At 42.9% G+C, this 125,948-nt stretch overlaps 1 protein-coding gene across 1 annotated transcript; it reads left to right on the top strand.

Moving 5' to 3' along the window:
- The first annotated feature begins 6,260 nt into the window (after positions 1-6,260).
- Positions 6,261-117,457, top strand: tafa3a (TAFA chemokine like family member 3a). Its single transcript, XM_080423183.1, has 5 exons — positions 6,261-6,455; positions 80,312-80,424; positions 107,937-108,086; positions 109,016-109,140; positions 116,884-117,457. Exons 2-5 carry the CDS (start codon positions 80,313-80,315, stop codon positions 116,893-116,895), a joined length of 399 nt encoding a protein of 132 aa, XP_080279309.1. The 5' UTR covers positions 6,261-6,455; position 80,312; the 3' UTR covers positions 116,896-117,457.
- The last annotated feature ends 8,491 nt before the right edge of the window (positions 117,458-125,948 follow it).

Here is a 125,948-nt window from a genome sequence, read left to right as displayed (position 1 = left end):
AAAACAAAAACAAAACAAAAACAAAACAGTTTCTCCACTGTGTCTGTGCATGGTCTCCACTAGATGGAGCCAAGTTATTGCATACATGAAGCAAGCTCAAAACAATTGGAAGCAGATTCAGTGAAGAATGGGCCAGTGCTAATTTAGTTGCATGTGCTGCAGGCCTTAAAACTATGTTTCAATAGGTCACAGTCATGTTATTATTGCTCTCTTGTAATGTTATTTCTTAAGTAAGTCCAGCTCTTTGTACAAGCGATGTGGCGGTTTAGCTTGTAGATCTGTTCTTTTTGACAATCAACAAAACCAGCAGGCATCTCTACACAAACATTAAATGAGTGGGGAACCTTTTTATACTTGAATAAATTGTATTTAAAAAAAAAGAAATTATAGGGATGATGTCATTTCACAGATAATGTAACTGATGTGCTGCTCAGAGAGATTGTATTGAACATTTTCAATTCAGCTCTTGTTCCTTTGTAAAAACGTATCATACATGTCAAATGTAGGCTACATTTGAATTTCGACAGTTAATGATTGTACATCATGGATATGCTTCTTGATCACCCTATAGGGATTTTCGTCAACCATAGAACAAAACATATTTGACTGTTGTATTGCAGTGATATGACCCATAAATACATTGTTAAAATAATCACATTTAAACATACAATAACCACACACACTACAAAAATAGGCATTTTTCAGTTGGCGATACATTTTGGCAATACTACTTTAAAAGTGGTGATGGCACCTATGGCACACCCTATTCGATCAGCATTCAAGTGTGTTAATGGTCATTTCTCACAATAATACAGTAGCTGTTATATTATTGTCTACAGTGCTACATGCTGACAGGCAATAATAAATGAAATCACTTCCTTCTCGTCAAAGGACGTTTTTTTTTTATTACTTTTATTTACTCTTCCAAAGATGAAGCAGCCTACTACTCCCAACTTCCAGCAGCAGTGGATGAAGATTTAATCTCCTGTGTGATAAATGACCCACCGTTTCTCTGTCGGGGGACTGATGCATAGGGCACAAATGTGTAACCCAAGACCCTGCTCTAAATCATATGGATGCAGGGACAAATGATGGCTGAATTTCTTTCTTTGATGTCTTTGTTTGTGCATGCGTGTACAAAATGAGCTTGTGTGTGTGTGTGTGTGTGTGTGTGTGTGTGTGTGTGTGTGTGTGTGTGTGTGTGTGTGTGTGTGTGTGTGTGTGTGTGTGTGTGTGTGTGTGTGTGTTTGGTGTGTGTGTGTGTGTGTGTGTGTGTGTGTGTGTGTGTGTGTGTGTGTGTGTGTGTGTGTGTGTGTGTGTGTGTGTGTGTGTGTGTGTGTGTGTGTGTGAGTGTGTGTGTGTGTGTGTGTGTGTGTGTGTGTGTGTGTGTGTGTGTGTGTGAGGAGCTAGGTCAGCTCGTGCACGCGTGCGTGTGTGTGCACGTGCGCGTGTGTGTGTGTGTGTGTGTGTGTGTGTGTGTGTGTGTGTGTGAGTGTATGTGCTGGTATTTGCATGTCTGTGGATGTGTTTGTGTTTGTGAGTGTTCATAGTCACAGGTGGTAGTGAGTAGTGACATTTGCCATAGGAAGTTGCCAGTGCGGTAGTTCTCTTGGGTGAATAGAATGCTATCGGGAGCAGTGAGAGTGATGTTCAGTAACCATAAAACTGGTTGAATGTTCACAAACCTCTACATTATAACATGACTTTTATCATTGAACCATAATCTTCTGTAGGTCCTTTCCCGACATTTCCACTGTGAAGACTAATTTGAGTCTACAAACATTCTGTCTTTGTGTTCAGGCAGTATTTTTTCGCAGGATGTTGCTGGTCCTGATTGGTGTGTGAGAGAAATGGCAAAGTTGGAAATTCCATTAGCACAGGGCCCTGATGGAAACCCATTAATGGCTGTGCTATCTGGAGTGAGGTCTGGGAAAGACCTAGCAGAGCAGTCGCACACAACGGCCATAAAACCTGATGTAGCAGCTTCTGTTCAAGCTTCTGCACAAGTGTCCCAGTATCTGTGGACCTCTTGAATTAAAAGGGGATGGGTTGGGGGAAAGGGATTGCTGTTTGTTCTGCATTATTGATGGCGAGCTCCATCCCAGAGGCCATTATGCCTCCAATTCTCCCTCTCACAATTTTCTGGTAGACGTCCTACTGTCTCTCCTGTACACTTCCACAGTGAATGCGGGGAGGGATTGCAACAGGCCCCTGCTGAGCCCGTTATTTTTAAGCTGAACTGCCACAATCAATGCCCTGTTGGACTGGGGAGCGTTGCTCTGCCCAGGGTCCTTGTGTGAAGAGAGTAAACACAATGTCACACTGTTAAACCTGGGCTGAACGTAAACAGTATTTTCCTAAAGAGTGCTGCCTGAGTTCTATGCGCCTCTAGGGCTCCTCGTTCAACAATATATACAGTACATAACAGTAAATCTACTGTAATAACCTGATTGCACTGTGTAGACTGAGACTCCTGTACTGTGGTTCAGTTAGCATCTTCTTGCAGAGATAAGACCACAGGCCACCAGAAGCTGCTGCTTCCCCCGCAGGTGCATGCCACCGCTTGTACAGCAAGCCACGAGGACAGTAAAGCTGGCCCACTGGGAGTATTATGCCGTGCTCAAATTATCCAGCACTGATACTGCAGACCACTCAGGGTTCTAAAAGGCCTCGACCCAACTCCAGGCCCAGTTTAGGACCACATTACGGTCTTGTTACTGACGCATGCTGTGTTGATCAATGGGCATATACTGTAGGTGCTGTGGAGCTGATGCTGCTCTCGTCCTTGGTTCAGCTGTCCTCAGACTAGTCAAAGGCTATTAATGATGCCGTGTGCTCTGTTCATCATGTGCTAACAATGACGGCACTCGAGCTCCTCACAGGGTTACCGTGGCAGGCCCTCGGTATTGCTGTGTAGTCTGCCTGCTCGATGTCACCCCTTAAAGTCATGCCCCTGAATGGTCTCAAGCCACGGTGGCCAGCTGCCGGGCTCTTTAAAGTGGAGGAGCTAGGTCAGGGACATGTTACGGACAGAAATATTTCAGTGCCTGCACCACCACCAACAGCTCCCGTAGGGTGACACAGTAATTCCTCTCGGCCGGGTTGAGAGAGCAGCTCTAGTATGCGACCACCCACTCTCCATTCTCCCACTCCTGCCAAAGCATTGTACCCCAGGCCCTTGTCACTGGCGTCGGTTTCCACGATGAATGGTCTGTCTGGGTTGATGTACGCCAGGATGGAAGCTCTGGTTACTAGTGCCCCTTGCAGCTGCTGAAATGCGATGTGGCATGCCTCGTCCCATTGAAACATCTTCCCCTTGTGTATTAGGTGGTGGAAGGGGCTGGTGATTGCAGCAAAGTTCTGCACGTCCGCATCAACCTCTATTGAATATGACACCAGGCACAGGAAACTCTGCAGCTCTCCAATGTTTCAGGGTGTCGGACAGTTCTTAACAGCAGTGACCTTGGCTGGTGGTGACCACTTCATCGCTTACCACATGGTCCAGAAATGTCATCATATCGCAGAAGGTGGCATTTCCTGTGGTGCAGTCAGAGGCCTGCCTGGCAAATGGCAGGCCTTTAATCCAATAACTCATTCCCTGTAACACATTCCCAATAAAAAATGATATGCAATAACACCACAATAATTAAAAACGGTGTGTGAGCCCTGAGGCATAATGGGAAGTCCCTCCTCTGTCCAATGCACACCCTGGGACGCTACAGTACATTTGTCCTTGGCAGACAGTTTCCTGTGGTGTGACCTCACAGTGACCAGATGCTGGTGGAATCTGTCCTCTCTTTTATTGTTTGAATAATAAATGCCCACTGCCCACTAATTGGGCTTCCCTCATGACTTGGCTCATCTGTGCACCATGTGGTTGTTGTGGCCTTTAGCAGAAGCTAATAACGCTGCCTTTATCTGCCTCACCCACTGCCTCAGTCACCTTTACCTCATGGCTGACTCACCCTGTCAAATGATTTAATGAGCTGGTGTCATGTGGCGGGGTATGACATGATAGGTGTACAGTATGCTCCAGAGATTAATGAGGTCATAGCCCCTTATTCCTTTCTCTCTCTCTCTTTCTTTATCTCTGTGTGCATGTGTGTGTATGTGGGAGAGAGTTTTTGAAACAGAGAGAGAGACAGACAGACAGACAGACAGACAGACAGACAGACAGACAGACAGACAGACAGACAGACAGACAGACAGACAGACAGACAGACAGACAGACAGACAGTGTGTGTGTGTGTGTGTGTGTGTGTGTGTGTGTGTGTGTGTGTGTGTGTGTGTGTGTGTGTGTGTGTGTGTGTGTGTGTGTGTGTGTGTGTGTGTGTGTGCGTGCCTGTGTGTGTGTGTGTGTGTGTGTGTGTGTGTGTGTGTGTGTGTGTGTGTGTGTGTGTGTGTGTGTGTGTGTGTGTGTGTGTGTGTGTGTGTGTGCGTGCGTGCCTGTGTGTGTGTGTGTGTGTGTGTGTGTGTGTGTGTGTGTGTGTGTGTGTGTGTGTGTGTGTGTGCGTGTGCGTGTGCGTGTGAGTGTGCTTGTGTGGTGTGGTATGGTGTGGTGTGGTGTTTTTAAGGCTTTGGGTTTATGACAAGGATGTCCAAAAGCAATTAAATCCAAATCCAAATGTTTACCTCTCCACAAGCTATTTCAAAGCTGTGTATTGATTATTCCTTCCATTTCTGTCTTTTGAGGGCCAGACAAAAGAGACTGCTTGAGAAATGGAGAGATGATAATGCAATTACTGGGGGGAAGCCTTTTTAGACTGGGCACTAATGCTTCTGGAGAGTGGAGAGGCTTAGTGTCAGAAAAATACATCATAACCTCAGTGTGTATTCAATGGTCTAATGCATGTCATAACACACCAGTCTTCTTAGTACATCATTTTAAGCAACCCACTAACCCAAAATAGCGGCATGCAGCCACTGCAACCAAACCCACATTATTGGCCACTTTTCTATTCATGGTTTATGTTCTAGCTAGACAGCAGTATATTCACCACAATGTTGGAATTAGCAACAACAGCTACTACTACCTTTAAAAAAACTGCTGAATTATTCAATATACAAATAAAACAAACAAACAAACAAACAAACAAACAAACACAGAAGTAGGATAAGGCGATTGGGGAAACTTGAAGAGACATATTGATGCAGATGCGGGCCTATTTCTAGATAATTATTGTGCAACGTTCTGCAAACGATAAGCCATTGACATGATGACATAATCATCGAGGTATTATTATCTGAGGGTACATTTAGCTGAAGGGGTCACAGAGAGTGAGAGGTATAATAATATATAGAACACATAAATCTCTTTCCTCATCTACATCACCCTGTTCCAGAGCGTTAGTGAATTCTCTCTAACGCCCTGCCAGGCGCACTGCTCTGCTCATAGACCGAAAATTCCATTGCCTCTGTCTTTAGTAAAAAATACCAACTATTCCGTTACTCACAAAAACAAAGGCTGTTTTGTGTTGTTGAAAGTCTATTCTCTAGGGTGGGAGGCCTCTCAGCACCCACCTTCTCTGTATAATACACTTTTTGGGCAGAAAATAAAATATGTCCGCCAGACGGAAATTATTTGATGTATTCCACTGCGCCCTCTACAGATGTGGTCAATGGTAATTTATGTTAACCAGATCTGTAGAGGGCGCAGTGGCGTTAATAAAATAATTTCCATCTGGTGGACATATTTTATTTTCTGCCCAAAAAGTGTATTATACAGAGAAGGTAGGCCCACCCTAGAGAATAGACTTTCAACAACACAAAACAGTCTTTGTTTTAGTGAGTAGCGTAGTGGTTTTGTTAATTTTTTTACTAAAGACGGAGCCCTCGCACGGCAGTGGAATTATCGGTCTATGAGCAGAGCAGCGCGCCTGGCATCGCACAGGCATCTATCATACGCCGCATCCACTGGGTGGCGCCTAAACACTGCGGCCAGGGCGCCTTTTCTGATCGCCGGCAGGTTGAGTCCCGTCTTCCCCTCATAACATCCACAGGAACTCACTCCCCAAATCCTTAGTTCTTTGCATGGTTAGTGCGAGACGTTCCCAATGTCTAATTGCAATCAAGCAGTGGATTGTTTTTAATCAATCATATCATGCTGTAATCCAGAAATTATGGTTGACAACCCGACATGTGTCCAGGTCTGTGCGAATGGGAAGTTGTGAGAAAGAGCTCCAGGGACAGAGGAACTTTGAAAGAGTCTCGGTGCGGCGGACCACCGCATCCAGCACTCAGCCTGCAGTTTCACTTCACTTCTTTGACTCAGGGATTGTGCGTTTGGAAAAGCTTTACCTCAACATCTACTCGTCGTAGGTTATGATATGAATTATTATCGTGGGCATCTCGCAGCGCCGAGGAAATGGCATTTCTTTAACATAAATCTCTGGTTTTTGACAGTGGGAACAAATGAGAAGGACATTTCCTGGGATTAATTGACAGCACATCGACAGGTAGGCTATTATGCTTTGAATATATAGGCTATTAATTGAACGTTACAATTTAGGTTTGAGTCAACGAAAAGATATTAGTGCACTTTGGCCGGACGTTACTCCACCAAACAAATCCATCTACGATTAACATGGTTATTATTTATTTCTACAATGATGAACACAAAGTGATAAATGATAAACACTGGACAGCCGGGGCTGCAAACTAATTTAATCACTTTATGGGCTGGTAGCAAGAGCTAAATAATAAAAAAATAGAATAAACAATATAGGCTATCCTAGCCTATAGTCTAGAAAAAAAGAATATAGCCTATATTGTTTTATTTTATTTCATTATATATATTTTTTAATGTATTTATATTTTTGTATTAAATGTATTTTATTATACATTTATTATTGTCTGAATATATATATATATATATATATATATATATATATATATATATATATATATATATATATATATATATATATATATATATATATATATATATATATATATTCAGACGGCAATATAATGAACAAATTAGGCTACAGTAGGCTGTGTTCCTGCTTTTAAAATCCCTGCAGTTCCCATATGAATTAATCTAAATAAAATTCTATTCTGCCTAGCCATTTATAACGTACTGTTTTAATGTTGGACCAAGCAAGCACGGAGCGCTTGTACCAACTTTCATGCATGTAGCCTACTTTCATCATTGAACATGTTTGTTTATTATCTTTAATGTTCAATTAATTTGTACTCCTTAGTACGACGGTGTCGCCAAGCGGCACTGCCGTCCCTAGCCAATAAGTCCAAGTCCAGGTGAAAAGCTGATGATGAGAGAGACCTGTCCTCACAGAAATTATTTCTATTTCATAATGATTACGGAGAAGAAAACCTTTAACTGTAGACTAGGGGTCTTCAGTGTTTTTCAGGCCAAGGACCCCTTAGCTGAGAGAGAGATGAAGCAGGGACCCCCTCTGTATTGTATAAAATTGTGTTGCAGATTTAACTTGGTCTGCTCTTTTCCCCCTCTACACCATACCTCTTTGCCAAAAATATCCGATCTACAAGCTCACAACGCCTCGCAGGGCAAGGCCTTATGAGTTTGTAGATCGGCTATTTTTGACCACAGTTATCCTCAGAAAAGGGATGCTAGGGTTCAAGTGGTTAATGTAAAAACATATATATCACACAAAGATTTGGCGGCCCCCCTGTAGTAACTCTGAGGACCCCCTAGGGGTCCCGGACCCCCTGTTGAAGACCCCTGCTGTAGACTATATGACAATACTGTATATAGCCTAATATAGCCTACGCACTTTGGCATTTAATCACTAAATTAACCTCTTATGGTCATCTCTGTTCCTTTCTCTGTCTCACTGGCTCTCACCATGTCCTTTATGTATTCTTGTCTGTCTGTCTGTCTTGTCTGTCTAACTGGCAAGGAGTAGTCCAACTTTTATTTAAAAGTTAACATTTTCTTCCAGACAATGTGATTCTAAGTTTAAACATACAAAAGAATGAGGTAGCCTTATTGAAGGAGCCACCAAAGCAATGCAAAGCATGGCTCCCAACAGTAAGCTTTACAAACATATCTCTGCTGTGAACAGAGAGACTAGCTGGAGCTGCATTCAGAGTGAGCCGGGCCCTCTGTTGGTGTGAGCTCTCAAGCCAGCTAAGCAGCTTGTTTATGACTTTAAAGAAGAGCAAATTTATTTGTGGATTATGTTTAGAAGACACATGGATGGTCCCCTGAGTGATGACAGGGGTCTGGTATTTGTCGCCAACCACATGGCATGCCAACTGTAAGATATTTAGCAATGTGCTTGCCTACACACCGGTGTGCATACTGTACTCCACTGGGGAGCCTGGGGAGTACAGGCCTAGGGACCCAATCCATGGTCATTGAAGGGGTTCCAGGGGTCCCCAGCAAAACGAGGGACAGTTTAAACACTTGAACACTTTTGGCTATTCAAAAATAGCCGTTCTACAAGCTCACAATGCATGGTGATGCGCTGCGGCAAATGTTGACAAATCTCTTACTGGGGTTCCTGGCACAAAAACCTTTCTAATAGGGGTCCGCGGACCCATGCATATCAATTTGGGGGTCCTTGACATGAAAATGTCTGAGAACCACTGCTGTACTCTTCTTTCTCCCTCTCGATTTCCCCCTTTCCTCCCCACCCCTGCCCACTTCCTTTTCTGTTTTTATCTCGGTCTATCTACTTGTCTCCCCCCCACCCCCCCATTCTTTCATCTGCCCTTCATCCCCCTGACAAGTGTTGTGTGGTCAGCTGTTTTTCTCGCTCTTCTTTTTCCGCAATTAGTGCTATCATCACATTTCATCCTGCGGAACAGGGGGATGGTAATAACCTTACGTCTCCTATTGCGTGGTGATACAATTCTGCTGTGATTAATTGGAGTCCCCTCAGAGAGTCAGAGGAGGTGTAGATCTTCTCTTTCACACCCTCTGACAGGCAACCCATTACAGTGTTTTATAGATCGCAGTCACTAGCCCCCTTGAAGCTGCCCTCGGCCCCACTGTTGTTCCGGAGGCTTTTATTGTGCAGTGTTATTGGTAGGTATTGCTGACAGGCAAGTGCAAAGGCCACCCTGGGATTATTGAAGATGGAATGTGTGTGACAGCTCTACGGTGTGCCACATGTACCGCTGGTAACTCATAAGGATTTGTGCACTCTGCGCCAATCGGGGGAAACTTGTAAGAATTGGTTATGAGGCTAAACGCTTGGCACCACGTTGCGTTGCTCCCATGTGCCCATTAAAACCCTGGCATTATGGCCCTGCCAAGTCCAGATATTGTACCAAGATGTACGAGCAAAACGATTTTCCATTGTGGATAATAAAGACATGTAATCTAATGTACTAAGAAATTACATTATAACCATCCTGTGACGATATCGCTAGTTCTATTATGGGGAAATAGGAAATTGAAAAAAAAAGAAAAAGGATTGTTTCCTCTAGGTGGGTAACGGAACACCCAGCAACTCCACAAATCACTTAGGCTATGCCATCCGCCACTCAATGGAATGGCAGCATAGACACTAAATAGATCAGTTTACAGTTTCACTTGTGTTACTTAAAAGCCAAAAAGGGGCGTCGGACTCGGTAGCGCAGGAGTGCTGTTCGATCCCTGGCTCCTCCTGGCATCTTATCAAAGTGTCCTTGAGCAAGACTCTGAACCACTAACTGCTCTCCATGAGCAGGCTGGTGCCTTGCAAGGTTTCGTCCGCTGTCGGACTTGTGTGTGTCTTCGTCTGTGTGGCATATAGTGTAAAGCTTTGGAAGATTAGAAAAGCGCTATGCAAGACCATTTACCATCATCATTGCAGGTCGGGCAACAAACAGCAGAGCTTGAGCTGAATACAGGATCAGCGAAGGTGCTTGATATGCACGGCCCATCACACAGTTTCCAGGAGGAGAAGAACAGTGTGGATAAGACACTTGTCGCTAGTTTTTAAGGAGCCACCTCAGGCAGTATTTGTGTTCTCTGTCAGCCCCCTGCTCTCTCTGTCAGATCAATATGTGGGGAGCAGCAAATGCCAGTCTCTGTTTGCTGCTGTGATACAAAACAAATACACTGTTGTGTACACCTTTGCATCCATGGTCTTTACACATAGGAATGCAAAGATTTATGGAACTTGTAAATGCATCAAGTTGACCTATTCTGACTGTACACCGTCTGAATGTTGTTTGACTTACTTACGTCATAAAAATAACATTTGTACCTAGAGTGTGATGTGGACAACTGGTAGTACCGATTCTGTCAGCAGATGAATTCACAATAAGTTGACTTGGCATGGACTTTAGTGTACAGCAGTAGCTTGATTAATACTCCTTCACCTCCACCTAGGCATGCTCTACCCGACCCATGCAGTCTTCTATACTAGTGGTTCTCAAGCTTTTCAAACCGTGAACCCCCAAAAAAATCATATTTGAACTGGGGATCCCCCAAAATAATCATATTGGAACTGGGGACCCCCCACCCTGATAAGCGCTTGGAATGTTGGAGTTGAGGCATTCAATTTAGTTTGACTCGGTTCCACAGATAAGCATCGCGAGGCGTTGTCGCCTTTTTTCAATTCCTTAAATTGTCACTTCACTGTCATCTGGCGACCCCCCCCCCCCCAAAAAATCAGGGGACCCCAACCTACAGGTTGAGAACCACTGTTCTATACAACAGCTTTAATGGAGGGAGTAGAGTGCCTTGCTCACAGGCAGAACAGATTGTTAAAGGAGTAAGGACCATACCAGCTGTTTGGACTCAGAGTCAGAGTATACTTGATATTACTGTTAATTAAAGCATACTATTGTTTGTTGATTATCAAGGAAGTCATAACCAACAATGCGTCACGTTGTGAGCTTGTTGATCAGCTATTTTCACAGTGAGACGCGTTGTACAACGAAGTATAAAACAAGGCTTAAGATCTTTTTTATTGTTACATCTTGTGTAAGTCTTGTGAGTACATACAATGACTTTGTATGTACTCAATGCAGCAATGCTAATAAACATATAAACAAATAAATAAATAATGAAAGAACAACAGTAATTGTTATACAGGAAAACAAGTGTGTCTAATTTGCCCTAGGGCTCTTGATGTACTTGAAGGTGCTATGCAAGGTTACTACTCATATAGTTTATAAATATGTGTTGATTGTTGATTTCAAACAGCCATGACTTCTTAACTGTGCATAATGCTGTTTTGCCAACATTGAAAATGTAAGCAAAGGCAAAATCTAAAAATAAAGCCATGCGCAGGCTGTATAGTGTACATCTTGTTGTGCAAACTAATACAATCTAAAACAAATCTTATAAATTAGAAAACAAAAGTAAAAGTTTAAGAAGTAGTGAAAATAGCCAAGCTTACAACGTGTCGCATCATAACATTTCTGTTTTGGGTCTCTCGAGCTAAAAGGTTTGGGGACCACTGCTTTAAGCAAGGGAGAATCGTTCATTCGCTAAAGACCCAGTGGCCTCTTACTTCTAGGCTCTGCTTTACTCTTAACAGTATCTCTACAGTAACAGCTCTTGTATGACCAGCATCCAGAATCTGTCACAGAACACGCAGCAATCACACATCACACATCCAGGCAACCAATCACACATCACTAAGCTCAACATAACATCCTGGATGTCTTCTCACTACAGTACAGAGTCCTGATATTCAGCAGCAGCTGTGTTTTTTTTGTTTTGTTTTTCACGCTTTCGTGGAACAATAAAACATCAGCCATCTATCTACAAGATTACACCCTGCTTCAGCAGTCCGTTCACAGCAGTAATGTGTTTGGAAAGACACGGTTTGTTCCACCTCAAAAATGCGGCAGCCAAAAGCTGCTGAGGTGAATCTGTTGAGTGTTTAAGGGGAATTTCTGAAGCCCCATGATCATCATAGCAGAGTGAAAAAGCAGTGCCCCGTGATGCTGGTGTGTGCCGTTGCCGTTCTGTCATGCGGGGTTGGGGGGGGGGGGGGTATACCGGTGGGGGAGCAGCACATGCCATGTTTTATAGATGCCATTTAAAGGAGCATGCCCAAGATAGGCTGACTGGCAATGAACTGTAACCGCCAACAAAACACCAAGACAATAAACAAACAAATTGGTTGCCTGGAAGCCAGCGGTGTCCCACTCGCTGGCCTTGCTTTAGACCCATCCCCGCCGCCGCTGCGAGGTGGCTGCTCCTCTGAGATTAGGCTGCGAAACACAACTCCATCTCTTGTTTATTTATGCTGATTCACTGTGTGCACGCATGCATGCATGTGTGAAGGAGAAAGACAGAAACATGGAGAAGGAGAGATAGTTAAACACAATGAGGAATTAGGCTGCATGTCGTTGCTGTCAGGCTTGAAACCTTGTATGTCCAAAACCCTCACTTTTCAGGAAACACGGTGACTGTGTTCCAATGGATCCAATGTTATTTACATTGTCACAAACTCTTGTTAATACTTTTCATTGGTTTTATTTATTAAACCCACAGCACAGAAAACCCACAGCATAGACAGACAATCATTTTCAACCTGGCATCCCTTTTTTGGGCATTTGGGCAGCTTGTAGATCTGCAATTCTTTTCTGCTTTTTCGTGAAGTAGGCTATGAAATACGGCATTAATTTATGGGGAAAAAAACATGAAAAAAAAAACATGAAATATGGAGATGTTTTCCCCAGACAACGATATCTTTGAATAAACTATGAGGCTTGCCTGCATGTTTGTGTGTATGTGTGCGTGTGTGTGTCATGCGTGCTTGTGTGTGTGTATATGTGTGCTGGCAAAGGTTGCTTTTTCGTGGGCTTATGAAAACTGTGGTCTCAGCCGCATCTGTTGTCTGGTCAGTGTACCTGATCAGACTGCAGATGGTTGTCCCTGTAGGGCCCTATCACGTACAGTTCATATGATATTGTTAAGAAGCGCGGCCAGGAAACGGCTTGCACAGTACATTCGTACAGGAAAACAACCATGAATTCTACATATTTTAACTTGAACTCCTTTGAACCAAGAATTGTGGGTGATAACCTCATTATGTCCAAATATGTCTTTCAATTTTTTCATTATCAAAAACGCATTGTTGAATTATGGAGATACGACATATAAGGTTTCTACCCGACAGCAACAAATATTATAACGAATGTTACATGTCTGCTCATAATTGAAGTCACAAGTGAAATGATCTCTCAATGTCATGAAGCTGTTCCCATGAGATACATTATAGAGACCGCGGGTCAGAGCCTGCAAATGATTATTGGTTTCATCCCCCTTCACAAATAATTTAGGAATCCAACAGGTTGGTTCTTGATGTGCAATACAATCTGGTATGACGGTGCAGTGGATTGGTTAGACACCTACAGCTACGAATATGATTAAAACATATGTCCAAATCCTAAAAAAACACCTACTGGGAGTGACCCGTAGGAACCCTCATGGTAGCTTCAGAATGTCATTCTGAAGCTACCATTTGCTCAGACATTAGCAAATCCAATTCCTCCTCCTCCATCTTCTGCCTCCTGAGGGACTTTGTGTCTAGGGTTGGCATATATACAAAACAAAATCACGTAATTCATGATTAGCAATAGCCACTACAACCAGCTCTCGGTATGTGCTTGAACATTTTGGACCAACTGACCAGTGAAGTGGCTCATTCCCGCTGCATGGTCGCAGCCAAATATGGACACATTCCCCCAGTCCAAACTATGCTCTCTTTTAGTCGATCTGCAGCATTATGTTCTTTATTGTTTTCGGCTATTAAAACATCTATAAGCTCACAAAGCCTCAAATGGGGGTCCACATATAATTTTTCGGGGTCCTTGACATGGAAATGTTTCAGAGCCACTGGTGTATAGTGAAAGCATGGAGATTCTACCAGAGAGTTTCTCCCGCTAGCCCTTGAAATGGTCAAAACTCAACAACACAGCAGAGTGAAGAAGAGCTTCGGCAGGGCTTAGGAATCCACTGTTCCGTGGACATGCTTTTCAGCTCTGCCAAACGTCATGCAGCATCCCTTCTCATCCCTCCCCATTATGCCATTTTGTTTCCTCTCCCACCCACCTTTACTCCCCCTCCTCTCCTCCCTTATCTCACCTTCCCTCCGCCACTTCCTGAACGTACTTACTTCTTCCCTGCTCTCTCTCTCTCTCTCCATTGTGCTCCTTTGAGCTAGGGAGTTGGTGTGCTGCACTCCCATGGAGCCTTTGCACTGGATTCCCATCAACTCCGTCTCCCGTATAGCGGCACAGAACTCAATTCTCTAAGCCCTTCACCGTCAGCCATGTGAAAAGTTTGGGGAATTGCTGATTTAGAGAAGCCCATTTCTAAACCAGGCTTCCCATAGGGAGAGAGCATTCAGTTTGTTGGTCCTGTTTTGTTTTCTTCTTCTTTTGGTGCCCGAGGGTCCTTGGCACTGTGCTGTTTTTTACTCTCACAATTTTTCCTATTGCTCCTTCTGTGCTGTTGTCAGGCACCATGCACCTCATGTGTGTAATCATTAGACTGCAATTTAGGCAGAAAATTGCAATTACAGAGTTTTAAAATGAGCCTGTTTTCTTCTCTTGTTATTCTATTGTTGAGAAGGCAAGGGAGAGACGTGTTCTGATTATAATTAAAAGGAACAGGAGGCAGTGAAGCCAGCAATTATGTCAAAGGTTCTCACCATTTGAGTCAGGGCACTGTGGCTTTATTACCGAGCATTGGAATGAAGTGTTGTGACTGAAACACTTACCGATTTTTGTCACTGGCATAATGATGCTTTCCCGTCTCCTGCCCCTGATCACACAAACAATGAACTGGGGAGAAGATATTCTTTACTCGACACAGAAACTGTTCAGTGTTCTTCATCGTCAGATGCCACGGAAGAGCCTAGGAGACTTCAAAGAAGGCTCCTATCTTCAAAGGAATGTACCCCCCATGTCATTCCACATATTGTTGCAGCAACCAAGCATTTGAGCCTTGATCTGATGCTCGAGATGGGAATGAGAAACAAAACTCACATGATAAAATTAGCTCAAGGGTATGTGGGGTACGTCTTTCTCACTTTGATCCGTTCTCTCGCTGTCTTGTCTCTCAGCCATGTATGTACAAAACGTACTTGTACTAAAAATACTTACACAATGAAGTACTTTAATTTTATGTTTCAATTGCGTTGCCAGTTTGCTCTTAGATTAGCATAGGATGAGTGAGACATCAGATAACTGATCATTTGTCAGAACTATAGGTGCCTCAAAGAGAAGATAGACTGTTTTTTTATATTCAGTATTTTTACTTCACTCATATATTGATTTAAATAAACCATGAAATATTGATCACATGAGCTTCAAAAGCTCCCTTTTAAGACATGCTAATATTGCCAATATCTTGCCACAAATAATGGATGACTATGCATCAGTCTGGTAATTAATACTGTTGGCCGTTTCTCTCTCTGCTTCTCCCTTGTTATATGTCCACATCCTTGTAACTATTGCTTTATTCTTCTTACACTACAGGGAGGACGATCTCTTTGCTCCATGAGAGACGTTCATTTTTTAATATATATATATATATATATATATAGCAGCAATTGTCAGATACAAGGCAGAATTATAAAGCTTGGGATGGAAAACAATTTTGTTCAAGCTCTCTGTCACACGCACACGCACACACACACACACACACACACACACACACACACACACACACACACACACACACACACACACACACACACAGAGAGTCACTCTCACACACCGCCACACACACTCCCCAGCAAAGTGTGCGAGGTGACTAATTTCTCTTGGGCTTTGGTCTTGGGAGCGAGAGAGGGTGAAAAGGAGAAAATGAAAGAGGGGGAGAGGCAGCGGTCCTCTGACAGCTTAGAGGAAGCTGCCCACATTGAAGGAGTCCTCCACCTCCTCTCATCTCCACTGTCAGACCATCCCCTCCGTTCCCTCCCTTTGCTCCGGTCCAGTGTGCATTGTGCAGCCCCCAGCCTGCTGCTACAGCCTCTCTGGGACTGTGTGTCCATTTGATCACTGTTTACTCTGCTGTATCAGGTACTAGATGAAAAATTACAGGCAACTGTGCACCACGTTCCCATCTGTGAGGATAAGAAAGCCCTGGTGTGTAGGCCTGGGAAATTAACCGAGAATACATACCGAGACTGAAATTGTGAACCTCTAACCGACTTAATCTTGCTCAGGTTAAACGAGAAGCAGGGTTTCAAAATATATTTTAATCGAGAAGCAGGTATTTTCTTCATTTCTTATATCAACCAATTGAAAACTTTGTAATAGATTTTTTCATCATAGACTAAATTGATTAGTCTGATTAACCCTGTACTATACTGTACATTGCTGTACAATGGTGGCATGCAAAAATCTAAGTGCATGGAATCTCTGTGGTTTCTTGTCTAATTCTCCGTAACATACTCACTATGGGATATCAGCGCCCCCTGGCGTTGATGCAGAGCTACATACCATAAACTCCCGGGCCATTCATTGGCTGAGAAGGGTATGTCACGTGTCCGGTAGACCGGAAGAGGTATAAAACCTCTTGCGTGACGTGGCTCATCCTCTTTCGCTTCTCTGCATGGCAGATGCAACAGCTCAAGACATACCTTAATAGTAACAAACGTAACTTTGATCAGGACAGAAACCAGCTTTAGCCCACTCGGTGGTACTTGTACTAACCAACGGGTTTTCCTCCTATTAAAAAAAAAAAGTTTTATTATTTCCGCTCCCGCGGCTATCTTCTCTTTCTTTCTTTTACTGCTAAAGCAAGTTTTCCTCCTTTGAGTTTTCCGCGCTCTTAGCCTTGCGGCTGAAAGCTAACAGGTTAGCTCGAGATGGAGGTTCCACGTCCCTGCGTATTGCTGCTCTGCCGCTTGATGATCGCCGGGGATGACCCTCGTGGTTTCTGCATCTCGTGCCTCGGTCTCTACGGGGCCGGGGCATTTCCAAGATGCACCGGGACGCTGCGAGGACTGCGCTGTTCTCCACGCTGCACCTCGATAGCCGCTTAGCCAGGGCAGCGCCCTGGCTGCGGGAGGCAGCGACGTCTCGTCCCCGGTCGTCGCGGATCCAGCAACACGGCCCAGGGAATGTGGGTGGTGGGGCCCACCACGTGCGCTCACAGTCCACAATGGGCCCTCCGGCAGTCCCGGCTGCGAGCGGCGTTAGCCCCCGCTCGCAGCACCTCCAGGCTGCTACACAAGCCGTGCTACGCAGCACTGCAGCAGCCGCTAGCACCGTGACTGGGGGAACCACCCAGGTGCGACTACCTAGCGGCACTTCCTCCCCCTCTTCCCAGCCGTCTACTCCGCTGCCACAGCAAGCGTACCGGGCCAGCGGTGCGTCGCCAGGAGACAACGAAGGGGCTCCGGCGACGGCAGCATAGGCGAGGGGAGAACGAGGCAGAAGCTCGTGAGTGAGTTAGCCCAGACTAGCTACGTTAGCTGCTTCGCTAGGTTAACGTCGCCTTAGTCAGGCAGTGTTTTGTTGGCTTAACACCCGTGCAACAGGTTATTAACAGCGTTGTCCTAGCCTAGCTTGCCTCGCTAGGATAACACCAGCTTGTTAGCCTTCTCACTCTGTGTATCGAGCAAACCTCGGGGGCTTCTGAAGACCTTACTCGATGGACAAGATGGACGGCTCCTCGACTGCCAGAAGGCCATGTTTAATGAAAAACGAATGTGTGTTTAAAAGTACAATTTTTTTTCTGCCAAAGAAATAAATGTGTTACATGTTACAAACGATCTCGTTCTTTCACGTGGCTTGAGTGCAGCGGAGCAGTGGAGTCCCCTACCGCGGGCTTCTCTGCTCCAATGCTCTCTGTATATAAGCCCATAATGTCTGTGATGCCCGAACTCCGGTATCCCAGACATTGATGGGCTAATATCTGTGCATGTAATGTAAATGTATCAACGTTCTCAATTACATAAGCCCACACTGTCTAGAACACCCGAGTCCCGGTGTTCTAGACATTGTTGGATAACATCTGAAAGAGCAGCGGAGCAATGGAGTCCCCTGCAAGCGGGCTTCTCTGCTCCAATGCTCTCTGTGTATAAGTCCACAATGTCTGTGATGCCCGAACTCCGGTATCCCAGACATTGATGGGATGATATCCGTGCATGTAATGTATCAACGTTCTCAATTACATAAGCCCACACTGTCTAGAACACCAGAGTCCCGATGTTCTAGACATTGTTGGATAACATCTGTGCATGTTTTTGGATCATATGAAGGTAATATAAAAACCCACATCACCCCTGTCCGCCAGAGGGCGCAAATGCGCCAGTGGAATGGGGTCACGCCGGTTTTTGCCTTCCGTCCCACAGGAAGTGCCCACGCACCACTGTGAACCGGAAGTACTTCGGTCAGGCATGACCCCTTGGCCGTACCGCCTCATGATTTGCAGGCCACGTTCGCCTTTAACGAGCGACAAAGCATCCCCTACGGGAAGGAAGGTTTTGTCGCCTCACAGGCTTCCGTCTCACAGGAAGTGCCCACGCACCACTGTGAACCGGAAGTACTTCGGTCAGACATGACCCCTTGGCCGTACCGCCTCATGATTTGCAGGCCACGTTCGCCTTTAACGAGCGACAAAGCATCCCCTACGGGGAGGAAGGTTTTGTCGCCTCACAGGCTTCCGTCCCACAGGAAGTGCCCACGCACCACTGTGAACCGGAAGTACTTCGGTCAGACATGACCCCTTGGCCGTACCGCCTCGCGTTCGCCGCTGGAGGGCGACAAAGCACCTCCTAGAGGAGGACAACTTTGTCGACAAGATGGCGGCGGCCAGAGTAAGTTAGGAAGAGAGTAATGACAGTAGCGTCGATCCCATTGTGAGAATGGAATGCGGAAGTGCTCTGTCACTCTACGTCAATGAGATAGTTCCAATGTTGGTACTATAGCCCATAGAGGCCCGCTTTGCGGCTTAATTCTGACGCCGGGGTTTTCCCCGTGGCCAGTCTCGTGACTCCTCCGAGTCCTCCGTTGGCCCGAGGGTTAGCACCGCCGGCGGCAGTGGCAGCGTCACTGGTCCCCATGGCAACGGTCCCCATGGCAACGCTCCCACTCTCCGAGCGGCCGATGACGTCACATCCACTCGCTCGGTGTGTGAAGCAATGGACGGTTTGCAAGCCGAATGCTTAGGTATTGCTCACAATACTAAAGGGTTTCAGGCTGCATTTCTCCACAAATCCCCCCGTGACAGAAAAAGTATTGTTTTCCCGTGCAAGGGGTCCAGCAGCCAATACTCTGAGGGAGGAAGTCTCCTTCCTCTTGAGCTTGGGCGCTATTAAAGAATTACTTCCGATACTTCTGTTTACTATCCCAGTACATCAGCGTTACACTGTGTGTGTACAGGGTTTTTCAGTACAGCAGTGACACACTGTGATTGTACTGATCAACTCCCCTGATCCGCAACAACACATTGTGGTTGTACTGGTGTGTTTTCCACGTGCTCTTATGCATATAATCTCCTATGTCGGACACGGTGTTGTTCCTCTCATGCAGAGGGTAAGGCAACCATGTCTCTGAGAGAGGGGGTTCACTCTCTCTCCATAGTGAGTATGTTACGAAGAATTTGTCAAGAAACGCGAGGTTACGTTGTAACCCCGGTTTCCTTAGAATTCAGAGTAACATAGTCAGAGAACTATCTATGAATCGGAACCAACTGGTTTTCTATTCGTAGTATTTTCTGGTGGAAAAGAAGGGGGGGGGGGGTACGACCCATTCTGAATCTGAAGGGTCTCAATAAATACTTGGGTCAAAGAGCGGACCTCTGTCTCCGCCATTTTGGAGGGACAGATGCCCCCTTTGCCGTACCGCCTCACGGACTACAGGCCTCGTTCGCCACTAACGAGCGACAAAGCACTCCCTAAGGGGAGGACGACTTTGTCGACGCTCCGTCCGGAGCCTTTGGGCTCAGACGAGAGGGCGACGGCCAAGGTAGGCTTACTTCGGACGGCCCCGTTTGTCAGAGTGACAGCGCCGTTGGTTTCCATGGAAACAGACAGGCTGCGCTGGCGGACAAACCGGATGCTGACGTCAGGCAAGGTCCCCGTGACCGGTCACGTGACCCCGCCGGGTCCTAACGGACCGTTAGTACCTCTACTGCCTCGAGCGGTCACCTCAGGGTTAGCACCGCTGGCGGCAGTGGCAGCGTCGCTGGTCCCCATGGCAACGCACACAGGGTTAGCGCTGCTAGCACCAGTAGTAGCGTCTTTGGTCCCCATGGCAACGCACACACAAAAAAACGGTTCCCTTGGAAACGGATCTCAACGTTTCTTGGCCCATGGTGATTTAGCCTTGACTAGCTTGTTAGCTGCTAGGTTTGCAGAACCTCCAGTCAGGCTACTGTTGCTTCGATTGGCGGCTAACTGGCCTCACTAACAACAACACATTGCAGTGTTGTTTTTTGGTGCAGCGCATAGCCAGCCCCGCTAAAGCAACACCACGGTGGCCACCTTCCACCGCTACCCTTCCACGGTCTCTAACGGCCCCGCATGTGCGGGTCCGCTGGATCACGTGGCGACATCACCGGTCCAGTTGGAAACGTGTGCGTTGTCCGCACTGGGTGACATCAGAGCCCCTCCTGACTCGCTTGCTGAGGCAGCTTGTTGGAGAGTTTGCAGTCCGGAACTGTTTTACTATCCCGGTACTTCAGTGGTACACTGTGTGTGTAGGGGTTTTTTCAGTACAGCAGTGACACACTGTGGTTGTACTGGTCAGCTCCCCTGATCAACAACGACACACTGTGGTTGTACTGGTGTATGACCCTCTCTGCGGACGGTGCGTTAAGGAGATGGGTGGACCAGCATTGTTTTCAATGCTTATTTCCACGTTCCTTTCTATCCACCACAGTCAGGAGGTGGCGCGGCACACAGACGTGGCCGTTTCCCCACTTGACGTCGAGGGGTTTTTCACCGTCACCGTCCGTCGAGCGTCTTGGTCCCGTCTCAGCAGACCACCTTCATAGGGGATCTCGCTGGGCTAGACCAGGCTCACGGCGCGTCTGTCCCGGGCGGGATAGACAGCGTTTCGGCCTAGGGTCTTCTCGCGTGAGGCGACAAGTCACATACAGGCTATGCGTGCAGGCGACGGGTCTCATGACTTCGGCCTTACACCTGTTTCGTTTGGACAAGCCCCACGTGTGACCTTTTTTCCCCGGAGGTGGATGTGGGCTCTTGGAGCCCCGTCCACCTGAGGTTGTCATGTCCTGATCGGAACCGACAACACCACGACCGTGTGCTATGCCAAAAAGCAGGGAGGCCTGGCCTCTCCAGTGTTGGACAGGCTAGCTGGCGATCTGACGCTATGGTGCGACGCGCGCCTTACGTCAACCAGGGCCTCACAGGTACCGGGCCTCCTGAACAGTGGAGCGACTCTGTTGTCCAGGGGCATTTTTTGGTACGCAGATTGGCCTCTCCTCCGGAGATAACAAGCCAGATCTGGGCCAGGATGGCCGACTGAACTGCTTTATGCATTCCCGTCACTGGAGTTGGTCCTCTCAACTTGTCAGACTCCACGGACTGTCAGTGCCACTGGTGGCACTGGCGTGGGGCGCATGGAGGTTAGGAATAATCCTCTCCTCTACAACGAGCCCTGGGCCCTCCCCCCGATCAGAGATCTGCTACGGCAGGCAGGGGTCGGAATTTTCCACAAGCAACCTCAGGACCTAGACCGGTGGGCTTGGCCCGTGAGGGGGAGACCTTGACTTCTTATGGCCTGCCCCCTGAGGTGGTAGCTACCATCCAGGGGGCGAGGGCCCTTTCCACGAGGTCTGCGTACGACGACAGGTGGAACCTGTTCGTGTCATGGTGTCTGGGTCAGTCACCGCCGGTTGAGGCCTTCCGGGCCTCGGTACGCAGCATCCTCATGTTCTTGCAGGACAAATTGAACCAAGGTCTGGTTTTCTCGACGGTTAAGGTGTACCAGGCGGCCATTTCCGCTTGTCACGTGGGTTTCGGTGACATGACGGTTGGCCGACATCCGCTGGTGCGTAGTTTTATGAACGGTGCCAGGCGGGCCAGGCCGGTCTCTAGGCCTCTGTTCCCGGCCTGGGACCTGGCGGTGGTGCTGGGGGCGCTTTGCCTCCCACCGTTCGAGCCTTTTCACTCTATGGATCTGGAGATCGTTAGTCTCGAAACGGTTCTTGTGGTTGTTTTCACTACAGCTACACGGGTCAGCGACATACATGCGCTCTCAGTAAGTTCGGAGTGCATGAGGTTCTTGGGAGACGACAGCAGGGTTTGGTTAAGCCCAACATGGCGTTTGTTCCCAAGAACGGAATGGTGACCCAGACACCGGTTGAGCTGATAGTTTTTCATCCGCCTCCTTTCGCTTCGGCAGAGGATAGACGGCTGCACTGTCTCTGCCCAGTGAGGGCGTTGAAGCTCTACTGCCAGAGGACGGCGGTCGGCCGGTCGTCGTCGCAACTTTTTGTCTCCTTCGGCCCAGATGGTCGGAGGAAGGCAGTGACTAAGGCGACGCTTTCTAGATGGAGTGTGGATGCCATTAGGCTGGCCTACGTCAGTAGTGGCGCTCCAGTTCCAGAAGGACTGAAGGCTCACTCTACTAGAGGCGTGGCTACTTCCTGGGCCCTCTCCAGGGCTACTTCCTGGGCCCTCTCGGTCCAGGAGGTGTGCGCGGCCGCAAACTGGTCGTCTCCATCGACTTTTGCGGCTTTCTACAGCCTGGATGTGGCAGCAGCGTCAGTGGCGCACGCTGTACTGGACATAGCGGCTGTCTCTAGTTAGGGTAGGGGAGGTTAGGCAGGTCTTTTGTGTAACCCGCCTTTTTTCCCTTCTCTACCTTCCTTCTCTTGAGTCCCCTCGGAACCACCGTTGGTAGGTTTCCAGGGGAGGAGGCCCTGTTTCCTTGTCACTTATGGGTCAGACTTGTGTCTGTTCATTAGATGAATAGGCAGACTTGGTCTGTCAGGGTCCTTTTCTTTCAATTATATACCGCACCCCGGCCCGGAGGGCTGGGGCGCCCGTGAGGCCGAAGGTCACGTCCAGGGGGACGGGGCCTTATGGCTAGGGGGCGTGCGGACCTGAGATTCGGTATGGCTATAAGCCCCAGGGGGGTTTATGTATCCCATAGTGAGTATGTTACGGAGAATTAGACAAGAAACTCAGGGTTACGGATGTAACCCCGGTTTCTTTAGAATTCGGAGTAACATACTCACCTAACACCCCTGTTTGTGTGCATCTGCATGCAGGAAGCGTGTTAAAGAGGATGAGCCACGTCACGCAAGAGGTTTTATACCTCTTCCGGTCTACCGGACACGTGACATACCCTTCTCAGCCAATGAATGGCCCGGGAGTTTATGGTATGTAGCTCTGCATCAACGCCAGGGGGCGCTGATATCCCATAGTGAGTATGTTACTCCGAATTCTAAAGAAACCGGGGTTACATCCGTAACCCTGAGTTGTCTGTGACTGTCTTACGCATAACTCTTAACCAACTGACTTCAAACTTGGCATGTGTAACGCAGAGCACCTTGAGGGTGTGTTGTGCCGAGTGGGAATTTGGTCAGACTAGCAGTTGTCCAGATACAAAAATCCAAATATCCGTCTGTCTGTCTGTGTTTAAGCTCTGTATCTATCCCTGATGCCACCAATATGACATCATAGTACTGATGTCATATGCTGGCCTCCAAATACTATCTGTCTGTGTCCCTTTAATGCCCATAGATGATCTCTGATGTCACCAATATGATGACGTCATTCTCACCCTAGTCAAATTAAAGAATGGTTCAGGTTAATCTGTATACTCCGATTTACGATTGTGTCGTGGGTAAAAAATAACTGATGCGCAAGCTCACAAGGTGTTTCATCAGAATGTGCTGTGAGCTTGTAGATTGGCTATTTTCAGGCTTTAAGTTTGAGTTTAGGTCATGAGGTCAGACCTGTATAACCTTTTTGGAGACATCAGTGGTGTCATCTGTTCACTGCAACAATCTGTTATAACTATGATTCCCAGAAGTCAGTTCAAAATTAATCATACTCTTACTTACTTACTACGCCATGGTTTGTTCGGGCAGTGGTTCTCAAAGTGGGGATCGAGGGCCCCCAGGGGTCCCTGAGAGGGTTCCTGGGGGTCCCTAGCAAAATGCATTAATATAGCATCCGCACACTGCCACTTGTGTGCGTGTATATCTGTTATGATTGATCACACCTACTGTTTGTCGCCTGCTTTTACACTTACTGGCAATACTGGGTGTGCGAAAGCTCTTTTTCATTAATATAGCATAAAAATCTATTAAACCACTTCAACCCTGTATCAGTACATCGGCTATTTGAAAATAGCTGATCTACAAACGCGTTGTGAGCTTGTAGATATGCAAACATAATTTTTTTTCTTGAACAATGGGGAATATTTTTGAAACATTTTAACAGCACAAATCTTGTATGGGGGTCCTTGGCATGAAAAGGTTTGAGAATCAGTGCACTCCTCCATTGTACTCGTGATACATTTTTCAATTCACTGATTTGAATCATCACATACAGTATGTATCAATAATTAACTGCCTTGTGATGCATCATTATGTCTCTAGTAAAACCAGGTGAAACAAATAATTATTTTATCCCAAATCCAAGAGCCATACGGTGATAGAAAAGCAGAAATTATTTTGGCTTTGAATGTATCATTTGATTTGCTATTTGCCGTCCCCTTCAGAGCACAGCCAATTCTCAGTGTAGGCTATTGAGGTAGAAGTTCATAAAGATGACTCCAATATGCATTTTGAGTGTATGCTCTAACCCTAATGGATATCTGTTCCCCAATGAAATTACATGTAAACAATGGATGACACAATTAGAGAGAGGGAAGAGTAGGTTTACGATGTCATTAAAAAAAACGACTAAACAACAGAGGGTCATTTTGGAGACATCTCTGATTATGTCATATGTCAAAATGGCTGCTGCTCTCTATTGTTATTACCAACTGTTGCATGCAACCAATGAATATATTTACTTTCTACCAATTCCGGACTTGAGAAAGCAATCTATGAATGATAACGTTGTTGCAGAAGATTACCCTCTCTGTTTTGTTAACAATATTGTAAGTCTGGGGATAAAAGTATAGGCCTAATCTTTTAGTTTTTGACTGGCAATTAAACTGTGGGATGGCGGAAGGATATGGACAGACCAGACCTGTCATGACAGAGGCTATCTCTCCTTGAATGTTTGTGGGGATGACTGATTTATCCGGTGTGTATCGATGCACAACTGGTGTGTAGTCACTCACTCTCTTTATCCCCCTCCTTTTTTTATTTTTTTCCTTTCCTTTCTCACTTACAGTGCCTTTTTCTCTCCTTGTCCTTTCCCTTGTCCTGGAATTAATGTGTGAGTGTTGTTTTTAGGGTTAGGGATTTATGTTTGTTTGTAATTAGTTTCTGTCAGAAAATTCCTCTTTGTAACATTTCTTCTTATAGATAAATGATTGTTTAGGGTCTATGCAAAATCAATAAAGACATTTGTGAAATAGAAAAAAATAGAAAAAGTGCTCCTCGGAGCACAGGTCTCCGCCAGGTCAGGTAGGCTATTGTGGCCTCCTGGTGGCGCTATAATAGGCCAATGTGAAAAGGGTGCCATTTGTTCTTAGGCCTTGCACGACAAGTGGACCCTGACTGCATTCATGCTTTGAGGCATTTTGTTAAAAACATTTGTTTTGCTAAATTAGACCTGCTGGTGGCGCTATAACAGGCCAATGTTAAAAGGGTGGCATTTGTTCCTCAACATAGTGTGAATGTGCGTGCAAAGTTTGACCGCAATCGGATAGCGCGTTCATGATTTGCGGAATTTTGTTCAAAACAAGCGAATAATGCAAACTTTAGATGTCAATCTTAGCCAATCAGGATAGAATATGACAAATCAAACACATCCGTCTTGATCACATGACTATAGAGATCATGTGTACCGATTTGCGTGAAATCGAGTAGTATAAAATAATGTGTTTTACATAAGTCGACTTCCTGGTGGCGCTATAAAAGGCAGATGTGAAAAATGCAGGGCAAAGGTTTTTTGTTGACCTCTAGGGAGTGTGCATACAAAGTTTTACACAGATTGGTGCAGTTATAGGTAAAAACACGAATCGGCCTGTTATAGCGCCACCATGAGGCTGATTGGAAAAATTTCAAGTGGCATTTCTTCCTCGGCCTAATGGGAATGTGCGTGCAAATTTTCATGAAATTGCATGATGTGTTCATGATTTGAGGCATTTTGTTCAAAACTGAGCACTCCCGCAAACTTTGGAAGACATTTTTAGCCAATCAGGATGGAATATGAAAAATCTGAAAGACCCGTTTTGTTTAATGACTTTAGAGATACTGTGTAGCGATTTGCGTGATTTTTGGACAAAATCTGTAGGAGTACTGTCAAAAAATATCTTTTGCACAAATCGGCCTCCTGGTGGCGCTATAAAAGGGCCATGAGAAATATTTGGGGCAGAGGTTCTGAATTGGCATCCAGGGAGTGTGTGTGCACAGTTTCGCTGCGATCAAGCCAACGGTGCCGGAGATTAGCTGGTCACAGACGGACGGACGGACACACACACGGACACACGGACGGACGGACAGGGTGAAAAACATACTCTCTCGCCATGCCTTTCGGCCTGGCGGAGACAATAAAAGGAAGTTCCTATGGTTCGGTTTTCGGGGAAGTACCTAGTTTTGCCTTTCAGACTGTCTCTCGGTCCTCAGGGTTTTGTGGTGCAATTCTTTAACCACAGAGGATAGGGTGAAAATGTAAATTTTTTATACATTTGTAGTCATTCTTATACAATAGACTATATAAGTATACACACACCTGCTCTTTTGTTTTGTGATTGTCATAACAAAATGAAAGTGTAATTTCCCCTGGGATGGCCAGAAATGCCACTGCTATGAAAGGCGCACAGTCGCCATGAAACGATGTCTGTAGTAGCGCTTGTATGGCTAAGCAGACTACGAATGAGTGCTTTCCAGTGGTGGATGGCGTCCCTTAAGTATCATTCATAGTCGGACGTAAGGATACGTAACCAGCGCCAGCGCTCCTTGCGTTGTCGTTTTTGTCTCCCCCTCCGTCACTTACGGCTCCAGGATTTCCGTCCGTGCGATCAACATTCACCGTCAGGCCGACGTACGTTCGTTTGTACGTTGCCTGTAGTACCAGTGGAAACCGTTGGCAGTATATCAGGGAAAAAAAGTTTTCCTTGGGCACTCTTTCTCCACAAAAAGACCCACGTTGGTGGTGGAAGTACTTGAGTAAATGTACTTAATTACTGTGACGAAATGAACCCAGCCAGCCATTCCCTAAACACACACACACACAAATAATATAGCACAGTGCAGTATGGGTCGAAACTCACGTTTTGTAGACAACCATTGTTTTTGTCTAGTTTGTGGACTATAGTTTGTGTCTTTTATTGCGTTGTTTTGGCGTCCATTTTAGCGCTGTTGCCAGGTTTTGTGAGAGAAATAAGCAACCAGGTCTATGAAAACAAGCCCAAAATAATCGACTAGGCCACATCACATGAAAATAGCAGATCTACAATATCTATTTGAGAATCACTGGTTTAAATAATAATTGGCCCAAATAAGCAACTACACTTTAGAAACAAGCCCAAATAAAACCGCAACCACCAATGTTTGTTTACAAGCAACTTTACAGAAAAATAAGCCCAAAGTCGCTTATAATAAGCGGACATGGCAACACTTTTCACAACATTTAAAACCTCGCAGCTGCCATCTAGTGGATTAATAGGTGTACGACGCCCAACGTTATAATTCCTACGGATTTAACGTCAGCGACTATGCATGCGTCTGTAAAGAACGGACGGAATCCCTCACCCCCTGACGCACGTTTTAGACCCATCTAGGGACTATGAACGGGCCTTTAGGGATATCCACTCGGGACAGCGGCATGTAACGGTGTCTCCAGCACGGAAAAAGGCTTTGTTTAAGAAGATGGTCACCATGGATGCCAGTCTGCAAGGTTAGGGAGCCACACATGATGGCAGGATGGCAAGCGGGCTCTGGGACCCCAGTCTGGGGTAAGAGAACATAAATGTTCTGGAGCTCCTGGCTGTGCGCCTGACACTCAAGCATGTTCTCCTGTTCTTCCAGGGACACCATGTCCTGGTCAAGAGTAAGACAGACAACACAATGGTGGTGGCGTATGTCAACCGACAAGGGAGGCTACGTCTCCTCGGTTGCACTTTATATCTCACAAACGTATTGTTTGGAGCAGTTGGCAATTGACCCCACTGGAGCAATCGCTGTTGCTCCATTGTTGCGGTGCGGGTGCTGATGGCACCTGTTTGTCACCAGGTGGCTGCAGTGACAAATTGTTCCATGAATGACACATAATACTACCACAATCCAGGCATATGTCTATAATGTGCACAATAGCCAGCGTTAAATTTAGGAAGGCTTAGCCTACTCTAGCCTGCATTACCCGCCGTCTATGGACTGACCCAACAGATCAACTGACTGACTGACTGATGAGAATTCATTGATTCTCCAGGTGGGATTTTAAATGAGGTAATTTATTACTGGAAGTAGATTATCTGAAATTGTTTAATTATGTTGATAACCAGGAGGATAGTTTCTTGAGCAGCTTTTATTTAGTCATGTAGTTCTAACATTCATCAGTCGTCAGTTCTAACATTATAGATAACTACATCAACAAACATACGTTATGTTACAAAATACAATGAGATTGGACATGATTTTCATTGGAGTGGATCTTTAAATGGAGGAGCTATAGTAGAACATATTTTTGTTTTTTAATCCATTTTGAAGTGGCAAAGTAAAACATTTTGGACAGGATTCAACAGTAACATAGTTGATGGAACACCTCCCCAAGCTTCACAATCTTTGCGCAACAAAGAATAACATTGACTTAATTGGAAACTTGTGAGACAATGCTCCTCACCTCAAAATGTGTGTTCTTTTAGTGCATTGTTCTTGAATGTGCTGTTATTTATTGGATTCGAAGTGTGCCAAAAATGGGGGGAAAGCTGGAAACAAGACTTTATGTGCTGGGACTTAGAAGCTTACAAGAGCTTTCTTCATTGGAGCACATATTCTCACACATGGATTGGAGTTTTGTAATTGCATGCCATGCCATGCCATTGCTTTACTTTGCTTTCCCAGATTTAGCAGTGAAAATAAATAACCGCATTGTAAAATCCAAAGCTGTAATTACAAATTTCCGTAGAGTTTAATTAACTCTCCGGATTTTGCTGTGTGCATTGTCTTTCCATAATACATATGTCTCCGCTTGTATAAATAAGTGACATGTAAATAGACAACATTGACTACCTCCACATGCTGTACAATGATTCTTCTCCACAGCTTAGTCCACAACAGCATGAGGTCCTCTACAGTTTGTGTGCAGCGAAAGCCCCCCCGTAGGTCAGTCAGTGACAACACTTCAAATGTATTTGAATTGATGAATTTTGTTAAAGGATGAAAGGGAGAACAAGATCAAAGGCTTTTTCTCCATTGATGTAACATTATATCATGATGATAGCTCCTAATGAAAGGATATCAGATACTAGATCCCAATATGGGCAGTTGAGAGACAGTTGATAGTAATTGCAGAAGATTTTCTATGGCCATCCTTGATCTCCTCTCATTTCTCTCTGTGACCAACACATTGACTTGATGCATGGGGGACAAAAATGTGGCAACATACTTGATCAAAATGTATAAAAAGCTGTGTTAAGGAGGCACTCAGTTTGTCCCTCAAATTATGTGACTCAGCACAGTACAATAATGCAGACACAGGACACAATGATTAGAAACATAATGAAGGTATTTTTTTTCCATAGCCCCTCCGTGTCCCCCCTCACCCGTCTCTTAACACCCCTTCCCATGGCCCTAATTCATTTAAACTTTTAAGGCAGGGAACCTCAATTATTCATGTCCCCCAGCCATCTGTGGCTCTAGGCTGGCATCCCGCGACACCCCCAGAGTAGAGTGCGTCTGGACGGACACGCTCCCTGTTCCCAGGCCACTCATTAATTGATGCCTCACTTGATGCCAGGGGTCTAATGCACTCTCTCCTCACTTCCCTCACAAATCTAGCGTGTCTTGTTCCACCTCCCGCCCACACTGAAGGCAGGAGGAGGGTGTTGGGAGGAGGTGCCGTGTCATAAAGTCTTCCTAAAAGGCTTTTAGAGTGTGCTTTGGCCAACCCTCCTCCCCTGAGGGCACGGAGCATGTTAGACAAAGGGTGAGATCTCACATAGAAGTCCATTGGCCAGGCTACAGGAGTCAAGACAGGTGTAACTGGACGATATACATTGCTCTGAGTCTCTCTCTCTCTCTCTACTCTAGATTTTCCCTCTCTGTCCTCCTTTCGTTTCTCCTGAGCCGGGCCCTACATTCTCCTCCTATCAGCTGGGTTGTGCGGGGCAGTGGTTACCCGCGCTGCCTGTGCCTAATTTAAAGAGAGTAGTCTGGACCAGAAGGGAAGGGTCAAGGGGGTCATTAGACTGACGTTCACCACAGGGAGCTGGACGTGAAGGGTAAAGCAGGATGAAAGGTGAAGTAATTAAGAGCCGCATAACCGTATGCCTTCTATCCATCAGAGGACAACAGGAGGACTTTAGCTTTAGGGTTTTGCTTCACTTTAGAATGTGAACATATGAACTTATCGTTGGGCAGAAACCTCTTATCTCCATATTTTAACTTTGTATGTTTTTTTCCGTAAATTAATACAGTGTCACACAAAAGTAGCAACAATGGCCAATCTGCAAGTGTTTTCAGCTTGTAGATCTGCTATGTTTGCTATTTTTGAATTTGAATTCTGAAAAGTAACAGTTTTGGACATATGAGATTTCCACCTGACAGCAACATTATATTAGTTGCAAAGGTATACGAGGAGACAGTCTCTGTGTGATGAAGGATTTCATGCACGTGTGTCTAGTCAGTTTTCTTGTTCATGATATCAGTTCCACCTTGATAATATGGGTGCTTGATGCATCATGCCATCCTAAAGACAAAGCCTCTCATTCTTCTAAAAAGTATGTGCTGCGAGGGCTTTATGCTTTGCATGACTAGGGTTTGACCCTGATAACAAGATGATAAAGAAGGAGCCTTGACTTTTAAGTGCTCTGCTCTGAAATACAAAGCCTGCAGTATAGAAGCCGTCATGGGCGCCCGAGTGCCAGCCTGACCACTGTATTAGAACCGTGCAAGAAATCAATTCCAAGGAAATATAGAGGCAATTATTTTGTCTCCCACGTTTGCTGACAAAGTAGCAGCTAACCGAGCCAAGGAGAAAATACAAAATTAAAGAGAAGAAAAAATAAATAAGTCTCCAGCGTGGGTTTCTGGGACGGAATAAAGAACATGTGGGTGATTCGAAATCCTGTGTACCTTTGCAAAGCTGTAATTAACGAAGGCAGTGAGGTTATTGATTTTCTGAAAACTGTACAGATATGACCCATGCACATTACAGGCATTTGGTTACAGCAGAGAGTCATGTTTAAGGTCAGGTTAGCTTTTGCTACAGTACATCTAATGTTTGCCTATCATGTATTCTTAGCCATAGTGCCAATATACAATGTGAGGAGTGGGTGATTTCTTTATTCATTCCACCTTTATTTCAACATTTATTTGTCACGTGCGGCTCTTAAAAATACCTTTACAAACGGTAGTAACATTTATTTGTGTGTGTGTGTGTGTGTGTGTGTGTGTGTGTGTGTGTGTGTGTGTGTGTGTGTGTGTGTGTGTGTGTGTGTGTGTGTGTGTGTGTGTGTGTGTGTGTGTGTGTGTGTGTGTGTGTGTGTGTGTGTGTGTGTGTGTGTGTGTGTCTGTCAGCCCGGTTGTGTTTAATTTTGAAGCATGTGTTATTATTATTATTATCTTTCAGGATTATTCTTGACCATAGGTAGACCATGTTGATATACCACTAAAGCTTATATTTTATCAGATAGGACCATAGCATAATTAAAGTCAGATAAAAAAAGAAAAGGAGAAATCAAAATAGTGTTACCTTTACCAAAAGCCAAATTTAAACAGATTTGGACAAAAATGCTATTTATTTGGACATAACCCACAGTAACGTGTTTGTGTGATCAGAAATATGTTCCAACTTGTTGCTGGCGATTCGACAAGTTCTCTTGCCACTCAATCAGCTGGCATCATTAAGGTAATTCAGACCACTGTGACTTTTCTCTGCAACACTCTAAAATGGTTTAGTCTTCGGTCTGAATTATTTAATTTATTTAATCTTTGGTCTGAATTATGGATATTATTACTATTGCCTTGCCATCGTGGAGTGTTGTATTATAGAAGATCACAAGTATTTCATCATATTTTGTGTTATCCTCGTTATAATTTATACTGTGCATATACAGTACTTCTATTCATTTTTAGCAAATAAAATCAATGCGTTGGCCAACACGTTACGTTGCATACAACAGCAGCTCAATTACTCACTGGCTTGTAATCAGGCTATACACAGCGTACAACTTGAAAAGGATGCTTACCAAAAAAGCTTTAGTACAAAACAAAAGCACAAGCAGTGTTAAGGCTACAGCATCTGCCTACAGGCAAGCACAGCATAACTAGGCAGCAGTAACTGAATTATAACTACTGCAGACAAGTCTATCACCTTCATCGGGATCATAAAATGGAGCTCTTTTTTATTTACAAGATTGGCCGCTGACCTGCACATTCACAGCAGTCGGAACGACATACACTCATTCAAATGGCCTGCTGTACTCCAATTTTGAAATGGAACACATCATCAGTTTGAAAATGATGAGTTCACATTTCAAATGAAAAGTGACAGTCTTTAGTCAAAGTCAGGACAGCAGTTGAAATTGAAGTAAATGCATATTTGTTTGATGACATGTAAAACATTGATGTCGGACAGAACCACCCAGTCATTTGGATTCTATAGAAGCCAGCATAGCATGTCTTCTATGGAATCATGTCATGCACCGAAAATAGCCACCATGCCCCGAAAATAGCATGTCATGCACATGTCACGCAGCGCAAGGCATTGTGAGCTTGTAGATCGGCTATTTTCAGTTATTAATTATTTTAAGATTAAAGAGTATTTTAATTGGTCAAACTAGCAATAGAATACACGTTTAGTACCCTCTCCCATAAAACTCATATGGTCTGGAATATTTCATAAAAGCAAAGGTTAAAGCCTCAATATTGCAATATTACTAGAACATTATTTTATATATTGTGCTAATTGTTTAGGAAACAGCGTGTGTGTGTGTGTGTGTGTGTGTGTGTGTGTGTGTGTGTGTGTGTGTGTGTGTGTGTGTGTGTGTGTGTGTGTGTGTGTGTGTGTGTGTGTGTGTGTGTGTGTGTGTGTGTGTGTGTGTGTGTGTGTGTGTGTGTGTGTGTTATGTTTGCGTCACATGACTCCAAACACCATACTCATCATTCTGCATTGTGTATCCCAACACCGTATTGTGGTTATGTCAATCTCTCCTCTCTATCTGTTTGTGAGTTACAGTGTTTACTTTTAAATCAGATGCTGAAAAGTCTCTCATGGGAGGACCTTTTGAACTCTTATTTTCCTATCAAATGAGGTGTGCTGCGAGCCACAGAGGCTAAATGGCGGTGTAATATACTCTGCCTTATTCAAAGATGCATAGCCTCGCTCTGTGGGATTAGCATTTGGGAGCGACCTAAGACCTCATAACCCTGGGGACAATTAAAAAGGGAATTTCTTCCACTGTATGGCATATTGTCTGCAAATTAGTGTGTAATGTGAATGGAGGGGTAGATGGAGATGGAGGGAGACGGTTGGACACAGAAAGGAGAGAAGAGAGGGGAAGGAGGGGAGGAGAATTAAAATGAGAAACGGGTAGAGATATTGAGTTGTAGACAGTCCCCCATAGGTATAGCATTCTTGGACTTGATAGGCAGTGATCTTACCCTGCGGGCCACTATATGCACCACTGGGACCACAGCGTTGGCCATGGAATCGGAAGTTTGCATCAGACTAAAAGGTTACAAAGGTATTTCCCTTTATAGTGTTGGATCTAGGGCAGAAGTCTAGGGATCTTATACTATAGCATGTCCCCTCTAAAGAGCATGTTCTGTGACACAACTTTAAGATCCTGACAGATAGCGAACAGTGCTGCAATAGGAGGAATAAATCTTCCCTGAAAAGGGGAGAAAATGGAACGGTTCTGGTTCACTGCTAATGAACGGCGCTATGAAGTTATAGCTACAGTCTCTCCTGCTATCAATTCTAACCAAAAAAAAGGACTCACTGATGGCATGCTGTACATCTCTTGCCTATTTGTGCTTGCAAGTGTGACTGTGAGCAATGCTCTGCAAACCATCCACAGGTAGGCTAAATGAACACTATGAATTGAATGAAGCTCTCAGATGGCCCACAGCTACTGTATGCTCCATGGACCAGTGCGATTCACTTCGATATGGCAAATTCTGCGTGAAAAATGTTCCAGACCAAAAATGCTACGTATACTTGTATTTTGAGAAGCCGTTGTGGCCTGAGTTTCATGACTCAGTAGTTAAAGGAATTACGAGCGGCCGCATGCCACAGGGGTAAAGTTCCGGCCCACAACCTGTGGTTTGAATTCACCACAGTGCTTCCGGTTTGACTCGTGTGTATCAGAGGAGACAAGTCTACACCGTCTCTCCCCAAGACCAATAAGGGTTGGCATTGACAGGGACTCTACAAATGGGAGTAATAGGCCAGGGAATAAATGAACTGGGGAGAAAAAGAATGAATAAAATAATCTCAAACAGGGGCATACGGATGATAAAACACTAACCCAATATACGGAGGCCCAGGTTTGATTCCCAGCAGTGGTGTCTTTGGTTTGGCCGTGCACTCCAATTAATACAATTGGCAGTGTTTGTGGGTTGGAGCCCGGTAAGGAATTGGGACCGTGTCTCTGAACCTAGTGCCTCCTACTTGTTGGTCGAGAAGCCTGTTCAGTGGGGACAGGGGAAGAGGGCAGGCCATGAACCTCTGTGTGTTACACTCTCCTGTTGAAACTCCTTGTCAGGTGAAAAGAAGCGGCTGGTGACTCCATGTGTAACTGAGGAGGCATATGGTTGTCTTCCCCCTCCCCAGGCCAACTGTGGGGGTTGCCAGTGACAGGACCATAGTGCACAAGGGAGAATTGGCAATGACTACATTTTGAGAAAATAGAATTGAGAAAAAGTTATTAAAGAACTCTATCCTCCAAAAGTTAACTATTTTAGATGTCAAGGTTTTTCTTGAACATTCACATTTTTGTAATGAATGTACAATAGAGGGTAGCACAGGAACAAAATAATTGACTCTTTCCGAAACAGACCAAGGCTAATTGGACCTGGTCTGAAACGGACAGAAGATAATTCGAAATTAATAGACCCGGTCCAAAATGGAACCTCGACGGGACACGATATAGGTTACATTATATAAGCAAGGCTATTTCAGCAAGGCTTTGTAAAACAATGCTCATTTCACCATTGAGACTGTTTTTCTTTTCTCTCCTGCTCTTACTCTAGCTCTATCCTCTCCCTTCTCAAGAAAATAATTCAAAATGGAGCACGCATATTCTTGTGATTCGGGTAGGGTCTCCGGTTTTCGGTTCCGGGTGGACCTGTGCTACCCGACCTGTGCTACCCGCCTATGAATTGAATACCAAGGAAACCACGAAACAAGTCCGCAAGGACTTTTATGAACGGACCTGTTAGACAAAGTATTTTAAATGTAACTGTGCTGTTTTACATTTTTTGCCTAATAAAATATTCTATCAAAAAAAAAAGTACAGTCAACTGTTCACTGATAACTTAAGCTTTGAACATGGCATAGTTGTTGATTCTTTTTTTTCATGGATTTGCGTCTGTTTGAGGGTATGGTTGCATCAGCCAGTATATTTGATTTTGTATTGTGATACATCAACAGTGTTTATCTGGAGTGTGTTGCCTGCCTCCATCCTCCATGTTTTATAATCTGCCATGTAACAAAATGTTACATTATCAGCTTTTTCCAAAGGTAGTTTTGCACTATAATGGCAAGATACTGTACTGTACTGTACTGATACTGTACACCGCACACACGCAAGCACACGCACACACGCATCCACCCACCCACCCACACTGTATGTGCATCTGTGTCTGCAGACTCTGCACCTATGCTAAACTGTTTGTCACATCACAGTTTTACAGGTAAAGCAGTGGGTGAAATTCATTTTTTCATGCGTGCTCCATCGTTTTGTAGTAGGCCTATTCCATGAGAAGAGAGAGGACAGAGGTATGGTGTGAGCAAAGGGAAAGATACAGAAAACAGGTTAAATAGAACAAATAAAGATATATAGGCTACATACAGATGTGAAAGCAGGTATATACATGATATTTAGAAGGTTAGCATTCTAAGGTGTGCACAAGTTATTCTGAAACGCTATATATGCATACACACACTCACACACACACTCACACAGTGTTCATTTAACTCTGGGAGTATAAGAATAGACCCAAATGGACCTGTAGGTTAATTAATTTCACAGCGTATGTACACTGCGTTTATTATTGGGAGGCACGAGTCCCTACTTACGAGTGGGGTCTGGCAACCCCCTGAAGGGGCGGGGCATACGTGGAGCTCAGACACATCTATTCATCACTCAGATGAACAGGGAGTTCATTAAAATAGCCCAGGCAGTCCCCTCTGTGGCTCTTGAACCAACGCCAGATCTCCTCACTAAACAAGCAGGCTGGAGCAGTCCTTTCACTACATCACGTTGAGAAACGGAATCATAAAACATTCTGCTGCCAAGTACAGTGTTAGCTTCTTAGCCCGTTCAATCCGGGAACGCATCTGTGTCATTTTAGATTTTAGCTATAGCCATTATTTCATACTTTGACTATTAAAAAAATAGCAGATCGCATATCTGCTATTTTTGAAAAATCATGAAAATGTGTGCAAATCTTTGACTTTGAAATTATATATATGTTTTTAAAGTGAATATTTGTAACTCAAATCTTTGCTTCTGGGGGGTCCCTGGAACAAAATATTTTGAGATGGGGCCCGCGACCAAGTACATATAATTTTGGGAGTCCTTGACATGAAAACGTTTGAGAACCACAGATATTATTATAGCAACATACGGTTTTATCAAAATCCTGTTAGGATTTAGAAGACATTTGTAGATGCGTTCCCGGATTGAATGGGTTAAAAGGAAAATTTCTTTTGGCAAGGGGCACTGTGACAACTTGACCGTAAACAATTAGCAGTTAATGTCGGCCTGCAGACAAAGTACACGGACATACGGGACTCGCATCAACGTAATGGGAATACATTGCAGAATGCACATTCATATATTATAATTTAGACTACATCAGACAGGAGATGATCGAGATGATCGCACAGCTTAATATTAAGGAATTAGATTATGGCATTGTTAAATATAAGAGGTGGACAGGGTGGATAAATCCATGTCAACCTCCTTACTTCTCTGAACAGGCACGCACGCACGCACGCACGCGCACGTGTTATACTGTATGTGCACACTTGTGTGTGTGTGTGTGTGTGTGCATGTGTGTGAATGAATTGATATTATGCACGCAGCACATGTGGGTGTATCTCCAACACATCTGTGTGGGTATGAGTGAGTTTTTCTCCGTTGTGCACGTGCTGCGGCTCGCTGAGGCAGATGTGGCATTTAAATGGCCTGCTTTTTGGGAAGCAGGTGGCTGAGTGTGATAGATCATAGGTGTCAGGGTTGGCTCTGCTGTGTTGTGTATTAGTAATACCACAATGAGTTCCTGTCTGCATGCCGCACACACACACTCAATACTGCGCATGCATGCATGCACACACCCTCGGTGACATGCACGCGAGGACAAGCGTATGCATGAGAACAGAAGCGCGAGTGTCCATGCATGTGCATGCGATTCATGCCTTTTGTGTGCGCAGAGGGGGGACTGAGACTATTATGATGAAGGAGCGTTTTGTGCCTCCAAATCCCATAGTAAGTGGTACAGTGTCAGACCTTTCCCCTGTCTCCAGTGACCTGTGAAAGCCCACTAGCATAAAGGATGATTTGATGTGGAAATTTTCAAATGTAAGCAGTGGTGGAATATGTAGGCCCACTCAGATTCTAGTAATACCACTCAGTGTTCAAAATTTGACGTGAGTAAAAATACAAAAGTATTACCATCAGTATACAGTATACTTAAAGTACGAAATGTAAATGTAGGCTACTCATTATGCAGACTGGAGTGACCCATTTCACAATCATAATACATTTCACAATCACAACATTGGATTGTAATTAGTAATGCATGTGTTCATCACTTTTATGTTGCAGCTTGTATTGGTGGGGCTGATTTAATTGGAATGCTTTATGTTAAGCTTAATCTATAATAATGCATCATAAATAATTGATCAGTTAATGTATATTTTGTATTAATAAGCTAACTATCTACAAGTACACTACTTAAGTACATTTGTGTGAATGTACTTAGTTACTTTCCACTAGTGAATATAAAGAAAGCTCACTATGAGGAACTTGACTCTTACGTTCTATCCAATTGTAGTTTTTTGCCCCCATTTTTATTTTTTTATGCTGTTCCGAGATGATATTGCCTTACTGTAAAACGAAAATGAAACCGAGTGATTGTAATAATGCCGTTATCGGATTTTATAATTATGTGAGTGCCTGTATGTGTGCTCTCCTCACGGCTCATTCCATATTCGTCTCTGCACGCAGTATATGCTTTATTCCTGGGGAGGATGGAGGGCGTTCGAACAAGCCCACAGCAAACAGAACTAAAAATAATAATGGCTCGGTGGCTCTGTTTGAGCTTTGCTGCTCTTTGCCTAACCCTCGGGAATAGCTCTCTAAATACACACGGCTGAGGCGAGGCAAGGCGATTCGAGGCGGGGACAGCTCCGGGATGGCTGCGTGCTTCCTCAGTCATTTTCCGCTGTCAAATATCCAAAAGCCTTATTGATCTGGCCTCCATCAGTATGTCTAATTCCATTTTCTGTGTGTGTTTGTGTGTGTGTGTGTGTGGGTGTGGGCTGATGAAAGGACAAGCTGGATGTGAATTACTGAGAAAGTCTGCTAAATCATTATTATTAGCCTCCGATTACATCATCTCCGGGAGGGGATGTTTTTTTGTTTTTGTTTTTTTTACAGTGTTTCCAAAACATCTTGATGGTACTTTGTCTTGCTTGTTCTGCCAAGCAATTAACTAGAAACAAATGATTACAACATTTACAACAGCTTGGAATTTCATGTGTAATAATGACGCAAGAATTTAACTTTGTTTCGTACGATACATGGAAAACAGAATGAAAACAAACACAAATTAGCACATTGTATGAGGTGATATATTCAAGCTGTCCAATCATGCAGAGCGAGCGAATCAGCAGAAAATGTGCGCTAATTGAGCCCCTGCCGTTTGTTCTTGCTGCTGTTCAGTAGTCTGGTGGTAATTTTGACAATTCTTTCCTTCTCTTTTTCTTATCACGTCCCGTTTTGCTGCCTCGCTTTAGGGCCTCTTTCTTTAATTTCATCTAATCTGCTTGTATCACTCTCACAAACTTCTGAAGCTTCTCTCTTTATTCCCCCTCTCCTTTTCCCCTCTGACCTTCCCTCCATTCTGTCACTTTTTGCCATCCATCCCTTCTTTCTTTCTGTCTTTCTTTCATGTCATTCTATGGATGCAGACATATTAAATCCCTCCCCCTCGCCCCTGTCATTCTAATCCCCTCTCTTTTTAAATTCCATCTACAGTATATGCCTTACTTATTCCATTTTTTTTGCCTCATACCCGTTCCCTCTCTCCCTCTTTCCCCCACCTCTCATTTCTTTCTTTGTCTCACAGCCTCTCTCCCCAATTCCTTTTCTTTCTTCCTTTCTTCCTTCCCTCTCACTCCAACTTCCTGACATGGCCTATGCTCTTTGGTTATAGTCTCGGACTCAGTAGACTTGCCTGGTCTCAAAGGGAGTGTGGTCGATCTTGACTTAAACCCATTCAATCCGGGAACACATCTCTGTCATTTTAGATTTCTTTGGCTATTCAAAAATAGCAGATACACAAGCTCATAGACGAGCTTGTAGGTCTGCTATTTTATGAACAATCGTGAAAATGTGTGCAAATCTTTGAATATATATTTTTTTAAAGCAAACATTTTAAACTAAAATCTTTTCTTCTGGGGGGGGGGGGGGGGGGGGGGCAAAACATTTTGAGATGGGGGCCAAATACATATCTAAAAATGTTTTCTAAATCCTAACAGTATGTTGCTATATCAGTGGTGCTCCAACTTTTCCATGTCAAGGACCCCCAAAATGACATGTATTTGGCCACGGACCTCCATCTCAAAATATGTTGTTCCAGGGACCCCCAGAAGCACAGATCGCAGTTAAAAATGTTCGCTTTAAAACATATACATATATTCAAAGATTAGCACAAACTTTCCATTATTTAAAAAAAAATAGCAGATCTACAACAAGCTCATCGCGCAGCACCGAGTGCCACACTATGAGCTTGTAGATCTGCTATTTTTGAATAGCCAAAGAAATCTTAAAATGACACAGATGTGTTCCCGGTCTTAATGGGTTAACCACATGAATCCCAGTGTCCCTATTCTGGGCCGAACATTCAGCAAAACATTGAAGCAAGCTCTTGCTTATACTTTTGGCATAGAGATTTGGTGTGAGGGGCCAATAATAAGTCTGGCTTGGACTGACCTCTATTCTCTATTCTGACATACTGTAGTTCAATGTGTACCAGTAGGGTCCAGGGTCCTCCTCACTGACATACAGTACTTCAAACGTGTATCAGTAGGGTCCAGGGCAGAGGCCATGTCAAGCAGCTGTTGTGTGCATATAGGTCACTGTACTTGTTGAGGTTGGACAGGATCCAATTGTCTTGATAGATCTGGTGAGGTCTGTGTCTTCCTCCTCCACTGCCAAGATCGATGTATTGAACAGATGGAGCACAGGTTTCACAAAAAGAAACACACAAATATTTCTCACCGGAAAGTGCATCTCTTAAATTCAATCAGAGGGCTGAGCGACTTGCTGATGGCCTCAAGGACGTAAATGTCCTGTGATGTAAGGATGAAGAGATTGGCTTTTCTGTCCAACGAGAGGACTTGCGCAACAGCCGTCTGCTGCTCAAGGACCCTCCAAAATCATTGTCTGCTTTTCTTTTTTAGATTTCTTTTGGGGCTTTTATGCCTTTATTGACAGGACAGTAGGCTGACGGGAAATGGGGAGAGAGAGAGATGGGGAGTGACATGCAGCTAAGGCCGTAGGGATCGGGACTCAAACCCGCGACACGCTGTCAGGTTACACTGAGCCTAGGTGCCTGGACCGCTACGCCAGCGGTCCGGGCCATCATTGTCTGCCTTGAAAGATTCAGTATGGAAAGGCAGCAACAGAGCTGCAGTCATATTTTCCTCAACAAAACAATCAGATTTTTTTACTTGGCACTAGTCTGTTGGATATAATTTAGTTGATTTTAGCAGTCCTTTTTCAGTGGTCTGTATCATTCACAAAATGTCTATTTTGTGTCTTGTAGAACAATGTTCAGATTATGCTGGTAAAGTGTGTGAGGACACTCAGGTTTAATACTGGCTTGACCTCTGCTGTGCAAATATATTATTTGAATTTGAGACTGTCTTGCGTTTCAGAAGCTATTGAATGGTTAAATCAATTAACCATTAAAGCCACCACCAGACCAATTTTAGATGGTGACCAGGCAATCTGCCCCAAATATTCCTATTCCATATTATGGTCATGACACACAAACACATGGGAATGGCAAGGTAGGTAATTGTTCACCTCTATCATCATTATGGCACTATTCATCATGGAGGTGGCTAACCTCCATGATGAAAAAAGGGGGGAAAGCATGATAAGACATAGCAGGATGAAAAAATACTGTTTCACAATAAAAATATTTGCCCCATTGCCATTTTAGCTTCCCCCTCAGTCACTTAATCCTGCCGCCGGGCCTGCAGTGATGGCATCATGCCATTGATTGCTTGTTGACAAGTGTACTTGCTAGCCTAGGCCTAATGATGTACACCACTGGGGGCCGATTGAATGTGCTTGTTTACCATGCTGGTCAGAGGAAGACTAGCCTGATGCCTGATTAGTATTCAAAACCCAACTGCATGATCAGAATTGTGTTTATTGCTGTATTTGTACCAGACCGGAGAGGGAGACTATAATAACTGACTTACTGACTAACGGACTCTCCATTGTTGAAATGCACATATGCAAGAGGGTTGCGTGGCTTGTAGTCATATTTCAGTGTTTGTTTGCGGACATGGAAAAACAAGAGTTCTCACTTGCAATACACTTATTTAGTGTATTGCATGGCATGCATCTTTGCTTCAAGTGAGTGTTATTGAAATGTATAGAAGACTTAGTTATTAATTAAGATTCATAGTTTAAATGACAGATAGTAATGACTGTTATATGGTTTACTAAAGTGCTCAGCTTCCTTAATTACCAGCTACAGCTAATTATCCTGTGCCACAGTCAGTGCATTTACGCCCACGAGGTGCAGGGTGTTTTGTTAAATGTCATGAATCAAATGGCAGTTAGATTTACATGCACATGAAGCAATGCTGAAATAAAGCTGTAATATGGGGAAAGTCAGGCAGCAATCACACAGAATGCGTTTCACTACAGATGTGGTTGGTTCAGAAATGGCTAGGGGCAGACAATGTATTGTAAACCAAGACAGCACTGAGCACATGGGGAGCGGGGCTGCATGCACAACCGGGCGATCAAATGGTACAACTTTCATGGAATCAAGCAAACGTTGAGTTCTTGCTGTTGCTCTGCTATTGGAAGAGGAGGAGGAAATACCAAAAGTGTTGGTTTGGGCTTAAATTACAAGTTTAGCTGTGACTGCAGGGATGAATGTTGTTTCATCATGATAACTATGTTGCTATAAAAGTTAACAATAACATTATATTGCTATAAAAGTTAACACATGAAGATTTGTGTAGTGTAACTTCAGGGTGCAGATGTGTAATCATAAAACTGTTTACTAAAGTGCTTGTGTAATCATTGTGCAGAGCAGCAGCAGACCACATCCTTGAGTGTGGCATTTGGAGGACATTTTGTTAATTAATCATCTTATTTGTCAGAGACAGATCATACTCCCTCTTCAGGAGCGAACAGGAGTTCTTTCTTTGTTTAAGGCCTCTTAGATAAGAACAGGTGTTATTCACTTTATTTTAAGGCATATTCCAGTGAAATGAGACTCCTCTGTAACCTTATTCACCATTAGCATATTGGCATATTCAACAATGCCCCAGAGAGAGAACTTAATATATCCTGACTCTGTGCTGTAAAATTCAGATAATGCTTGAGACCTGGAGGTGTAAACTTTGCTCTGTGTTATCCTGTAGCGCTAGTACAATACATTAATTTGATTATATAAAATCACTTGGTTACTAATTCATTGTCATCATTGAGAGTTGAGAGTATGTTTTGCACCCTGTCCGTCCGTGTGTCCTGTCCGCCCGCGAGCAGCTGTCTCCGGCACCGTTGGCCCGGTCGCTGCGAAACTGTGCACACACACTCCCTCGATGCCAATTCATTTTTCACATGGGCCTGTTATAGCGCCACCAGGAGGCCGATTTGTGCAAAACCCTTTTTTTTATATTACTCCTACAGATTTTATCCAAACCTCATGCAAATCAGTACACAGTATCTCTATAGTCATGTGATCAACCCGGATCTGTCCGATTTTCCAGATTTCATCCTCATTGGTTAAGGTTGGCTTCCAAAGTTTGCAGGATTAGTCCGTTGTGAACAAAATGCCTCAAATCATGAACGCAGCTTGCAATATACAAAGATTTCACACGCACATTCCCACTAGGCCGAGAAAGAAATGCCACCCTTTTCACATTGGCCTATTATAGCGCCACCAGCAGGTCTAATTTAGAAAAACACATTTTTGGAACAAAATGCCTCAAATCATGAATGCAGTGTCCGATTGCCGTGAAAGGCCTAAGAAGAAATGGCACCCTTTTCACATTGGCCTATTATAGCGCCTGGCGGAGACCTGTGGTCCGAGGAGCACTTTTTCTAGTTTAATATGCTTTTGTGGCAGTGATACATTAGCCTAATATAGTCTGACCACCACATTTTGAATATTAGACCATAAAGTATCTGGAATGAGTATGGCACTAAATGTTTTCTCAGAATATCCACTTTAAAAGTGCTCTTGAAATATTGGCAGGGGCACAAGCTTGTTCAATGTCATCCTAGTGCACTGGCATCCCTAGCGCCACAGACTTTGTAGTTTGTAGTACCATGCAGATTTAAAAGCTGTATGGGAAAGGACTGGTTTTATACTTATAATGGGTTACCTGAAGGCCTCAGGTTGATTGGCTCTATTACTAACTTCAAGTCCACCTTAAAGATTTGGCTGAATAGCAGCCAACCTACAGTAATTCTAACCATTAATTAGTTTAGCTGTAGCAGGTTTCATACCCATGTTTCTTTTGTTATTGTACATTGGAAATGGTGTATTATTGATTTTCTCCCCCCGTCTTCACTGGCAGGTAAGCCAGTAGGGTACAACAGCAGTAGAAAGCAGTGGGATGAATTAATTTGCGACTATATTGGGTAGAAAAAGGGGACAAATTAGGGAGAGAAAAAGAAGCACTATCATACACAAAAAAGTAACTTGATGCAATTACACAAATTGTGCCTTATAGACATTGGATTTTAAATATTCCAGGCGTTTTCTGCTCTAGGTGATTTACAGCAACACATACTTCCAGATCAAACTCACTCAAAGCTCTCTCAAGCAAGAACAACTCTTCTTGACAGATTCTTTACTGAGAAGATAGTCTCATAATAAAAGAAGATAGTTGTGCCCCGGCATGGTATTTTGTCACAGATAAAAGCTTTTCCCTTCCTCTATCTCCCTTCACATCAATAGAAAAAACACAGTGTGAAGGCAAACCCCATTTTCCTCCACACTCCCAATCTCTCCGTCTCTCTCTGTAGAGCAACACGGAATGTGCCATTTGTAATGAATAGCCCTGAGCTAATTAGAAACATAGCACTGTTTGAGCAGGACAAAAAAGAGAGAAAGGTGGTGAAGGAGTGATGATGAACTAGAAAAAGCAGTTCCTGGTGAAACTGTGTGGGAGAGAAAATAATAGCAGAAATGGGCCATTTCAGAGGAATGTGACTTCAGAGTGCAAAAAGTTTAACTAGAATTAGCTATTGAGTAGAAACATTTAAAAGCATAAATATTTTGTAGAAATAACATTTCTGTTGAATGTACCTTTTTAAAGCATAAATACTTTGATTAGAAGTTAATAACATAAATACACTGGGGGAAAAAATGCATTTGAAAGGAATGAACACATTTGAAAAGTTGAATTTGAAAGAAAGGAAGGCAATTCAAAGGCTGAAGATAAAACGGAAGAGCTGTGTACAGTTACTGTGAAAAATAATGCCCGATTTATACTTTGTCGTGTGCCTGTGTCGCAGACGTTCGGTACAAGCTCACGGTACGGCGAGTGGGCGAATGTGACACCACCTGTGCATGATGGAGTCTACTGTAAATTACACATAAAAGTTTTCTCCCTGCCAGCGAGCTCACTAATAAATAAATAAGTCAGAAAAAAAACAAAAAAACAAGGGAATTAGGGAAGCCCCTGAATGGGAAACAGATGCCTGTTTGGCAGAGGACACAGGGCGCTTTTGCTAATTAATGAAGCAGTTTTGCGAGGTGGATCCACACTGTCTTAAGCATCAGACTCAACAGCCTGCTCATCTTGTCACTTTATGCATGTCGGTGGGGGTGCGGGTGCAAGTGGGTGTGATTGTACAGTATGCCGATCGAAATTAGCATATGTTTGCCTGTGTGTGTGTAGTATATCGTCGATGAGCAGAAACCGTGCGTGTGTGTGTATATGTGTGTGTGTGTGTGTGTGTGTGTGTATGTGTGTGTGTTTAGATTGAAGGAGACGGATGTGTTTGAAAGAGGTCATTATCACCCAGCAAATGTTGGTAATGATGAATACTGCAGATTGCATGTATACATTCACACATGCTGTACAGTATTTAGTGTTGATTTTTTACTAACATCATGTTCATGAGTGAGCGAGTACTGATGGATATTTTCACCAGGGGTCTTCCTGTTTATTTCCAAATGAAATCACTTGCCCTGCTTTACCTCCATATTTGTGACCCTGATACTTCACCTCGCATTAAGGCTGAACTTTGACCTTGCTGATGACATTGACCGATACCTCAACCAGTAAGAGATTAGACAGGATTTCGCTCTCATTCTTAACGTCTTTAACGTCTTTAACCCTTGTGCATGTCAATAATTATAATATTGAAAATTATCATCTCTTCCAAGCAAAGCCTCCGGTACTGGCTATTTTCTTTGCCTCAGTGTAAGTACAATTGCCCTACCAATTATGTTGTGACCGCGCCAGTATGTTATCTAGGTGGAAATAACTTGAATGCAGGAGACCTAAAGCCAGAGGTGAGAACAACACTTGACTTGTTTAGACTTTACACTTTGTTGTCTCCATTGGGAAATTCCTTTTCAGCACTGTACATATCAGACAACAGTACATAACACAGCACACAATAACAACAAAAGCAACAATAATAACAACATGCAGTGACAACAGCAGTACACACTGTTCAGCGAGGTCTATCGTTTAAGATCTGACTGCCGTCACCAGGCTTTTCCCAAAGTGAGCCCCTGGACATCTGCACTTCAGCAGTTGTGAAAGAAGTGCTCAGATGTTTTACTTGCGTAAGTAATAGTAGCAATACCACAATGTAGAAATACTCTGTCACAAGTAAAAGTCCTGCATTCAAAACTTTACTTGAGTAAAAGTACAGAAGTGTTGGCATCAATATACTTACAGTACCAAAGTACAGTAGAAGTACAAAACATTTTCAAAATGTGTCAAACCCTTTCAAAAATAATATAAAGTATAAAATATAGGGCTTACGTCATTCATGCATGTTTTGTATTAATATTCGAAATCTGCAAAGTAACTAGTAGGCCAACTAAAGCTCACAGATAATTGTAGTGAAGTAACATTTTTGTCCATGAACTAGGAATTTAAAGTAACAAAAAAATTGTAATACTCATGTAAAGCAAAGTACCTCAAAATTGTATTCAAGTACAGTACTTAGCAGTTACTTTCCACCACTGCACTTCAATGTTCTGTACCTGCACGTGGAGTGCAGTAGAGTATGGTGGTGATTTATTCTATGACACTTGCTTTGGCAATGTAAGCGTATGTTTTCTCTTGCCAATAAAGCTCCTTTGAATTGAATTGAATTGAATTGAATTGATTTAGTGGGTGTGTGATATCATGTTCTATTGAGGCTGAAATGTGTTAAATGGCTTTATTGTTTAGTTCCGCAAGGTTGGGTGTGGGGAGACTGGCAACAGTGTTGGTTATGTATGTGAGTTTAGCCTGGTTAGTAACAGATAACATGTTTAAGAAGCAGGTGGAACAGTACAGTAGCATGGTCTGAATAATACTCTGGTACAACAGTAGCGTGAGATGTGGTCAACAAAGAGCCTTTTAAGCTTGCGGATGACATCCTTTGATGTCTTTTGGTTGTCCTTTATATGCTGGTCAAGTCTATTGTCCAGTTTCACTCCAAGGTATTTGAAACTGTCAACCTATAGTACAAACCTATCACCTTTTACTTTACAGAAATGACTCGTTAAAATATACATTTTCTAGACCACTTGTCAGTTGTTGTCCTCTGTTTCAAAATCTGGAAATACTTAATATATGACAATGTGTTCCAGATTTGTAACTTATTCGTTTTTCAGTACAGAATGAATTTTCTCCCTATAAGCTTATGTAGTCTGTTTTTGCCTTATAATCACACAGTTATCAGAAGAATATCTTCTGATCCTCACATGGCTTTTTTTTAGGACTACATTAAGTCAATTTAGACCTTAGATTCTTTCAGGTGTTCTGGCAAGTTGTTCCAGCAGCATGGACCTTGGTATCCACTATCTAACTTCATTTAAAAAAGGATAAAAGCATTTTATCAAAAATATAAATAATTAGACAGTGATATTTTGTCTTAACTATTTGTTTTTATTTTATTATTGTTGTTATTTATTTTCTTCATCGTTAGTTATTTTTTGTGATTTAGGTGCGTGCGTGCGTGCGTGCGACCGTGCGTGCGTGTGTGTGTGTGTGAGAGTGTGCTGAGTGTGTGTGTGTGGAGGGGGTGGAGGGGCGGTCTTCTTATAAGCCCACTTGGGTGTATACTTCATCCGTCATATTGGTGATAGCAAGCCGTGGCTCCTAATGCATGGATGCCCCATGCATGTCTATTGAAGCAGGATGTCTCTCCACAATTAAAATCATCATAACTGTCATTTGTAAGAAACCAAACCGATCTGTTGAGAATTCAGCCAGACATATCTGTTTTTACGTCCGGAGACTCCTGTTCAGGATAGGCTTCAGACAGGCTCTCGTCCACATGTTATGATGTAGGATCATGATCTGTTTTTACGTCCGGAGACTCCTGTCCTAGACAGGCTTCAGAGAGGCTCTCCTCCACATGTTATGATGTACTGTAGGATTTTTGGTTAAATTAACTATGTGGGTTTGTCATATCTCTTACAGTGGAGTTATGACAAGCTAGCTACCACTCATGCATTAGGAGGCACAGCTTGCGCTCACCAATATGGAGGTGGTGCCGACGACATTTACTAACATTTTATATTCACACAAGGGATAAATTACATATGCATGGTATAGCATATCTAATTCAATGGAAAAACAGGGCTCAAACTACATAACATTTATTGTTTGTCAGTGCTGTAATGTACCTTCTTTCAGGCCCAAGATCCATGCAAGGTCAGAGCTGACGACCAGTTTGTATCAGTGTCGGTACTTGTGTGGTAGATGACACATTCCAGTTGGACCATACGATTTAACATGACAGAGCTGAGCGTGACTCAATATGACAAGCCTCTCAGGTTGCAGGCTGATGTCGATAGCAGATTGCCACTAAGCTCCAGCTTCTGTGAGACAGCCAGGAAACGTGCCAGGAGTGTCTGATTGACTTGCATTGTTGCATTAGGTGGTGTTAGCAGAAGTAGTAGTCACAGAGGAATGGGTTTTATTTGGACTATAGGAGACAGAAGGGAGGTACAGCGAAGCTAAGCCCGAGTTATTCTTGGTTGCGCATCGTGCCATCGTGAGCTTGTATATGTAGATTGACTGTGTTTGGTGCACAACACCAATATGCAAGTATAAATCAGGCATATATAAGCCTTGACGCTGTGACAACAACCCTGTTTTTCTTCTAGCTAATTCCTGTGGAATTATTTCTCTTACAATTAGCCACTGTTGTCAGGTTGCAATTATCTCTATTCAGGCCTACTGTAAGTGTCGTGAATTATGCAAAGTGTGACTTTTGTCGAAGCACTAAGATGATATTTAGAAGTTTAAAAGTTCACCCTGTTCATTTGCCTGCTAACGGTACACCAGGGAGTCAGGGACAAACTGTCATCCTCTTCACCACAAAGTGAAAGCCCTGGAGCGTGAAAAAACAACAACACTTGATCAAATTTCAGAGGAACGGCCTGTGAAGTCTGATGAAACAACACATGTCGAACATCAAATCAAAAGGCTACAGTGACAAAACTGTACAGCGATCAAAAGCCTTCAGACGCTAATCCTCATTGTCCGGGTTCCAGACATATTAGATGTCATACTCAAATAAGCCCCACTTGCAAAACAGGTCGTGATGTTGGCTTTCCAAGTATTCGTGGAATATTTTGCTCTTAGAAAAGAGAAGAATTCATTGGATTTATGTTTCACCACAAGAGGGAGAGAGAAATCTCCTCTATGCATTTCCCCATGCACTGCAAGCAGATTATTCACTTGAGCCATGGTAATACTTTAGCAAGTTTTTTCCCCCCCGCCTGCTTTTGCTGCCTTTTTTCATCAAGCCATGAAAAAAGGGTCAGGCACACAGCATACCCTTCTCGTCCTTATCTGTACCTCTGCCACAAAACAGTAGCGAGAAAAGAGGCTTATTTCAGCGAGCTATACAGCAGACGCCAGAGGGTGATCCATTGAGGTAGCCAAACCGGCAGCTGCAGGAGAAGGGGAGAGCAATGGAGGGGGGAGGGAAGGAGAATATATATGGAGAAGAGAGGGGAAGGTGAGGAAGAGAGGACAAGACCGAGGGGATGCGAGCAGAGGTTAGAACAAGAGAGATGCGAGGTGAGGAGAGGAGATGATGGGAGAAGAAAGGCGAGGGAACGGAAAAAGAGGAGCAGAGAAGGCTTGGAGTCAGCAGTCAGTAATACGTCAAACTGCTTACAAGATTAGGCTGCACCTTTAGACCGGAGAAGGGCAGTACTGTTGCCTAGAGAAAAACTAAACAAAATTGTTACTGTTGCACACATTGTCAACTTTTTGCGTGTTTGTGAGGGGACCACAATGGAAATAGGTCCTAGACTTTGTATCCTTTTTTTGATATCCTTTGTATCCTTGTATCCTTGTATCCTTGAATGTTTACATGTATGGTTTGTGGATTATTTCCAACTAAACTAAAGTTAAGCATAGAAGCTCAAAGCGAACCGTTTTATTATTTTCTTATCAGTTAGTGTGATATGCAGCAAAATCCTGTTTTAATTTGACCGCTTAGGGCCTAAGCAAAAATAGCAGATCTACAAGCTCAAGTTGCATACATTGTTAACCCATTAAGAACAGTTTTCTGAACGTATGTTGCTATATCAGTGATGCTCAAACCCTTTTCATGTCAAGGACCCTCAAAATCATTTGGCTGTGGACCCCTATCTCAAAATATTTTTGTTCCAGGGACCCCTCCAGAAGCAAAGATTTGAGTTAAAAATGTTAAATATATATATTCAAAGATTTGCACAAAATGTTCACGATTAAAAAAAAGTTCTACAACTTCTTAGCACGGCACAAAGTGACACGCTATGAGCTTGTATATCTGTGCTATTTTTGACTGGCCAAAGAAATCTAAAATGACGCTTTCCCGGTTTTAATGGATTAAATATACTCCGTGAGCTGATAATGTATCAGCATGCCACTGCAAACTAAGAAATCAATGCCTGGAAGGTAAGGGAGGAAGCATAATGTTAATTATTCATCAGTTAAGTTGAGCAAGAAGCTTGTTTACCCCAAAAATGCTTTTGGGATTCTTGCATGTAATGCACATTCAGCACAAAGCATAATACCAAGTTACCATGAGACTTAAAAAGCACGCACGCATGCGCGTATGTGTGTGTGTGTGTGTGTGTGTGTGCCATATGTCAGACTGTTAAAAAATTAACAGCACACACACACAAGCTCGTACGTTATGTTATGTTACATTCCAGAGAAAGTTTACCGTTTCTGAAGGTGCTGTTACTAACTGGATTTAGAGAATACCCTACTTCTCATAGTTTGTGTGCATTGAGCAGGACATTTTGAGCATTGATTTGTTGATTAAGTGACGATGGACTGTTTGATTGTTCAGACAATCACCTATTCAGTCAATCAATCAGTTGCCCCATGAACGGAATCATTTATATCCATACCTCACTTCATTTTCATTTGCCAAAAAGCACTGCTTTTACAAAACCCATTCTTTGCCTTTGGCTCGTAGATCGCATTAAAACATATTGACAAGGCTACCGCTCTCATTGACAGTCTTCTGTCATCCTCATTGCACCATCGAGCTCGCACAACAATGTCAGACACGCTTGTCACGTAATTGGCAGCAATGAAAAGAGCAAGTTAAATAGTTTGTTTCAATTGACTTTACATCAGCACACATTAGCTGTCATCACACTCCTGTGAAATCACCACCACATTCTGTCACTTACTCTAACTGCACCACAGCAAGTGGTGCATTACTGGATAACCACTTTCAACATAGCATCCCCCTTTTGGACATTACAGTATATCATTATAGGTGAACATTTCCAAGTTTTGCAACATTTGTACATTTTGTTCAATTATTCAACATTTTCAAACATGTTCATAAAAAAAAAGCAAAACAAAAAAAAGTTTAGCAGATCTGCAAGGTCACAAGCTGCTTGTGGGCTTGTAGATCTGCAATTTTTTGCCATTCGACAGTATTAAATGGGGCTTAAGTGGTTTTAACACAGTTTTCTACAATTGCTAGTCATGAAAAATGTCATTGACCATGACACAAAATGGATCAAATGTCCTGGAAAATAAGTTGTTGTCCTGGAAGATGTTTTATGTCTATATCAAAAGTGCTGACTGCAGATTAGGTTGTCTCTCAGTAAACAACACAAGGATACATACAGCCTAGCGTTCTGCCATTCTGTGTGGCATTGTGTGGGTTCTGTATCCCCAAAGGTAGGTGACGTCATCTACCCACCGCACCGGCTACAGACCCTATAGCCTGTGGGGACCGTAACCGTGACAACTGAGCAGATCCTATAGCCTGTGCGAAACGTATGTAACCATGACAACAGAGCCCATGGCTGTGCATGCGCAGTAACTCAGAAACTCTGCTCCTACAGAGTTCATAATGACGCTAATAAACAGCTTAAATTTGGGGAAAGTAAAACATGGCCTTCATCACTCTATTCATAATGCTTATGGTTGCTGCCCTTGTGCAAGTTCAGCTCAATTGCTCAACCGACTGAGGAGAAAAATGCTGTTCAGACAGACAGACAGACAGACAGACAGACAGAGACGTATTCAGACAGACAGAGTTTTGTTCATTTTATAGTAGAATGAGAATCAAGTAGTTATTTTAGCATTGTAGACTTTTCATATTACACAGTCTTTTGGCAGTCCCATTAGTGAAATTCTATTTGATGGGTTTGAATATCCAGTTCCAACTGATCCTTGTGGGGTTCCTCCAGAGTTGGAAATCATCTTTCCAGCACCTAAACAAATATCCATTGAACCCAAGAGTTCATTGTTACAAGTCAGCTAATGACCACAGCTGTTGTAGTACATGTGCAAAACATGCTTGGTCAGAGAAGCCATGGTTATTACTGTTCTCTTCCTCTCCACATGTCGAAGTGTCCTTGGGCAAGACACTGAACCCTACATTGCCTCCAATGATTCAGTCGGCGCTAGCTTGCCACCATTGGTGTGTGAATGTGGGAAAAGTGGGGACGCTGGCGTCGACTGTTCGCCGCTCCACCTCCAATGTCCCCCCCCTGTATGAATGAATGAACCATTGTAAAGCGCTTTGAGTAAGTTTGAGTACTTAGAAAAGCGCCATAAAAATGCAATTCATTATTATTTTTGTTTTAATCACATAAAGGTACAATAGACAATATTCAGCCACTAGATGTGCCACTACACTCCAAACATTACAACACCTCTGTTGCATAAGGTTCCTTATTTCCCTGAGTAATGCCTTTAAGGCAACACTAGCAGCATTGTAAAGTTCTTGGCTTGGCTCCAGGTGTCTTAAGAGGGAAAACGTACCAACCACAATTAAAACCGTAGCAACATGGATAATGGCGGCTGTCCGCTTATAGTCAATCAATTTGCTGTGGTGGACAGTAATGAAATACATTTACTTAAAAAACAATGTTATCATCATTGTATTATCATATCTGTACTTTACTTTGAGTTTGTATTTTTGGATACTTTCACACTTTAACTCCACTTTCAAAGACAAATATTGTACTTTTGACTCCACTACCTTTCTAGGAAGAGTACTAATAGAGTTGATAAAGGGTCGTAAATCCTGCTCTATGTTAATTAAAACTATTTGTAGTTAAACCGCTGAAAACCCAGTGTAAAAAGGATGAGACGAAATCAAAGACAGACACAGGCCGGTTCTCAAATTAAAAGGTTGACATTGTATTAAGAGAAAGAATCAATCCACGAGGCACCGTACAGCAAAAATATCTCTCTGCCATTACAAAGACAGGCAATAGTATTTATACACAAGTTGGAGTCCGGACATCAGTTATGAGGTGGATCCTAACGATTGGTTAAGACCCTCAGACGTCAGATCATATCTGATGAGCTGTCAGGCATCAGGGTGTCATCATAATAAGTTGTTGTTCATCTTATAGTATCCTTGTGTACATCTTATGGTTTCATAAACAAGTTATCCCTTCGATATCATAGGACATGTGGCAGGTTTATCTGTGACAGGGTGACAGCTGACAGAGTACATTAGTGACGATGTCAGGTCATACAGAGATATAGGTCATGTACAGAGATACAGGTCATTAGGACATTAGATCACAAAGTGTTGACCAAGACATGTTTTTACTGATTGGAAACACATGGAGCCGGCACCAGATAGCAAATATGGAGGTGTTGTTGCTTTGTCATAGATGGTCAAGTTAACTCCAATGAGCTGTTATTGTATTCCTCCAGAGATAATCAGTGACCTTGGAGGGCCTGCGCTCTGTACAGTTCAAAACACATGCAGTCTCTAGAGGAAAGGAGAGACCTGATACTAGGATTAGTTTTGTCCAACCTCGAACTTAATAAAATCATAAGATTGGTAGGCAAACTTGAGTTATGCCAAGATGGCACACTAAAATAGGATATGAGGGCATATATATCAATATTGTCGACAAAAGACATAGTTTTAACTCTAACAAGTACATTAAAAAAAAGTATATTATGTATTGCCCTTTTACAAATATTTGTCAACCATTGTCAATTTGGACCCGCCAAAATTATTAAAATTAATTCACAATCATATATTTTTTGTGGAAAAGCGATACTTTATTCTAATTCTCATTCACCTTGAAGCTTTATTTTCCAAATGTTCAATGTAAAGAAAATTAATTAAATCCACAAGCTTGTGCATATAGATATGCAATACGAAAAAAATTACAGTACAATTTCGCCTACAATGACATGTCCAAAATAAGGATGCCAGGCATAAAATGCTTAAAGGTAAGAAATACAGTAAGAAGCAGACTGTTGTTTTTCACTGCAGATGTTCAAAATGTATTTTAACATCGGATAACCATGTTTTCTCCTGAAATGATTCAGTCAATAAAAAGGCAGACAGAACGACAAATAAATCAATTAAAGGATGTGTGCACATTTATTTAATATCTCCCCAGGCCTCTCTCGCTTTCTTTCTGTGTCTTCCCTTCTCTCACTCACCCTACTTCTATATTGCCTCTCTCACTCATGCTTTCTCTCTCATTTTATCTCCCTCTCTCCCTTCATCCCTCCCTCCTTATCCCTCACAGCTCTAAAATCTGCAGTGTGCTGCTGGATTCGGTAAACAAAACCAAACTGGATTGATTAAAGCTTCTTTCCCCAACTAAAACCCATCTGTTGGGCCAATCAAGCCTCCGCCCCAAAACGCACAGCCCAATCTGTGTTCCCAAACTCTGCTTAATCCAGCAGCTTACAATAAACCGAGCAGGCATGGATTGGCGTTTCACTTCAGCCACCATGAGCCAGGGCACTGGCTGCCATCCGCTTTGAGAGCAGTGCTTACAGGAATTAGGGAGAGTAGTTTGCGACGCCGAGGCAGCCCTCACAGATTGAACTCGTGAGTTTGTATTTAATAGCCCGATGAGCTCCAGCCACCCCCTCGGCCCCCCGCTCGACATATGTGCGTGGCTTGTCCCGGGGTCCAGCCAAATATGGGCAGCACTAAGTGGAAAAGAGTGTTAAGCGTGGTTGAATGGGATAGAGGCAGATGGAGAGGAGAGGACAGGGAAAAAAGTTGAAGTCGTGGCTTTCGGGGGGCCTCCGGACAGAGTCACTCACGGCTGTGACTGTGTGTAAAGTAATATTTTAATGAGTGGTGGTTACCAGATCGCAACCGGAGACCCCGGCGAGCCAGTTCAGCTCTACAGAGCAGCAGACAGTGGACACTGCGGAGTCGTTGATGCACAACTGTCACTCATAGCTTTTAATGCACATCTCAAACGGCATGTTGTTCCAAGAAAGAGAGGGAAAAAAAAAAAAAAACACTCTTCGTCCTGTTTCTCAAATACCATGTTTTCCATTTACAGTAGCTCAATCTGGCGTTGATTGACAGCCAGTAACTGTGTTACTGATATCAGTTTATCAAAGCGCTGCTGTCGTTTCATAGCAGAGTTTGCATGCTTTCACAGCGCATACCTATCCTTCATACGATACTGTCGTGGCTGTGCTGCTCTGCTCTCATGAGGAACATTCTATTCGCTCATCCCCAATGCTAATGGGATCTGCTGGCTCACTCCAAACGGTGATGTGACAAAGCTCCCTGAAGCCTTGGTGGGTTGAGTGGAGAGTGGAGGGCTTGCAGGAATTAGACTACCATGTGTTACTGAAGCAAGCTGCCACAGTTAAAGGGGTAGAAGACACTAAACACGTCAACAGATATACAGTTGTTGCTTGTTGTGATAGAGGACGATAATGTAAGACCATTTATTTGGCTATTGTAGGTTCTAAATCCGCTGGTTTTCCTTTTCTGGGGTTGAAAAAAAAAAATCTGGACAAGTCATTGGATATTTGTTCTTTTTTTTTACATATTATTTTATGCTCTCCTTATTCTAGTTTATTGAGCCAGTTTTGATTGGTCGAGGGGAGTCTTATGGACCAGAGACTTTTAGCTGTCATGAATGATGATTCGCAGACATCTGATATCTATTTCATTGCACGTTTTTGGGCGTTTATACCTATCTCTGGGAGACAATGCTCAAATCTGGGACACTTGGGCTTCTCTCTGCATCTCAAAAAAGGCACGGTAGACCTCCCCTCACCTCACCCTGCCAACCTCCGCTGCTGCTCACGCCTAGAATTATCACATCATTTGAAAACCTGCCTGCCAACAAGAAAACAGAGGGTTTCACCCCCGTTTAATAGTTAAAGAGCATAGTTCATGTCAAGAAAGTGCAATCGATGTTCCCATTTTGAAAGGCTTGTGATCACACAAGTTGTTTCATGAAGGAGAACCACACAGCTCTGATGCAAAGGACAACAGGAGGCAAGGCTGGAATTCCTCACATTTCTAGGTCAGAGAGCATCCATAAATCTCTGTTATTGAAAATGTCATGTCAGCCTCATCCCACTCTCTTCCTCCTTTCAAAAATGAAATAAATAAGTAAATGTGAGATCAACAAACCAAAAGAAAGACGAGAAATGGGGGTGGGGGGGGTCTGCATGTACTGTGTTGTCGAAATACAAATAATTTAGGCTCTCCGGCTTGATCCAGAGATAAAATTTTCATTTACGGAATGAAGTACAACATTGAGGAAAAGGATTCAAAGAGTCTCAGTGAAAGTGATAACACAGCACATATCAACATTCACCTGACGTTGGGTTGAATGCCATTATAATATGTGCTGCGCTATCGTTTCAGACAACGCAATGAAAGCACTTTTCAACCTCGGGCCTTGAGCTCGCCTCGTAGGCTGGCAACACATGCCACCAATTATTTTATCACAATGTCAAGGTTGCGCACTTTTTTTTTCTCTCTCTTCTCACATTTTGAGCTCAGCATGCATAGAGTGCCTCTCTCCCAAACGTTACGGCTATGACGATTCAAAAATAACATTGCATTACCCTTCAGCCACTTTCATCTCTTTTAATCCCTCATATTATTACTTTATATTGAGGTCTGAATGGCACTCGAGGCGGTTTTACAAATGTCCCTTTGTCGAGTGGTGTCAAATATTGTCACGGGCATGGTGGAGCTGCAGGAGTGAGATGATATGCTGATGAGAGAGCAGACAGGGGCTCATTAAGTGTTGCTCCGCTCGCTGCATGTGGGGGTCATATATCAGTAATCCTATATGACCTTAGCCGCCGAAGACCAGGGATCCTTGGCCTGTTACACACAGTCAAATGCTCAGTGTTAATTTAACTGTTGAGGGTGCAACAATGTGCCCAAATGGACCTGTAAATGTGCTGGATTCTACCGTCTCTCTCTGCCGCCCCCCCCCCCCCCCCATCTCTCTCTCTCTCTCTCTCTCTCTCTCTCTCTCTCTCTCTCTCTCTCTCTCTCTCTCTCTCTCTCTCTGTCTCTCTCTCTCTCTCTCTCTCGTTCTCTTTCTGTCTCTCTCTGTCTGTCTGTCTGTCTGTCTGTCTGTCTGTCTCTCTCTCTCTCTCTCTCTCTCTCTCTCTCTCTCTCTCTCTCTCTCTCTCTCTCTCTCTCTCTCTCTCTCTCTCTCTCTCCCCCCCCCTTCTCTCTCACTCTCTCTCTCTCTCTCACACATAAGAAATGATGTAATAGATTTCACTTTGTCCATTAACAGATCATTTGACACTGTAATTAAAAACACCTTGCAGCGATGAATTAATCAATTCTCGGGAGTGGGTGAGTAAGATAAGCCGAGAGCAGATCCTCTTCCCGCACAGGAGAGCAGGAAGCTGTGCTTTGTAATCACTTTGTAATTCTGCAAAATGTAACAAATATAATATAAATAAATACAGTACACAAGACAAAATCATTTAACAGTTTAACCACATAAACCTTATACTAAGTTGACCAGGGTACCCAAGGGTCTTTACTTGGCCCCCTCCTTACAATTTAGGCATTTAGCAGATGCTCTTAATCCTCCTTTTTTCCCTTTACACCAAAACTCTTCTCTGAAAACGCATGGCAACGCAACACGTTGTGAGCTTGTAGATCTGCAATTTTTGCCATATACTCGCCTATTTTTGCCGAATGTTTGCCTATTTTGACATGCCCAGAATAGGGACGTTAGGGTTCATGTGGCTAATGTTGGTAACTTTTGACAGTGAGAAAAATAAAATGTCACATTTGTTTCCTCTCATTCCTCATTTATTTTGTACCTCACCCGGATACACACATTCGCTCACATGCACCCACTGTACAATGTACACACACTACACACCTACTGTATGGGCAGGCCGAGGGCTCTGTTCCCTGTTGCTCTTGTCATTGACGGATAAGGCTGTGACATGCTCACTGAGGCACTCATTATCACCGAGCGGTGGCATGTGAGCGCAGGGTAACCTGCGAGCGATGATGTGGTTAAATATAAACAGTCACTGCTATCTGTAATGGCTGTCTTTATGCCCTTCTCCCAGAGTCCATGTTTGTATTGTATGTGATAAACAAATGAATGTGTATACTGTGATGTGAACTGGAATTTTACACAGTGTCGAGTCTGTCGACATGTTTCTGTTTCTGAGCAAAATAGGTAATACTTAAACACAAAGGTGCATAGCAAAACAATATTCAATAAAGGGAGCCACGCTTCATGTGGATCTCGGACTTCAGGTGGCCAGTCTATGACGGCAGTTGTATATGACGTATCCATAATATGACTTATTATTTGGGCTAGGTTTCAGCCAGATTCAACAGTTTTCCATTATTAAAAAACATGTACAAATGATATATAAGAAAATGTATGTGAACCAACATTGGTGGGATTCTACGCTTCTTCTACTCTAATAAATGCTACTGTACATCTTTCAGGGCCACAACGTAAAAGTACAAGCTTCCAAGAAAGAATGAACTGGTTATCATTCGCTGTCAGTCAGTCACTGTACTGCATGATACTAACAGTCTAAATGTTTTTTAGCATCGGGGTAGGAATCCAACTAAAGCATGGTTTATACCTTGTCATACGCTGTGCAAAAAAGCAGAGCTACAAGCTCACAATTGCGACGTGACGGATTGTGAGCTTGTAGATCTGCTATGGGACACTGTCGTACCGTGGAGTATACATCAGGCGAGACTCTGGCTGTGACTGTGCCCATTGCCCATTCAGATGTAGGCTACTGTCTGCATTTATTGTTTTGCGTATAACGCTGGAAAAAAAAGAGACAAGCTTTTCCCTTATGATATCATGCATTATGAAGACCATGGAGAGTAGGAGAGTATTGAATCAAAAATACCAGTCATGAGGCACAACTGCGCTGCCTGCTCATCTCATAATCTGTCATCCGTGCAACACTGTCCCAACAGTCTGTATGCTTGGCTGGTTACCTGCTTGATGTGCTTGTATGAAATAAACTATATTGTTTTTACTCCACGTCTCCACGCACGTTTGACTTGATAAATGATGGATGAGCCTTTTATACTGTAAGCAGCATCATGAGCGTGTATTGCTTGGACATGATTGGTTAATGCAGACTGATACTATTGTGTAAGGGGCGTAAAGTTTGTCCAGTGTTTCTGTGATGAAAATACAGTATACTTTTTTTTTTTTCACAGCCTCAGAAAGCCTCACTGTAGATATTATGCAATATATGGATTTTCTCAAATGCAGCCAGCTTCCTGTGATTATATGCAGCAGCATACACTTAAGGAGTCAAGGGAGACAGCATTCTCGCTCAGCCAGCTATAGGTGAAATGAATAAACAGTAAACTCTATTCCCAATTGCTATTGTGTACTCACACTCACCAAAACGTGCCCTCATTTATGCTTTAAATTACCTTGCATAAATAGGCGGAAGTGTGCCCTGAAAACACAAACAACACATGGCTCCCTGTTGGAAATTCACAAAGGCACAGCAGAGAACAAAATCTCTTGAAGGGAATGTAAAAGGGAATTAAGCAAGCCTGTCAAGAAATTAAACTGGCTCTTGGTGGAAAAGGGGATTCTTTTAGCTTCCCTCCTCTGCCTTGCAGTTCACTCTCCCAGAACGCATGCCTTCCCAAGCCGCTGCAGTCCAACGGAGGCACACTGCAGATCTTTATAACGTGGAGGGAAGAAAAAAACGTAGACGGGGCACGTCAGCCCTCTTATTTGTTAGGAAGAAAACACTACATTTCTCAGCCCTAATTAGGGGAGTTAAGCTTGACGGTGACCACTTGGTGTCTTGGTAACAGACTTTTCCAATCTTTATTTTTTGCTTTTGCTTTTCTAATAGGATGCGAGAGCAAAGGTTTCCATGGCATTTACAGTGAGATGGTTTGCATTAGTCAGCACGATAGAAGTTTCAGTTCCTTTGTGTGTGGCTGGGTGCCTTTGCTATGAGAACTTGAGCGAAATCAAACTTAAATCGCTCAGAGAATTAGCTCGTCCAAAACATGTCAGAGAACTCAATTAGACATCAATAATAGCCACGCTGCACGTACAAGGCTAACTACTTTAACAACTTTTATTGACTTCTCTGTTATGATGATAAAGGTTTGACTTTTAATCACTCTTGACATGGTTGTTTGGAAGCTGTGAATAAACAGTCAAATCATTTACTGCAAAATCTGTAAGTGGAATTCTACTGCATTACCATTCACTTTGCACCTGTGTAAGCAGCATAGAAACATCAGCATAGTTTACTCCAATGAAAGCGAATCAGGGTTTTTATTGGCCAAAAATGCTTTACATGTGATGAATTTGACTTTGGTTCACAGGGACTCATTTACAGTGCATTCAACAATCAGGAGACGACAACATGAGCAAAGAGCAGTAAACAGCCTGTCACTGTATTGTATGAGAACACCTATTGGTTGCCTGCTTGCCTTCCTCTACCAGCTGGTGATGAGATCAGTTATAGCACATTGGCAGTGTGCCCACGGATGCAACTTTTTTGGTTTCCTTGACTTCACACATGTTGTTTTCATGTCTGCATGTTGTGATGTGTCTGTTCAGGGAAGATTCGCTCACACAGACTGTGTTTCACCATGGCCACAGTATGGGAGCACATCCTTGTGCTTTCAAAATGCTTCTCTTTCCGCTTGTTCTTCCCCAACATTCCCACGCATTGTGCTGTACTGTCTGTGTATTATTTATGAATGCATGCAAAAGTACTTGCCGCGGAAGCAAATGGAATGAGAACCCTGCTTGGCTCCTGTGTAAATAATGCATTGGGCATGAACCTGCAGTCTTTCAAAGATATCACTGAGCGTTTAGGTACCGTGGCACAATGTTGTCTTTTTGGCCTCCGAATCCTAGCTGGCCCACAGCCCAATCAGTGGCTTTCTGGTGCTCTGCTGTCCCTGATGAGGCACAATACAATGCATTATAGAGCTGTTGTCTTTCTGATGAGCCCAACAGCTTGTTAAGCAGCAGTAAAATAGAGTGGACTCATCGCCTAAGTGGTTAACCACTTACAGTATGCTTGGTTGACTGGGGAACCCCAGGGTCCTTGGTGCCCTCCTTTTTTCCCTCTACCCCAAATCTGTTCGCCCGAAAAATAGCACATTATTTACATTTTACAGGTGGTTATTTACATGTTTGCCAAATGTTCGCATGTTGTGACATGCCCTGAATAGGGACGTTAGGGTTCATGACTGGTAAAGTGCAGTTTGTTATACAGTATGGCATATGTCTGTGTAGGAGCAGGTTCCAAACTTACAATACAGGAGAATGCAAGCCTCCGCGTGCTAAAACAAGCTTTGTATTATGAATAGAGCTAATTAGGTAGCTTAAAAAGGACTCAATTGTTGAAAGGCTCCCCCGCATTTCAGTCGCCCCTGGACATAATTACCGGTAATGTAGTGAGTGCCCCACTCCCTGTCAGTTTATCACACACATTAGAAAAGGGTGTTTTGGGGGGCAAATCTTTTTCTCTCAAGTTGAAATTGACCTATAACACTCAATTTAGAGTGCAGGGTGCAACTTATTAAAGAAAGGTGTGGGGGCATCATGACTCAGTCATTCCTCTGAGATCGATGAGAGGTTTTCTCATGTAAAATTCAATGTTGGTCCGGAACTGAAGGCTACTATTATAGTTTGGTCCTGTCAAATCAGAACCACAAGGATGCACATTTCACCGCAAGCATCGGCGTCCCTCAAGCCAGTGAAGGCAGGAAATGATCTGAAAATATGTATATTGGCATGCACTTCGGAGGACGCTGTTAACGGCAATTGATTTATCAAGCTGTCAGTATATCAGTTCCAGCTAGTGCTAAGCCCATAAGCAAAACATTGGAAGAACTAGAAAAAGTGCTCCTCGGAGCACAGGTCTCCGCCAGGTCAGGTAGGTTATTGTGGGCCAGCAATGTTCAGAATTCGCCAATCAGGATGGAATATAAAAAATCGGACGGAACCATCTTGATCACTTGACTATGGAGATAATGTGTACCGATTTGCATGATGTTTGGACATAATTTGTAGGAGTAATATAAAAAAGAAAAGTGTTGCAAAAATCGACCTCCTGGTGGCGCTATAATAGGGCAATGTTAAAAGGGTGGCATTTGTTTTTCAACGTAGTGCGAATGTGCGTGCAAAGTTCCACCGCAATCGGACGCTGCGTTCATGATTTGCGGCATTTTGTTCAAAACGGGCCACTCCTGGCAACTTTATATGTCAATGTTAGCCAATCAGGATGGATTCTGAAAAATCAAACAGATCCATCTTGATCACATAGAGATCATGTGTACCGATTTGCGTGAAATTTGGATACAATCTGAAGGCTTAATATGAAAAAATGTGTTTTACATAAGTCGGCCTCCTGGTGGCGCTATAAAGGCAAATGTGAAAAATACAGGGCAGATGTTTTTCCTTGTCCTCTAGGGAGTGTGCGTGCAAAGTTTCACACAGATCGGTGCAGTTATAGTTAAAAACACAAATCAGCCTGTTATAGCGCCACCATCGGGCTGATTTGAACATTTTCAAGTGGCATTTCTTCCTCGGCCTAGTGGGAATTTGCGTGTGAAATTTCACGGAAATCGCAAGCTGCGTTCATGATTTGAGGCGTTTTGTTCAAAACGGACCAATCCTGCAAACTTTGGAAGCCAACCTTAGCCAATGAGGATGGAATATGGGAAATCGGACAGATCCGTGTTGATCACATGACTATAGAGATACTGTGTACCGATTTGCATGACGTTTGGATAAAATCTGTGGGAGTAATATAAAACTAGAAAATGTGCTCCTCGGAGCACAAGTCTCCGCCAGCAGACCCGTGCTATTTTAATCAAATGAAATCACTTGATTTGCTGCTTCTTCAGTTTGCGTAATGGGAGTTAGTTGCATTGTGTGATCTCAGCCTCTCCTGTCTAAGCTATTTATATATTTATATTACATATTGTGATGTCACGTGAAACTGACCAATGTTAGGTGTTCTCAGAGGGACACACACACGCACGGACGGGTGATTTGTACTGGAAGGTACTGTTCCAATCAAGACTGATTGATCCTGTCTTACCTCACTTCAAAAAACATGAAGTGACACCTATTTATAGGATTTTATTTCGTCATGCATCCCTCTAGCCAATCAAAAGCATTGGTGTCAACATATTGTCACGTGTCACGTGGAGCTTGACCAATGTTAGCTTGGCTAGGGGGGAGGGGGACACACAGCGGGACGAAGCGAAAACATACTCTCCGCCTCCGGCGGATACAAAAATAGGTTTTGCACAAATCAGCCTCCTGGTGGTGCTATAACAGGCCCATGTGAACATTTTGGGGCAGAGGTTCTGAATTGGCATCCAGGGAGTGTGTGTGCACAGTTTCGTAGCGACCGGGCCAACGGTGCCGGAGATTAGCTGCTAACGGACGGACAGGACGGACACACGGACGGACGGACACACGGACGGACGGACGGACGGACAGGGTGCAAAACATACTCTCTCGCCATGCCTTTCGGCCTGGCGGAGACAATAAAAGTTTATTAAAGAATAAAATGAAAACATCGCATTTTCAAAAACAATACTGTGGGTTGTGCACTAGTGGCAGCATCTTATTGCCATTCTGGGTGGAGGGCATAGCATACTCCTTGTTGAACAGTGTCTATCTTTGCGCCTGAGTTTGTCCAGAAGTATTAATACACATACAGAGACTATTGGCATACTGATATAATGCCGTCATTAGTCATTTTTACCCGCCCTCAATTTCTTGATCATTCTTATCTCCTCAGTCAGTCGGTGGGAGCTTAATTGTATGAATGAGAATCGAGGTGCACAATGTTTATTTTAGAGTGACTCATATTGCTTTAATGCGGCAGCATAATTTTCTGCATCAGTGGACACATTGTTGGATGAAATGGGGAAATAAAGCCTGAAGATCCACTTAGTATTACTTTGATCTTATTACAGCTTATGCCTAGCTCATGCATTCAATTTATGTCAAAATTCTCTGCACGCATTTGAATATTCATCTGAGTCAATGGAACAAGCAGCACACAGTCCAAAGCAATGTTTTATGTGTCACACAATATCAGGAGTGACAACGGCATTTGGATAAAATCCCACACACACAGATACAAAAAAAGAAGAAAAAAACAAGCAAAAGAAGGAAATATACTTATGTGGGCAAGATGTTTAAAATGCAGAATATGTCTACTCCAAAGTATCCCCGAGATCTTGAATTTTGTGCTGAACTAGAAATCAATTAAATGTTTTGGAATTCAAGCTATTCTTATGTACAGCACAGTACAGTGATGTTGTTAGGTTTTTGTGGGTCTAGGGACCCCCATGGTAATTTGAATGTGTCCCCACCCCAATGAATTCTATGCATCTTTCTGTTATTTAAGATTTAACGGAAAGCTTACTATCAGGATAGGCTTTAATTTTTTTAACTGTTGCTTTAAAACAAGCTTGTAACAAGCTTGTTCCTACTTGATTCTGTAACATGAATTCTTGTTGGAATGGACAGCATTCTCTTCTAGTAGGCTACAGAGCCTACAATAAATGCATTTGTGACTGTGATGTTAAATAAAAGTCTAATTTATTCACGTGCTGCTTGAGCAGTGCTGTATCCAGCCAGTGTCCACTTGTTATGAATATGACGGGATCAAATCCCCTGATTTGCGGGGACGACCGTTCCAAGGTCGTCGAATTTGACTGGGGCGACTGGACCTTGGTGGCCAGACATACGTGGGGGCGACTGTTCCGACATCGCCGGATTTGACCCCGGGGCGACCGTGATTTGGGGGCGACCGTTCTTGTATTTGTTTGGAGTTGTTGTTGGGGGAAGGTGATTTGCTCCCCGTCGATCTATCGCTAAGCAGAGACGTCGTGGGGGCAAAGCGTTTTTTGTTTTTCTCCCCTGTGAGCAAGAGCTCACTTGGGCAGGCAGCTGCCTGCCTTGCTTCTATGGTGGCTACGCCTCTGACACACACACACACACACACACACACACACACACACACACACACACACACACACACACACACACACACACACACACACACACACACACACACACATACTTCTTCTCCATGTTCCGCACAGGTCCCCATGCATACACCAGCCTCCCAACCATTCACAGAGCCGCATGCTACTGCTACAACCCTCCCTGTGGCTGCGAATGACCATAACCCCCCATAGAAATACTTTGAAGTCTCCATACAGGGTCGCTACATCATTCCCTTGTTTTGTCTCCAACTAAGCTGTAAAATGTGTAAACTGAGAAGTAAAGTGCACTATCTATTTTATACACATGGACATATTTGAAGGATCCAATTTTTACATTTTGAGGTACAGTACAGAAGCAGGCAGGTGGCTTTATCTCGTGCAGTTCGGTTGTGACCGCCTGAGTCTGACTGAAACAGGAGCGAGCGAGGCAGCAAAGAGAGGAGAGAGGAGGAGAGGGAGGGGGGCCGCTCTACCGTTCTGCCAAATACGTCCTTGAAGAATTACAAACCCCCCACCAAAAAAATACGTGCCGCCCCCTCCTCCCCCCAGCAGGTGGTGCCCTAGGCAACTGCCTAGTTTGTCTATCTATGCCTAGAAACACCCCTGTGTATTATCTATTACTATAGGAAAAGGTGGTCAATTCAATCAACTTTATTGATCTCACTACAGGCAATTAGTTTCAAGCAGCCTAAACCTATTCCTCAGCCAATTTCCACAATGGAAAATCCTTTTGAATTTAGGTGTACTAACTGTACTTGTATCTTTTATGCATTGTATAAAAAATGTTCAATAAATATTTCAATCAGGCTGTTCTGTGTGTACAGTGGCAGAGAACAATGAGAGAGAGAATGAGTCAGAAGCAAGCAGACCTCTCTGAATCGTGATAACAGAGTGAGGGAGAAACGGAGACAGTGTACACGGCGAGAACAGCTAGAGCTAGCTAAATCTAAATGAACACCAGAGGGGATGTCTTCCAACAGATCTGAGCCTAATGTTGACTTCTGCACCATTCATCCTGCCTTTGGTCTGCCACCTCCAAAATAGCTCTAGTGGTGGACAGTAACAAAGTACTTTTACCTGAGTACTGTACTTAGTAAGTATAATATTTGAGTATCTGTACTTTACTTACTGTATTTTTTGCGAACGCGCCGCCCAAGTGGAGCTTACTATGAAACCGTGCTCGGGTTGTGTGTGTGTGGCTCTGTGGCTCTGTGTGTGGCTCTGTGTGCACTGCCTGTGTGCAGCCGCGCCCCCATGTGACTCACGCTCTCATTGGCTGCTGACAGATCTCAGAGTGGAGCTTACTATGAAACCAACCCGATTGCCCCCCAAACACGGTGAAATAGCACGGATTGCCAAACGGCAATTCCGTGCATAGATGACTAGGAACTCCGAAACTCTGTGCATAGGAGAACTATATCCCCCCCCATTAACTTCAATACGAGGCGGAGGCAGTCACGTGACTTTCTCTCTACGCTCTCCCCATCACGGTGAAATAACACGGATTACAAGTCCGTAAATACACAACATAACAATTTAAAAAAGACAAAAAAAAATTAGGGCTGCGTTCGCTTCCCGCGTTCGTGCGTCTTACTTGTGGAATGGATACTTAAGACTCCAAAGGCAAATATTGTACATTTCTAGGAAAGGAAAAAGCACATTATGAATTTCAAATAGTGAAAGATCTACAAGCTCACAAAATGTCGCGATGTAATGCGTTATCTTGTTGATCAGCTTTTTTCACTATTATTGATATTTTTCGAAGATTTCTTAACCTATGACGTGATGTGTTTTGAGTGAATCTGACATAATAACGGAGTTTTAAGTTTCTAGGACGGGGTCGTGTCCGATAAAATGGGTGTTTTAAAGTGATATACCCCTTAAAGTATTTTTAAGCCCCACAGGGAGTAAATACAGAAACATTGCCACAGTCTGTGCCACACTGCCCCTGCCTGCTAAATTTGCCGCTGTTTTTCATAACCCCAATTTTCCCTGCCAGTGTTCGACATGATAAAGGTTGCGAGTTGTGCAGAGTTTGTTGTGGGTGAGTTATTGAACCGGAAACAAGTATGCAAATCACGTTTTTACTGCAGATTTGAAAACTGCCTCTTCCCCTCTCTCACTGCCTCTGTCTCTCCCCATCTCTCCAAGGCACTAGCGGAGTGTGCGCGCACACACACACACACACGCACACGCGCACAAACGCACTCTCACACGTGTGCCTGCAAATTAAGCAATTGCAAAGATTTCCTGAATGGAATGCAATTTATTTAGGGGTCCTCTGGAAGCCTTTGTTAAATAGTGCAAACTAATAGCTCTTAGAACATTGACACTGTTGTCCCTTGGAGCGTCCTGGCGCTAGCTTTAATTGACTGTTTCAAAGAAACAAGTGAGCGAATGTGCTGTGTGGCGTGTCTTTGTCACATACTATTGATGCTGTTTGGACTTGATTTCTTATGATGTGCCCTTCATTTTATTTCCTGGGTCTTTTCCCCAAAACCCAGGATAATTGAACATTGTTATTCAAATGCATATGAATATCTCCTGTTATTGTCCAACTGTTCTCTTCTCTGTATTAAAAAGACTGACTGGAATCTTATACATTTTGTCTTTAAATGAAGTTCTTTTGAACAAAAGAAATTGCTTAAGAAAACTGCATTGGTTTACGATTTGCTGCGAGTTTTATTTTCCACAGAGTTTGTTGCCATATTTAGATTCTAACATCTTGCACTTGCCTGCCAACTCTGCCATATGCTCCTATGTTAATTGCATTTAGTGCATCCAAATGTTTTGGGCTCTTGATTACATGCCACGCAGCATTCCCCAAGAAGTTGATGGTTTTGTCAGGTAATCAGTCCAGCTAAGTTATTGCCAGCACTGAAGAGCTGTCTGGCTCTCATCTGTTACATGTTCTCATCCCATTCTGTTTGGAATCAGATCTTCCCATGGGAGTTGGTGGGAAATATTTTTGCTGGATTCAAGTGATCCATATCATTGTGAAGTCTATGTATGATAGAAAAAAACATGGCCATTCATTTAAGGGTCTATCTTTATTCATCTGAGGGTATTATTTTTCGTGCTGTCTCGTAAAAAATCAGTATATCCCTGCCTATTAGTTCACAATGTAGTTATTAGTCACAAGCTCTTGTTAATACTTTTCTTTGATTAAATATTTATAAAATCCTCACAGACAGACTTGTCTTTACATCTCACCTTGTCGATGAGAGATGAGGAACTGCGTGGCTCCAATGTAGATCTCGGACTTCATGTGGTCATCTATGAAATCAGCTATGTCTATGACTGTAGGCACATTTTCATCCCGATCAGAGCCCCTTGTCTTACATTATGAAATAAAATGATAAAATATATGTGGAACAAAAATGGAGGTACTTCTGTGGCCTACTGCCAGCGAGCATACAAAGTTTGACACTGATAGTGGTTTGTCACACACACACACACACACACACACACACACACACACACACACACACACACACACACACACACACACACACACACACACACACACACACACACAGTCACACACACTATCTCATAGATGGCTATCCTCTTGCAGAGACACGCTATAAAAAGAAAAACAAATGAATATGTCAGATGTCTTCCTTGCATGCTGGGGGGAGGATTCCAAAGGAACTAATTAGTGGCATGACTGCGAGTGCTCGGCTCAAAATGTATGGCTCTTTCACTAAAATCAGGTATAGCTCAGATCTGCTAGCCAGAGAGCATACAGTTCATTACTGACTCAGTGTGATCGATGCAGCTTTGCCTGTCGTTCGCTCCTTGACGCGCATGCTCCCATAGCTGTCCATGCTCTGATGCTGCAATTCAGATGTTAAGAAAGGGTTGTTTCACAGCAGTGTGTCTGTGATTGCAATGGTGTTAAGTGAGTAACCATGTAGAACTAAAGCTGCAGAGTCTGTTGCATGAAGGGCAGAGAGACGTTCGATGGTTGTAAGATGGAAGGTTAGGGAGGGGTCAAACAAGAACCCGCAGGTTCCTGACTAAAGCAGCAGAGTTGGAAATGGAGCCATCATCGTCCATGTTGAAGGGAGCCAACTTGTTCAGAGTCATGGAGGAAATAGAGTATGTTTTCATTGGTTAGCCAAACCCCCTCTTCACTCGACAGAACAGCTCTCCTATCTGCCCAAGAGCCACTTCCCTAAATACAGGTTTGGGAAGTCTATGGTAAGCTACTGTATGGATGGTCAAAACCAACAAAACAGCGGGGCCTGATGATATACCGCAGTGGATCCTGAGAGAATTTGCCTGTGAAGCTCAAGTCAACCAAAATATGACATTCTGAAGGAGTCCTTCCAGCAGGGCGAATACTCTCCACACCAGAAGTATGCCATGGTGGTGCTGATAGCTTTGGATGCCTGCTATTGTTGTTTTCCCCAATACCCTTCCACAGAGCAGTAGTGTGTTGTTGTGTACTTACTTTCTCCTGTTTTCACCCTGACTTAAAGCACTCTAGTTCTGTAAATAACATCAGTGTTTATAGCAGTACATTTCACCTTTTCTTGCATTCAATACACATTCAATCTCTTGTTTTGCATTGCACAAGGACATAACAGGGACACCTGAGAGCCTGCCTTAAATATGCTACCCTGGCGTGCCTTAAATATGCTACCCTGGCGTGCCTTAAATATGCTACCCTGGTGTGGCAGAGCTCACTAAAACCAAATACAAATTCCATTTCTGGAGTGGGATCATAAGCGTGCATGCCACAAAATTCTCGGGGAGAGTTTGATGGCTACCAAAAAGCCTTAAACACCCTCTCCCTCAGTCTCTTCAGGATAAAAGGCTTGATCTATATGTGCTGATTTGACATTTTAAGAAAAACCTGGTAACACTTGCTATGCATCCCATATCTTTAATGCATATAAACATACTTATAATCATTATAATCTATTTATAACACTGTATAATTATAGTTATAAGAACTCACATAGTAAATACTCATAATGCTTTATAACAATAATCATAACACATTATGAAGCATTTGATTTTAAGTAAAAAAAGTTTAAAAGCAATGTAATTGGCTTAACACGTATAATTACAGTTATACACACTCATTATAAGTAGTCATAATGCAGTCATAACACATTATAAAGCCTTTTATAATTACTGATCATTCAGACTTTTTCTTGACTATGATCATAGTTTGTATTACAATTCTCATCATTGTAATACATACATATTCAATAAAAAGAAAATCAGACCCAGGGAGATCCATATCACAATTAGAAAACACACAATTGTGCACAGACATAGTTAAAACACATTAGAATGAGAATAGGTGGGTTTTAGTGAACATTTGAAAACCTCAATGGGCTGGGCAGATCGAAAGACAAAAAACCCCCACAATGTTCAGTTTCTGACATACAAACGTACTGACAGAACGGCGTAGACAACAAACCATATGGCTTGCACTGGAGCTTATTGGAGCTCTCAGCTGCAGCCTCATGCAGTCGTCGTAAGCCACAGTGAGTCGTCTGATGCGGCCACCAAAAGTGGGCAGTATACAGTGAAAAAGATCTAAAGAGAGAGATCTTCACAGGTACTGAGCACATGCTAAATCTTTATTGTCACATCACAGGTTTAGGTGTAAAACAGTGGGTGAAATTAGTTTTTGTGCCAGCTCCATCGTTTTGATTGTTTCCAGAAAAGAGAAGGGGGGGAGCACAAATAATAAAAAAATACAACGTATCTACATACGACACAGAATGTTCGCTTGAGCAAACAATTTCCAACTTTGTCTATAGATGTCCTTGTCATCCGAAAGGTCATTGGAGATAATATGGCCCAATAAGCCTGATAAGTGATCTCACTTCACACACTAGGGGCAGTGCCAGACAGATAGAAGTCAGGAAAGGTTGATTGTCTGTCTTCCCTACTTCGGTCAATCATGATCTTACTCTTTTTAGCATATTTTATTTTAAAATCAAAACCATACTGTGAGCATATACTCAGAAGCTGTTGGAGACCAGCACTATTATGGACTAAAGCTGACCAAATCATTCGCATACATAAGGTGATTTAAATAAATTAATCTTAATCATTCATGTTAACATTAAAAAGAAAAGGATACAGAATTCCACCCTGGTGGAATCAGTGCATTATAATCCCTGTTATAATGCAAATGCATTGTAGTGGTCATTGGGTGCTTTAAAAAAAAAAGATAGCATTCAATTCATGCAAGCACCGCATATATATGTGTGACTTATAATCACATAATGCATTCTAACAGTGATTATAATACACTATAATATAATGTATTACAACTATGGCAATTATAATACACTATGCGCACTTTTGGCCCCTGTTATTACATTGTTATAAATATTAATATATATTATAAAATGCGTATTTATGTGTGCTGAAGCATTCGTGTATATAGGAGTATTTATGAGAAAATGTTTGAGTGTCTTCTTTGGCCTACTGGGAGTGTAGTGTACATTCAAAGTTTGATGCTGATCTGTCCAGCGGCGGCGAGTTCAGCTATGTGCGCGCGCGCACACACACACACACACACACACACACACACACACACACACACACACACACACACACACACACACACACACACACACACACACACACACACACACACACACACACACACACACACACACAGGCGAAAACATAGTCTTCTTGGCCTGGTGAAAACAATTATTACATTTATGTTGACATCTTGCAGATTGCCCATTATCCTGCATGATGGAAGAAACAATGGTTGCTAAGTGTTCTGTGAAAAACCTCTATTAATTAACCTGACGAAGACCAAATTTGTGGTCGAAACTGTGTGTTTTGTTTGCACAGTAGATGTGGTTGAGCAGAATTTTCCTTTTGATTTCCTATATTGCCCACAACGCTGCCTCTTACTAGTAGACAGACAGATGCCGCGTTCGCTCGCTGTTTCTCCGCAGTGGCTCGAAGGGGCCTTGTTCCTTCCATTTAGTAAAACCTTAATGGAGTTGTAGTCGTTCAATTCTACAGCAGTATGGTCATCATTTACAGCAGCAATTCTGTACTTCTCTTTTGCCCCCAAACAAGTCCTACATGAGTGCTAATATTACTGGGGGAGCTCTTGTAGTTCTTCAGCAGATTGCCAATTTTATTATCATCCAGATACTTTTGGAGCTTATAAATAGCAGACGTGAAATGGCCTTCAATAATTTTGAGTTGTACAGTAAAGGTAATAGCTTTTTCTCATGCGGGGGCAGAGAGAAGAGAGCAGGACATAAACAGTTGTACTGTAGCTTTCAAACATTTGGCATTTTAATGGGACATCACAGACATGAGACATTGTTCTATGCATATTTTAAACGTAATAGTTAGCCATTGATAAACTGTTAATGTGGATTGGTGGCGATGTCTAAACTTAACCAATGATTATATATCCAATAAAAGTTGTTTATTTTGTTCTCTATAGCCTATCCTTTCATTTCAGTCCACTTAGGCTATCATTCAGCAGTTACACCAGCCTGTTATTAATGAAAAGTGTAACTACTGCACCCTACAACAATACCAATTGCAAAACAATACCCTGCAGTGTCCATGACAGCAAACCTTTCAGCCAGCAAAGTGCAGTGATCACCTGCAAATTTTACAGTTGTGCACAACATTGAAACTATGTCTACTTTCAGTTCTGCCATAAGTACAATCACGTTGTGGCAAACTTCATGAGAACTAGTATAGTGCAGTGCCCTTTCGGAGCATGTCTGTTTGGAACGTGTGCCTGTTCAGACCATACTAACTGCACCCGTGGGGCTTTAGAAGCTCTGGCCCCGCCCCACTCACACGGCTTCGGGCGGGGCTTGTCCGAAGCCCATATATGGAGATCCCTGATGTCATCAGTGTATGCCCATATTTGGGCATGCCCCTTTTTGTGCCCATATCTTGAGCTGACAGATTTTGTTTTCGCCTGATGCCATTATGACAAATTGAGGTTAGACAACACACTCCATATTTGGTCGTAGCTGCATTTGGAACTCCTTATATGGTTATGGCTGAGTCATGGTGACACATGAGTGTGACATCAGAGGTCTACCCGCCAGCTGGCCGGCCTGCCAGCCGGTCCTCCCTTAAGCCAATTTTAATATATATATATATATATATATATATATATATATATATATATATATATATTCCGTGGCTATTGATAAAACATTCGGGGCTGCAGCCACGTAAGCCTCCCCCTAGCTGCCCTCCCATTCAATCTAATTAATTAATGAATTCAATTTAATTACATTTTGATCCCATCCGACTGACTTAGTTTTGCTGTAACGTTTCTTCTAGGTATACAGCACATAAGCCAAGGGAATTATATGAGATAAGATTAAGGATTCTATTTAATCAATATTAATGTAAACAAGAAAACCAGAAACCAAATTAACTTTACTTTTATTGTAATAGGACTCTGCTGAAACATTTAGCAAGGTTTATGGTTTTCACCATGTCTTGTGTTTCCGAATATTAATTGCTTAGCTTACTCTACTATTTGATTTGTGACCACCGCATGTAACATTTGGGTAAGAGGGAAACAAAAAGCCTAACATTAGCTATCAACTATAACTGGTTTTCTTTATCCTCTAAATACGTCAGCTTCATCCATTCATTGCCACACGTTAGCTGTTAACAGATTACTCTTGCCTTGCTTGGGCCCATTAAAGTCGAGTAACCCAGTGTTGGGGTCGGGACCCCCTTGGGGGGAGTTGTCAAAGATCACCGTGTCTGTTTGAAGATAGTCCAAATGTTTAAATAACTTGCTTTCATCCACCTTCATCCTGGCATCCCTATTTTGGGCATGTCATTATATTATAGGGGCAGGCATAGCTGAATGGGTAGAGAGATCGCCCTTGGAAGCAGAAGTTCAATTCCCAGCCCCGGTAATGTATCGAGGTGTCCCTGAGCAAGACACTTCACCCCTAAAATAGCCGAGCTTGTAGATCGTCTATTTTCACTATTCATCATACGAAAACATGTGTGTGTGTGTCTCAGCTTTTTGTCAGATGTTAGAAGGGGGGGGGGGGGGGCTCAGAGGAAAAAAAGGGTTGGAAACCACTGGACTACATGCACACTGAGACAAAATGTGTGTACTATATTTACTTGCCTGTGTGCGTATGTGTCTGTCTGTCTGTCTGTCTGTCTGTCTGTCTGTCTGTCTGTCTGTCCGTCTATCTGTCTGTCTTTGTACATAATTTGCATGTATCCATGCCTTCAAATGTGTGCCAAGTCTGTATGAAGATAATCTCTATCCCATCTCCAACCACATTGTCCCTCTTCAGTCCATTCTGTGATTAGCCACCTGGTCCCAGCACCATCACCATCAGGTGAAATAATTGTCCAGTTAACAGGCTCTGCCCAGCCACCTGAACACACATTTCCACTCAAGACTAGAGACAGGCCGATATATCGTTCAAGCCGATATATCGGCCATTATTTGACTTTGTTTGACGACATCAGTGTCTGCAATTACGCATGTCCCGATTTCTTTTACCAATTTCGAACTAGCATCCCTAATTTGAGCATACCATTATAGGCAACATTTCTAGATCTACAACAAGCTCACTATGCGTTGAGAGCTTGTAGGATATCTTTTAATAGGGCTTAAGTAGTTAAAGTCCAGTTGTTGTTTCCTTTTTTTTTTGCTTTTTGCCCCTTTTCCCCCCCAATTTAGTCGTTATTTGTGTTTGGATTGTTGCTGATAAGTCAAATGTTCTCAAATGGAAACTTTGACAATCTGGCATCATCGGTCTCTAATAAAGACAGGCATATATAGTAGTGTGAGGCTGGATAGAGATCCTGATTGGATTGATACCCTGGCCTCTTGGTCTGTAACCTAAATACAATCTGCAGAGAAATGTAAACTATATAGTTGCTTGTCATGACAGGAGGATTGGAGTGTGTCCTTGCTTTTTATAGTGTGGCTCTTGCAAACCGCTAGGCCGAAAACCAAATTCCTTCACACATTCACACATGTATCCTTATCTTTCTGTACTTTCCTGTGCTTGAACTGTGCTTTCCTTTGCAAACTGCTAATTAAGTATTCAATCAATCAATTTCCAGTTTCCACACCTTTTGGCACAGTAGCATTAACAATAGAGTTAGACACGTTGGAAACTAAGTGTTAACATACCTGCATAAGGGCATTGCGCTCACCCACACACTCGTATCTATACCTGTACTTGCACTCCCACAAACCTGTACATATATAAGTTTGATTGGCATTCATTAAACCCTACATCACAGGTCTCCAGAATTTTACGTGGGATGATGCATGTGTTATGTGGTTGAATTGTTATCTACATGGCCCCAGATCTGTGTAATTCTGCTACAGTTAGTAGATAGCTGATGGAAACCTTGCCAGTAAGTAACATGCTGACTTTCTTTGCTATCTTGATAGTGTGCAGTACAGATTTAGAACCCCTGTTAATACCTCCACCAGCACAGACTGTCAGTGTGAAGGCAGATGCGGCGAGACATCTTCCTCTGCTGTTGCAAGGCCCTGCCAAATAAACAAGAGTTAAGCGCTTTGCATGAAACCAATCGTTTTGCTAATTGTGTGTGTGTGTGTGTGTGTGTGTGTGTGTGTGTGTGTGTGTGTGTGTGTGTGTGTGTGTGTGTGTGTGTGTGTGTGTGTGTGTGTGTGTGTGTGTGTGTGTGTGTGTGTGTGTGTGTGTGTGTGTGTGTGTGTGTGTGCGCGCGCGTGCGTGCGTGCGTGCGTGCGTGTGTGCGCTGTTGACTGTGATTTGTGACTGTTGTCCCCCCATGAGAGGAGCCGACTCTGTAGGCAATAAGATGAGCTGCTGATTGCGTTGTTTGTTCCCCTCTCTGTGGGCCTCTTAGACAGAGACACACTGTGTATTACCGGACAACAAGTCTGTGAAAGTACATGAAGATTACTAGGCAGAGCACAGCCCAGACAGACCACACAAACAGCATTACTCACCGCACAGGTAGCCACACACATGGAGAGAAAAAGATACAGAACATTTGTTTGTTTCTTGAATTATTTCTTTCTTGAATTCTTTCTTTCTTGAATCCTTTTTTTCTTTTTCTTTTCTTCTTATTCTGTACTCAACATCCGTTTGAGGACGGCGATGCTCCATCAAGACTGCCAGTTAAAAAAACAAACCCTCTGGTACTTTTTAATTAATAGCATTTTGGCGTCAAGCCTTCCTCAGCGTGTTAATAAAGTGGTCAGTGGTGGTGTGTTTACCAGGAGGGACTGATAGACAGACAGACATGACAAGGACTTCAGCTGCTGTCGGTAAAAATAAATAATTAAAACAATTCTATGTAATAGACCCGTGCTTTCAATTTGTTAGAGATTTTTAATTTTTATACTCTTATCTTTATTCCTGCTGTTCTTTTATTATTGCAACTACTGGGTCCACTAATGTCATCTCCCTCTTTTACCTATATAGGCCTATTGAAGACCTGGTCGGATGATTTATACAGGCTACTTCCTCTGTTATTCAGAGCTATAATTTGTGATGCCATGACCCAGAAAAATTTGTTGTATTTAGACACTCTTGGGATTGCAAACACTCGTTGAATTTTTTTCATTGGGGTCAGAATATGATGGTGATGGGTGTGCCTTTAGGGTTTGGGATTGTTTTTGCAGCCAATGGGCTCAATGACTGATGACCTAACACACTGTGGGTGTAGCCTTTAAATGTCTGGTGGTTATTGTGCCTTGGGTGCATCTCAGGTCATTAAATTAAATCCTCATTTCCTACACTTGTATCCTTGCATGTTAGTCCCTCCCACTGAGGAAGCATGTAGGAAATGAGAAAGAGGAGTGGGACGTAAATTCCTCTGAAGTGTCATGTCATGCGACTTCCATTTCTGATAACAATACAGGTGACACGCCCCTCCCTTGTAGGGGCGTTATATAGCTAGCTAGTCAGCTAGCTAGTCAGCTAGAGGGGCGGGATCGTTTTTTGTCCTGATGAAGGTCTAACGAGCAAAACGTGGATTAATTAAAGAGCATCTTTTTTTGCAAGTTCCAGACAGTGTGACTCTTTCTTTGATTTGATATCAAAGATCCCTTTTTGAATTCTTTCTTTCTTGAATTCTTTCTTTCTTGAATTCTTTCTTTCTTGAATTCATTCTTGAATTCTTTCTTTCTTTTCCTTCCTTCCTTCCTTCCACTGTGATTCTTGTTCCTTCATCCGGAGTGAGTAGATTATTTAAAAGTGTCATGTATCGCAGCATGTGCGTTATTTGTCATGACAGCGTTTGCTTGTGACCTCGTATGCAAATCCCGTGGCACCATAGGAAAAGAAAACACAAACACGTGAATGATTATGCATGGATGTATAATAACATTTGTGTTTTGTCAGTGGGCACTAAATCAACACAAATGTGTTTATTTTTCTTTGAAGAAAGCTCTTTGCAGAAACAGCAGGCAGTCAGAGTGAGCTAGGACTTCCTACATGAGCATACAGGGTATTGTCTGATATCACCTGTTGTCTTCTTACCCAGCATTTGAATTTCCAAGTAGTGAGCAGTGGTGGAAAATAACTTAAGTATATTTACTCAAGTACTGTACTTTTGAGGTACATTTACTTTACTTGATTATTTTTTAAATATACTTTATACTTCCACTTCACTATACATCTCAGAGGCAAATATAGTACTTTTTACACCTACAATTATTTGAAACGTTTAGTTACAAGTTACTTTGTAGATTTATATTCCTATTACAAAACATATGTACATTAACAACATAAGTCCTATATGTTATATTTTGTCTCTTCGAAAATAGCCGATCTGCAAGCTTGTAGATCTGCTATTTTGCTAAAAAGTGTGTCATATTCAGAAAAATCGAAGAACGTTTTTAATGCTATTTGATGCCATTACTTTTGTACATTTTGAATAGTGGCCTTTTACTTGTAACATATTTTATATTGTGGTATTACTACTTTTACTTAAAGGAGTAGTTCACCCAAAAAATGACTTATTTTCTATCAATTACACTCCCCATGAAGCCTTGAATTCATGGAGAACAAACAATCTCCATGAATTCAAGGCTTCATGGGGTGTGTAATTGATAGAAAATAAGTCATTTTTTTGGGTGAACTACTCCTTTAAGTCGTCCTTAAAGTAAAATATCTGAGTACACCACTGGTAGTGAGTGGCTATATTTGGTACATGCTGGGGAATCCTGTTGTGCACGGCACACAGTGGGCTAATCTTTGACATGGCAGAGGACATGGCCTGTTGTTCTAAAGCTTTTCAAATCCCTACTTTGTGATTTCGGGAGTTTACTCTAATTGACTTCCAACCATGGGCTGCTTGGACAGCTTGTTGGCGTCAGTCCAAGTGTGGCAGCCTGTACGTTGTAGCGCTGCAGTGTTCCTGTCGCACAAGCACCAAGGCCACTTTGTTTTCATTCTCTGCAAAGCTTTAGGCCAATACATGCTCCTTCCGATGTCGTAAAAAAAACGTCCCGGTTCGGACAGGCTCTCTGAACTAGTTCGGAGAGTCTGGACATCTGGAGGTGCAAAAGTTCTAAGGGAAAGTTCTGAGACCTCCCATCAATTTGTAGTTAAATCACCTCCCTTTCCAAACAAATGTTCAGACGTCGGAAGAAGGAGCATGCTGAGTGTATACAAACCACTTTTTGACAAAACGTCAGCATGGAACAACCTACCTATAGCTATAAGAGAATGTCCTACATTTGCATCATCTAAGCATCAACTTAAAATATGGCTGCTGCAGAATCAAACCTGCTCAAAACTCTTACATAGTTTCGTACATAGACTAAAAATGATTTAGCACTCTACCAATCTCTTTTATTTATTTAAATGTAACTGTTATTTTAGTCTATTATTATTATTATTATTATTATTATTATTATTATTATTATTATTATTATATAACAGATGCAGAGTTTGGTTTTATTTTTATATCTGTAGGCCTACATTTATGATGTTTTTTTGTTTGATTGTTCAGTATCTGTTTCTTTTTGTAATGACGGATGAAAATGAGCATTCTTGCTAACTGACAACATATTTACATTGCATCCTCATACTGATTGTGTATGCCGTGTTTGTTAATATGTGCTGTCCCTCCCAGATACATTTGATTATTTTAAACCCATGTTAGCCAGCGTATGTCATTGCTGCCTGAGTATCAAGTGTAACTGGAACTCTGGGCACCTTTTTTATTACATGTGTCACAACACGACTGCCATACTAAAGAGTATATAGGCTAAATCTGGCTTTATACCCATTTGAGACAGCACACGTTGCAAACTACTTTTTCACATGCTATGTATTATTCCACTTGACAAAAAACATAGTGTGTCTAAATTCAGCAAACATTGCAACATTCAGCAACATTTAGGTGCCCATAGTGTTTAGGTGCCCACTCATCTTGTATCCGTATCAAGACATGCTTGCCCATGGCCATTTTGTTTTGCCTTTTCCCCCAGAATGCGGGAGAGGGACCTGCGGAGCATGTGCAGACGGATGCTGCTGGTGACCGTCTGCTTGGTGACTCTGTGGGGCCAGTTGACCAACGCATCGTCACACAGAAGTCACATAGGTAGGCTGCAACAATTATAATTTTTTATTATTTTATTATCCTCTGTTTGTCCAGGGGACATTTGCTGTGCCCGATTTCTCTACCTCCGTATTCACACAGGTGTGCATAATATTCACACCTCAGAGCTGCTTACAAGAGCCACAGTTAATTTCGTCGGTGTCGTGAGAAATCTTGTCCATATTTCATCTTTCTATGTTTTTTTCATATACAGTATGAATGCCCTATTTTATACTTTGTCGTGTGACATTGTCATGCCAAATTAGCAAAAAGAGCTGATCTACTGCTGTTTTAGCTATTTTTGAAAATGTGTGAACCATTTAGCCTTTTTGTGGTTAAGTGTGTGTGTGGGTTTCATACATATTTAACCAGTGAAAAGTTTATTCTAATTAACAACAGCTTGCTGCAGTAAAAAATGTGTCTCTTAAACTGGTACATTTCATGTTTAATGTAAAAAAAATTAACATAGTGGTTTCTTGTACTGTAATAAGAACTACAGTATGCTACACACATAGCCTATAATACACATAAGTGGGCTATCATGAATTCAATTATGAATGTATTTATATTATTTTCTATATTATCAATTAGCAATAAATATAAACAGGCACGGCATATGAATATGTTACAAGTTGGGTTCTACAGACCTCACTGTACATAAAATGCACAGTTGCCGTGCTGTCCCCTGAAGTTATTAAATGTTCAGGGGACTATAAGACCTATTATATCTGCTGACCACAGTATGTTGCTCTTTCTGAACCTTGGTGAAGAATCTTCCATCATTAGCAAGCCTTTATGAAGGTAGCTCTCCACCAAACGGACTACTACAGATTACTACAGACTGGCAGTCGAATGAAGTCAGGAGCTCAGTCTGTTGGAAGGTGTGAAAAAAGGTTGCTGAATGCACCTGAGAGCCGACACCGACAGACGGCTACTATGGTGCTAAAAATAGCCTATGGCTTGATGTCTTTTTCAACAACAAGCCCGCTGCTATCCAACGGTCGACGCTTCCCTACAACTTGCGACCCGACGCGACAGTGTACCCACCGCCCATTCAACAGCAGATTTTCGGCAACAGACGCTTTCCAACACTTGCAGACGCCGGTGCGGTGGAGAGCTACCTTTAGTCAAAGGGCTCTGCAACCAGTGTTGTGTAAGTGTTAAGTCAAAGGTGGGCTGACCTTGACTTCTGCACTAGGGGATTTTTAACAGTTTACTGTAAAGAGTCAATATAGCCAGGTCTACTGGGTGTGTGTGTGTGTGTGTGTGTGTGTGTGTGTGTGTGTGTGTGTGTGTGTGTGTGTGTGTGTGTGTGTGTGTGTGTGTGTGTGTGTGTGTGTGTGTGTGTGTGTGTGTGTGTGTGTGTGTGTGTGTGTGTGTGTGTGTGTGTGTGTGTGTGTGTGTGTGTGTGTGTGTGTGTGTGTGTGTGTGTGTGTGTGTGCGCGTGCGTGACGCAGTGAGAGAGAGAGAGGCGCAGAGAGAGAGAGGCGCAGAGAGAGAGAGAGTTTGTGGGTGCGCTTGAGATAGTATGTGTGTGAGAGAGAGAGTGTGTGTTTGTGGGTGCGCTTGAGATAGTATGTGTGTGAGAGAGAATGTGTATATGCGTGAGTGTATGTGTGAATGAGAGAGAGAGAGATAGCGCGTGTGCATGCATGTTTGTGTGTGTCAGAGAGAGAGAGAGAGAGTGTTTGCATTTGTGTGTGTGTGTCTCTCACTCACACACACACACGCAACCCCTGTTGATGCCTACAGGGGGTAAAACCTTTCGGATAGAGTTCCTCTGATGGAGAGATCATGATGGGACAGTAGAAGCTGTGACTACACATTTAAATAATGAGCCTTACTCCTCTGGGAGGCTATACAGCACACTCACTGACAGTCGGTGGTGGAAAGTACTACGTGTATGTACTCAAGTACAATTTACTCAAGTACTTCTACTCTGCTACATCTCAGAGGCATACTGTATATTTACTCCACTACAATTATTTGAAAACTTTAGTTACTACGGTAGTTACTTTAGATTTTTAACCTGTATACAAACCCCCTATTAAACTTAAGCCATTAGAAAATAGCAGATCTATAAGCTTACAACGTGTCGTGATGCGACGCGTTGTGAGCTGTAACAGAATATTTCTACATCGAGGTATTGCTAAATTTGAGTAAAAGAAAATCTGAGTACTTCTCCTGCACTGCTGACAGTTGGCTTGGGGGCGGATGTCTCCACGTTAACTGCAAAAACAAAAACATGAACAGCAAAGGAACTTTGATAAGATATCAAAACCCAAGGCTACAGAGACAAGCATAGGGAGAGGATAAACATCAGCCATCGTCACTGTCGGCCGGAAACCTTGTATATTCAAAATTGCAACTTTTCAGGAAATGAAAAAAATATATCTGTGTTCCAATGTAGTTATTTTAGTCACAAGCCCATGTTGTTCGCATCGCGACACGTTGTGGACTTGTAGAATGGCTATTTTCACTACTTTTAAGCGACACTTGTACGACAAAGTAGCGCAAAAAGACATGAAATGTTGAAATACGGAGATACAAGGTTTTTGCCCGACAGCAACAACAACAACAGTTGTGTTGTCTTCTGGGGATGTTTCCTACCCAGGGACAAGCGGAAGGTTAAAGGAAGACAGGGGGGGTAAGCAGCAGAATTCATTCAATCAACTTTTCCTTTTTTTTGGTTTACTGCAGGCTACTTTTCTTCATGTGGGAACAACATGGATGTGTTGAATATCTTGTTTTTTTGTTTTTAAACAGCAATAAAAACAAGATGGCTGCAAACAATTATTTGCATTATTATTATAGTTTATCATTTTTCTGATTATTAGATTAATCTGTGATTAATATAGTACATATAGTTATTGCAAACTAAGGTAATAAAGTATTATGATGAAGACTTAGCAAAGACAACTTATCTGAACACAAACAGACGTCTTAAAAATATTCAGTAGTCAAAAACCTGCTGTGTCATATAATATTAAAGACAAATATTAACATTTTCGTACATGGCAATAGCACGATACATAGCTGAAACATTTAAAATATATATATCCTGAATGATTCTTCAATTCATGGTTTCCCTATAGGTACATCATTCTAACTTGAATATGCTTTCTCTATGGTTACTGTATATTTTTCCACCATCAATACCATTGTGCAACAATGATGATATTGGTGGAGAAAGCAGGAGACATCCAATCAGTCAGCCTAGAGGGCCAGCATTTGTTGCCCGGGCGTAGTCTCCCCAGACTGGGCCAACACTTAGGCAATCATGCAGCCTGTCCCCAAGCTACGGAGGTCAAGTCAAGGTGGGTCCAGTAAACAAACCTCTTTAGCCCCTCTGTTTATCGAGGTGGGGGCCCTGGCCAGAGCAATTGAACCTTTCACCGTACGCTGATGAGAGCACGCTGAGCGCCCAGCACACACATAACCCCCTGTAATAAGACTACTGCATCCCCCAGAGCTCCATTCACATTCATTAGCTATTCATGAAAGAGTGGGAGAGGGAATGAGAGGGGGGGGGTTCTGGTCTGAAGAGAAAGAGAAAAGGAGTATGACAAAGAGAGGTAGATAACAGAAACCATTAGTTGTGTTACCAAAGGTGTGATTTAGACTGATGATGCAGCACATCAAAATGCCTGAATGCTGAACTATATTTTAGCATCCCAGGCTGTTACTCACTGAGGAAGATTTCCCAGGATGTGTCTGTTGAGTTGAGTTGAATTGAGTACAATATTTTTGACCTTTACACTAGGCATGTAACGATTCCCTCAACTCACGATACGATTCGAATCACGATACTAGGTTCACAATACGATCTTTTCACGATTTGTTTTCAACGAAATTATTTTCCAGACAAATTACTGAAAAACCTTGATTTATTTTACAATTTTTTTTAACAACTGTATTTTCTCTTATCCTCTTTTCAATAGATGAAATAAAATAAGGCCCTTTTATTCATAAGGTACATGCAATCCGGCCTCTGCTGTATGCATTTTTATAAATTCTTTATTTCACAGATTTAAATCGTCACCAGTTTGAATCGATTTTAACCGTCTCACGATAAATCGTTACATGCCTAGTAGGCCTATCTCACACTGTCTAATTTAAGAAGAAATAAGTAAAATGTTTAAATGCTTTTTGGTCAGTGGCCGGAAAAGGCTAAAAGTTTGACCTTGACATTTAATGCTGAAATGCAGGAGGGGGGAAACTAGGTGTGAAACACACATAGCCCATTCGGGCTCCAGGATGAAACAGCACTGATTTCTTGAGATGAAAACGCTCTAAGCCAGTGGTTCTCAAACTTTTTTGGCTTCAGTACTCCTTTTCCCTGATCAAATCCAAGTAGGCCAGGCCCCTTTACCTGACTACAATATTTTGCTTTAGCTTAGCGGCTAGCTTGGATGCTAGCAATTGCTTGCTCGCGGACACATATATAGGCTGGAGATGTCTGTGATGCGATTATTAATTCATATCACCCACAAATCTACAGCAACACTTGATTTGAACCCTCTCGTACCCCTCTTCACCCTGTCTGACTGGATCCCCTAGTGAGGATGTTTTTTAACTCATTTACAAAAGCAAACAGACTGGGGGGTTATGGAAAGTTGAGATTGTCAACTGAATAAAGTTATTGTTAGCCTAATGTTATTTATATTATTTGCGATAAATAATATCGCAAATAATATCGGCAGAATGTCCCCAGACTATTTAGTGATTGACTTGTCGACCGCTGGTCTATTTATTTTTATAGTTTTTCCCCGACCGGCGCTGGTTTAGCACTCCACCGTTCCCATTGTGTTGCCCAATCGTTGCCTATTGGCTCAATGGCTGCTGCTGGAGATCGCCTCTCTTACTGGCCAACTTGATCAACTGGCCGCCACTCCGTCTCCGCCAGACATGCTAATTGCTGATAATACACAAGTCGTGATCTTTCTGTGCTGGCTGTAACTGTATGTGAAAGGGGCAGATCATGCCCTTGGCCTTGAAATGACTGCACGCTATGACAAGCTTTGTGCTCAAAAAGGCTCACTCACTAACTGCAGCCACTGACTGAATAATACCCCATATAGGGCATTAATTTCTGAGACAAAAGTAAAAAGATAAAGTTGGATTTTTTTAAATGGATAAAGTTTCGCTATAATACACGTCTTCTCAGAGGATGTTTAGACCATTGGAGTAATATCTAGTCAATTTACATTTCACAAACCTCTTATGTGTTTTTTTCTCCACCAACCAACATTGCATGATCATTAATCCTTGACTTCAGAGAGGGTTGATGGAAATCCTTTGTGATTTTAGATTTGAGTAGGCCTATTTAATCGCCGTGGATATGTTTTCAACACAAATGCCTGCTGCTTAGATGCAACAAGTGGGTTAATTAATGAGTCTTATTGAAAACAGCTGAGAAACCTGTGCATTTAACAACATAGAAAAGTAGCACAAATAAAATAGTCTACAAATGTTTATGCTTATGTCTTGCGTCATAGAAGTCTGTGTCAGTCATGTGTCCTCTTAGAAGGTTTTCTCTAGTTCAAGAACTCCGCTGACAGATACGTCTCAGCAACGAACAGGCATTTGCGTTGAAAATAGTGAAGTGAATGAGAGGGGGTGGGGGGCGAGGGGGCTTTTGTACCGGAACTAGTCCTGGAAAAGCAGGGACGCCTGCTGCGTGGAGTTTCTCAACCCTCCGTCGCATAAAAACTTGCGTTCATTCATTCAACGATAACCGCCCCAACCATCTGATTTTCTTGCACATCCACAAAGACTTGACTGATGAGTTGGATCTTAATGATAAATGCTGAAAAGGGCGAAATGGCCTTTCTGTGTGGAGTTTGCATGTTGTTCCCGTGTCCCCTAGGGTAGGTACCCTCACAAAAACATGCAGTAATCCTGGTCTCTATACTGCTATCCATGGTGCTGAAATGTTCAGTTATGTATACAGTATCTAATATCTTCTGACTTCCATCTTATTCCAAAATAAAGTGTAGTTTATTGAAATGCAATCTTTCACTAGAAGAAAATTACATTAACATTTATTAATGTTAAATTACCCAGAGCTTCTTACTACAATTGTCATCTAACAACACATTAAAGTGCTTATAGTTAGTTAACTAAAGTCCGAGGAGTCCATTTGGTTATATTTGTATACTCTTCGGAGCTATACCAAAACTGATAGTGAACGTCATGACGTCGCCACCTTGCCACGCCCACCATGACGTCACCATCTAGCCACGCCCACCAATATTGTCCATCAATTTTCTACCCCTGCCGGCCCATCCGAGTCTGACTGATATTGACATCAGTCATAAAGGATGAGCAGGTAGGCCTAATAATTGAGTTCACAGAGGTGCCACGCACACCAGTCCTTATGAGGTGCCGGCCAATGGTATGAATACTTAAGAGATCAAAGAGTCGCCAGACTCGCCGCACACTTGTAGCTGCCGATGCCAATTTATTGAGGTGAAGAGAATAAAAACAGACAGACTAAGAGCGGTTTCACACTGGATCCGTTTTCATTGAAAACGTTTCCCAGTTCGAATCCTGGCCTGCATTCACATTGGCCAAGTTCCAATCGCACCACAGAACACATGCATATATACCCCCGATCCTACAGGTGGCGGCATGCACATAGTGTTTCCCCTGTGGACACAGACGTCATCAACTATGCGACAATGTTTTTGCTGGTCGCGCAGAAATATAGGCTGGAGAGCTATGCTGGGGAGGGGAGGCGATCTATGTAAGTGCACGGTCTTTGGGGAGCCTCGCCCCGAAGCGGGGAGAACGCACTGAGCGCTCAACGCAGTGTTGTTGACGGACAATGGATGTACGCTTATGAGAAACAACACAAATAAAACCTGGTGAAACACTTGTGTGCATTAGCGCAAGATGAGGATACAGGAAACATTCAGTATAAATGTCCAGTTTGCTAACTTTCACAACTACTACTACTTTTGCATTTGAAACTTTAAATTTCTCTAAATATTATAAACTTTCACGACAGCTTAAGTACAAAAAAATATCATTTATGAAAAGGCAACTATAGTAGCCTATACAGTGAAGTCGGACTGAATGATATATATATATATATATATATATATATATATATATATATATATATATATATATATATGCGCCCTGTGCTCTCCTTTTTCTCTATGAAGAAAAGTACAAGTACATTCCGCAACGCTGCCTGTCTGTAATCTGCGCATCCGCGCATTACGTGCAGATCTCATCCTCTGGACTGCAAAGCCATAGCTGGTCATGTAGGAAGGTGTGCGATAGGATCGCGCTTGCCATAGTCTCCAAAGTAATAATAATAATAAGAGAAAGTTCACTTTTGGTTATTTAAAAAGAGTCTCCTTATTTTATGTATTAATTTATGATTTGTGGGTCCAGCACTGTGTGTAAAAAAGAACTGTGGGGACGTGCATCTCTGCCTTTGTTCATGTTTAAAATAAAAAAATTATTTTCCAATGCAAGATCTGTGTGGTTATCTGCTCTATATTGTAATATAAAAAATAGCAGATCAACAAGCTCAATGTGTCGCATTGCACCTCATTTTCAGCTTGTAGCTTGGCTATTTTTACTTTTGTGTGACACTGTATGACAATAGGGCATTCATTTATGATGAAAAAGCATTAAAAGTTGCAATATGGGATACAGGGTTTCTTCCTAACAGCAAAGATATGTAGTAGAGATGCGCGGATGGCCTCTCATGGTCATCTGAATCCGCATGTACAAATTAATTATCCACCCGTTATCCAACCGCAATAATTATTTTATCCAATTTAAATATCCGCACCAACCGTTTCTCCCGTATGTCAAAATATTATTATTTTCTGGTATTCCCCGTTAGTTTTAGTAGGCTATTAGTTGTGCGATGCGATCACAAAATGCATTGATTTAGCCTATGGAATGTCGGTGTGTCTTTTTTCTTTTTTTCAAACCGGTGCTGCGCTGACAGACGGCATCCAACATACAGGCGTCCAACACATGCGGCATCCAACCGGTTGGATGCCGCAACGGTTGGATTCCAGCCTACAGAGAGCACTGCTCTGCTGTGCTACTGCTTGGTGTGGATATGTTACGGCCATGGTTGAACCCCTGTGGATTGATCTGCGACGTGTTTTTGTTGGCTGTTTTTGTCGAGTTTATATACCGTCGAAAACGCATGATCCGGATCCGAAACTGCCTCCGGAGGTGGTTTCGGGAACGGAACGGTTACCCGTTTCGCGGGTCGATTCGCTACATTCACACTAGCCAAGCGGTCTGGAGTGCGCACCTGGGACCTGAGTGTGAAACGGCTCTAAGCTGCCTTCTTTAAGCCTAATAATTCAATATCAAGTGATATACGTTTTTAGAGCAATGTTTATGTATTGGCAAGTGTTGTGACATTAAACTGATCAAATTGATTGGGAATTGTTTTGAATTGAGAATCATTTTGAATCAAAAATCGATTTTGAATCGAATCGTGAACCCAAGAATCGGAATCGAATCGTGGGACACCAAAATGCACACCCCTAATAGCTATTATAGTATGATGCTGTGAATTAATGATAACCCACCTTTTGAAGAATAGAACATTACAAATAAGAAATGGAGTGAAAGAGTTTGCAATCAGTGCCTCCTGAGCAGATTTCTTTAAAACTGTGGCCATAACATTTCAGTAAGTCCAGTGTGGATGTCATATGTATAGCAAATAAGTTTAGCTTTTTATTCAATAACACAATAACACACAAAGTTTGCCAATGGTTTAACATTAAACATAACAGTAACATTTATTCTACATCTTCCACTTTCTCTCACATACTCCCAGTAGTAGCTCTGTGTACTAAGGTACACATACCCCCCATTTGAGAAGCACTGCTCCAACCATGGGTCTTCAACGGCCCTGGGGGGCATTGCGCCATGTGGACGGTGTCCTGTAGAGATTGGAAGATATTTAGAAAATATTTAGAATGTGTTCTATTCTCTCTCTCTCTCTCTCTTTCGCTCTCTTGCTCTCTCTCACACACACACACACACACACACACACACACACACACACACACACACACACACACACACACACACACACACACACACACACACACACACACACACACACACACACACACACTTACTGTGCTGCTTTGTTAATAAGTAAAAATTGTGTACAGCCTTTAATTTGAATTCTGTTGGATATTTCCATATTTGCTTTCATGCTTCTGGGGATCCTTTTTTTTCTCCTTTCTTTCTTTTTGTATTCTATGCAAATAGAATACTTTTTCACTGTGGCCAAAGGCCAAGCTGTCTAGAACTGTTTGTACTCAAAAGTAGACTAGTCACAGCTCATGCCTGTTTAGGCAAAAATAGACAAACATGTTGTACACATGTTGAGGACACTTAACAAAGTAACAATGGACTGAAGGCAGCTACATTACAACTCCTTACTGTTGGTTATTAACTTTATTATAACCAACATTAAGGAGATTGGCAAGCACACAACAACTCTCTTATCGTGATGTGTTGTGAACTTCTAGATTGGCTACTTTCGGCGAACAACTTTGTCATACTCTTCTTCTTCTTTTTCATGTGGCTAATTCCTATCAAGGGCCACCACAGTAGATCGTCTGTTTCCATCTGCCTCTGTTCTCTGTGTCTTCCTCAGTCACTCCTGCCACCTGCATGTCCTCTCTTACCGCATCCATGAACCTCCTCTTTGGCCTTCCTCTTCTCATCTTGCCTGGCAGCTCCATCTTCAGCATTCTTCTCCCAATGTACCCCTCATCCCTCCTCTGCACAAGTCCAAACAATCTCAACCTCACCTCTCTTGTTTTATCCCCAACATGTCTAACCTGGGCTGTTCCTCTAATGTAGTCATTTCTGATGTTGTCCCTCCTTGTCAATCGTAGCATCCGCAATTCTGCCGCCTCTTGTCTTTTCATCCGTGCCACCGTTTCCAAGCCGTACAGCATAGCTGGTCTCACTACCATCTTATACATCTTCCCTCTCACTCTTGTTTGGTACCCTTCTATCATAACTCTGACACAAGCAACATTGTAGGACTGAGTATAAAATGAGCATTATGCATGCAGTCGGTGCATCCCTCTGTTGTCAAGTGTATCCGGTGCGTCTCCAGTTGCTCTGTTAAATGTTATGTTCCTCCTATTTTGAACACAACTTCCTGGTGTTGGAATCCTTTGGAGTGAAATGCAGCCACACTCTTTAGACCGTTAAGCTTTAGGCATTTCTTAACCAAGTTTAAACTAGCAAGCTAATGGTAGCCTACATGCTGCCGTCAGAGCAAGTTAATGTTGTTTACTAGTAGCACATGCAGTGATGCTTCTGTTGCCTATTACAGTATGTCCATTTTGGTGCACTAGGAGGCAGATTGACAGCTCAGGCAATTGGTACCGACATAAAGCACCAAAATCTGCATTGTGATTCGGCCTGGTAGGTACTGTACCAGTAGAATTACGGTAGCCAACCCTAGTTATTATGGTAGAGATGTATTCTCATTATGCCGACCCAATGTACCAATTCTACTTCTATGTGTCAAACCTGAGAACCCATCAATTATGCTGCCGAAAAACATGAATGTTTACTGCCCCCTAGCCCAGGTGAAATACTCTGGTGTCCAACAACAGGCACAGGGCATTAGGCAGAGAAAAAGTGGAAAGTAAAGTGAGAAATGGTGGCTAACAGTCAAAGAATACATGGAAGGACACAAACCAATGGAGAGCTTGCTCTTGGCCTCTTCCGTGGGTCAGCTTGTACCTCATTTGTCAATTCACCTATATAATATAAGCTGATGACATTTAAATAAAGGAGCAGGGCATTTGTGGAAAACATTCCATTCCAGTTTATTCAACATACTGCCTGTGAATTTTCCAGCCCATTATTTCCCATAAGTAGCAAACTTGGAGCCGGTAACAGCATATCCTTCTGGTTTACTAGTTTATGTGGTACTCTAGTCTATACACACAGGATTCAGGGTCAAATTTATTATCCCTACTGGGACTTTCTGTTGGTCCGCTGCAATGGGAAAAATACAGGGCGGACAAATAATAAATAGCAAATAACAAATGATTCAGTAATATAGTAATATTACATAACGCATGGACGCACACACACACACACACACACACACACACACACACACACACACACACACACACACACACACACACACACACACACACACACACACACACACACACACACACACACAAAAGTCATGCTTTCAAAGAGTCTAGTATTTTTCCTCACTGGGACCTTGGTCCATATGTCTATTGTTGTCTATGTTGGTACACATTCACACACCACAGCAGGTTATCTCAGAGGCCGTGTCCAGGAATGTCTGACATTATACTGGGCAGCAGCGGAGCGGGTCACCCTCTCCTTGGGGGGTGGGGGGGAGGGGAGGGGGGGGGGGGGGTGACAGATATGGCTGTGAAGCATTTTGTCTGACATTTGGAGAGCAGGTAAATGACACGATGGTGCATGGTGATATAGAGAGACTAGAGGGAAATGGAGATGGAGATGTCATTGCGCTGTTTGAGATGCACTGCAGGGATGACAGGGGTCAGCCCGCCCCATCTCCCGATGGCAGCCTCAGAGATTAGAAAACCGTCAAACGTCCTGTGCTATACACGTCTGAATGGCAGCTGTATGGATGCGTGGTGCCCCGGCGATCACTGCATGCTGTTATGTGGAGAAGCCGGTCAAGTGTGTACAATCTGCCAGGAATGCCATTACTTTAACAAGCGGTGGCTTTGCATGCTCCTAGGAAATTAGGTTTTGTAAATGACCTGCTGGGTCTCTTATTGAAGAGCTCGATATTAATGTATTTTTATTCATCCTCTACCATGCAGTTTTAAACATCATTATCAGCGCTCGGCCAGCATTGAAAGTCAAGTGGCATCGCATCCATGTGTTCAAGTGCACAGTGATTAGGCTAGTGGTTTGAGGGAAATCTCTCTAAATGTTTCATTGTGGCAAGAGGACCCCTGCTGCTTTCCAGAGAATCAGATACATTCCAAGTCTTCTATCTCCATTCTAACTCTAATTACGGTGCAAATGTAAACCCATTATCCCTCGCCACATTATGAGTTACCCCTAGCTGTACCGAAGCACAGAGAAACCGAGGGATTTTGGGATTTTGATAGAAATCGAAGGAGAGCCTTGGTGATAATGATTTGAGCTGATGATTGCAATTAGTGGAGGAGTTGCTAACAGTCTAGCTGTAATTGGGTCTTGCACACTGAAGGCTTGCCCTTACCCAGCGATTAGAACAAACCTCCTTTAAAGTTAGTCAATTGTGTTGTTGTTAACGGTCTATGCTCGGTTGGAGCTCGGAGAGAGGTGTCACAGTGTTAGATTGTCTACTGCTCTGTAGCCGCACTCATCATTCAACGCTGGTTTCAAGGCTCCATTAAATACTTAATGTGTTGAAGAAGTTTGAAGACATTAAGTTGCAGATGATTGCCATTACATGCTCTTAAGCATATATTATAGAACCGTGTTTCCCAAACATAGGGACTCAAGTATTTGGCAAGTTTTGCAACCTATACGTTTTTTGTTTTTGTTTTTTTATAAAAAAAATTGTCATTCAATGGGACGCCCTGTGAGCTTCATCGGCTACTCAGCTCCCACTTTGGAAGGCATTAGTGGAATCTGCTTAAGATGAAAACATGGGCAGCTAGAAGGTGGCTGCCATTTAGAGAAGACACGATATTGGCTCATTTGACAGACACACGTACAGCAGTGTGCATGTCAGATGAACAGATGAAATCTCTCCTGCTTTTCTGTCTGACTTCTGGTCGGCCTCTCTGGAAGCTTGTCATAAGTTGTTGAGCATGGACCGCTACTGTAGATGAGACTTTGAGAGCATGTACTGGAAGTTATGCAATAACCTGCTATGAGTTGGAACATTCGCATAAACCTGCCACATGGGGTTGCACAAAATCTGTAGTTTTCTCCCTTTTGGCTCCCAAGCCGTGGAATGACCTCACCTCTCAGACTCTTTCCCCATTTTCTGCTGCTGTCTGAAAACTCACGTCTTAAGACTCTACTTCACCCCTACCAACTTGCCCCCAGAGAGTCAAACAACGCTCTCCCTCAGCGAGCTCCACGGCAGTAGCCCGCTGGTAGTGGCATCCTCTGCCCCCACCCCCACCACCCCTCCTTTTTACTTAATTATATATTTTACTGCTACTGGAGCTTATATATGTAGATGATGTGTAATGCATTGTATGTATGGAATGTCTTACTGACAAATTTAGTACAATGAACCACAACGGAAATAAGCCCCTAGCTTTTTGTGTTTTTTATTAAAAAGATTGTCATGCAATGCGACGCCCTGTGAGCTTCAACGGCTATCTTCACCATTTTAAAATAGCTGAAGTGATTAATTCATAATGTATTTTTGTTAGTTTGGGTCAAATTTCTCTTTTGGGTCTTTTGGTGCAACGCATTGTGAGCTTGTAAATCAGGTATTTTCATGGAATGTTCACCTATTTTTTGCAGAATGTTCGCCTGCTATGACAGGACCAGCATAGGGATGCTAGGGTTCATGCGGTTACATTTATGCAAACATTTTAGGAGTTAACAGATTCAGTCTTCCAAACGATCCCAAAGTCCCACAGACAGGAATTCATGTTGTAATGTTGTAAAAACGTTGTCCGGAGAAAAGTCGATAGACTGAAATGTTGCTACAATAAATTGTTACAAGAGGTGACTTTTTGTCCTTTCTTTTTACCTTCAATGTACAGAGACACCGCTCCCAGCTCGCTATAAAGCACAGTAAAGTGCTGGTGTGCAATGTCCATGGTATCAGACTCATGGTTGCACAAGTACATTTATTTATATCAATTAAAAATTCTCGTTCTTGGTCAGGGGAGCAGTAGCAGATCTCTAGAGTGCAGTCTTGTTTTTTCTGGTGCCTAGATTTTAATAACTGCACAGTAAGTGGTATTCACCCTATAATGGTGTACAAATATTTTTGTATTTGTTAGGTTGGTAACACAAATTCATGTGTACCATACAGTCGGAGGTTGTTTTCTTTTAGGTAGGAGTGAGCAGGAACCTTCCTGTGAATCCAAATTTAAATAGACAGATCTGATTATGTCAGAATTGTCAGCATATTTTCTCTGAACTCAATCTTACTGTAAAGTACATTAGGTTGACTCCGTCTCCCTTGCCCAGAGGCACTTTACTGTAAGGGGCTAGGGGCTCAATGTTTCTGTCAAGGGGACTTCATGTAGGTCACATGGCTGTTGATTGATGGGATCTAACTTCTGACCCTTTGGGTACATGACAGTTCTCTGTAACCTCTGGGTCACATTGCTGCACTGTAAAAAACAGTCACGCACGCACGCATACACACACACACACACACACACACACACACACACACACACACACACACACACACACACACACACACACACACACACACACACACACACACACACACACACACACACACACACACACACACACACACACCTTTGTGTGTTTTATCCATAACCCTGAAGCCAAACATAGCTGATACAAGCACTGCAACTCTTTGTGAGCTTGTAGATATCCCATATTTGGTGTAAATAAGGCAAATACAAACCTCTAAACCCAACCTCTAAATGTTATTCCTAACTAATAAGCCTAACTCCCCAAATCTTTTTTTAACCATAAAACATCCATTTATCTTGTGATGACCAGGAAAATGGTCCTTACGATGTATATATTTTTTATTCTACACTTACAGTACACGTCTATACTTATGGGGACACTTGGCCCTCACAAGTATAGTAATAAAAGTACACACACACACACACACACACACACACACACACACACACACACACACACACACACACACACACACACACACACACACACACACACACACACACACACACACACACACACACACACACACACACACACACACACTCTGAGATAGCCGTTGTGGAAAGCTTCAATTTCACACAAGGCTGAGGGACGTGATTTTCCCCTGTGTTCAGTGGAAGGACATGACTCTCACAGTTTGACTCACGGGATATTTTGATCAGGCTGTGATGATCACAGGATCCTTCATAGGCCTCTAACAAGTGTTACAGCCATGCCTTCATTAACACCAGTGGAAAAACTACCAGCAGGGTGCTGGTAGGGTGGCAGCGGTGGCTTGTCTCTCTCTGATACGGCAAAGTGCTGTGCAAGATGGCTGAGAATATGTCAGGAAAGTTTAATGTCCTCTCTAAACACTAATTCCCTGTACTTATTACTATTACAGATTGGCAGTCCCCTAATCATAAATTAAATACATTTGCTTTAATAACTGTCCCCTGAAACCCCCCTTTTTGCGTAGAGGCGCAGTTAGATAATATAAATCCTAGCAGACATTTATGAGAGCTCATCTGTAACCGGGCAATGTGGGGAAGGAAGTGGGAGAGATACACACCAGTCGTACAGCCTTGGGGTAGTTCCCCCTTCTCTTTTCTTTTAAAGTAATGCTACGCTATAGCCCAATAGTTATTCACCAGAGGCTCAATGCTGACTGAATAAAGTGAAATATAAGCTTCTAAAATGCAGTCCATCAATCGCCTCCGCGTTTCCTTGCCTGGCGGCTCACGTCCCGCCAGGAATGAAGTGCCATGCCGAGTGTCCACATCGGACCGTAAAAACGGCAACCAAGGCTGAGCATCAAGTTTATGTGAATGGACTGGAGCATAAAATGTAATGGGAGGAACTGTTGGAGTTGTCCCGAAATGGCTTTTTTAAAAGGTTTGTCGACATATTTTTCAGCTGGATGGTCTATTAGAGAGAGCTGCATTTATATTGAGTTGTCAGCGGGCGGACGGGTCAGGCGCTCCTTTAATAGTGTCCTCAGGTGACCAGCCATTCGGAGTTGATGAGTCTTGGCTGCCATTGTGCCACTAACCAAATAATTTAATTCTCCAGAGCAAAAGTGTGAGTTAGAGACACAATACATGTATCTATTATATGTCAATTAGAGTAAGGGGTAAAAGGAATCTCTTTGTTTAGTTGTGACTAATTTGAAACTATTATCCATTTGTTTCTGCCTTTTTTGCTCATTGCTGCACTTTTAATGGAGTGTCTTAAGTGTCTTCTCTGTGTTATGAAGAGATTTCATGTCTGCATTCAGATAATTATGGTTCTCCCATCGTTACATTACGTTATGTACGGTGTAAGTGGCACTCTCCCGGTGAAAAGAGGACCGTTATCCCCCTTCAGATGTGCCACTGCTGTGTTTCGTGACATATGCTGCCTGTCACTCAGCTCCCACTTTGAAAGGCATTAGTGGAATCTGCTTAAGATGAAAACATGTGCAGCAGCAGAGGTGGCAGCCATTTAGAGAAGACACAATATTGGCTCATTTGACAGACACACATACATACAGCAGTGTGCATGTCAGATGAAATCTCTCCTGCTTTTCTGTCTGACTTTTGGTCGGCCTGTCTGGAAGCTTGTCACAAGTAGTTGAGCATGGACCGCTACTGTAGATGAGCCTTTGAGAGCATGTACTGGAAGTTATGCAATAACCTGCTATGAGTTGGAACACTCGCATAAACCTGCCATATGGGGTTGCACAAAATCTGTAGTCTTCTCCCTTCTGGCTCCCAAGCCGTGGAATAACCTCACCTCTCAGTCAGGACTGGAGACTCTCTCCACGTATCACTCCTCATTCCTTCTATCACCTATTTCTTTTGATAAATGCTAGTTATACTATGTAGATGTAAATTGGTTTACGTGTTCACATAATGATTCTCTTGAAAATGGACATGTTTGCTTGACAGCAATACTAAGAATGTTATTCAGATTGTATTTTGTATGACACTACAGTAGATGCAAGGTTTGATCTTTATGGTATCCTAGTTACTTTGTAGCATATTTGTTTTTCTTTACGCTCTACTTCCGTGACCATTTACCTTGCCGTTTTTTGAATAGGGTTCATGCCACTTTGATCTCATGTTGTAAAAGTCGCTGCTTATTCTGCTGATTCCTTAAATTGTAACTGTGATTTAACTCTGAAAGGGTAAAAAAAAATTACCTGTAAGGGTTACAGAATAGAGAGGACTCACTAGCAGGTAATTGGGCCTCTGCTCTTGTGAACCAGGGACTGAAATATGGCAGGTATCATAACTTAATTGCCCACTACTGCTGAACTGTCCCTCAGACCATGCTGATGAAATGCCTAAAAGCATAGAAGCCATGTACTCCTCTGTGTGGCATTAAATTAGAAGTAATTGTGTGTGGTTGTTTTTTTCACAGCAGCACAACAGAAGTGCTTCAAGTCCCCCCCTCCAGTGAAAACAAAACAACAATGACTGATTGACTTCCATTGCTTTGTGGATGAGAAGCCTTGTTCCTACAGATGAGAACTAGGATCTCCAGCACCGCAAAATCCTGTGTCAATTCAACTCTGAGAGTGTAAAAAATGACATATATGGGGTCCACTTTTACAGAGTTAAACCGACACCCAGGATCTTATAGTGTGAATTTAATACGCCCGTCAAGGAAACAAGTGACTGTACCAAGACACTATATATAGTACAGTCCCCACAAGTGTATACATTCGCGCACGTATATGTGTGTCTTTCCTTCTTTCCTCCCTCTCTGCTCCGCTGCTTCCGCGGCCCCCTAGATTTAATAACTTTGGTAGCCGTTCAGATATAAGGGTGCATGATTCCTCGAGGGAGCCCGATTGATCAGTCAGTGGTGGGGCTCCAACGTTGTGGCAGCCAGATGAATAGTGCTGCCACGGACTTCATCTAACCAACTAAACCATACATCCAGAGAACGGGGCAGGGCCGACTCATCTGTTTTCACGTACTTTTCTCGCAAAAGATTGTTCTGTGCAAGGAAAGAGCTGGTAAAAACGGGAGTTCAGCTCTTTTTATTATTATTTTATTTTTGTTACTGATGTAGTATGGGAATAATGACTGACAAGCAAGGAATGTTCATACGTCTTTGCCGAGAATCAAATGCTGTTCTTTTTTCCTCTTGCATGCCATGAGTCTCAAAAGCTTCATGTTGTTGCCGGGCTGTGGTAGGCTGAATTCTCCGAAAGGTATCCGAAACCCACTGAATATTAGCATACTAAACAGCTTCCGTGTGTGTGTGTGTGTGTGTGTGTGTGTGTGTGTGTGTGTGTGTGTGTGTGCGTGTGCGTGTGCGTGCGTGTATTACTAGTGAGGGCCAAATGTCCTCACAAGTATAGTAGAATTTCTTCGTCCTCACTAGGGAAATGCTTTTTTTTGTGGTACAACAAGATGCGTCGCAGTCGGTCACAGAGCGAGGCATTGTGAGCTTGTAGATCGGCTATTTTCAGTGTGTGACACCCGCACACAACTCAGGCTTTAGGTTTAAACTTCAAAGATATATTTATTATTATAAAATTGTCATCCTGAAATGTTGATCCAAAGCATAGTAATGCCAGCGTGCGTGCGTGCACGTGCGAGCGCATATTGCCCCCGCTCTGATCTGGGTTTATTTCCTGGGCATTGTCTTGCTCGCTGTGATTGTCAGCTCAGCAAGTTTACAGCTGGGGAGAAATGAGTCAATCTTTTCTGAATACCATAATCCAATTAAACACAGGTCTTGAGAGAATTATTTCTGCGTTGCTCACAAGGGCTGAGGAATGAACGTTTCATAAACCAACACCTCAGTACCTCCTGTCTGTGGTTTGGAGGCGTTAAAATGAAAGGGTTCTAAGTCCTGTGCCGCACCTATACAGCTGTCTGTCTTGTCTGTCCGTCCGTCCGTCCGGAGCTTATCTTGTAAACTGCTAGACCGATCAACACCAAATTTCCTGTGCAGACCACTAGGCTAACAATTAGAACCCCACAATTTTGTCACATTATGTTCTATACTTTTTGAAATATTTAGATTTGACCTTTTCTTTTATCACTTATAATGGACGTCAGTGGGGCTCATATTGTCCAATTTTGGGTATGAATTACAAAGTGTACCTCCTATGGGGGGCGCTGATAGACGAGTGGTTAAGGAGCAAACAGAATTCATGTGTGTGTATTGTAGATTCTAGTACCTTGTTGTTATGGAATTTGGTGTTTCCCTGGTCTGGGACCGTAGCCAGAATGTGACTGTTTTCAGTGGTTTGATCTTCCCCCGCAATGTTGGACTGATAAAAATAGAGGGGAAAAAAAGAAAGAAAAGCAACATGCATGTAGTAAGATTGGACTAGGAAACTCTCCCACTCTATTTTGTGGCAAAACCCGCTGAAGCCAGACTCCAAGTCTTTGCGCCTCAGCAGACAAAGAAGTGTGTTGCCTGTCAGGCAGACACAGCTACTGTTCATGTCAACAAGACAGCCAGGAAATAGCGTTTGATTTGACGTTAATTCGATGGCACGTTTTCATGCAGCCGAGTCTCCTCCCATCACTGGTTAGCAAGGCCTGTCAAGTGAGCTCGTTTGAGCCTTCTCTTTTGCATCCACATGGCCAGGTTCTTCATTAGCGTGCAACAATTTCATAACCGACATGCTGTAAATTGGTGCGTGAATGCTTGAGTAATTGCTTCGCCTCTCTCTTGTACTTCTTCAAAAAAGCTTTGATTCTGGTCCTCCTGCACAATCTCTGCTCTCTCTCTCGCTGCGTGAGCGATCGCGGGGACATGCAGAGGCGTACGAAGCTGATAATCATATAAATGGATTAAACCCCGCCTGTGATTCACTGTATATTGATTCCACAGCCATACTGCAGAATGTAGTCGTTAATAAAGAAATCATACTGTGCTTCATGTTCTTCCCTTGCTCCAAGGCATTGTGCTGCCTTGTTCTAATGCAGGGGTCTTCAACAGGGGGCCGTCTCTCTCTCAGCAAACCCTTGAAGAACCCTGTTCTGGTGGTCATCATCAGAATCTTGTCACAGGTCCTTGATGAACCCAAACCCAAAGCAGTGGAATACTTTGAAGAATACCCTGTAGAGTTTACAGGACCCCTGTCTGCAATGCATGGTGCTCCATCCCATTGCACTGTGTAGTATGCGAGTCAATGTTGTCTGTCTGTGCAAACTGTGGATCTCTACAACAAGCTGTGTTTTTAAAGTTGATTGTATTCTGCATTTGTTTCTGCACAATACAGCTGAAACGAAACAATACACTGCAAACATCCTGTCCGAGACACTTGGTGAATAAAGTATTTCTGACTCCGATTATGATGCGTCAGCCTTGGACTGAACATCATGGCTCCTTTTCATGCTGCCATGCCGGTGTAACTGTATCTTGTGCTTGACCGGTCAGGTGAGGTTGATGCACACGGCCACACGGCTGACAGCTGGAGGGCTGTGTGTTGTTCCTGATGCCTCCCTGCTGGCTTAGAAAAATACAAATAAAAAGAAAGATCAACTGTGTGATTGCTGTAGAACTCATAGGCGACTGTTCATGTAACATTTGATTAGTTCTTGAACACAGGATATGATGAGGTGATATGTACAGTACCAGAGGCGCTAGAGAGCATATTCGCAAGGTAGCCATTTTGCTCTTACTCGGGGATGGGTGGGTTTTTGCCTTAGGCCTGATAAGTACCATTCTCCTTTTCTCTCTGTGCAAGGTGGAAAATGTTACATTAAACTCCATGGAGAAATATGTATTCAGTAGGTTTTGTTCAATAGAATCTCATCTCTTTTCTTTTGTACATACCTTTATGTTGTAGAACATTACTTAAATGTTTCCATTCTTTATGGTCCACTGTTAAATTAACAGCATAGGTCTGCTGTTTGTGATCCACTAAACATGAATAAATGTTCACAGCCAACCCATAAGGGCTGAATGTTAATGTGTTGTCAGAAATCATATAATCATATAGGCTCTACTACTTGTATTGACTTACAGCGTTTATTATTGGATTTAAGAAGCGTATTTTACTTCCAAAAAGCTTAGCAACACTAGTGCCAAATAGAGGCCTTGCTGTTCCTTACACTCAAAGCATTTGAAACAACCGATCAAGTGTCCAACCCCGCATTCATGCATGTGTTGCTAAAAGAAAGACATTTAGAGAAGTTTCAAAATCTATTACATTTTGTGAATCTGGTCTGTACCTAAGGGATGTCTTTGATTTGTCAACCGAGAAAATTAAGTACAAGTGCCATTTCTTCCACTGTGTGATAATAAATGTTACTTTGTACTGTACTGTACTGTAGCTTTAAACAATGTACCTAGACAAGAATAAAGTCCCAGATGTACTATTAATATTACTCAACAGAATGTGATATATGTGCAGTTGTTTAAATTATAGTGACATCTACAGTAACATGGTAATAATAATGATGATGATGATAATAAAGAAAAAAGTTCCTAAGTTTTCCCATCAGTATACAGTAATTCCATGTTTCATGCCCGGTCTTGAATTCAGCTTCTTGTTGCTTGACGTTTTGCTAGCTTTATGTTTCATAATGTCAGGGAAAGAAAAAAGTATGACACATGTTTTTGAAAACAGCCTCCCCATCTGCCAAACTCATCACCAATGCAAATTTCCTCCATGAACAGATTTCTCTAGTAAACCAGGGGGGGGGGGGGCTCTGTTAAAGTCTTCCATTTGTTATCATGTTAGCAAACTCATCATGACTGAACATCAAGTCAAAGAGATTGTGCATTCAGCAATATGACAAGTAAAATAAGCAAAGTGAAAGGAAAGTGCATCCATCAACTGTTCCTTTTGTTCGCTCTGAGCACGTCTTATTTATAAATGCCCTATAGCCTCACAGAAAATGACAGGTTTATATTTTTCCATTTTCAGAACTTCCTTACCAATCACTGCATTAATGCAAAACGACAAAATGCTTCTGTGAAGTTCATAGAATTTGACATGTACTACTTACACATGACAAATCTTCTGAATTGGTTTTGACGAGGTGACTGCTTGTCAGGATTGTTGTTTTGTATCATTTAAATTTGAATATAAGTGAACTTGTTTATCATAATAGAGCTGTTATACAGCACTATCATGTATTGCTCACAGTATATAGTGAATAGTCACTATTTGTTGAAAAAAAGTTCTTAATAGAACTTATGAACCATATTTTGCATTCATATATATATATATATATATATATATATATATATATATATATATATATATATATATATATATACATATATTCATTTAATAATAATATTTTAGTTGTTGAGGTATTTGTCACTGTACATTTGCACATACAGTACATGAAATGTGTCCTTTGCATTTACCAATCTTAACTATTAGGAGTAGTGGGTGCTATTAATACAGTGCTCAGGGAGCATTTAGAGGTTAAGTGTCTTGCTCAGGGACAAACTGACACATAGGGGTGGGCTGGGGGGGAAATCAGCAGCCTCACGATTCCCAGACGGCCCAACTACCCACTCGGCTACAGCCTCCTCTTGGCACATGGACCAGATTTGGAGTGGCATGAAATGGGAGGCACATTTTTCCTCCGAATGTTAGATCAAGGAAAGAAGGAACAGGACATGACTCAGTCATGTATACCAGCATGCGGGACGCTACGCAGCGCGTATGCAGAGGTGTAAAGCAACTAAGTACATTTACTCAAGTACTTTACTTTGAATACCGCCGAGTTGGCCTGGGGCGAGCGTTTTGGTATTCGATTTTATGTTAGAGCAAACCTCAAATTAACGGTGAGAACATTACAAAGGACTTTGATTTAAACACATATAGCGACAAGCAGCACACTAGCTACTTGTGTGTAGTTAATAAAGGGGCGAAGCATGGATTTACAAGACTCAAGCATCTTATCGAGATTGTCAGAAAGTGCGCTGTGGAGACTCTCCATGACACTCAGCTGGCTGTGTGTCCTGGATCGGAACATGGATCGGTGACGGGATAGCCGATGTCAGTGAATTAATAAGTCATATCGTTCGGTGCAACTCGTGTCTCTCCCCACGCCTGGGACCGCCGTTCAGAGTATGGGATGTCTCTTCCCATTGGCTTAAAGGGCAGCCATTGGCTTAAAGGACAGCCAATGATCGAAAACATGTCGAGAATATGTCGAGAAATGACTAGTGCTCAGTCTCTTTGTAGACCCGCATTGCATGCTGGTAAAAACGTGCATACTGTACATGCAGACTCTGATAAAGACATCCCCAGTAACATAAGCCTTCTACATTTTCTCCAAAACATTTTCATGCACCGGTAACTGTCCCTTTCACTTTTAAGCCCGGGTGAGCCTCTTTGTAGGAACTAGTTTAGTTGGAGGAAGAGTGGTCTGTCTGTCTGTCTGTCTGTCTGTCTGTCTGTCTGTCTGTCTGTCTGTCTGTCTCTCTCTCTCTCTCTCTCTCTCTGACTCACTCCGTCTCTCTCTCTCTCCGTCTCTCTCTCCATCTGTCTCTCTCTCTCTCTCTCTCTCTCTCTCTCTCTCTCTCTCTCTCTTTCTGTTCCTTTCAGCAGCATGCATCTTCTTAGCCTTTCCTAGTTCCACATTGGCACTTATCAATCAGGAATCAATGAATATGATTGTGGAAGGTAGTGCTGCGCTTTAGAGTGCTATTGATCGGCTTAAGGGTCGGGCTTCATGCCAGTCCTCATTAGCGCTCTCGAAATCCTTTCTCTTTCTCCTCCCTCTCTCTCTGTCTCTCTCACTTTACCACCTATCCTCCTTGCTGACGTAGGTGCCTGGTGATGCTAACCGATGACAGTCCTAAGTGCTTTAAGTGAAAAATATTGATTACAGGTGTTGGGAGCCATTTACACAGCTGCCTGGACACACACAGGCCAAAGAATACAGACAGCTTCTATCCATACATTAAGATGTCACCTTCAGTGACAACACCTGCAGTCATCCTCACTAACACCACATAAACTGTCTGCTTGTGGGTGGAGGAGATAAGGTGATTTGTTCCGCTGTTCCGTCCCTCAATCCAAGTGTCATGAGTTTGAGCCGCACAACAGCCAAGTGTGAGCCTTGACACTGTCTCCCCCTTCTCCTACCTGTTCCTGGAGCACTTTATACAGTATTACAGTATATACAATATATAGTGATTGATCCCTCAATTCCCCCACCCCCCAAAAAAGGGGGATTTCCTTTTTAACTTAACATTTTGTAACCCATTTTTTCACCCAGTGCCAATTGTCAAAAGCAATCCTGGGCGCTACACTCCCTCTGCCAGCCTAGGGAGAGCCTAGAGCTGAGCTCATGCCTCCTTCAATGCATGAAAGCTAGCAAGCCGCTTCTTATCACCTGACAGGGGGGAGGTTCCCTGGTTAGACGTAGCGCGTGGAAGGAACACGTTATTCCAACCAGTTCCTTTCCCCTCCATCAGGCGCCCAGGCTGACCAGGTGGAGGCAGTAGAGAGACCAGGATTACTGCATGTTTTTGTGAGGGAACCTACCCTAGGAGACACGGGGAGAACATACAAACTCCACACAGAAAGGCCCTTTCGCCAACCCCACCTAGGGTATGGGCACTGATGACTCGGAGGAGAGAACACGCCCCCAGTGCCCACGGCAGGAATCGAACCCAGGACCTTCTAGCTGTGAGGCGACAGTGCTACCAACTGCGCCACCGTGCCCCCAAAAAGGGGAATATCTTACGCTATGTAAATTAGTATGACTCAAGCAGCAGCCAGCAGTGCTGGAAAGTAACTAAGGGCAGGCATTTACTCAAGTGCTGTACTTAAGTACAATTTATGAAGAGTTTTTCCATTTCTTGATACTTTCTACTTTTTTTACTCCACTACAATTATTTGACATCTCTAGTTACAAGTTGCGTTGTAGATTTAGATTATTATTAGAAAAGTTAAGCATTGTCTTAGACTTATTTCATGCAGGCACGAGAGTCATATACACCTCAGCTGTAATCAGCTGTCAGTCTGCTGATTGCTTTCAATCAGCCACACTTATCTACACACCAATCACACCTCATTCCGTCAACAAGGCAGTCCGTTTAAATACGGCTCCCTCCTACACTGGATCTCTGCTTTTCAAATGCTGCCACATGCCACTGCTTGCTGCTGGTAAAGCTTAGCTCCACCACCCCAGCCTCCACCTTATAGTTCAGAGTCTTGCATTACTCAAACGTTTAAACTGAATGTTAAACTGAATGTTCTATGGCTTAAATTTTAAACTGCATTCAAGTATGCATGACTCAAGTTAATCTGATTAAATGTCTTGCTTTGGGCCCGCTCTTATATGCCTTTTGCATTACGTTCCCTGATTTTGCTTAGCATGCTGCTTGGCAAAATTTGGGGAACATCTTAAGAGTACAGTACTTTTACTTGTAACAGAGTGTTTTTATATTGTGGTATTGCAACTTTTACTTAAGTGCAGTAAAATATCTGAGTACTTCTTCCACTGTCAGCCAGGCACTTGTATGGCTGCTCCCCACAGATATAGGTAGTTACCAGCGAGGCCATCACCCCACTGTTCAGGTCTCTGACCTCTGGTCCTGCTCCCACAGCATGGTGGTTTTGGGCTCAGTCCCGGAGTCGCTGACCTTGGCCTGCAGGCTGAGTTTCAATCAGCGGGTTCACAAAGGTCTTTCACATGCACACACACATGCACGGATGGGCGTACGGACGGACGGACGGACGGACGGACGGACGGGCACACACGGACGGGCACACACACACACACACACACACACACACACACACACACACACACACACACACACACACACACACACACACACACACACACACACACACACACACACACACACACACACACACACACACAGGGCAGCCCGTCGGACCAGCCACCTATTCTTCCTACACCATAATGAGTTGACAGTCTCAAGCGAGGCAAAACTTTAGCCCATATCATATACCATATACCTCTGTCTGTCTCGCCCCCTCTCTCTTCTCCTTCCACACCACAGAGAGCACACACAGAGAGCACAGCGGGTGTGATTCACATCGCCACGCTAGCAGAGTAGCAGTCATGGCTGAGGAGATTTTTAATGAGAATGGCATGTCCCTTTTTTAATAAGTCAAAAGAAAAAGTCAAACTAGTCAAATGTAATTATTTTGAAAGTATTCAAAATAAACACATTATTGTAATTGTTGTCTTTGTAGTTGTTTGGTCCCGTCCTGTTCACCCGCCTTTAATGTTGGCATCAAAGGCACTTTATGATGCATTTGTTTTGTTTCCCCTCCTTTTCTTTTGTCAGCCACTGGGTAACAGAGGTCTTTTGTTCCTTGTCTGCACCTCTAGTGATTGCTGATCGCCCACTCTCATACGCACACATGCACAGCTTAAACAAAGTTTGAATATTCTATCCAAGCAATTCCAACTTTTGAAATTAACTTTGACCCCGGGGCGTGCTGGTGGCTTAAAGATAATCACATCATCGGTAAGGACCCTGACCTGTTTGTGCATCAGTACGTTTCTGTTAGCTGAAAAGCAGTCAATCGGCAATTGTTGTCTGGCCTTTTGTTGGAATGTGAATAGAACCTTATTGATTGGAGGCAAAATGTTTTAATGTTGTAGATGAGATTTCTGGATTGCTAAGTAATGGGAAGATGGAAGCCCATTTCAATCCATTTTCACGTCAAGTCCCAAATTGAAAATCTTTACACACATAATTAAGGCTGATCTGAGAAGAATGCTGAAACTTTTAAATGTGTGTTTTTTTTTGTAGGCATGCTGCCCTGAGCCTCGTGTGTAAATATATGATGCTCCTTGAATTGAGATAAGTCTAGGTAACAAAGTAATGAATATAAAATAGACAGTGGTATTGATATTTGATCCAACTAAATTAGAATGAAGCCGCTGTAATTGCATAATTTCACCTAATAAAGCACAAAATATTGAAAGAAAATTAAGGTGTTCATTGCGTTAACGTTTTTCTTTTTTTTTAAATACATAGCATTAAAAAGAGTCCTTTTGGGTATTTTTAACGACGAGCTAAATGGGTATGCCTTGTTCGGTATCTGGATTAAATGGATGATTCACTAGCTTTCTGTGGGAGCATCACAGCAGACAGTAAGAATCTCTCATGTAACGATGCAGTTGCTATTGACCATTCTCACCGCTGTGTATTCTATACTGTATGTAGTACTCTCATCTTTAAAAACAGCCTCCTTGACTCTCTATGCATAATACATAAGTGGTTGGCAAGGAAAGCCCCTGTGTGCTGAGCATTCTGAGCATGAACACTGGAGATTCATGTGGGAAGAAATGAGTTGCAGACTACTTTGCTGCATCAGTAGAGATGGATAGGGCAGACTATCGACAACAACCCTGAACCTCATGCAGTTCCTCTCAGGTTATCACTTCATAACAAAATAATTCCCATTGATTATTACTGGTCTGTTGATGAGGTGTCTGAATCGGTATGTATTTTACATCATCTGCTATCTACTGCTGGCAAGATGAATAATTTAAGAATCGGTGTGCAAACACAGAAAAGTAATAGCTAGTCTAAAATCTCCTCCATTATACACCTCATTTGTTTGTCCCCACTTTTGTTGGCTGTGCTGAGAAACACTATTACCACACACACATTCTTCATTTTAAAAACCATTGTGTATTTGTCTGTGTCTCCAGTGCATGTGAAAGCAGGGACCTGTGAGGTGATTGCCGCCCACCGCTGCTGTAACAAGAACAAGATCGAAGAGCGATCCCAGACTGTCAAATGTTCCTGTTTCCCCGGACAGGTGGCGGGGACGACAAGAGCTGCTCCCTCCTGTGTTGACGGTAGACCTTATTATTATTATTTTTATGTTGATTCAAAAGTGAAATTAAGTCAGTATTTATTAGAGAACTTACTGCATGAACTGTTGCAATATGATAATACTGTGTGTGATATGCTTCTGGGGCCTATTTCAGTGTTTCAGTTGTGTAATTACTTGGCTATGAGCCAAGCGAAGTTTATATTCGGTGCCTCCGATTCCAAAATCCTACAGGGCTTGCTCTCAGGGGCTCTATAATCTTTTAAATCGAATTGGATTGTCAGTCCATCCATCTAGTCCCTTTGTCTGCGGTTGACTACGAGACGATTGGTCCTTGTGTTCAGCGGAGCAGAGCGAGGGGGCCAGGTCATTTAATATCATGTCAACAGTGGCCTCTGTTACAGGTGAATCGATCCCCCTCTCCTCCTTTCTACAATAATGTCTCAGACAAGGAGCTTCCTCCATTTTGACAGTCCCCCGCCACGCTGCAGAAATGTCAAGGGAAGTCGTATATCGCCCGTAGGCCTCCTCAGAGCAAGTTAAGACCTTGACGCTCCAACCTCTGCTGCTCGCTTTATTACCCCTCCTACACACACACACACACACACACACACACACACACACACACACACACACACACACACACACACCTACTTGTGTCGCTGCTCTCTCTGCTTGTAACAGTTATGAGCTTGACATTGACCCACACCCTGTAATTCACTCACTGCAAATACACGGGGACAGGAGTGACAGATCTCCACTGTCAGCCGGCCATCAAAAGAACCTCCCTCTACTCTCCCTGACATGTTAATATAGAAACCAAAAGCTCTTTTTTTTTTCATGGGTTCTCTTTCTTTGGTTGATACACAGCGTTACAGAAAGGACCTCTTATTCATCTCTCGTTCCTCTTTGTCTGTCTTCCCCTTTCCATCTCTTTTTTATTTGTTACTACAGCATCTATAGTTGCACAGAAGTGGTGGTGCCAGATGCATCCCTGCATGGATGGAGAAGAGTGTAAAGTGTTGCCAGATCTTAAAGGATGGAGCTGCAGTACGGGAAACAAAGTAAAGACAACCAAGGTGCGTGATAAGCCATCGTCATCGGTATGCAGTACAGTACAGTACAGGATATACTGTAGTAGAACTGCGCGGCTCATTATACATACAGTAGAGAACGGCTTTGACACTGCGTTGGGAGTATGATGTCGAGAATGTTACGCTCTCTTCGCTCTGTATGGTGCTTTGGATAAAAGCATCCACCGAGTGGCGTGTACTGCGTTAGCGCATCAAACGCCCCCGTCAGCTTTTACTCTGCGATCACTGAACTTATTTTCTACAGTGAACCCAACCAGAAGGCAGAATGTTCAGCCGTGTTATTACTCATGAATATATATATGATATGCCACATTAATATATGCAACAAGACATGTCTTGTTTCACCACAGAACATCTGTGTTGTTTCAAATAAAGCGAAGTCCTAATGTGGAGGAAGCATGTATCAGAACAGCATACGATCGAAAAATGCACTGTTCTCTTGGAAAAAATGGAAATGACAAATGTAAAATGACATCGATTTTGTTTATGTATTTTATTGGGTAGCAATACGACGCATTGAATACGTTTCTTCAAAAAATAATATGAAAACATGGAGAGTGAGGTACCATGGCATGAACATATAGCAGCATCACAGAGTCGGTGCTTATGCAGGAGCCCGAACCGACACACATTGCTTCCATCTGACCCACTTGCTTTTGGCACTAGGATGAGAGAGCATGTCTTTGGGTCGGGTTCTAGCTTTGAAAAATACATTTGAGTGGTCTTGGGTGCTACCTCAAAAGTGTCAATGAGAAAGCAAAACAAAGTGGCAAGCAAAAGACAGGAAGAAAGGCAAAGAAAGAGAACAACAAACAAACATGCCGCCAGGAAGCTGAGTGTCACCAAGGTACTGTAGCTGCTCTAAAGCAGGGAGGGAGAATTCAGCCTGTGGTACTCCCAGAGATTAATCGAGGTTATCCACTCCTGTGTGTTTTTTTGGGTAGGTTTCAGGGTTGGGTAGACCTGTGGCGGCTGGAAGGTAGGGTAGGGGGTGGAGGCGTGGGTGGTGGGTGAGGGGGGGGGGCCCGGGGGTGACACAGTGGGCCCTGAGCCATCCATCACGGCTTCGTGTTTGACTCACCAAACGCCTGTACTTGAGCTGCCTCCTCCATTATTCATGGCTACGGGAGGCCTGGACGAAGGCAGAGCTTTTTATTTTAGCCGGGTTAATAATTCATGCCCCCTCTCACACGGCCCCCAGGAAGGCAGCAACAGAGAGGAAGAGAGGGAGAATGCAGGCAGGGGTGCCAGGTGGCTAGTACTGTAGAACCCGTCAGAACCTCTGCTCCTTCTTCTTACTTTTTTTTTTATTCAAGTCTCCACGGGGGTTCCCGCCATGATCGCTGCCCTGCCGCCTCCCACTGAGAGGCTAGAAAGAGAGGGTCAGTGTTGCATGCCAGAAGGGCTCTGTGTCGTGGCTTCATCATTAACATTGACCTGAGGAACAAATTGCAGCAGTGAGGATGACTTGAAGGGTCAAGAGCTTGCATCCACCTGGCCTGCGGTGGCAATAGTACAATGACTTAAAAAACACGACACAGAGTCTAATACAGCAGGGCTTCCCTGTTCAACTGAAAAGGCTAAATTAATAATCAGTTATCTGTCTAACTGGCTTAAAACCTGCTACTGTAGTAGCTACTACTGTACTGGAAGAATTGCTTTCCTTCATCCTTTTAAATTGGGCCACAATTCTATGCATAATATGTGGAACAATCACCTAACAGTATGATGCACTAACGTGAGCTTTGTGTGCTAACATTACTGAGCTGTGATTGGCCTAGCAGCATCAGCTGAGCTGGGTGGTTCACTGTATATGTGCACGTGGCAGCATGAGCTCTGATTAGTCTTTTTTTGTGACAACTGTTCTAGATGTCTGCTGGCCCCCTCAGAAAAACTGTACAGTTTAGTTATGCTGTAGAGAAATATTTCTCAAAATGTACAGTGGAAAGTAGTTGTTCGACCTGCTGCAACCAAATTAGAGCTAACAAAAATGAAACTATACATTTCAAAATAATATCTGGTAGCATTAAGGTCATAACACACGGCAAGCGGTTCATGCGGGCGGTACCGCTCGGATCAGCGGTGATCGCGCCGCGATCATTGTTGTTTTTTTCCTGCTGCGCGGTGCGGTGAAAAGAAAAGCTCACCACAATCCAGCTCTTGCCGCCCGCGCGTGTGTGCACAAACGAGCACGCGCGCGAAGATTTCGCGGGACTGCGCCCGCTCGCCTTTAGTCTTTGTGTTTTGAAACCATAATTTGTTTAGTCTTTATTTAGGCTTTGTTTTGAAATAACTGATGTAGAATATTGGGAAAGGAACCTTCAGTTCCATACCATACCTGTTCAATAAATCCTTTCCGATATTTAGCCATGACATGGTTGACGAAGAATGATGGTGGTGATTGTCTCACCTCCTGATAAAGTCACGTCAATAAATCTCACTCTGAAACCCCCACAGCCTCCTCTGACAACTTCAGCCCTACCCGCTTTCTCCCCACTTTCTCTGTCAAAGAGCAGCCACAGTTTTATAGTAATAGTGTCGGTAATATCTGGAATTATAACCCAAACAGTTCACACCTTGCACCACTGTGTCAATGGGAGTTTACAAAGCAAAACCTCCTCTACCTTCTACTAGACAATAGTGGAATATTGCTGATTGATAGCTGTCTGATGTGGATTTGTATTTTTGACACACCTATTCTATTCTATTTTGTATTGTGTGTAATAATTTCCACTCTAGCCTTTGCATGCATGAAAAGGAACATCATGATATTGAACTGAGGAGTGTGCTAATTGCATTTGTTGCAGCTCTACTTTAAACCCTTCTGTTGTCTTCAGACAAGGTTAAGCTACATATCTTCCCAGTTAAACTTTGCAGTCTGTTCTCCAGCTGTGGCCCCATACATTTCCTCAAATCATGTCAACAGGCTAACTGATAGACCATTATACAAATAGATCCGGAGTTCAGGGTATTGTGCATGGCATAGTGTAGGAGGTAAAGCTGTATTAAATCGAAACGTTTCAAAGTGGTTCTGACAAAACTGGCTCTTAAACAAAAATTGGCCACAAAAATATATTTTTCATTTTTGTTCACCAAGACTATAGCTCAAACAGGGACTTAACCAAGCATATGGCATGTCTGCAGATTCTCCTGTTTCACCTGAGTAAATCACTTTATAAAGGTTATGTGAAGAAAGATCTTAATACTTAAAGGGCTAAAAGATAACGCCTGATGTCCCTATCAATAATGGTGGTCGATAAGTGCCCTGAAAGCGGTGCTAAATCATTCTATCGGCCATTGATTTGTGTCTTATATGGTCCATTAAGACATGGCCTGAGGCTGGAATTGACCCTGCAATTTTGTCTTTTAGGGCATTCGTGACAATTGTGAAATAGGATCTCATACACCTCGATAACTCAATAACTTTGTTGGAGCTGTCAGAAAGCATCAGACAGGACACATGCAGCCAAGACAGTGAATGTAGAGACTTAACCACTTAAACCAATATGCTTTTTTATCAAGTCAAATAGGGAAAATAGCTGAGCTACGCATTGTGAGCTTGTAGATCTGCTATTTTATTGCCAAATTCAGCCCCTCAAACTGGGGACCCTTAAATCAATGCACACGTTGGTTGCACGTGCGCGCCCCAGCTGGGCTGACTCCTGAGTGAGGAAGGGTCTGATCCTTCGAATGTTATAGAGCATAAACCTACAGGATCGAGTGACCGCTCGACCAAGCCACCAAGGTATGGAATAGTCAAACCCCATCCCTAAAAAAATGCAGTTCGCTGGGCTCATTTAAAACAGCCCTAAAAACTCATCTTTCTGGAGGCCAAAAGAGGAGGTAGTACCAGTTTCCCGGTAGACAGACGACCCCCCTCCCCTTTTTTGTATATATATATATATTTTTTTTTTAATTTTTTGTTCTTTTTTTTGTACCAAGTGTTATTTTTTTTCTCTGTATATTTTTATGTTGTTATTGAACTATTTGGTTGCTACTATATATGTCTATGAAATGAATACCAAGGAACTCAACGGAAACAAGTCCGCAAGGACTTTTTTGGACGGACCTTTTAGACAAAAGTATTATAAATGTAACTGTGATGTTTTACGTTCTTTTTGCCTAATAAAAAATTCAATCAATCAATCAATCAATCAATCATTATGCAAATAGACACCTACAGTCGTGGTATGTTGATAGTGGCTGTGTTACCACCTGATTACTCCCCTGGTACCAGCAGAGCACACCTGTTTATTTTACGTGCCGTCGCGATCATCCATTCGATAGTTATTGGCAGTTGAATGTATGTTGTTTTCGCCAAAAAGCAACAGAAAGCAGAGAAAAGGCAATTTTTCCAAATCCATTAACATGGAAGTGAATGTGGTTGTTTTTTTTGCGATCACGTGATTTGCTACTTCTTTGCTTCACTGGGCGTCAAATGGTGACTCATTGGTTAGCGAACAGCGCCAGCGTAAAACCACTGAAAACACAAAATCTCGTCATTCTCGTCATCGGCAGTCTGACCCTTAGCAAAATATGTCAAGAAATCTCGTCAGTCAAAGAGTTAAGGGGGGCACGGTGGCGCATTCGGTAGCGCTGTGGCCTCACAGCTAGAAGGTCCTGGGTTCGATTCCCGCAGGGGACATTGTGGGCGCTGGGGGCGTGTTCTCTCCTCCGCGTCATCAGTGCCCATACCCTAGGTGGGGTTGGCGAATCCTGGTCACTATACTGGTTGGAATAACGTGTTCCTTCCACGCGCTACGTCCTACCAGGGAAACTCCCCCTGTCAGGTGACAAGAAGGTCAGTTGGCTCTCATGCATTGAAGGAGGCATGAGCTCGGCCCTGGCCTCCCTAGGTTGGCAGAGGGAAGGTAGTGCCCAGGATTACATAGACAATTGGCACTGGGTGTAAAAAATGGGGTTACAAAATCGTGGGATAAAAAAAAAGAAAAAGATACAGATATATATGTTTTCTCCCCCCTTAGCTACTCAAGTATACACACACACACACACACACACACACACACACACACACACACACACACACACACACACACACACACACACACACACAGTGAAAGTCTCTCCATCAAAGGCATGGTCAGTTTGTCAATGGGGCTTTGAACCTACAGCTGACCAGTGAAATGTGCTCTTTCATCCTGAAACAGCCCAAACATCAGACCATTAGGAGACACGGTCTGTTCTCCTGATTCCCCTTTGTGCGTTTAGTTCACCCTCACAATGACATGTCCAATAGCCTGGCATGCTAATTGCTTGAATAAGGCTTCTTTTCCCCTCTGTGTATTTTGCTGCTTGTTGGTATTTGATGAATTAATCATCAAAAAGCCACATAACCAACCGGAAACATATTACCTGCAACAATAACAGCAAATTAAAGAAATCAAACAAACAAACACATAACATTATTTTAATGAGTATTATAGCATTAGTAAGTGTTAAACTCTAATATTTGGAGAAGGTCTGTTCTTTGGAGAAGGTCTGTACCCCTACTAGACATCCAGGAACTTTTACAATTACAATTTAGGAATTAAGCAGAGGCTCTTATCCAGAGCGACATAGAACCCTGTACAGTAATCTATCTCCATATTTGTGTTGATAAAGTATTTTTGCACCCTCACGGTTTCTGTTGTTTCTGATGTACTGTTGCCATCAGAAACATGCTTAGCAGGACACGGCTTAGCTTAACAAGTTGGTTTCTGCTAATGCTGTGACAGAACCACTTGGCATAAGTTCTTATGTGTGTTCTCCAGTCTGCTGCTACCAGCGTTGTGGGACCACGTAGTAGTTTCTATATTGTCGCTCTCCACCCCCTGATTCCCAAGGATTGTCACATTGAAGTGAAGATTAAATTGTGCCTCCATGAACAGTATGCACTGCATACTCTGTTGCCATGCCAGACAACAGAAGAAAAAAAAGCTCTGGTGCAATATTACAATTGTTCCCTCAGAAATCTGGACAGGGTGGAGTCAGTCCCACATTTTAGACAACTTTGCCCCAGCCAACTGCTAATGGATGCTTGTATTCACAGGACCTCCTGCGTACGTGCGTAAGTGCATGCGTGCGTGTTCGTGCGTGCGCGCGTGTGTGCCTGGTGTGAGCTAACTCCTCTGACAATACAGCATAAATCAGAGGGCATGCCAGAAAGTTCCTTATGTTCCACTTTTAAAGGGCAAGATAGCAAACAAAGGACACATTTCACCCACTGGTGTATTTATAGGACAATGCTAAATGTAAAGGGTAGCACATACTGTGTCTTGTGACAATCTGTTAGATTAATATTCATGAATAAATACACCTAAAAATACTTATGGCAGCAGAATGCTGTACTGAATAATAATGTTCACCACAATGTCCTTATGGTGATGAACAGCACTGTGTGCTCCAAAATTACATCAAATGTTGATCATAGAATACAGTATGACAAACTCCATTCAAGAGTAATTATGTTGGCCTGGGCCGCTGGCGTAGCGGCGGCCTGACCTAGGCTCAGTGTAGCCTGACAGTGTGTCGCGGGTTCGAGTCCCGATCCCGACGGCCTTTGCTGCATGTCACTCCCCATCTCTCTCTCCCCATTTCCTGTCAGCCTACTGTCCTGTCAATAAAGGCATAAAAGGCCAAAAATAAATATGAAAAAAAAGAGTAATTATGTTAAACATAGACTTTAGATACTGTACAGTAGTCTTTTTTATTGTCTGATATTAATCAGTTTGTAAAGGTATAAATATCTAATTTTAGAATTAAACATAGGCATCACATTGCACTACAACTGTAAAGTGTTTTGGCTTAACCATAATGTGGCTATTGCACCATGAGGGCATATGAATGAAGGAAATGACCCCTGGGAATTTAAAAACTAGGAATACACGTTTGATACATGGGGCGGCAGTGGCTCAGGAGTTAGAGTGGCTGCTTGGGAATCGGAAGGTTCCTGGTTCGATCCTGGGCTCCCACTGTGTTACTGTCAAAGTGTCCTTGAGCAAGACACTGAACCCCTGACTGCTCCCGATGAGCAGGTTGGTGCCTTGCATGGTTTACTCCGTCGTGTGTGTCAATGGGTGAATGTAATGCACGTTGTAAAGCGCTTTGGATAGGTGCTATATACGTGCACCAGTTATACTGTTGTCATGTATATAGTAATCTAGGATCAATCCATGGAATTAGATTTGGTGACTATGTTGGAGCCGGTGTGACACCCTTGCCTGATTTTGTAGTTTGTTCTCCTGCTCAAGTTAAAAACTACAGCAGATTAAAAACATGGCAGGCTAGTAAGCAACGCAGGTGCAGCTAATAAAATTAATAATTGGTGTGTTAGATTTATTGTGTGCCCAGAGCCATCGGAGTGCAACTGGTCAATGCTTGCACATTCACACACCTAAATCTAACACGGCTATTATTCATCGTATTAGCTGCAGCTGCGTTGTATAAGGTTATGCAGCTTGTCATGTTTTACCCTGCTGTAGTTTTTAACCAGAATCTGCTTAATTTTCCAAAACTGCAGAATTAACTGCAGATCTACAAGCTCACAACGTGTCACAATATGAAACGTTATGGTCTTCTAGATCAGCCATTTTCAGGCGACACAGACAAAGTGTAAAATAGGGCTTAAGTGGTTAAATATATGTTTGCACACGTGGTCATTAGGTGAAATAATTAGTTTCTGTTGCGTAACCCAGATTTAATCATTTTATTTGGTCCCCTCTCTTTCAGGTTACCCGATAGTCCTCTAAGACAACCAGATTTGGTGCCAGGCGAACCCCAACACGACAACCGACACCATAGGACTTGTGGATATGATGGGGTTTTGACAAATGGTGGAAACTAGGGACCAATAGGGACAAAAAGCACTGACATTCCACCAAGCAAATGGAGAACGATGATCACCGGACAACCACACAAGACTACACATCATCCATAATGGACTACTGGTCTTTAGACTTCAACAGTAGCCTACTCTGAACTGTACTGCCCGCCAAATCTTCTCTTTTTTTGTGTCATAGTTTTCTGCCTATGGACACGGAGGCTTAATGCCTGAACTTAATATATTGACTGAATGACTGTGGATAACACATGAAAACAAAAAACAAAAGAAAAAACAAAAATCATGTGACGTGAATATTTTGTGTTATTCTCTCGCCACAGTGAGCCATGGGACTCCTGATACATATCTACTGTACGTTGAGGACCTAGTGAGATCATGAGCATTTTCATTCCTTTCCGCCTTATGAAGCAGATGTCTCTTCTTTTTAAACGTTTTTTCTTCTTCTTTATTTATTTTTTTTGGGTGAGGATGGGGGACTTGAAACAAAAGTGTTTGGCTCTTGTCAAATTAGAGCGTCAAGTCTTCTTTTCAAAGACTTGATGCATCAAAAGGAGATTGCCACAGCAGTGGAAGAAAGGAGTAATGTTATGATGTTTGACAAGGCACCATTGGGGCTCAAAACCACAGTTTAAGGTGATGTAAAGCTGTGCTCCGCCAAACTGTTTTCGTGACATCTGTTGTTTTCAAAGCCTTGTGACAAAACATTGATTACAAATGTCAGTATTATCTCAATAAATCTATCTAAATGGATATCACTGAATAAACATTTTTGTATCGATGTTGTAGGTACTGAAGGTAGTTACAGTAGGTAATGCGATAATATGAGATCAGATCATTTAGGTTGTGTTTATAATGGAGTGTAAAGAAAGCTCAAATATTAGGAACAAAGAGCTGTGTTTCTAAATGAGCACAATTCACAGTAAGCTACCTGAAATCTGGTCTGCACAGCAACTGATAATGAGTTTCTTTCTTCCAAAGAAACACCTCTAAGCCTGCTTGATTCAGTTAAAAAAAAAACGAAATGTTGTCATTATCTAAACTGGCATTTATTGCGTTGTTAAATGAAAGTGCCCGTCATCCACAAAGACTTGCCATTTTTTCTGTCTGAGTGATTTTCTGTTGCTGTCGCTGCCTGAGAGAAATCCCAAAGCGCTGTTAGTGCATGTCATTAAAAGCTTACAGAAAAATAAACCGACGCTGCGGTTCCGTGTGCGTCGTGTCGCATCAAGTGGGGGTGGGTGGGTGAAAACAGCTTGAGACAGAGACCCTAGCGTGGTGGTGCGGGATTAGTTGGCCCCGGTGGCCATACATTTGTGCTGCATGCCTGTCTCTAATCTGTGTGGGCCAAGGGCGAATGGCACATCCCTCCATTTCGACATGGATATGTACTGTGGCCATTATCATTTTCGATATTCTTATCAGCATGCGGCTCCATTCCTCTTCCCTGTCGAAACCAAACACAGGTTATAGGCAGGCAGCTCTGTGGAGGAGCAAAGATAGAGGGCGGCACAGGTGGAGATCTGCTTATATTTCACTTACGCTTATGACATTCTCACCTTAGGGACAGGAGACTATATAATGTGTGTGGCCTTACCTCTGCAAGGATAAACAGGAATATTTCTGAAATTGAAATTTAATGTACAGTATGTCTGTCACAGTGGTGAAGGCACAAAAATCAGCACATCATCAGACCTTTAATGAGAGAAGTATTTGAGTAAACCTGGCAAAATAAATTGCTTCTGCAGTTAAATGCGACCTACAGTAAGTACACTCATGCACACAGCCAAACACGAAAAGACATAATCAAGATGATTTCTAGACCCCAAAACACCTCAATGCATTGTAGGGAATTTCTTTATTGTAAGTAAATTTCCCTCTGTAATTGAAATGCTATGTTCACCATGGAATGCTCCATATAATATCCATAATTAATTAAGCAAAACAAAAAAATAAATAAAAGCATATTGCCAAAGATCAGACCCAAGGGACCAATGCTGTAGGGGAGGCAGGGGTAGAGGGCCCCTACAGTTAGCGAACCAGTTTGCCCCTTGTTTGGTTAGAAATCATTAAATTACAGTAATGACTAATTTCTCATTGCTGTGCACAAGCCACCAGAGACCACCGCGGATTTAATAAAGAGCCAGCGATGAATTACAAACATGGAACGGTGGAGAAAAAGGGCTACATGATTATACAGAGTAATTCAAAAGTGCATTAATAAAACAATAGAGAAACATTCCTAAATCATTTGAGATAAAGGCTATTTGCATAATTCATTAAGATTAATCAGAGCAGCAATCTACCACAGTGCTCAGAGGGAAAGAGAAAGAGTGTATGCATCCAGTCCCTCTTGGAAAAGCCCTTTCAATCTACAAACCATGAACCAACCTACCCTTGGATCAGAGAATTAACCTGCATGCCCCCTATAGCCCCTACAGTGTTGAAACACAATTATTGTCATTCACCTTTACGTGTGCTAATATTCTATTAATATTGAAATGTCTTTTCATACCACAGGGTCCTCTGGAGTGTTTTTGCTACTTGGGCACAAAAGACCTCAAAAAGTCAAAAGTTGAATGGTAGTGAATGTGGTGTGTTTTGAAAACCACAGTGTGGATCTAAAGGCTCGCTGTTTGACATTTCTATGTGGCGGATAGCCTCAGTGCTTCATTCTCTGCAGGAAGATTGGGGGGGGGGGGGGAACCCACTGGGGAGGTGTATGGCACTGGTCACGCATCGTGTAGATAAGTCACCTGTTGTGATGTTGCACCACCTTTAGTCACACTATGAAAGGCTTATCCTCACTCAGTAATGTTCTCTATCTGTGCAGAGTTGCGTGATTTTACACAGCTGTGTGAACTATACAAGCTATGGCTTTCACAGAGATGTTTTTGAAGCTTGAATTGAGTGAACATGCATGTTAAAAAAGAGAATGGGTTCTCTATTTTTATAAATAAGCTGTTCAACAGCCCCCATCCCAAAAATGAAATACCATAATAAGTAAATAAAAATAATGAACTAAACTAAGAATAAAGCAAAACAATCACAAGGGTGTGCTCTATAGGAACAACAGTTCTCCATTACACAAACACCATCTGGTGGGTCTACCAGAGCAGCGCCTTAACAGGATGAGTTAGTTTGAAAGACTGTCAGCTCACCACACAAAATTAGATTTTCTCACTTGGTAATGAAAGCTGACAGAGTGTAATGAAAAACCACTGGATCTCGAAAACACCCAAGATGAACTGCAAAACTCTTGCAGGAAAAAGTTCCCCCGCTTGTTTATCTAATTGTGTTGTGCTCTCCATTTTCAATATCTGCGGTATTTCCCATGCCCCAAATTGGATGTTCTCTAATTCACTCTGGGTCGTAGTTTGATGTTATTTCTGACGGCGGTTTGTGTTATTTCCGTCAACCCTAAGCAGTTTATTTCAAAGTGAGTTCTGCCTCTCTGTCATGTGTGCACCACTGTGACCTGAGGCATAATGGGATTATCCTGCTCAGGGCAAGACACAGACGCATTGAATTTTAATATCAAAGTATCCCTGGCTGTACCTGACATCTCCCTCCGTCCCTCTGGTTCTCCTGCCTGGCTTGGATGAGAGGTGATTAGCCTAGCTAGCATATCACAACACAGCCCAAGAATTGCTACAGCATTTCAGTCACACCTCCTAGATATCTCCCCTTCAATGCTTTACTCGGCGCAGCATGATGTGCGTTTCCATACGCGGATGCTATGCTGTCTGTGATGAGATGGGGGTGATAGGTGGTGCAGTTGTTGCACCGAAAGGCCAGACACCAAATGCGTGTCCATCAACAGCCATGTATCCTGTGTCACTGAACCTGATTGCTGCCTTGTATAAGAGCCTCAGCCAGCAAGCGACGTCTCACTGCAAAGGTTTTTTTCCCGACCAACACGGATTTTAGCTGTGATCAGAACTGCAGTGAAAAGAATCCGAATGCATAAGCTCACCCAACAAGCCCGGAGCCGTGCAATATGCTATAGGTGCCCGTGTCCAAGCTGTTGTCAGGCATTAGTGCAGGCCAGTGCATCTGCTGCTCTAGTCTCTCATCAGAGGCACGCTTGGCTCCCACACTGCATTATCACAATGCCCTGGGGTCAACAGAAAGGCCTGTTGTAATTTGAAAAGGAAATTATTTTTTTGCCATACTTGCTCAGACAGACGGAAGGAGCTGAAAAAGGAATGTGAGGGAGAGAGCATGCATGCGTGCATGTGATCTGTGTGTGACTGTGCTCAGTTAGAGGGGTTGTAGAACGGTTGATCGAAAGGTGGGGAAAAAACTACTTTGTCTCTTGGCAGCTTTTGAACAGGTTAATGGGAGTGAGGTGTGGAATGAGCAGATATCGGAATGGACACACACACGCACATGCACACACACACACACACACACACACACACACACACACACACACACACACACACACACACACACACACACACACACACACACACACACACACACACACACACACACACACACACACACACAGTCACACACACAATGACATTCTGATGGATTTCCAAATGTTTTTTTCTCCTTGGCCCCATTTCTCGGTGCATTTATATATATATTTACTTATTTCCCCCCACATGCTGTAAATAGTCCCTGGAAGGGGAAGCTGATTTTGTCTAATGGACAACATACACAATGCCATGAGTTGGGTCAGGCACCAATAAGGTGTGTGATGAGCTGAAGGACAGGTTGATGATGCCAGTGAAATTAAAGTATCATTCTACATTTGCCCGTCAGAGGAGGTCAATGGAGCTGTGTTTTGTCGAATGGGAGCCCCACCGATGTTTTCTTGAGCACAATTTCCTCATGCCTGTTTGCAGCTGCAGATGGGCTGTTTGTGTGTTTTCCCTGACGTCAATTGTCACCGGTCCCTCAAATTGATGATTATTAGATGGCATCGGGAGCAGGGAGCAAGGGTGGGGTGGTGGGGTGGTGGGGGGGGGGGATTTGGGACAGATCAAGAAATCCAATTTGTGGGGGTATGGTTCCCATGTCGGTTGCACCCTGCTGAACAGCACAGCAGGCACAATATGTTGAAGATACTGGTATCATGCACCAATACCACTTTCTCCTCCCCCGTTATATAAGCGGGAGGAATCAGGGAATCTATCGTCTATCGCTTTTGATGCAATTTGCAGTGATGGCACATGTCCAGATTTCAAACTAAATCGACTGCGCATGAGATTAGATTACCCCTGCGTGGCTCATTTTTTAAAGGCTGAGATGAGTGATCAAACTCTAAAGGGAACACAGATAAGGTTCAACAAGGTTCAGACTTGTTCAGAAAATGTTTAATTTAGTTCCAGCTCTGATCTATGCTTCACCAACGCTGGGAATGATCAAAGTTCTGGCACGACTGGCAGCACTCTTCTTCACAGCGCCATTACAACCTTATAGTGGTGTACAGGTAGAACTCTGTGATTAATACAAATTATTTATCAAAAGTAAATAGCTGGAGCTCCTCTTTCAGCCAAAGAGTGATTTAAGATATGTGGCCCACTGAAGAACGAGGGGGGAGGGGATAGGGGGCTGGATGTGGCGGAGTCCTCCAACAGATGTTCCCGACTAATTATCTATTGTAGCGCGGATCCCAGAACCACTCAGTTCCGCTGTGCTCTTCCAGTGGGAGCGGGTCATGTGTGTTTCATATCCTTACCTGGGGCACTCCTGTCCATCTGTGAAGGGAACTAGGGAGGTACACGGGCTGGCCACGAGCAAGACGCCAGCACCATACACACACCTTTAGATGTCAGTTTTCAAGTGCAAACATCCCCCTCCCTATCCTGCCGTTTAAACTCAATGGGGGAGGAGTTATATAAAGTGCAAAAGTCAACAGATGTTACATTTGAGTGTTCTCCACAAAACCAACAGCCGTATGGTGTGGAAATTTAAAGCTACAATAATACAAATGTATTTGAACCAATCTGTATGGTAGAGTATGAATACAATATACAAGTAGTTCATCTTCAGTGGTTTATGGAGGTGGTCTCCCTACTCTTCCATTGAGACATTTTGACCCTGGTGTTGGGTAGGGCGCTGACGGGTTGACAATGTCAATACAGTTATTTGAAGCAGATGGCACTGCCCCTGGATCAAATCTCCCTGCAGACTTCTTACATGTTCCTCCCCTGTGCTTTCTCCCTCTAAACTTGTCAATCTCAATAAAGACAAAGCACTATGAAGAATATACTGCACTCTAATTTCTATTTATTACATTTCCATGTCTAATGCAAAAATGTCAAGACTGCAAAAAGCATGCAACTGAAAGGGATAATGCAATAATTGATATGCCCTACAAGCTGAAGTGAGTTGACTCAACACCTCAGAGTGCAGTGCAAGTTACTGTAATGCCATGTGAATACATTTTCAGAAGGAATTTACTGTAGGATCTGAGACAAAGATGAAATTTCTGTTCCCCAACACCATTCACTGTGATGAGTATGTTGGCACATTCACACTAATGAATAATTTACCAAAGGAGCATTTACAAGGAGAGCAAATTGAAACAGTGCTCATATACTGTACTCCACGCAATCACCTTCTGAATATTTCAGCAGGGGTAGACCAGAGAAAAACAAGTGTTTTTAGCTTCATAACAGGAAAGGACAGAATAGTCTGGTGTCTGTCAGTAGTCTAAAAACACTCGGTCCAAACTTCCGTTTTCCATTCAGGCTAATGGACTAGAAGGTCGAGAGGTCCACTGCTCCCTCCCTCCTGTATGTGAACAGGACCATCGGCACCTGAGACAACTCGAGTCAGAGCAAGCAGAGCTATAAAGGATTAAGATATGCTTAGCTGCCTTTCCCTGTCAATGTGGGCTGGGTGTCTGTGGTGTACAGATCACAGACACATGGAAGGTCATTGCCACTGGGAAATGAGGCAGTGAAAATATTGTCCTGACAAGATGTAGAGTGACTTCTGCAACCCGGGGCTTGAGTTTGAGATTAAGCCGTGTTGGCTGGGAGAAAGGGTGAAGTCAGAGGAGGTATGAAAGTGTAGATTCAAAGTGTGCCACTGAAGTGTAAGTCTGAACTGTGCTTATGACTTTATTGGAAGGCTGTGCCCAAAACAAACAAACTTCCCACCTACCTGGGAAGGTTAGCCACTGGAAAGGAAATAATAATGGTCAGTTAATTTGAGAGAAATGAAAGGCTATTAGGGGTGGTATAAAGAAAGTAATTAGAACATCATCGTCGCAACAGAATGAAATTCAACTCTTGACCATGGTTCAAGGTTGTGCCAGAAGGGGGAATGGGTCTTTAACCACTTGAATCCTAGCATCCCTAATCTGGGTATGTCATAATAGGTGAACATTTGCCGAAAGATTTCACTTCTACACGCTCACAACACGTCACAATGTGCCGCGTTGTGTGCTTGTAGATCGGCTATTTTCGGAAGAGGATTTGGTGTAGAGGGGAAAAAGGAGGGGCCCCAGATAGGCCCCTGATGGACCCCGGTCAACTAATTATATATAGGGTTTAAGTGTCTAAAGTGGGAGATTGTGGCCCTGTACACTGAGAATGTGGGCCGGTACAAAACTTGTCCTTGGATTGTGGGATACAGATGGAGGTAGGCTTTACCAAGGCCCCCAATGTTCTTGGATAAGCGGAACGAGTTTGGCTGTGTTGAGGGATTACCGTTTCCTTCTCACAGTCCGGTGTTTACATTCCCTAGGAAAACACAAAGGAGTAAAAATCGACCAAAAGAGGGACATTGCAATATAATTTAACCAATAAAGACCTGACGTTTTCGATTGTCAATTTGATAGACCAATCAGAGTGCACTGGATGCTCCCTCTCTTTTTGACATGGAAATCATAGATGAGGTTATGTGTAGGTGGGTAGTTGGCAATGTGATCAAAGCATGATGAATATAGCTAACTGGATGACTGGATGTGCCAAGCATTCTTGCCATGTGAGAAAAATGGTTTTGAAAAGCAAATGATAAAACAAGCAAAAGGTAAAAGAGAGCACCCAAAATCCTCACAGGAAATCAGAAAAAAAAGCTTTCTTGTCACTAGGGCAATGTTGTTTTTCTCTTTCATTTGTTCATCCACCGTAACAAAACATTGTAGCAAACAGGAGGTGGGCCTGAATAGTGGCGAGGAGGAGAAGAGAGGCGAGGAGCGGCCTGATAAGACAATAAACGGTACATGAACCCCATTAACCCTCCTCCAAACACTCCCCTTTATTTGTCAGTAGGTGAAGGAGACTGAGAATGGAAGCTGACTTTGTAACATGCATGGCTAAAGTGACCTACAGTGTACGCACCCAGGGTGCTTAATTTACTTTCATTGACTAGCAGGGGAGGGGGGAAGAGATGGTCCATTTTATTGCACCATGCCAATCATTCGTCCCTGTTTCCAATAACTGCCGAACAGTTTCAAACGCATTCCTGTCAAAGCATCGAATCGCATATTCCCCCCCAGCTGTATGAGAGTCGAACCGCACATCACATCTCAGTGCTTTTGTTTCAAATAGTGCCACTTTGATGTCCATCAGAATGTTCCTTCATTGCATAATTCAGATTCTTTGCCATTCCCATGTGAAACTGAATCCCCTGGTAGAATGGTGTCCTGTGACAATCAGCGTTATCCCAGGAGATCTCTTGTCAAACAATACAAAAGAAGTCTTTCCGTAGAGTTGTTTTATATAATGAACTTAATCCAATGACTTTGATGTATGCTGCCTTAAGATATACATGTGATCCAAGCTCCTTATCTCCTGTGACTGCATCCGGTTCTGCTGACGGCCTCCTGGGGACAACAGATGGAGGAGTGAGGGTTCAAATATGCTGAAGACAAAAGATCTGAAATGTAATTTTAGTCAAGCTAGTGGAGCATGGAATTTGGAAAACCTAAAAATCACACGGCACACATTAACTACACCAAATACTTAGATGGGAACCCTGTAATGAT

The sequence above is a fragment of the Gymnoscopelus braueri genome (assembly GCF_963280865.1).
Source record: "Gymnoscopelus braueri genome assembly, chromosome: 3".
NCBI lineage: Eukaryota > Metazoa > Chordata > Actinopteri > Myctophiformes > Myctophidae > Gymnoscopelus > Gymnoscopelus braueri.
This window is presented reverse-complemented; position numbering and strand designations above follow the sequence as displayed.

Coding starts and splice junctions, on each gene's coding strand:
- tafa3a (XM_080423183.1), top strand. CDS start 80,313: ATGCGGGAGAGGGACCTGCGGAGCATGTGCAGACGGATGCTGCTGGTG. Junction 80,425..107,936: donor GTCACACAGAAGTCACATAG/GTAGGCTGCAAC, acceptor CTGTGTCTCCAG/TGCATGTGAAAGCAGGGACC. Junction 108,087..109,015: donor TGCTCCCTCCTGTGTTGACG/GTAGACCTTATT, acceptor TTGTTACTACAG/CATCTATAGTTGCACAGAAG.